Genomic DNA, 144179 nt, shown 5'->3' on the forward strand with positions numbered 1-144179 from the left:
TTGGACACACAGTGCTGACTGCATCAAATGACATTTGAACTGGATTTGAACAAATACGTGCAGGGATCTCAAATATATGTGAAAGGAAATCTATTAGGTTCTTGGTTTTTAAGCTTTTCTTTAAAAAATAAATTACTTTTTTTTAAATAAAAAAATTGGGTTTTATTTATATTTAAATATGTTTCTCTTAAATGAACCAAAACTCTGTTTCAATAATTTTTGTGCCCTAAACCGAACATTACAGCAGCAAGAATTGAAATTATCCAGTGGTAACTCATTTGCTGATATTTCTAAAAGGCAGCCTGATGTTTTTAATCTTTATTTTAGTTAGTTGCACTGTTTCATTGAGAATGATCCCTTTTTAAAAAAGAAATTCAAGTGCTGCAAAGTTATACTTTTTTGCAAAAAGTGATTCCCAAATTCTTGTGTTGTTGTTGCACTTCTAAGCACAACTGAAAAACCCTATAATGCAACATGCAGCTGTAGACATTACTTATACACAAAATGGCTGATTAATCTTTGTGACTCATTGCTGCACAATACTGAGGCAAACAGCTGAGTATGCTGAATTGGAATTTTCCAAAGCACTCCGCATTGACCTAATTCTGCTCCCGTTAAAATCAGTGGTAAAATTCCCACTGACTTTAATGGGAACACAATTAGGCCAACGGCGAGTGCTTCTGAAATTCTCATCCTTCACAAATCTAGTCGGTTAGTTAGGGGTGCTTTAAAATATACATTTTCAGATGTGCAAACAGGCACAAAGAGGTTAAGTGATATGGCCAAGGAGTCACAGTCTGCAGAACAAAATGCATATCTTCTAATTCTACATCTTGTACTTAGACCAGCAGGTCATACCTCCTCTCCAATGTTTTAACAAGATTAAAATACGACTACAACCCTTCAAAATTCAGACAAACAAAACCAATTAATGAGGTCTAATATCAAAACAAGGAAAGAAAGGGTTGGGGAGGAAGATTATAATAATTATGGGGCCAACACTGGCCATACTAGAAAACCTCGGACATAAGAATGTTGAGGAATTTTTTTAGCAGGAAATGAAGAAGGAAGCTATGTCAATGTGATAGATCTGCATATGGTGGAGCCTTCCATAGTGAAGGTAAGACCTAATGATGGGTACTGTCTGAGGGCAGATAACAATTGAGACAAGGCTCAAGGAGGCCCATAGAGAAAGAGAACTGGAAGAGTTTCAGATTCAGATGTATTGTTTTAAAGATTCTTAGTAGAGCTGCACCAACTATTCAGAATGCGATTTTTTATTAAACTAGCCCTTTGCTCATTTCATTACTCATTCTTGTTCAGATGTAGATTTTTACAAACTTGTTCAAAATTATTTGACAGAAAGTTTAGACAAACATTTCTGTTTGTAGATTACTTGTGAACTACTTGCCAAGAAAGGCTTAAGTGAGCAGACTCTTAGCACAAACACCATAAGTCACATGGGAATGAATCTGCTCCCTGACTGACTCACTCTCAAACCCACAAAATACTTTCAGGATGGCTGAATGAACACTTCTGGTGCAAGTATTTGAGTGAGTACAATTACAAATGTGTTCGTGACTTTCCTTCACTGAATATTCTTGCTAACCCAAGATCAGATACAAATGTTTGTGGAAAACTAATAAGGGCCTTGAATAGTCACCAAAGTGACTTCATGGCTTAAATGTTTGTAAATATTTTTGAGGTATTTGATCTGTTCCAATAAACATCAACAAGGCTTTTGAGATCCCTGTTTGTTTTATACTTTGCTACAGTAGCACTCCTGGCTTCATCTGACATGGGAAAACAAATGTTTAATGCATGAATTAAATGTTTCAGTGTTCAAAGGCAAATATGAAACATTTCTCACCTCTGCATTTACCTTTCACTAGAAGTGGGCAAAACCGGAACAGCAATTCAAATTGTTTTGAATATCAGCAGGAGGGGAACAAGGATTCAGATCACCAGATCCTACCTAGCCCTTATCGTTTGGTACTAGATTGGAACCAAAAGAAAAAGGGACCTATTTGCCAGTGACAAAATTTCCAAAATTTAAAATTTTCCTGAAAACACTATTCAAGTACTAAGCCTGGGAGTAGTGTATCTGCATAAATATTATTGGACAATGTATAGCATCTCCCCAGTGATTAATGAAGCCTCTGAACACCACACGAAGGAGGGGCATATCAGCCCTGATTTACAGATGAGGAAATTGAGGTACAGAGAAGTTAACTGAGTCATCCAGTGTCACACACATACTCTGTGTTAGAATCAGGAACAGAATCCATATAGACTGACTCCTGCTCCTGTACCTTAACCATGAGACTCTGCTTCTTCATATTATCCATATTTTATCAGTTAGCTGCATGTCTACAGGAGCATAAGTTAGTGTTGCAATCTCTTGGCATGACAGAGACCCCCCTCCATACAAAGTTCCTGTTTACCTCAATGAAAGGTCACTGAAGGTGTGGATTGGACCTAAGAATTCTGGGTAAGGCTTCTAGGAGATATATATTGGAGACATCTGCAGCTGATCTAGAAGGCTATATGCTCTCCAGAATCCACCCATGTCTGACTAGTTTTGAAGAAAAGTTATCAAAAGCCAGCTCATGAGAGACTGCTAAAAATGCAGGCAACTGCTGGAGCCTATGCTAGAGCTCCCACTGGTGGACCAGCACTGGTGGTAGTGTAATGGTAACAATAGATTTGAATATAAAAGTAGACACTGCTTACTGGTGCAGAGGGAACTGATGACAGAGGCCCATACAGTGTTAGAATGAGGAAACAAGGACAGTGTACAGCCATAATTCAGATCAGAATGTACTTGGTTTTGACGGTTTGGCTATGACCCAGAACATAACTTTAACATATACAATCTGCGTTTAATTTAACAATACACCTTTTTTTAATGGTACAGTAAAGGTCATTTGGTAGAAATTACATTTTATGTAAAGCAGTTTGTTGTGGAAACGCTTTATGGACCTCAGTGGTGATGCACACTTCTAAAGAAAATGTCTTCAAAATATACTTTGAAAACCCTTTCTAGAGTCAGCTACTGCACAGCAATCGCTGATTTCTTTCCCATGTACAAATGAGAGAGTGAGCGAGAAATGCTCTCTCTTTGGCAAATAGAGCATAAGGGTGAAGTGCAGACTGAAATTAACTAGAAATAACTCTTCAAATGAAAGGACTTACAGAAATAATTTGTGCAGAGGTAAGGATAGTTTAATAGAAAAAAATCTAGGGAATACATGAGAAGGCAAACAAGGGTGACAAGAGGGGAACGAAGGAGAAGGAAAGCAAAGAATAATAAAGGAGAAGCATGAAAACAGGAAAAAGTGGAAAACTATCGCTTTTGTGGAGCGGAACATTCCCAACGGTACTATAATAGGCAATCCTATTGTATTTCTTACAAACGATGAACCAATAGATCTAAAGCTCCTTTACACTGATTTTATTACTGGCATTCGATTGTTATATCAGTATTCCATGTGTATGGACAAAGGGATATAAACTGGCCACTAAGAAGTTTAGACTTGAAATTAGATGAAGGTTTCTAACCATCAGAGGAGTGAAGTTCTGGAACAGCCTTAAGGGGAGCAGTGGGGGCAACAAACCTAACTGGTTTCAAGACTGAGCTTGATAAATTTATGGGGGGATGATATGATGAGACTGCCTACAATGGCATGTAGGCAATCTGTGACTGCTAGCAGTAAATATCTACAATGGCTGGTGATGGGACACTAGATGGGGAGGGCTCTGAGTCACTACAGAGAATTCCTTCCCGTGTGTCTGGCTGGTGGGTCTTTCCCACATGCTCAAGGTCTAACTGATCACCATATTTGGGGTCAGGAAGGAATTTTCCCCTAGGTCAGATTGGCAGAGACCCTGGGGATTTTTCGCCTTCCTCTGCAGCATGGGACATGGGTCACTTGCAGGTTAAACTAGTGTAAATGGTGGATTCTCTGTAACTTGAAGTTTTTCAACCACGATTTGAGGATTTCAGTAACTCAGCCAGAGATTAGGGGTCTAACAGGAGTAGGTGGGTGAGGTTCTGTGGCCTGCAATGTGCAGGAGGTCATACTAGATGATCATGATGGTCCCTTCTGACCTTAAAGTTTGAGTCTGAGTATAATTGTAATTTAATTTATAGGCATGTGTTCTCAGTCTGTACATGTTGTTCTGATACAGTCTAACATTTCCATGGTTTGATGGCAATTTTGTTACCAATAAAATGTCATAAATGGACATAGCTCCTTGTACCAGAGAACTCATAATCTAAGGCCATGACGATGTGATCAGATCTTTGTGGGAGGAGCTCTCTAAAGCCCACCGAAGTCAATAGAACTCTGCATAGGCCTAGGATCTGCCCACATTAAACGGTTTACAGGATCGGGGCCTGAGTTTAGCCAGAGTAAAATTTTCTAACACGCCTAACTGACTTTGGAGCCTAAGCCCCATTTCCAAGCATGACTTGTCAATGCAACTTAGGCACTTTTGAAAATGTTTCTGATAGTACAGTGGATAATGGTGACACGACTGTGGGTTAGGTAGAGCTGGCCAGGAATTTTCCAATGAAACGTTTGTTGGAAAATGCCAATTCATGTAAACCAACAGTTTGATTTCAACAATCTTCTGCCAAACACAGGCAGCTTTCTACTAGAAACCTGCCTGGTTTCCTCCCAGCTCACTTGCTAGGTTGCTGGTGAGCCTGGACTGCCAGAGTCCGCAGCTTAAGGCAGCCGCAGACTGTCTTAGGGCTAGGGCTTCCAGCTTCCTGCTATGCAGCTAAGAGCCTGGGAGTCCTAGCACAAGCCATCAAATAATAATTCAAATAGAGGCAACATCTTACTACTACCGCAAAGGGCTACATAATATGCAGGTGATGGAGCTCAAGTCCCATGCAGCAGTGGTACATCTCTGAGACGGGTGCCTATAAAATATATGTGCTATTCAAGCATTCAGATAGGGCCTTGAGAAACGGAACTGATGTGCAAGAGTGGAACTAATAAGTCCAGTTGGGAGGTTTTCATTTTATTTTTAAATAAAAAAACAAAATAGTATTTTTCTAGTGTTCAAGGGGCATCCAACTGTTTGTATAACAATGAAGTTATCTAGAGTGCTAAATTATAGCTGAAGAAGAAAACTGTCATGCTTTTTTATATATTTTTTAAAGGGTGTAAAAAAATGGTTGCTTCAGTAATGACCACTACTAGAGACAGCGTTTTTGAAATAGTCTGAAAGAGAATGTAAACCCAGTCTTGGACTCTAATTCTGTAAGGTATCAAGAACTGGCAGCCAGTGTCTCAGCAGATTGGACCTTTAACATGTAAATGATGCAGTGCAGATACCAAAGAGACGAATGGGGTATTACAGTAAAAAGGTTAGATTAGGTAGCCTTATTAATGCTAGTAAGGATTCTGCTAGCTTTCCAAAAATTATGAATATCTTAACTATGCTAAATTCTTGCAGTCTAACTACACTAAACATCAAACTAATAAAATGGGAATCGAAAGAATACAATCCCTCACTATCTAATATGTACTAGCTGCTATGCTATAGATTCTAAGCACCGTAAACATTTAGCAAGGGGAAAGCTATCTTTGCGACTCTCCTCTTACATTTATTAAACTAATTATTTTTACTAAGGGGAGTTCTCTTCCTTGGAGGATGGCACAGATCTTACATGCTTAAAACCACTAGACTATAATAAGTGCACGATGCATGGGATGGGTTGCCAGATTAAGGGCATCATCCAGCAAACCTTTACTCATGTGGGTAAGTCCCATTGAGTTCAGTGTGACTTGCTTGAGCTGGGACTTCCAGGGATGAGTTCCAAGTACAGCCGCTGTGCACTTCAGAATCTCAAAATTTGAGTCACAGGTATCCAAGAGCAGAATTGCTGTAAGGATTCTGACATCTGCCTTCTACATTCTTTGCTCTCCTGGGCCTTGCTTCTTAATGCTGCAGACACTAATTCCTTTAGTGGTTTGGGTAACCCTTCTTGGGGTGCAGCAGTTTGCCATAAATAGGGCTGCTTTAATGATCACCAATTTGCTTATTCCCTTTTTGCTCATATGTCCTCAAATAAAAAATGCTGTGACACAAGAAATCCACGGAAAGAACCTCATTAGGCTTCATTGACTGAAACTGAAATGGGATTAGTAGCTGGAGCCACTTCAGATGCTGAAAGAAAAATCTGAATGTACTTTAATGAGCTTCATTCACAGGGCATTGATAGCAATATGTGCTATCTGTTGGAATAACCAGAGAGGGTCATACCGGTGGAAACTGAGGACATATAATATGGAAAAACTTCATTCTTTGTATAGACTACATTCCACAAAACACAGGTATATTAAACATCAATGTAAATCCAGCCTCATTTAATGGAAAGGTGTTTGCTTTGGATGAGGCTGTCAGGATCTGATTCTTCTCCAATCACAGGGAGTTTTTCTATTGACTTCAGTGGGAGCAGGATCAGCCTCTTAATGCAGAGAACAACATTTGGTGACTAGCCCAAAATGTTTTGAAATATGTGAATATTTCAACAGTGCCCCCAAAAGTTCACTAACTTGGTTTAACTAGGGTAAAACAGAATAATGAATAAAATATACTTTTCAAAGGAATTGAATGTAGTAATCAAAGCAACAATTAGTTCATGATGCAAAATTATTTTCCTTAAATTACACACCTTTTGTTCAACTATCTTTTCTAAATATAAAATTTAGTCACAAATTTCAACCATAAATTTTTGTAGCTAGGGTGAAGCTGGCTTTGTTCTGATTCCCAGTTCCTATTGCATGTGTATTATTGTTCTGAACTACATTGTTGAAAGAAATAAAAACATCTTAAACAGCATTTAGAGCCAATTTAATTAACTAATTGAGAATACAAATGAATTACACTTTCAGGAAAACTTTCTTGTACATTACAGAATAGACTAATAAAAGGGAATGACTATCCTATGTAAATACTATATTGATACAGGCAATTTTTTGTATATTTAAAGGGGATAGAGTCCAGTGAAATATTCAGATATGAAATTAGCTAGCCTTATTTAGAGTTGCCATAGACTTGAATCAGTTCACTCACAGGCCTCACCTCTATAAGGCCTGGTCTACACTTGAGCGGGGAATTGATCTAAGTTATGCAACTTCAGCTACGTGAATAACATACCTGAAGTCAATGTACTTAGATCGACTTACCGTGGTGTCTTCACCACAGTGCGTTTGCTGCTGCTCCCCCATTGACTCCGCCTGTACCTCTCGTGGCGGTGGAGTACAGGAGTCGACGGGAGAGCACTTGGGGATCGATTTATCGTGTCTAAACTAGACACGATAAATCGACCCCCACTGGATTGATTGCTGCCTGCCAATCCAGCAAATAGTGTAGACATACCATAACAGGACCATGAACTCTTTCAGAAAACACTGCAAAAATTGAATTTGGTATTTTTGAATAAAGAAAACAGAAATAAATCCACTTTGATTGTACAGACTTTCACAATCATTCAGGATTTACCGGCTGCCTAATGTGAGGTGTGTCTCTCAGCACTGCATGGATCCAAACAAATACATGAGTTTTGCTCTACTGGATATTCAGATTGGTTTCTTGTTAACATATTTCTCACATGAAGCATACTGGCAAGATTTGCTCTCTGCATTTTACTTCATACAGTATTTTAACACAATATAATGAAGGGGCAGAACTTATACAAACCTACCACAGAATTAGTTTTGATTTTCATTCCAAATTACATACCTTTGGAGATGGTGTCCTTTATTACATATCTTTGGACATGATGTCCTTTATTTTGTCACTTTCAAACTTGTGTGTTCTCCTGCACAGGTGCATCTCTGGCCTAGAATCTTCTCTACCCAGCAATACAGCATTTGAGGAGTTATATAATCAATAGTATATGATGAGTTATGATTGTACCAGCTGCCCACTCTCTTGGAGTGTTAAGCATAAAGTTGAAAGCCAAGTGTTTTTAATACCTCAAATTGTGGGAATTGCAATAGAGTTTCATCTTGGCATTACTGCTTTCATGACTACTACTTTACAGGAAAACACAATTTGTTTTAATTTGTTTTTCTACGTCCAAATAGTGATGAAACAACAAGAAGGGCAGGATGTGGGGAGGCCCACATGTAAAGCAATAACATTGCTTGGTTGCTTTGGTAGGCTGTGCAAGCTTCATGGTGGCTAAACTTTTTTTTTTTATAGTCTGTATGTCAGATTTTACACTCCTAGACCACTACAAACGGAAATGACTAAAACATGAACTACCTTGGGTGCTTAAAATATAAATACAGAGTAACATTTGACTATTGTATTGTTCAAGGACAATCCTCTGTGTTATACAGTGAGAAATCCACCTATACAAATGTCTAAAAATAAATTGGGCAGAGCAAACAGAAGACAGGCTAGCAATTAATGATAAAAATCAAACATTTCAAGTTGACACCACCCATTCTAACCTCGTCTGGGCTGGCGATCTCTGCATCTAGATACTCACATAGGCTTTAGCACTGTAGTCAGTATCTGAGCACCTCACAATCATTAATGGATTATATTCAGGCAACACCCTTGTGAAGTAGGGAAATGTACAGATAGAGAAGATAGAGAAGAGAGATTTTTTTACAGATAGAGAAGAGAGATTAAGTGATTTGCCCAGGGTCACACCAGAAGTCTGTATCTGAACCAAGAACTGAATACAGCTCTTCTGAGTCCCAGGGCTTCTACACACCAGCACTTATGTTTTGCTCAGGGATGTAAAAAAGCCACCCCCGAGTCATGTAAATTACATCGAACTAAGCACCAGAGTTTACAGCGCTATGTCAGTGGGAGAGCTTCTCCCATTGACATAGCTACCACCACACGCAGAAGTGGATTTATTTTGCCGATGGGAGAGCTCTCTGCTGTTGGCATAGAGTGTCTGCACTAGCAGCACTACAGTGGCACAGCTGCAGTGATTCTAGTGTAGTCTGGCCCCAGACCAGCATACCAACACTAGGCCATCCTTCCTATCCTGCACAGGTCTCATCAGATGGGTTCTTGGTCTGTATGAAATCAGCTTGGGTCATCCAATCAACACCACAAAATCCACCATCATGGTAGGCATGAACTAGCTGTTTGTTTGGCAGTCTCAGCACAGAGGGATCTGCATTATGGTAACTCTAAAACTGGGCTAAAGCACATATTCAGGACAGTGGCACTGTCAACATGAAGAGAATAAACTCAGGGATTCGGGATTTCATGGTTCAGGGCTATCAAATAAGCACCTTCTACAAACAAAACAAACTCTCCTAAAATATATTTGGGAGTGGAGAGGAGGGGAAGGGGGAGAGAGCCAACATTTAAAAAAATTGTTTGTGTCTCTGAAAACATCTGCTTGCTCTGAAAACGTCTGTTCAATGTGCAGTGGCAGTCAAAAAAAACGAACAGAATGTTGGGAATCATTAAGAAAGGGATAGATAATAAGACAGAAAATATCATATTGTTGCTATATAAATCCATGGTACGCCCACATCTTGAATACTCTGTGCAGACGTGGTCACCCCATCTCAAAAATGATAGATTGGATTTGGAAAAGGTTCAGAAAAGGGCAACAAAAATGATTAGGGGTATGGAACAGAAGCCATACGAGGAGAGATTAATAAGACTGGGACTTTTCAGCTTGGAAAAGAGATGACTAAGGGGGGATACGATAGAGGTCTATAAAATCATGACTGGTGTGGAGAAAGTAAATAAGGAAGTGTTATTTACTCCTTCTCAGAGCACAAGAACTAGGGGACACCAAATGAAATGAATAGGCAGCAGGGTTTAAAACAAACAAAAGGAAGTATTTTTTCCACACAATGCACAGTCAACCTGTGGAACTCCTACCAGAGGATGTTGTGAAGGCCAAGACTATAACAGGGTTCAAAAAAGAACTAGATAAGTTCACGGAGACAGGGGTGGCCCTAGACTAGCTGCCAGCAACTGGTGCCCCAGGCAAACCATGCAACCAGCACCCCCATCCCCAAGTCCCAAGGGCAGATCTAGGCTGAGGTTTTTGGTAAAACTGGGAAACATTTTGCTCCTTTTTTCCTTTTAATGTTTTTTAAGGGGTTTTTTTTTAAACAGAGGCTTAATTATTCAGTTTGTCCATCCGTCCATCTGTCCAACCAATGTTTCTGAGATCAGATAAAATAGAGACATGAAATTTTCAGAATAGATTTGTATACGACAGCTGGATGATATTTCAGTCTGATTTCAAATAAAAATGCATTAAAATGTTAATTATTTTTATTATTACAAATCCAAAATCATCCATTACATTATCCTGCTTTAACTGCCATTACCACCACATCCAATATAGAAAGAAATAAGAAAACTCTTCAATGAACTTTAACCTGTATTTACAAAACACTCCTAATAAAAAACACACTGTGCTCTTAAAACATTACTTTTTCTTGCTTTAAGTTTTGAAAATTCAGTCACTAGTTCTTTTAGATCCAGTTTTCCACCTATTTCATGCCCTACTGACATTGTGGCAAGTCCAACAAGTCTCTCTTGTACCACTGTTGAACGCAGATATGTTTTTATCAATTTTAAGTTTGAGAAGCTATGTTCCCCACTAGCTACGGAAACTGGCAAAGTTAAAAGAATGCGTAGAGCTATAAAAATGCTTGGAAAACTGTCTGTGAGTTTATTTTCACAAACAAACTTCAGTACTTCTTCAGGAGTGGAATGTTTCTTAAGTTGTCTTGAAAAAGTCTGAAGCTCACTACACAAATCGGTAGCATCAATGTCTTCTGAATTTTCATAAGTCAATGCGACTCCAGTTTTATACAAAATTCTCTTATCTTTTTTGCTGTTTTCTTTTTCAAGCTGTGGATATCATATAGAGAGCCAAATACTGACTCTAGCTGCTGCATCTGTTGAAATCTTTCGTCAACCGAGTGAATAGCAGTATCAAGGACTGCGAAGCAGAAATTCACTTTGAACCTTTGTTTTGGGTTCTGAATGGGTGTGTCTCAGAAACTGCTGTTTCTTTTGCCCAATGCAAACTGGCTCTGGTTCAAATTCTGTTGGAAAATCTATTTCTTCAGCAAGCTCGAGAGAATCTACCAATGTTCTTTCGAACCCTTCATCACTTCTGAATTCCTCCAGAATATTTTTAGTTTGCTGCAGTTTTGAATAGCAGAATGTATGTTCAAGTTCTTTTCCTGAAGCTGCTTACTAGTGAGGTTAATCTTGGAAATGATATTATACCACAAAATGAGTGAAGTCAACTTGGAAAGGCCATTTGCAAGAGCTTCTGCATCTGAATGTGCCATATTATTCAGTAAAGGAAGTACCAGAAATTTCAATTAGGGCATCATAAATGTTTCCAGGTTCATAGCAAAGAGGCTTCAAAGCATCATTTGTTCAACATGACACACATCTGGTATAAAGTCCAGTATTATTGAAAAGTATTTTGCAGAATGGACAGCTTCTACAATTTTCTTTTTAATGACATTTGCTAGGATTTGAATCAGTTCATTCTGCATGTTTTTTCCTAAGTAATAAACCTGTGTTTCATGATCAGTTATTTTACATAGCTGCTACTTCATGACTGGATCAAACAAAGCTAGGTATTCAACAAATTTTTAAAAGCTTCCATTACCTGGAGTGTATAATTTTTCATTTCTACAGCGGCCATGGAATGCTAAATTTTGCCCACCGAGAACTCTCACTAAAGCAATCAGACGCTCTAATATTTGTTGCCAATATTCTTCTTTTTCCTTCATCACATGTAAATTTTCTTCATCGACAGTTTTTCCTTTTTTCAATCGTAATTCAAGGTTATTTCCAGTTTTGAAAACATTCCAAATGTTCTGTACTTCTTTCATGTGAAGAGAGAATTGAAGATATGTTTTTCCAGTCCTTCGAACCATTTTCAATAAGTGATGTAAGAATTGCTTGATTTCTAAACAACTTGCAGCAAAAGCAAAACACAGAGTCCTTCAACACTAAATATTGTAACCAGTTTCGATGAATTTCTTCTCCATTAATGAGTTTCCTCTTGTAATGCTGAGCAGAGAATTTTCTTTTATTCCCGTCCTTAGATAAGGGAAATTCATGAACTTGTTCGGGTCCATGTTCCACGAGAATTTGTTGCAGACTGTCATCACATCTGGGCCATGAAGCTGGGTCCCCATACTGTAACTTGTTTGTAACTTCCTCATCCTTTCTTCCTTCTACTTCATTTACTTCATTTACTGCATGTGTCTCTGAAGGTGAATAAATTTTCTCCACTTCCATATCAGATGCTGTGAGCAGCTTCATCTAGAAGTAAGTTTCCATCATCTTGAGTTTCCAAACTGCTTTTTTGTGGATGTGAGCTACCCTCATCTCCAAGTAATATATCTTCATCTTGATGTTCCAAACTGCTTCCATGTGGATGTGAGCTAACCTCCTCTCCAAGTAAAATTCCTTCATCTGGATGCTGTGAACTGCTTCCATCTTTATTGGGATTAAAGAGAAGATATTTCAGGAAGGAACCCTGCTGTTTTGCTTGGACCTTTTCCTTCTGAGCCTTTTGTTTACGATACTAAGCTCCTGAGGGTTTTCTTTTTTCTCTTTCTGCCATGGGGCATTTGAATATTGTTATGTACTGTACTCCTGACTGCAAGCATTATAGCCTTAAGGATGGCTGACACACCCATCACATTGGCAATTTAAACCACATAGCAGCCATCCCAACATGTCTTTTCACTGTTTAAAGGTTCAATGATTAATAACGTACACTCACTTACCTATTAAAACAGTTACAGCATTTACACAGAAACAAAATGACCTTTTTTGATGTTATAACCCAACACTGGTTGTTTGGAAAGTAATCCCCTTCCTCACGGTTACCCACTTGGAGCGTGACAAAATCACTTTTGTAGTCTATTAAGTGTTAACGCTGTTACTTTTCTTTTATGGACCTTATTTATTACATGTGAACCAGTTATAACAAAGAAAAGTTCATAATTATACAGCCTGATATACTAAGGTTTAATAACGCTTAAAGATACTCACTTTTTGGATTTATAATGCTGAAAGGCGTTATTCTTTATTCTTTGGCACACAATTTTTCACAGTATTCACTCAATTCTTAACCATCTACCTGCGACGTGTGTTAAAATGACCGTTTGACATGTATCAACTTGCAATATCTCCACTCTACATGAATTTCCGGCTATGCGACCTGGATGTATATTCGAGTTAGGTGTCACTAGCATTGCAGCTCTGGCTGCTGGCGGATGTGTTTCATTGTGGCTGAGTTATTGCTTACCAAAATTGCGGAGTGGGTCATCTTGACCCTATGATACAAATTGAAATTTTTTTTGCTAAAATATTATTTATTTTTGCACTAAATAAAAGATTTGACATATTAATAAATTATCAGAAATGTAGAGAAATGACTAATTCATAGTCCCTCTGTACACGCACGGGAATTGAAATAATGACATCTTTGTTCTTTTATTTGTATTTTTTCATCTTTTTAATGTTTCATTTTATTTAATTTGATTTTTTCCTCAAATTTGGCGCCCCATTTAACTTGGCACCCTAGGTGATCGCCTAGTTTGCCTATATGGATGGACCGCCCCTGTATGGAGGATAGGTCCATCAATGGCAGGGATGATGTCCCTAGCCTCTGTTTGCTAGCTGGGAATGGGTGACAGGGTCACTTGATGATCTGATGATCACTTGATGACAGGATCACTTGATGATTACCTGTTCTGTTCTTTCCCTCTGGGGCACCTGGCATTGGCCACTGTCGGTAGACAGGATCCTGGGCTTGATGGACCTTTGGCCTGACCAGGGGCGGCTCTACGTTTTTGGCCGCCCCAAACAGTCATGCGCGGGAGGCGCCCCGGAGCCACGGGAGCAGCGGACCTCCCGCGGGCATGACTGCGGAGGGTCCGCTGGTCGCGCGGCTCGGCTGGACCTCCTGCAGCTGCGGGCGGTTCGCTGGTCCGGCGGCTCTGGTTGAGCTGCCGCAGGCATGCCTGCGGGAGGTCCAGCCGAGCCGCGGGACCAGCGAACCGTCCGCAGTCATGCCTGCGGGAGGTCCAGCCGAGCTGCGGGACGAGCGCCCCCTCCGCAGTCAAGCCTGCGGCAGGTCCGGTCCTCCCGGGGCTCCGGTGGACCTCCCGCAGGCATGACTGCGGCAGGTCCGCCGGCCCAGCCTGCCGCCCCCCCGCGGCGGCAGGGAACGCCCCCTACATTTTGCCGCCCTAGGCACCAGCTTGTTTTGCTGGTGCCTAGAGCCGCCCCTGGGTCTGACCCAGTATGGCCGTTCTTATGTCTCTACCACTATCAATTTAGTCTAAGCCTTGTGGCAAGAAAAGTGGCATTGACAGAATTGGCTGGTGTAATTTGTTTGAGGGGGTTTGGTCCAAGTGTCCTGGCAGTGCCAGTGACTGCAGTTTGTTTGTGGTTTTACAGTCCTTGGTCTGATTAGGTTAGGTGAATTATAGCTCCGAATCAGAGAGACTTTCTCCATTTTCTTTCAAACTCCTTGACTGCTAAGAGAAAATTGGGTTTGGAATAAAGAGCGGAGAAGACATGAGTCGATAATATATAGGGTGTATGTGTATGTAGATAATATAGAGGGTGTATGTGGGGAGAGAGTAGCTCAATGGTTTGAGCGTTGGCCTGTTAAACCCAGAGTTGTGAGTTCAATCTTTGAAAGGGCCATTTAGTAATCTGGTGCAAAAATTTGCCTGAGGATTGGTCCTGCTTTGAGTAGGGGGTTGGACTAGATGACCTCCTGAGGTCCCTTCCAACCCTGATATTCTATGAGTCAGTGTGTGTGTGTAGATAATATACTATTGGGGGGGGGGGGTTACACACACAAGACAGAATTTTCAAACCGAGGCCACGAGCACTGTGGCCCTAAGACTGAACTCAGCCCCCATCGAACCCTTTTAAAACCAGGGGGGCTTAAGAGGCTTTTTTAGCCTTAGGCTGAGCCAGGCCTCCATTAGGCCTTCGCCCCCCCGCGAGCGGCCCATCCACTCCGCTGCCCTGCCGGGCGGGGGCCGCTGCCATGCGCGTCCCTCCCCTCCCCTCCCTGGCGGTGCCGCGAGAGGCAGGGCGCGGGCCGGGCCAGACGCCCCCGGATCGCTTCCGGGCCCGGGCTCCAGACAGGCGCTGGCTCCCGGCCAGCGGGGCCGAGCCTGCGAGCACCCAGCGCTGGGCTGTGGCGGCCGCCGGGGAGCGCTGTGCTCAGTCCCTGCGCCGAGCCGGGGAGCGGAGCCGGCGGCCCACGCCCCGCACGCAGGGCCCTGCTCGGGCTGCTCCCGGCGGCCCCCCGGGGAAGGCGAGGCGCGTGCGATTTCCCGCCCCTGCCGGCGCAGCCTCCCCCCCCCCCGGCCTCGCCCATGAGCCTGCTCGGGAGCTACCGCAAAAAGCCCAGCAATGACGGGTACGAATCTTTGCAGCTGGTGGAGAGCAACGGTGACTTCCGCGGGGGCAGCAAGGAGCGAGCCGGCGGCAGCAAGCAAGGGGTGATCCCGGCCGTGCTGGCCGCAGCCCGGAGCCCGGCCCGACAGCAGCCGCAGCCGCAGCCTCTGGACGGCAGCAGCAGCACCATGGACAGCTCAGGTAAGGGGCCTCCTTTCTCCCGCTTCCCGCCCCGAGGGCTGGCCGGGGAGGGGGGTGGGGATCGTGTTACAGACCCACCTTCCTGCTCCTCGCTGGGGCTGACTGGCCCAGCCAGGCTCTGGCAAGGGGGGATCGGCCTGGCTGCACTGGCTGTGATCCTCACCCTGGGAGAGGACACCTGAGATGGCAGGGACCGGTCCTGCAAATGTAAAGAGCTGTTCATTGCCAACCAAGGAATAAACACAGCCCAGGTGCTGCTGCTCTGTCTTGCTAAGGGACGCAGGGGCTGCTGGGGCTGATGTATTGTTCCTGTGGGGGAGGGGTTGCTGACGCTTCTTATGGCAGGACATTTTTGAAACCATAGCAAGAAATTGTACTGTTCATCGGAATGCAATCTGTGCATTTCCCAGGCATGGTAAATCTTTTGAATGAGCATGTTTAGGAGAGTAGGAGGGAGTTCATTATCTAAATGAGAAATGCATTGTGCTGTTATGCAACTAAATATACTGAATAGGAAACAACTATCTTGAAGATGCTGATGCTATGTTGAACAGAAATCCTTTGTCCGGGCTAACAGCTTTCATAAGAGTAGTAACCTAGGTGGTTTGGGTGGTGGTCAAGTCATTCATAGATTCAATGCAATTTCAGAGAGCTGGAAATCAGAAACACTTCTTGATAGTGTGAAATTAAAGGCAAATGACTGTCATTGCAACTGATTTCTTTGTAATTTCCCCCAAAGAGAAGAAAAACTGTTGTGAAACCGTGGTAAATGGGAATCAATAAAAGGGGGAGAAATCCTGAATACTTTATTGATTTCTTTTGAAGTCATTTGGTAATCATTTTGTTGTAAAAACAACTGGTAGAATTAAATCAGATAATTTTTGATGCATGCTGCATGAACCTTTGTGTGTGTGTGTGTGTGTGTGTGTGTGTTAAATCTTGCAGTGGAGGGACCAGATGGCCCATGTGATTGGTAATAGGGTGTAGAGTCCGTCACCTCTAGGTCACATATTCAAATTTGCCTGAGTCACTAGTGATTTGAACATACTTACTTGATAATGGCCTTTCAATGTCTGCAGAAATGAATTGGTTTCAGTCCAATTCCTAGTGGGCCATGTGGTCACGTCACAATTACTACTCAGAGTTTTTTCAGAGAATTTTAGAGTGGAAACGTATATTGAGTAGTCGCAGAAGTACCCTTTTGAGCTCTATGGGTCCAATCTGATGTCTAAGCACCCTTAGAGGATGATATAGGGAATTTTGCACTACCACAGTCTCCTTGAATACTTATTGTTTGGATGGAGAAGTTCAATCCCAAGGTACACCTGTCAAACTAAATCTGACACTCTACAAGTAATGAAAAGAATTCAATGTTAAAATATATTAAAATTTCTTCCTTGAGGAAAAGAGTTCATGGCATAAGAAGTACCATATGGAGAAATAGTTACATTTACAAACATGTGGGGAAAGTTCAGGTTAAGTAGGGTTTTTGCAAATGAATCATGTCTTTCTAGTTTATAGCTGCCTCTTGCTCTGAGAGAACATTGAAATCTACTTTAAGTTGATAGTGTGATGTCGGTGCTAGATTTGCTTGTTTGACTCAGTATGTGAGCTGATGCTTATTCATAGTAGGTTGCTAAGTTCTAGCTATTCTAGGTTCTCATAGCTAGGCACCCATCCAAGACACTTGGAGGCTATGGTCTACTTCATAGACTATCAGGGATGGAAGGGACCTCAGGAAGTCATCTAGTCCAATCCCCTGCTCAGAGTAGGACCAATCCTCAGACAGATTTTTGCCCCAGATCCCTAAATAGCCACCTCAAGGATTGAACTCACAACCCTTGGTTTAGCAAGCCAATGCTCAAACCACTGAGCTATCCCTCCCCTATATATTGTATTTTTGACATATTATTAAAGCAATTGGTCTTGGAGTTGATTAGAATAATAGAAATAGAGGAACTAAGTGTGGCAGATGATAATATTTATATCTAGCTAGGTCTGGCAAATAGTGTATAGTAAATGTCAAATGGTGACCTTTGCTTAATGTTAACTTGTATGTTACTTGAGTGTTCTTGCAGTTGCTCTGCTATTTGTTCAATTTTCATTATTTCCTCCCTGGGTAAAAACAAGTGTTCATGGTGGTGTTTACATAGTATTTTTCTATATAAAGGTATTCATGCAATTTTCAGCCATATCAAAAGTTCTACTGCTAAATATCAAAAGTCCCTGTGTGGTTAACTGTATAACTCCCACTATGAACTTCTAGAATTTGCATGCACAAAATACATTGAATGATGAAGGGCTGTTTCCAGGACTTCTCCAACACTTCTGCATTACACTTGTGTTGTATTTGATTTTAATGGTTGAGAAGTCTTATTAGCCTATTTCACTTCCTTCCGCTCAGTCAGCAGTTCTCACTGGGGGTATCTTTTGCTGTTGTTACTCTGCCCAGGCCTCCTGGGCAGGTCTGTTTGCCCACCTCTCCCCATGCTCTGCCGAGTTCCTGCCCCTTTGAATGAGGTGTCTGCTCACTTCATCCCCAGTGAGTGCCCCACCAACACCACAAAGGAGTCTTGGGGGAAAAACTGCAGCGAGGAACCAGCCAGACACTCCATCTTTTGGGGAATGGACCTTTGGGCATTCAGAGAACTTTCTACAGGTTTCACTGGACTTTCTCTGCCCTGTGCTGATTGATTTGCTGTGTACTCCAACCCTCTTCCTCTCCTACAGTCTCTTCATTGCAGCTTTATTCCACACCTGCCTCTCTTGTCCTCGTCTTATCTGTCCTGTCCCTTCCTCTCACCCTTCCTTCCCCCGCCCCCATTTAGATGATCCCCCCTGATATAACCCCCCATCCCTCCCAACAAATCATAGAACATGCAATTTGATGCCATCACATTGTTCACTCTGCTTGGGTGTTATACCTCTTCCCCCACCTTGTGTCTGTCTTGTCTAGTTAGATTGTAAGTGCTTCAGGGCAAGAGTAATCTACTACTCTGTACAGCACCTTGCACATTAGGACCCCACTCTTGGTTGGCCCTTGAGCACTGCTGTAATTAGCATGATTAATAATATCCATTTGATGAATTTCAGAGGTACTGCAAGCAACTGTGTGTCTAGACAGTGCAACAACAACTCTGTTTATATGCTCTTGAAATTGGTTTATGAGATTTCTTGATAGTGATTTGTCTCTGCTAAAAGTGAGACCATTTTTGGATGGATGGAGTATTCTCAGCAAGAACAGGAATACTGGATCAACTATGATATTCTACTTAAAACTTGATGTCCATTTCTTCCACCTGGTCTTCCCAATTAAACTTTTTATGCTTACAAATGAGATTTTTTATCAGTTGTAGTCTACAGTAAATACATACATATATAATTTAGCTAATCTGCAGAATAAAACAAGTTTTAAGAGCTGAAACTACCTCTCAGGTGTGCATGTGTTTCCCGTTGACTTCCACTGGGGAGTTCTTCATGAATGTAAGCACATAATTTAGTTTTAAAGCTGTACAAATGTGGATGGGTAGGTGGGTGAAATTAGCTAGTCCTACAAGACAAAGACAGTAAATCTAACCTAGTAAAATGTGTTATCAAAGGGAGCACACAGCAAAAATGTCAAGATAATCTTTCTTGGTAATCTGTATAAAACTTCCAGTTGCGATGTGCAGTGTCACAAGATGGTTAGTGTCAGAACAGGCCAGTGTAGCTGACAGCCAATCCCAGACACCTAAATGCTGCAAGAAGTGATGTTGGTGATTCAGTGAGTAGTACTTTTCTCTCTAAACCAATGCCTTATCATGGTGTCAAGGAAAATTGTTCTGTGCTTTTTTTTTTTTTTTTTTGGATTAGAGAAAGTGATTCCTGATTTATTTTTTATATGGATTACATATTGTATATTCAGAATATACAATATATAATCCATGATGGGGTCTTCTGGCCAGATTATAACTCATTTACTTTCTACTGACATGACTTTCCCCTGGCTTTTCAACAGGATGCAATATTCTTCACTTCCCATGTTAAATTATGTTTAGTGTTAGTGTTGGTATGCTGGTTCTGGAATAGTTGCCATATTTCTATCACGGAGTTGACTGTATTTGGGTGGTGGGAAAAGTGATCCCTTGGTGTAGCTTTAAGTTGTCAGGCATCTTGGGACTGTTCAGAATACAAGATGCCAAGAATGCAATGACTTGGCATGTTTGGCTGAGACAGTTGTTACTGCACCTCTGTCCTGCATGTCTTTGGGTGCAGTGAAAGACTGGGGACCCCATACTTCACTGCATCATGTCACTTCTGCACTAGTGGAACTCCACCGAAGAACCATTCTGTAAAACTGGAGTAACAGCGGGGAATCGGGCCCTTCAGCTCTTTGCTGTATCAGTACATTTGAAAGAAGTTTCCAGAGTCAAATAGCAACCCCTCCTATTAAGCCAGACTTACACCAGTGGCTGAGGAGAAATCGTTGCTGATCTCCTGCAGGTGTTCCAATGGGGAAGGGCAGCTTTAAAATCTATCTGGAGCTCCATAGGAGTCTCATTGATGAAGGCTTAATGAGCACATTTTCCAGTTGACCTACTCTGGATCCCTCTTAGGCAAGCAATACCCACTTTGGGGACTGCACTCACTGGGCCTGGGCACTCAGGAGAGCAGGTGTTACTGGTAGCCTGTACCACCTGCACTCCTGGTGCACTAGGGTGCTGGAGTTTGGGTTCCTCTGGCCGTGAAGTGAACTGGACCCATAGTTTTGATGCTGTTACGTTGCTGGTAGTGTTTCTTACTGTTACATTTAAGAATGATCTTCACTGTGTCAATAGTACATTAATAAAGTGCCAGTCACATTACACAAGGAAAACTCAGAGGAGAAAATAGTGCCAGAAATTGGGGCATAACGTCGGATTGGCTATATGGTTCCAATGTAAATACCAACACTTCATGACATAGATGGGTTTGGGTTTGATCAAACTCTGGCTTTCACTTGATTTGGTGATGTTTTAGGTTTGCCAGTTATAACATATTGTCTTCTCAAGTCATGTAAGATTAATGGGACTTGTTTGTGCATACAAGGAGGAGGAGTGCCCAGAGACCGACAGTGTGAAATATAGACAGATGTACAAAATATATTCCTTTTATTCCAGGTAGACACTGTATGTTTTTTCTGTTCTGTGAAGAAAATATTGTTTAAGAGCCGCATTTTGACAACATTCAATTTAAGGTAGCTTCATTACTCTAGAAGCATAGGAAAGTGTAGAAGTAGATACGTTATAAAGTAATTAGGGAACTGAGGGTGGTGAAGGATAATCGGATTATGGTGAAGACATAACATTGGGAATTCTGGATCAGAACCTCAGCTGGCGTAGTAAAGTCAGTGCAGTTGTGCTAATTTATCCCAGCTCAAAATCTGGCCCTCTAGTTAAAAAACAAAACAAAACAAATGCTAAACCTTTTTTGGATGGTACTTAAAGATTGAAAGTAGGTCTAAACATAGGCTTGCAATCCTATAAATAACTCCTTGCAATAAAAATAACCAAACCTTTAGGCTGTATTCTAACTTCCCAGATACTTGTGCAGGTAGAATGAAAGAATGCCTTTTAAAATTTTTTTTTGAAGGATTAAGTTAACTAAAACCATATCTTGGCATATCTGGGGAAAAAAGTCACTTTCAGGCAAATAGATATGGTGTGGGGGTGTATATATAATATATAAATTACAAAATGTAATATGACTAGAATGGGAGATTTTAACTAAAGTAAATCATGTTTTGATCTGAACATCCCCTTACATTGATTCTGTAACATGTAAATGTGTTTGGTCCAAGCCCCACAACATTGTGTTAGCACATGAAAACGAGACGATCTGACTGGTCTGTGTCCATTGTCCAAGCTGAGTGAAAAGGAGAAAGTTCCTGTTTGAATAATTTAAGATGTTGGCAATACAAGGTAGGGAATTTGTTTTATTTAAATAATTTGAACTTTGTTTCTCTCTGACATGACATAAGACATGAAATTTTAACATTCTGGTTCAAATTGCAATTGTGTTGACTTTACTTTTTGTTTTGATTAAGTAGGAGTGCAAAGGTATAAATGACCCACAGTAATGCTGAAAATTTACTGGTAGGATTCATGGATTTAGCTCGTAGTTTCATCGTTTTTGTTCTCAGTCATTATATTCCAGATAGGGCTGATATCAGTGCTTATTAAGATTGACTAACAATTTTCATTATAAGACCCTGTGTTCAGTTGCATATAACTTTGCCAAACTTTAATCGTTTCAGCTGAAACTTTCCATGCTGGGTATTTGAATTTTTTCAAGAAAATTTAAGGCAAAATAGTCCAGTTATTGCCAAGAACGAGGCTAGGGGAGAAAACACTGTTTTGCCCATATTTTTTTAAAAACTACATCTTGAGCCCTTTTCTTTGACCAGCTCTATCACCCCTATGCTTTGGAGCAGGGATTTGAAATATGGCCGGTCTTTGTATCAGGGATATGCCTTTTGCTGTCCCTGTAAAAATCTGCCTAAATTTGGCCAATTTATAAATCTTTGGGAAAAAAAAATCTTAGTTTGCACATGCTCAGTAGAGAATTGCTAATGCTAAAAGATTCCATTGTCACTGAGCATGCTCCAGCCCTTCACCGCTCCTAGGGCTGTATCATAATGTATTTGTATATGTACCAGGGGGCCAAACTGCAGCTGCATACTTTGAGTAGAAAATCGTCCCAGACTGCCACCACTACAAGACTTCCCTATGTCATTTTAATAGGTTCACTGCTTGTCTTTGTTCAAGAATAATCTGAAAGACCAACCTCCAGAGAGGAATCTTAGGCTATGGCTACACTACAGAGTTTACAGCAGCGCAGCTGAACTTATATGGATGTAAGAGGTAGTGTGTACACAGCCTTAGAGTGGATTGAACTTAGAACGAGGACAAAAAAGGCAAAATTAGCAATGGAAGATTTGAGCAAAAGTGGAAAGAGACAGAAAATATAAAACAAATATTACAGGAAAAAATAATACCTGATACGGAATATGGAGAAGAGTTTATGGGCGGCTGAAAGTGGTTAGAGAACGAGGAATAGGCAATGGAGGAGTAAAATGAGCTTCTTGCTTCCGCTGTGATGTGTAATAATGCTCTCTCGCACTAACAAGCTGAATATTGAAAGAAAATGAGTGTTTGGTTAAACGCACAAATAAGAACACACTTAATAAAACTAATGAAATTGCTATTCACATTGGTCTTGTACAGTGTTCTTAAATTATTCATAATCTGAAAATTATCTAGAATCCATTGGAAGTGTAAAGTCAGGATTTCTTTAACTATCTTAAATTTGCATACCCACAAATCAAAACCTTGTGTGTTGGTGCTCACCCCTGAGTGAGTCAGGAGAGAGACATCTCCATATCACTGGCAATGAGATAGAGCATCTCTCAGACAATGTCTGCTTTGTTTTGTGTCTCTGCATTTTTAAAAGAGAAGGTTCCATTTCATAAGCCTCTTTGTTTTGAACACTGAATAGCATGGCCTGATTCTTCTTGCGTGTGATGTGGCAGTAGCTTTACATGTTGTTTTTTCTCAGTTTTAGTTTTAGTGTAAACTTTAAAAACAAGTTTCATGGCTTTGACAAGTTTCAGCACTTAATCACTTTTACTGCTAACACATTTTGCTCATCATAATGTAAATTTCACAAACAAGGAAGATCTTTCATTTGGTATAAATAAACTTGATTGACCAATGGGGAAGGCAGGGGGAGAGGGGAATTGTTCGTAGTGCAGATGTTTTGCTCAGGTCACTCGTAACACTGGGTTATTTTGTACCTCTCCCTTAAAATATATCTGCTTGTTGTTGTTAAGGAATATTGTTTAGAGTAGACTATGAGGCAAACTTGTAAAGTTCTGAAGAAACAGCAGTAATATTTCCTAGAGTTCTCAAAAATGTCATGAAGTTTATATGTAGGCAGTTTGATTATAAAACCTTAAGGCTTTACTCATAAAAAAATTACTTGATGTGGTCATTCTGTGTTGGTTTTATAAATTTGTAAACAAATGTAAGGATTATCGATGGAATCTATAGTGCTGTATGTTTACATGAGCTGGTGGGGGACAACGATTTGAAATTGAAAGAAACTGAAGAAAAATTACATGTGGAATTTAATTGCTAGAATATTCACATGTAGCACTTTTCATTGGTAGATTTCCAAGTGCCTTACAAAGGAGGTCAGTATCATTATCCCCATGTTACAAGTGGGGATATTGAGACACAGAGAGGGGAAAGTGACTTACCAAAGGTCATCAAAGATCACTGGCAATGTCAGGACTAGAACCCAGGTCTCCTGACTCCCAGTCTGTTGCGCTAGCCACTAGGACTTACTGTCTAGGAGTGGACATAGCTTTTCTGTACAGTAGCAGTGACTGCATAATAAACAAAGCTCATTCCTGCCAGTATTGAAGATTTCTCTTGGAGTCTCTATTACAATGCATTGTCCTGCATGGCAAGAACCTGCAACAATGCTCTGCACCTTTCAATTTGTACATGGCCACCATGGCCAATACTTCTTCAACTTCTTATGCACAGAATAATGTGTTACTTACTGTATTCAAGACTCTCTATTTTAGTTACTTACATAGCCCCCATTACCTTAATATCTAAGGGCCTTCCAATCTTTTAATGCTTTTATCTGCACAACACCCCTCTGAGGGATCCTATTCTCCCTTTCAGGCAGAGTCACTCATGCCCCTACAGGAGAGAATAAGGCCCATCAACTTTCCAAAAGGAGCTACATTATTTGTAAAAGTAGACTGTCCAGGAACTTGCCTTTCATAGAATATCAGGGCTGGAAGGGACCTCAGGAGATCATCTAGTCCAGCCTCCTGCTCAAAGCAGGACCAATCCCTAGACAGATTTTTACCTCTGAGTCCTAAATGGCCTCCTCAAGGATTGAGCTCACAACCCTGGGTATAGCAGGCTAATGCTAAAACCACCGAGCTATCCCTCCTTTGAAGTCATTGAAACCATTTGGGACATATATAAAGTCTGGAGGCAGTTTCTGCCTGATGTGCACAGAACTCCAAATAAAAGTTGTAGCCAAAACATGGGTGTTACAGGTTTAGTAAAATCAGTATTTGGACAAAATATTTAAATTGATGTAAATGCTAGGGATGAGTGTGAAAGTCACTTATTAGTACTGCGTCTTTTGAGTGAGAAGCATTCCTGGAGGCTGGGTGATCCCTGACTTTGGGTTTTTTAAACTCACACTTGTCAGGGATAGTCTAATCCTGCCTCAGTACAGAGGGATGGACAGGGTGACCTCCAGAGGTCCTTACAGCCCTGCATTTCTGTGACTCTAGATAATTCACACAGGATGTAATGAAATGCCTCTTGTGGGAGCCCAGAGCCCTTTAAATCCCCGCCGCGGAAGCCAGTGCGGTCCGGCACGGCATACTGGCTCTTGCCGGTACGCCGTACCGGACCGGACCAGCTTACTTTCACCTCTGAAACAGTTTCATGACACTTATGGTTGTGCAAAGACCCCCCAACAGCACCTTTCTCCCCCCACCACTGTTTTTCCTTCCCCTTATGAATAGGACCGGCATGAAGCAGGGTCTTTGCTTGCTTGTGTGTGGGGCTGTCTAGGTCCCGGAAGGGAAAGGGAAACATATAGTTGTCCAAGGAACATCAGAGCAGTCCAATCCCACTATGACAATTTCAAAATCTTATTACCATTCCCAGTCCCTGGTGTCTGTCCTCTCCCTGTGCTGAGCCGCCCTGAAGAATCTGGGGGATGTGAGGGTGCGTGAAGCATCCCTCCAGCAGTTGCACAAATACAAGGTCATGTCTCTTAGCAGCAAAGAGGCGACTGGCTTGCAGTGTTAATGCAAAAGTTCTGGGAAGAAAATACAGTTGAGGTCCGACTGTTTTCCTGTCCCATTCAATGTGGTGTGCTGGACTCGGGCTGGACTTTCTGGCAAGACAAAGGGTTAGGTGGAAGTTTTTCTGTGGTCCTCTGTTCCTTTTCCATACGAACTCTGCCTGCTTGTTTAAAATAGAATCAATTTCCTCTCAAATTCCATCCCAGTTCTGTAACATAATTCAGCAAATTTCTGGTCTGGCAGAAATTCAAGCTGTCTCTTCAGGTTTAATGGCAGGACCTTTGTAGCTCACCCAACCCCTCCACTCAGCAATATGTAGAGGGGTGAGCATTAGCAGAAACATCTCTCTGGCAGAGGTGGCCGGGTGTCCTCCACCGCACTGGAAAGCCACTTCTTATTCTGGTTCCATGGACACTACTATGTTCTCCAAACGATGGCCAGCCTTTAAAGAAGAAATAGGTAACCAGTAATGTAATCCCTGAAAGGAACCAAACTCCTCCTCAACCATTCCTCTTATGCACTGTAAGACAGGGGTGGATCACTCGAACTGCCCTGTTCTGTACATTTCCCCTGAAGCTCTGGTACTGGTTATTGTTGGAAACAGGATACAGGGGTGACCCAGTATGGCAGTTCCTAAACTTTTATATTTGTAATCATCAACTTGTCATTGAATTGGTGGACTATTATCCTGCATTATGAAGGGAAACGGGCATGATCAGTCAAGTCAGATAAGTCTTTTTCCTTGTTTCTTCCTGACTTTGGGTTTGAGAGGGAGGAGAGAATGGGGTGTAGAGGAGAGGTAAATTGGTTAGTTTACCAGCTTCCTACAGAAGTGGTTTTCAACTTTTTTTTCATTTGAAGACCCTTAAAAAATGTCAGAGTTTCAGACCCCTTTGGTAATCTTACATATAATCTGTGGACCTCCGGGGGTCTGCAGACCACAGGTTTGAAACCACTGCCCTAGAGAATTGTCTCACTTGCAACCTTCAAAAAAGTATCAGAGGGGTAGCCGTGTTAGTCTGGATCTGTAAAAAGCAACAGAGAGTCCTGTGGCACCTTCAAGACTAACAGATGTATTGGAACATAAGCTTTCGTGGTGTGAGTGTTTACTGATAAAGGAATAGTTGGATGATGATCTTAATGTATGGCCATTTTACATGGAACTGTGCTCCAGTAATATACTGGTTATTTCCTAGATGAATGTCTGAGAGAATGCATCTGTGCTTTGATAGATGTAGACTGTAACTTCATAAACAAGTGTTAGCGCCAAGAAATATGATAAATCACTGCATTTTATAACTCTGTCACTAGAACAGTACCCAGAAAAGTCATTTATTCTTCATAGAAAACATCTAATCAAAACTTTCAGTTAGAACCCTCTCTCTGATCAAAATTAATCAATCAAAATCACAATTGTGCTTCGTCAAAGGCTGTATTCCCTTACCTATTTGTGTTACAGTAGGGCCTAGATGCCTCACCAAGATTGGAACTCATCATGCTAGCCATCGTAAAAACATATGCGTAACAAAATCCCTGTCCCAGAGGGATTACAACCAAAATGGACAAGACGAAGGGTGAGGGGCAGAGAGTTGTCATAAATAGTGACTTGCCCAAGGTCACATGGCAGATCAGTGGGAGAGCTGGCTATAAAACTCCAGGTCTCCTGACTCCCAATCCAGTGCATTATCCACTCAACCAGTATTTCTCAAAGTTTTGAAAGTGGAACCCCGCTTCAGGAGAATGTAACCAATTGTGTTCCCTCTTGTGCTGTAAAGGCCTACCCAGAATGAGGGATCCCTCAGTGTAGATTGTGTAGATCTTCTTGCATTCTTAGACCAGCAATGAAACATCAACAATATTTACATTTTAAAATATCATTGGCATTTGAGTTAGCATGCATGGGGAAGAATGAGGCAGTTCACACTGCAGCACTATTGTTTCTCAGGCTGTCTGCAGACCCAAGCGAACATCATTGCATTACTTCCGCTCAGGTCACTTTTTTGAGGTTTTCTTTGCAACCCTAACAACTAGAGACTCTTTCTAATGAAAGCTGAGACTCTGGAGAACAATTGAGACCTCTCTATGCTCCCCCACCTCCACTGCGAGGTGGGGGTGGGGGGGTACATGCTCTACTTTACTTTGGGAAACACTGCACTAGACCACAGTGCAACAAACCTCTTCCTACTGCTGTATACTTCACATAACCAGTCACGGCAGAGCAACCACAGGCTGTTGGCTTGTTAGCTGACTGCCCCTGCAACATTGCTAAGCTGCTACATCATGGCGCTACAAAAGTTGTACCGTTTAAAAAGTTCATTTTGCAAGTCTTAATGATATTTACTACAAGTACAGGAGTGAAACCTGTGTAATGGGATCCCAAAGGGTAAGCAAGCCTTTGGAATTGATTACTATGCTCTGCTGATCTACTCTGTCAGAGCACATCTTGCTCATGAGGTATGTTTCTGAGAGGGACTGAGCATCTCAGGTATTGCTTTATAATAGCAATACATGTTACAAGTTTTGTACACCTGTGTTTGAAGGATTCTAGGGACTCTAACAATACTGAAAAACTAATACAAAAATTAAAAAGGCAACTGGATCAAATGAGCAAAAGCTGTAGCTTAAATATTTCTTCTTTCAAATTTGCTAATTCTTTAGAAGCAGAGTTTAGGGTCTAATCTTTCCTGGATGCCTAAGAGATTTATGCAGCTAACTTTCATTAATGTGAGTGAGTTCCATTTACAAAACTACTATGCACTTTGGTGCTTTAAGTGTCTCATTTAAATTAGATGAATCTCGGAGGTGCACAGCATATAACTGATCACCTCCAATTTGCAGTTAGAAATAGGCATGGGCAAAGGATTATCTCTAACACTTGTTAGATTTTGATGGCTACTCTTGCAAGTATATTTGACAAATACAGCACTTGCAGCTCTTAATATTATCCATTATGAGTGGCTGAAAGGAGTCACCTGTGCAGAGAAGTGTCCTTTAGAAATAACAATCACCTTCACATTTCAAGTGTGGGTTTGTATATTTCCATTAATGTTTATAAAATGACTTGAGAGTCTCTGATGAAAGGCACTGATGAAAGACAAGTATGGAAGATAGCATCAAGACTCATAGTCTAAGGGAAAGAAGTGAGTTAGGATATCCTCAATTCTAATCTCCCTTGACACTCCCTCTGGCCTTGAACAAGTCATAAATTTAACTTTCCCCTTCTGTAAAAATGCAGGTAATGCGGAAGCACTCAGAAACTTCACTGGCAGCTCTGGGGGCCCAGGGAATGCAGGATTAGACCCCTTCTTGCCTATATCACAGAGCTGTTGTGTGGCTTAACATTGATTTAGAAGAGAAGTGCTGGATCATAATTATAGAGGTGTTTGTATGTCTAAGAGTTTGTTTAAAAACAAAACTCAGATGACATCCCTGACGCTGCCATGGTAATGACGTCAGGAAAAAAACAATTCCAAGATCTGTAAAGTGAAGTTCCTTGGGGGAAAATGTGGCATAAAAAGCCAGAAATTTGGAAATGGTCAGGGAACTGAAGCACCTGTGCAAAGTCAGTTGCAGAGCTGGCTGAGCTCCTTTAAGTACAGTGTCAGACTTCTATCATGAAACCCCATATATTCATTAGAGCATTTAATACTTTCAGAATGAAAGCAGCACTGATATGTAGAAGAAAATAGAAATCTTCCATTTTTTGATTTTTGAGTTGATCTGTAGTTCCCACTCTGACTTAAGTTATATTCTATTTTATTGCCACAGTAAATTTAACATATACGCTGTCATCAATTTACAAGAGTCACCACCACTAGGGGAAACAGGAAGATACTTTTTCTCAGCATAGTGTGCTGGAGCATACTCCTGGGAGCTGCTTTGTTAAAGTTTTGCCATGATATTTAAGAGACAATTAAGGTGATTATACCTGTGCTGCTGGTGGAGTAACTCTCTCTTTGGATACTACTAATACTAAATTACCCCTACGAGTGATTGCTTATCCATGGGTATAATGTAATTTTTAAAAAGCCCCCAAAGATCCCTCCCCTCCTATTCTGAAGTAGACCAGATTGCACCAGGAGAGAGGACAGTCCTGATTCTTTGGGGGAAGTGAGTGAGAAAGGGTTAACTTGCTGCAAGGACCACAGCTGCCTGCTCTCCTTGCAGGAATCTGCAAGAGAGAAGGGTGGGGTTAGCCCTGGAGGCTTGGTGACTATTCAGTCTCCCTCAAAAGGGAGCAGAGAGCACGTGCAAGAGTACAGGGAAGAAAAATGTTCCTGGACTGGGAGCTGTCCCATGGAGAGTACCCTAATGATGTTGGTAAGCTGAAGTAAACCTGATTCCTTTGCTCTCTTTCTGTGTACTTCTGTTTGCCTTTGTCTTAAAGGGGACTTCATGGTTTGTTAGTTGTCTGAATGAAGGGTCTTATCTGGTTTAATTTCCTGACCTTGCATGTCTGCCTTCACCCCCCATTTCAAGTTAAATACTGTCCTATCAACAATATTCAGACTAGCTCTTGGAAGTTTGCAAAGTGCACTTTAAATGCTTGTTTGCTTAATGGCTTTTTGTTTCCTTCCTAAGGTATAAGAAAATTCCCTTACTGAAATGGGAAAGTGTCCTAGCCCTGCACCTGTTGCTGCCAGCACATGCATCCCTAGCACCCTGGGTTTCTCACAGGTTGAGGTGACCTGCTTGTGGAAGCTTCTTGTCAAAATATAGGCAACTCATCTCTGCTATCATCTCAGTCACTATCCTAGTATCTGTCTGCAAACACGCTACATAAGAAGTGTCTCTAAGAACTCTGCATTCAGGGAAGATGTATGTAGATCACTGGATTGGAACCAGTAGCTCTGATTCTAGTCCCAGCTCTAGCAGTGAGCTTTGCACAATAGATTTATTTAACTAACCTCCAGTGGGTCTGTTGGTTTTCACTCTTAAGACTTCTTCCTCTTCAGAGAGAGTCCAATAATGAAATGTGTCTAGAGGAGCATAAGCAAGATCAGAGTGATTGTAAAGGAATTGAAACTCGAAAGAGAAGAAGTTTAAAGGTGAGGGAAGGGCGATGGTTCCTGACCCTTGTGTTGCTGTTGGAGATGCCTCTCTGTCTAGGTACTTATGTGGTCCTCATCACTGTAGCATCAGTGCACCTTGGTCATTAATGACTTTTATCCTCCTCATGCTTGTGAGGTGATGGTATCCCCATTTTATAGATGGGGAACTGAGGCACAGGGTAGCTGAAATGACTTGCCCAAAGTCATAGAGGAAATCTGTGGCTGAGCTGGGAATTGGGCTCAGGTCTCTGTCCATTAGGCCATCACTCCTCCAGTCTATCCCATCTGCAAGGCTGTGGGTCAGTAGAACTCCATCTGTTCCTTCTCTCCCCTTCTGACTCAAATCTTTCTCATCTTGTCTTTCTTCCACTTTTAATGAATTGTTGTTGTTCTTTGGTCTCCTCCTCCTCTGTTGCTCCTCCTCTCCCTTCCCTCCCAAAAAGGTATGTGCTGCTTGATGCCAGGGAAGATCCATTGGTGTATCTGGAGGCTGGGACTCCTGCTCTTGCAGCAACATGGGGTAATGTGAGAGTAGAAGCAGAAAGCATGGAATAGGGCACTGCTTCCTGCACCTTTAATCCTGTACGTGAATGGCTCCTGTGGCCAGCTATATTTAGATGCTGTATCAGGAGCGGGGAGAGAGGGCAGGGGTTTCAAGGAGCACAGCAGCATATTTGTAGTGGTGCAGTGGGATTGATTTAGGGTCATGGAGCTTTCCCTGTGACCCCCTGGCACCAGTTTGGTGCCATCCAAGAGAAAACGCTGGGCTAGGGATCTATGTTGTTTAAAAGTGAATTGACTGGTCCCCCAGTATGATGCAACTTCAGCCATCCCAGCCAAAAATGTGCACCAGTATTCCAGGAGTTGTTTTGTATTTCTGTGTGGCATCCAGGGGGCAGAACTGTTCTCCCTTTATAAATGTCTTTGTCCACCTTTTCAGTTGCAATCAGTCCACTCCTGCGTGAGCTCCCACTCTTTTTAGAAGGCTCCCTTTTATTTGACTTTGCACTGTTTTCATACCTTTAACTTTGCTATAGCATTCTGAGTGCCTTGCCTTATTGTAAGTGACAGTAAAGAACAGTGCCAGGAGCAGCAGCACCTCCTAACATTTTTGTGGGGGGAGCAGGGAGGGAGATCTGAATGGGGGTTTATCAGTTTTATTTGGTTATCACTAGAGGATTATCTTGGACAAGAACCAAGCAGACACCTGATGCATTTAGCAGAAATTTAAGAGTAACAACTGCATCCCTTTTCGTAGGTTAATCGAGGAGTGGCTGATATCCCATATGGTAGGGTGCCTATAACCATAGTAGTGCTGTATTATAAATAGCTGGTACGTATGCCTGATAATATGAGCGCATGGTATCTTCAGAATGAGAGGCTGCCTGTTGAAAATGAATGCATTCATTTTCACTCCCTGACAGATGAATGTTTGAACTTGTCAACTAAACGAACCAAACTGTCACTTTACCAATCTGAGCCACTGACATGGAAATCTTAAAAGTGAGAAGATGGAAAAATTGTCATTGCTAATGCAATTTTTTTTTTAAAGGGGAGGCATGTTAGCTTCTGTTTCGCTAGCATTTTACATTACACGTGCATTAAAAACACTGTTAAAAGCTTCATCATTATTAGGAAAAGTAAAAAGTCATGGTTGGCAAAATACCTTAACTAAAACTTGTATCGCAACTAATGACCAAATTATACAGAGCTAGAAGCTGTCAAAAGTGACAGTCTCTCTGAAATACTTAAGCTTTTCAGTGAATATCCAATAATTGAATTAGTAAAGGATTCCTGCTGCATACAGAACAAAAATCTCATACTGAGCAAGAATCAGTTCTTCACAAACAAGGATAAGATCACTAGACAGTAATTTAACACAAGGTCAAAATTAACTAGAGCTATGAGTAAATGTGCAGACTATTGGATTGAGGGCCAGGTGGGGTACTCCTACCATTCTAACTTGCAGGGGTGTATTTTTATGAAGATACACTGGCACACTTCTAACATTGTAGAATAAAACGTTACTAGGTTTTAACACTGAATTTCACATATATGTTTATGGGTTTTAATTAATACTTCTAATAGTGTTAAAGCATAAGCAAATGGGCACTTGCAACACAATTGCTCCTTCCTGGCGGGGGGGGAGGGGAGAAGGGGAATCTCATGGTCTTGTGCAGCAGCCTAGTTCCCCACACTGCTAATGTACAGTCTGTGCAAACAACACTACAAAATGTGCCTGCTGCCTGCACATGTTAAGGAGGATGCTTACTGCCAAATATTAATTATCTTGTATTCTAGTTTTATATAGATTCTTCTGAATGCTGAAAGAACATTATGCTGCAAACTGTGCATCCCTACCAAGCATGTGTCAATCTGTTGAGCTGTATGTTAGGGTCTGAATCATTCCCTCTGGTATTCAGAGAACAGCTTATATTGTGAGGTGTTCCCTTAAATTCAGCTATGATCCTTGGTTGTTGATTGTCTTCATTAGAACTACACCAGGGCTACTGATTCTTCTAATTAACAGTTTTGAAAACCATAATTAAGTGGAGTTTTAGCAGAGGTGGTCAATTGAATCTAAGTTGTGTTGCTTTTTTAAAATCTGTGTAATTCCTGCCTCAAACAGTCTGACATTTAAAAAGAAGAGAGTAACTGTAGGTACAGTACTGCTGAAGTTCTATTGATTTCTTCATCTACAGAATGGAACAGAGTTTTGTGGATAGTGGTTAGGACACTAAGGGATTGTCTACACTATGCAGATTTTAGCGACAAGGCTGTGTCGACACAGCCTTGTCACTAAAAGTCAGTGGATGTGAACACTCTGTTGGTATTTTGTCAGTACTTTTGCCAACAGAATACTTCCAGCCCCATGAGTGGTGTTAGAGAGAGTGCTCCTGCCAACAAAGCCGCATTCACACTGCCACTTGCTTCAGCAAAACTTTTGTCTTTCGCAGGGGGGCTTTTGAAAGTACCCGTGAAAGACCAAAGTTTTTTTTGTCAACAGTGTCGCAGTGTAGACAAGCCCTAACTCTGTCTGCTGCTGGTCACTGAAGTTTATATGTATCATATCAGCAAGATTTGAAGATAGGCTGTATATCCTGTTTTATATGACAAATGTGCTCCCAGAAGTGGAATCTGGCTGACTAATCAATGATGGTGGTAGTTGACACTAGACTTGCTTGACGGTTGCAACAAGAGAGGCTGGTGGGCTATAACTTGCAAGCTTCTTGGGATAACTTAATGTCTTGTTCAGATGGTGCAAATACAACAATATTTATCCTGTTTGCAGTGTTGTAGCTGTGTTGGTCCCAGGAACTGAAAGAGACAAGATAGGTGATGTAATATCTTTTTTTTTTTTTTTTTTTTTTTTTTATTGGACCAACCTCCGTTGGTGGAAGGGACAAGCTTTTGAGCTTCAGAGCTCTTCCTTAGGCCTGGAGAAGGTGTCCAGAGTGTCCATACTAGTTGGTCTAGCTTTGGATCCAAGCTAGTGTGGACACTCAAGAGAAGGTAATCAGAAGAAGAGCTCTTTGAAGCTCAAAAGCTTTTTCCCTTTCACCAACAGAAGTTGGTCCAATAAAAGATATTGGCTCACCCACCTTGTCTCTCTCAATGTTTATCCTGGTTAATTCAGACTCATGATATGATATAATTAATTTTTTTAAAAAAATATTAACGTCTGCACTTGCAGAATCAGCTTTCTCTTTTTTCAACAGTAAAAATATTGCCTCACTAGTTAGCATGTATAAGACAGACAAGCCAAAAAAACCTGGGATTTCCATTTCTGTAAAAAGAAATGACTATGTAGAAATTACCTGAACAGACTGTCATTTTACAGTCCTTTTCTTATCGTGGATTAATTCCTGGTTTCAGCATCTGTTTGCTTAGCATGTGAGATGCTCTATCACTTTTGCTCAGTGATACTGATTTGTTCTGGTTTTAAACACTTTTGCATGGCTTTGGGAGAGAGTGTTTGTTTGCCAGGGACAGAGGAGCTGCTGACGAATATATATTCTCTATAATTAAAGGATAATGTGCAGTAGAAAGAGAAAGCTTCAAGATACGGGCTATCTCTAGAATGAAATGTCACTTTGTTCTCTTGTAAATTGTCTAAGGGATCTGCACAGTATCTTGTAACTAGGAAATTCGCTTTATCTGTCAGATCATAGGATACACTTCCAATTCACTGACTAGAAGATACCGGGTCCAGTAACTACCAAGGTTTTATGTCAAGTGCTGGTGTAATGTAGGCTTCTCAATATGTGTAGGATGGATAACTGCCCGTTGTTGAACCTTCATTATTGGTTCTATGCTCTCAGTTGCTTGACACCAACTATCTAAGCTTTTCAGTGGTAACAGCTTGAGTTTCTTCTTCAGTTCTTTTCCAGCACCATGTCTATCTGTAGAACGTATGGACTTATTTGTTCTATCTTTGCATCAGTCTTAATTTTCTTGTTCTCCATGAAGATGGCTCTTAAATTTTCTTTTAAGAGTCTCTCTCTCTCTCTCTCTCATTATTTTTTTTCCCCTGACACCTCCCCAGGCATTCACTTTCTAACTGTTGCGCATATTTATACTCATTTTTGGTCAGCCTTTTCAGTATGTTCTTTTAGTTCCTTCCACAAATTTTTGAAGGTTGACTACCACCTATCTTCAGCTACTTCCTCTATTTCCATGTTCTCTACTGTCTCCCCTCGGTTCTCTTAAAGGTGAATTGAAAAAACCAAGAGTATCTTTGAGTACAAAACTCCCTCCCACTTTCTTATATGTTAGAAATATCAGATGTTGATCTCTCTGTACTGGTCTTCCATATTCCCCTGTCATACGCTCATCTTACTTCAGTTGAAAGCCAACACCTTACTTTAATCAGTCTCTTACGACCGTATGGCTATTTAGAAGTGTGGGGGGGTGGAAGGGAGTAGTATCTACCTTCCAAAGGTAGTAAGAAGCACAGGTAAAGCTCTCCTAATGAGCAGAAGTATCAGCTGACCAGTCCTAAATTTTACAGCTTCTGTAGGGGATCCCATTCTAACTACAGGTCTGTCTCATCTTACGCTGGGGTGACGTTCCGCAGTCAGCGCGTAAAGCAAAAATCGCGTATAGTCAAAATTACATTGAGTGTAATGGCGGGCGGAATTGCCCGCACTACAGAAACAGTATTTAAATTGTTTTGTTTTTGCCGACCGCATAGAGCTGAAATCACGCATATTAAATGTGCCTAAGATGTGACAGACCTGTAGTCCGAAACTACCACAGTACCATATGCTAAACGTGCCTTAGATAAAAGGTGATAATAGCATAACTTTCAAACGATAGAATCCATTGGTTCATTATATGGTCTCCATTACTGTTGGATTTTAAACAGCAAGTGTAGTGTAAATTATTTAAATAGGGACATAGGATTGGCAGTTTATAGCAAAGTAGAAACTGGATTTACTTTGTAGAGCAGCTTGGGCAGCACCTGGGCTGGCTGCACTGGCCGCTGCTGAGGCAGTCTTTGGCCACCCCACCCCCAGCAGCAACAGGAGTTTGGGTGTGGGAGGGGGCTCAGGACAGGAGGTTGGGGTGGGGGGGGTGAGGGCTCTGGGCGGCATTTACCTCAGGGAGGGGGGCTCCTGGGAAGCGGCAACATCCTCCTCCCTCAGCTCCTAGCAGACAGCTCCCTGTGCTGCCTCCACCTGCAGGCACCGCCCCTGTAACTCCCATTGGCCATGGTTCCTGGCCAATGGGAGCTATGGAGCTGGCGCTCAGGGCGGAGGCAGCATGCAGAGCTAGGTAGGGAGCCTTGTAGTCCCAACAACCCTCTGTCCCAGCACCAGAGGGGTCCCAGGCCATGTGCTGCTGCCTGCCCCCTCAGCACCAACAGGGGTCCCAGGTTGCTCCACCCAGATCACGCATGGCACCCCCCAGTCAGGGTATATAATACAAGGTGGTGGAATCTCCTTCCTTAGAGGTTTTTAAGGCCCGGCTTGACAAAGCCTTGGCTGGGATGATTTAGTTGGGGATTGGCCCTGCTTTGAGCAGGGGGTTGGGCTAGATAACCTCCTGAGGCTCCTTCCAACCCTGATATTCTATGACAGGTCACAGGCCATGAATTTTTGTGTACTGTCTGTGACCTGTCCATGACTTTTACTAAAAATACGTGTGACTAAAACGTAGCCTTAATTATAGATAATCAAAGGATTTTTAAATCTTTTGCTAGACTGATGCTTTGCAGTTCAGTTGCAGACTGAAATAAAAGAACTTGTGTACTGCAATCTATAACATAATTGGCAGTCACTTCAGAACAATATTCTCAGCTGGAAATTAACAGAGATTCTGCATCCATAACAAATGTTTTCATAACTTAATTATTGATGATTACAATAAAAATAAATATCAAATCACTCTTTTGATTTGTGACGTGTAGGATATACTGCGTATAAGAACCAGGGGCGGCTCTAGGAATTTTGCCGCCCCAAGCATGGCGGGCAGGCTGCCTCCCGCGGCTTGCCTGCGGTCCGCTGATCCCGCGGCTTCGGCGGACGTCCCCCATGGCTTGCCGCCCCAAGCATGCGCTTGGCGTGCTGGGGCCTGGAGCCGCCCCGATAAGAATACATTGCATCCCACCATACTAACGCTCTCACTTTTTTGTTTTGCTCTGGAACGTTCACTTTATCATATTGAATTCTTAGCATAAAATCACAACTGTGAAGACATGCCTCCTCTTATTGTTTACATTACATTAATGTCCCAATCTGGTCCCAGGCCCATTATGCAGGGTGTTGAACAAACGTATATGATTTAAAAAAAACCCACAAACATGTCCCTTCTGCTCACCCTCCCCCAGTAAAATTGACACACCTACTTTGCCTTTTGACAACGGATATTGCCAGGAACATGCAACCCCATGACTATCTCCACTCCCAAGATACCCTGTCTGTGAAATGGGATGCCTACTATCATCCCCTCTTGCATATTGCTTGTATTACGAGGGTGGAAGGCAGAGAATAGAAATGCTATTGGTTTGTATTTCTCCTAGGAGACTAGATGTTAAGGGACTGGTAATTGGGAGACCGAGCCTTTGACTTCTGAGATGCATTCAGGCTGGTGACCATGTCAGCTGTGAAAAGAGTTGCTGAGATCGTTGCCTCCATTTCGTGGTAGAGAAGTCGGTTACAGGAAGGGAAACCTTGATGGAAACTGAATTCTGCTTGTACCCAGAAGCTGGGTTGAGGCAAAAAGTAGCATAGCTTGTACTGCTCTTGCCCATACTGTGCCTATTCTATAGACCAGGGGAAGCAAACTTACTGACCCTTCAAGCTGCATATGACCGTCGTCACATGTTCGAGAGCTGGGACACACCTGCTGGGGCTTGGGGCTTCCGCCCTGCAGGTGGCACCTGCTGGAGCTTGGGGCTTCAGCTTCTTTTGCTGCTGCCTCTCCCCAAGGAGCTCAAGCAGAGACACCTCCTTGCAGCTCCCAGCAGCTCCCAGCAGCAGAGACACCTCCTTGCACCTCCTTGCAGCTCCCAGCAGCTGTTTGCTGCTGCCTCTCCATGCAGAGCTAACACCTGGAGCTGCAGGGAGGGGCCACTGAGGGAAAGAGGGGGAGTGTGCTTGGGGGTGTGTGACTCAAGATGTTGGGAGGGCTGAACCTTCAAATTGTGGCCACCCCCCACTCTTACAGTTAGCAGTTGTCTCTGGCAGAAGCCCCTAGCCCCACCCTGCCGCAGGGCAGAAGCCCTGAGCACCCCCCCATAGGCGGAGAATGGTGGGGTGTGGGAGGCTCTGGGAACTGCACTTTAACTGCAAAAGAGCTGGGGTTTGGCCACCCCTGCTATGGACTGTCAACCTGATGCCTTGCACACAATGCTAGCAACTCCTAAAAATCTTCACCTTGGCTGGAGACCCGTGAGAGTAACCTGTTTCCTGATCTTAAGCAAAGCACTCAGCTGTGTTACCACGAGGCTAAAGCAGAGTGCCTGTTGGCAGTATGTTCTTTGCTTTGAATGAGTAACATCTGTGTTGTGTGGGTTTTTTGTTTTTGTTTAAAGGGGCATCGTCGCCAGATATGGAATCTACCTATGGGGGAGGCTTACTAGACATGGTGAAAGGAGGAGCAGGGAGACTCTTCAGCAACTTGAAGGATAACCTGAAGGACACCCTAAAAGATACCTCTTCAAAAGTTATGCAATCTGTTGCCAGGTATAGTACAACCAAAGCCTCTCAACGCAGGTAAAACAAATACTGTAGCTGCAGGATGTCTGGGAAAGAAACTACTTTTTTCTTAACTGGCATTGGACAAAGAACCTGGAAAAAGACCAGTTTATCTAGAAAGCTTTTCTTTTCTTTTATTTGTTTGATGTGACCTTTATGAATGAGTTGGTCTTATAATTGGGTACATGGTTTAAATGAAGCTAAGACCACTAAAGCAAGATTTGTAACGTTGAGATGAGTGAATATCAGAGATCCTGAACATCTGAATGGGCTTTTCCTATCCATTCTCTTCTCCAAATCTCTTTACTACTCGTATATCCCTTGTGCAATCCCACTTCTAGCTTATGCAGACCATTTTTTTTTTAAATATCGATTCTTCCAACTGACCTCTGTTCCCTCACCCATCTGCTGTTCAACATGAGACGACAACCTCTTGCTAACATCTCATTTCTCCCTATTCAGCCTCTTATTGTTCCCATCCTTAAATCCACTCTTGACCGCTACCTTTTAAGAGAATTCTGTTGACTTGTTGCATGCTGTTGGTCACTGCTGCTGACTGCACCTCAACTATGCACTGTGCTCTGGTGCCGCCTTGTGGTGTGCACTGTGTGTTCTGGGATAACTCTGAGCTGGCAGAGCACTGCATAGTTCATGATCTTGCGAGAGGCTTTCAGGTGTCTGTGGAAGTGACTGATTGTGCAGGTTGCTCAAAAATTTCCATTAGAAATTGGAGTCAAGGCAGATAGATAATGATAATGAAAAGTGGAGGATGCTCTTTTGGGGGGTGGGGGACAAAAGGCAATGGGGTAAAGACAATTGAGTATAAAAAGGAGAGGGTTGTTCAGTCCATTGTTGGAAAGCAACATTTTAAAACTATACTTCTATCTTGTTTAGACTTAACTTCCAGTGTACTAAGTAGTTTGTCTCACCTGTTATCCATACTTAATCTGAAGTGAATCTTTATGGAGAAACATTGTTGTCTTGGCTTCTGTATGTAGGTGTGTATGTTAACACGTGTCTTCCCTGCTTTCTTTCCTTTAGTTACACCAAGGGAGAACTAGATATATCTTATGTTACCTCAAGAATCATTGGTAAGTGTCAGTCACTTTTGTAAATGAAATTATGCTGTCTGTGGTAATCCGTTTTTATGAACCAACTTCTGAACCCTGTTGTGGTCCATACTCACTCTTGTGTTTGGTCTCGACAGTTATGTCTTTTCCTGCTGAAGGGGTTGAACTGGGATTCAGGAATCACATTGAAGATGTGCGGACGTTCTTAGATTCACGACATCCTGACCACTACACGGTCTTCAATTTGTCACAGAAGTCTTATCGTAGTGCCAAGTTCCATAACAGGGTGAGTGCTTTCTTCTGGGATACCAAAGCCCAGGATCACAAATTTTGGAGGACAGACTGCTTCCGAGACCTCTTGCTGTCTGACCCAGAGTTCTTACAAAACAAAGGGGGCAGGTTCTGTGCCTCCTGAGGCAGAGCACGGAAGGCTCAGTTCAGGGACAAGGGGACCAAAGGTGGCTATAAATGCCCATTACCTCCCTGGATTCTGGCCTACGGCAGGGCCTCAAACAGCCCCTGGCATAAGTTAACGCAGCCCTTGAGGGCTCAGTGCTATGGCCCGGAGCTTGCAATGGGAGGGACTGTAGGGCTACTTAGGTTGCCGCTATGCCACCCGTGGCTCCTGTACAGCTACTAGAAACTGCTGCAGAGGAGTGAGGAATAAGCAGTTATTCTTTTAGAAAAATTTCTGAAAGACTCGGTCTATAAAACTTAGGGTTAACATACTGACTGAGTTGCACAACTCTTTAAAGTTGTAGTGTGTATGAATGAAAGTAGCTCCCATCTGCATGACTGCGTAACAGCATAATGCTCTGATGCTGGGCAGTGTGGGGAGCACAGCTGGCTCTGGCCGGGTGTGGCAGCTGCAAGCTCCTGCTGCTGGTAAGGGGGCAGGGAATGGGGGGTTTAGGTAAGGGAGCAGGGAATCCTGGGAGGCAGTCAGGGAGGGGGGGTGGTTGGATGGGGCAGAGATTCTGGGAGGGCTGTCAGGGGACAGGGAGCAGGGGGCTTGCATAGGGGGCAGGGATCCTGTGAGGGGGCAGTCAGGGGACAAGAAGCAGGGGAGGGGGTGGATAGGGGCGGGGGCCAGACTCTTTGGGGAGGCACAGCCTTCCCAACCCAGCCCTCCATACAGTTGTGCAACCCCGATGTGGCCCTCGGGCCAAAAAGTTTGCCCACCCCTGACCTACTGTATTGGTACTGTCCGTAGGGAAACCTCACTTCACCAGACTCTACTAGAAAGAATTAAAAAAGCAAAGCCGTGAGAACAGGTATCCTAGCAAAGGTGCTTCTAAAGAAGTTTTCTTTAAAATAAACCATCATACTTCTGTGTTGCAAAACTGTCTCTAGTTCTATAAAATATTGATGCAATCAGTGATATAACTTTATTTTGTGAGGGCAGGAATATCTGGTGGCTAAAGCACAGGGTTGGAAGTTAGATACGGGTTGTGTATCTGGCTCTGCCACTGACTTTTATTATTTGAGAAGTCACTAATGCTTTCTGCCTTAGTTTCCTCCTCTGTAAAACCAAAATGATACCAGACAGAAGTGTTGGGCTCCAATTCGTTAAAGGTTTTTAAGCTTTTTGGAGATCCCTGTAGATATGCAAGGTTAGGCATAACTGGTAGAAACTTTCCTACAAGTGATCTTCTTCCTCCTCCTTTCTAGCTCTGTCTTCCACCAAAATGCAACATTAATTACTAAACTTAAGCTAGTGTAGCAAGAGATTACCTAACTTTAGTTTAGTCTGATCTATAGTTAAGAGTCTATTTGCAGCTACTGTCTAGATCACTGGTAGCCATTCCATTTACATTTGTGTGCACACCATGGATTTTTGCCACTAAAAAAATGGCCGTTTACAAATGGCCTTTCTGTGGTGGTGTTGCGTGCTGTCAGTGAATCAGGAAAACCTGTTAGGTTAAAATAATCAAGGAGCTTTGAATTCACATTTGCTTAACGAATTCAGGTGTATTTGTTGGCAATGAAGCTGAGATGAAGAGTGCTCAGAAACACTGGACTAATGTCAGGGCTCTTATGGATCAATAGAAGATGCAGTGGGAGACAGTTTTGAAAAAAAATTAGCAAGGCAAAATGTAGAGCCACTGGAAGAATGTAAATAGAAACAGTATAATGCTCATTAGTCCTTTAATATTCCATTCTTCTAGTGCAGGGGTCTCAAACTCCGGGCCCGCGGGCTGAGCCTCCCCAATGTGGCCCTCGCAGCTCCAGCAATTTTGGGGCCAGGTCTCTCCCTTGGCCCCACCTGCCACCCCCAGGCACTTCTCCCACCCCAGGGCCCCGGCAGCACAGTGGAGCTGAGCAGCGTCTGCCAGCTCGCTCCACTGGCTGCCGGCCCCTCCATGCGGCCCCGGGGTGGGGCTGTGCCTCCGCGCACTGCCCCCGCCCCAAACGTCCCTGTGGCCAATGGGACGCCTGGGGGCAGCAGCGCACAGAGGCCCCGTGGCCCGCCCTGCCTTGGAGCCCCAGGTAAGCACCACACCGCCGACCCCCTCCCAGAGCCTGCATCCCCACCCCTTTCCCACTCACCCCAGACCCCTTCCCCTCACCCAAACTCCCTCCTAGAGCCTTAGGCAGGTGGGGGGTGGAGTTTTGGGGGGCAGGTTCTGGGCGGCATGAGTGACATTGGCCTGCTGGGAGGATTTGAGGACTGGCACTGGCCCTAAGGTATATTGAGTTTGAGACCACTGTTCTAGTGACTTTCCTGGTAGTGGCTTCTCTGGCAGTTTCCCAAGGAAGCTGGGAGAAATTCAAAATAAAAGTCTTAAGCACAAAAACAAGCTGCTGATACGGTCCTAACACTAGTATCATAAACATGGCCACAGGCCCCCATTTTTCAAAAGCCATATAAAACTTTCACTTACTTTTATGTTGTGTTGAATTTCCTTAGTGATATTGAGGTAGCACTTCAAATAAAGAAAACTATGTAACATATACTTAAAAATTTCCTAATTGCATATCTGCTTGCTGGCCTGTAATTACAGACCAAGCAAATGCATAATTATGGACTGCTGGAAATGCATATTTACTTTATAGATGGTAATGGCTTTTTCAGAGTCTGCTGTGTCAAGGCCTAGTTAGAGGATATTTAGTTTATGGGTGGTTGGTCATATTGACAGTAACAGCCTCTCTTGGAGAACAACAAAACACAATCTGGACTAATTGCCTGTGCAACTCCACTTTCAAAAATCATGATGTGAAAGTGTCTGGGGGGGAAAAACTGGCCAAATAAATGTGCATTGCACTTCATGTGAGCATTCCCTAATGTATGCTCATGTGCTACAGATCAGACTGACTATTGTACATAACTTAAAATAAGAATTTGTTTTACAGACCGTTAACTGCAGCAACAGATACCATGCTAGGTGCTTACAATGGGAAACAAAACATTCTTATAGGGGGATTCCAGCCTTGCTGTTGATCCTCTTACAAATATTAGGGTTCTAACTAAATACAACCCAAAATACAGAATTAATTGCTTAGACATTATGGGCAGAGTCTGAGTAAGCCGCCTTGCCAAATTTTTATCATTCTCCTTTTAAGTGCTTATATGATCATCTAAGGAACATCCTCGTATTTAGGAAGGTTTAACCAAACATCTTCTCTCCCCCTCCCTGCCCCTGGTATTCCTAAAGCAGAATTCAAATGTCTGCTCGGGGGGGGGGGGGAGGGGGAAACTGCTCTTCAGACAAAAAGAGAAACTTGGTGCTGCAGCTTCCTACCTCTGACCAGAGACCTCTTTTAAAAAGGCAATTCAATTAAAAATAGGTTTGTGGAAGGCTAGCCAATCTGCAACTTGAAACAGCACTGCAAAGATTGTCCTTGAGACAACTGTGTGATTCAGAGAGTGTATGGATGAGTGATAGCTAGAAGTGCTTTGCTTGTTTGTACCGCTTAGCATTTGAGGAATAATGTTCTGGCTGACATCTTAGTAACTCTTTAATTCTTTGTAGAAAGGAATTGGGTAATACTCATAAGAGTGCTGTAGAAATCAGATATCTCTCTCTTGGTAACAAGAGTCCAGGAATTAATATTTACTAATTAGGCACTAGTGGCCTGATCCTCAGGGTTGCTGAGGTCTCTCAAATCCCATTCCATTAAGTCAGTGGAAGCAAGAGCTGCTCGGCACCTCTTGAAAACCAGGCCCCAACTTTAAGAACCAATTTGCTAACATGTCAACCCTGTGACTAGTGCAGGACTTACTGCAATGTAACTACAGTATAATCAAAGCACAGCAATTTGATCCAACTCCTCTTTCCAAAGAGAATTCAGTGCTTTAAATGGTTACTAAGGATGATCCAAGTTGCACGCTAAATATTTCAAAACTGTTTTAAAATGTATTGTCAGGGACAAAATATCAATTTCATATTATGAAACAAAAAATTCTCTTCTCTGGCCCCTTCTATAATTCGTGCCTCCCCATTAAGCAGAGGTATGCATGAAAAGAGGCTGAAGGGGTTTAAGCACAGCAGTTACCTTGTGTGGAAGGAACATGCTCTTTTTGACAGGAAAGATCCATGAAAGTGTCTCAATTAAGGGGATTATGAAGTTTATGTTTGTTCACTATGTGATCTCCTAGGTATCTGAATGTAGCTGGCCAATGAGACAAGCGCCCAGTCTGCATAATCTCTATGCTGTATGTAAGAACATGCACAACTGGTTACAGCAGAACCCAAAAAATGTGTGTGTCATCCACTGCATGGTAAGTCAGCCAGTAGCTGCATTTGAGAAATCTCTGCTTGTAAACTCTTGCTTCCCTGGGGAATTGGCCAGCAATAAATGCACCATTGTACAAGGATACAATGAAGTAAGTCCATACAGGAGAATAAGTGTTATACAATCTGCCAATATGCAAAAACCTAAACTTGCATATAAAGAGATAATTCAACTTGATTGAAAGCTAAAATTGCTTCATGTCTTTAATCTTGCATGTATTGCAATATATTTGATCACCTAGTTTGAGAGCCTTTTCTGCCCAACACAACAGCAGACATTGCTTTGAATAGTGTTATGGTTTGTCACAACTTTAAATGCAGTTTCTAGTTTGGCTCGGGGGAGGAGCACTTGAATAAGAATAATTAAACCTACCATTAAAATGTGGGTCTATTCTGAAAATTCTCTCTGCAACAAGAGGGACATCTTACCCATCAAATCTGCTTCCTGTGAGTATTGAGTCAGTTATACTTTTCACAGAAGTTAGTAAGTCTGATGGCTTTTAATCCAGTGAACCCTGCAGAGCCAACGTAGCTAAGGAAGATGAACCACGTTCTGTCCCTCCTTGTACATCAACAGACTTGTTAACAAAGTAGTGTTTCCAGGGCCTTGTACAAATCCATTGAGGGCCATGTAATTGCACAGATGTTAAGGACAGTGTAGGCTGAAGATTGTGTCAGTGACACCTACACAATCGCACTCTTTGGCCTGTAGAACTTTTACGGTTGATAATGATCCCGAAGGAGTTCTGTTTAACTTTCGGAGCCCAGGTTGGCATTCCGGGGCTGGCAGTTTGGGGCAGTAAAAAATTCCAGATGAAATCTGCCTAGGTCATAAGAAACTCCCGATAAATATTAACCCTGGTGCCTCATAGTGTCACTCTCAATACGAGTACAGTTCTACTGGGAAAATCAGAAACACATAGGTTCTCTAGGTATGTAGTTTCCCAACCCAAAAGACTCGAACATGACAGAGCTCCAAGACCTGCTTAGTACCCAAATGAATTTTGTGTGTGTCAAAGGGCATTTTTCTCTCTGACCGCCCTCCCCCTAACTAGCTTGTACAGCCAGCCAAGTCCAAACGATAGGCAGGTTACCACTATGGGCCCCTCTTCAGCAAGGCACTTAAACCAGTGCTTAACATAAGGTATGAAATGATGTTGGTCCCAGGATAATAGAGAAACAAGTTGGGTGAGGTAATATCTTTTATTGGACCAACGTCTGTTGGTGAGAGAGACAAGCTTTTGAGTTTACACAGAGCTCTCACCCTCAAGAAGAGCTCTCTGTAAGCTCGAAAGACATGAGTGGCTCCTTTGACTTCAAGCACATGCCCATATTCAGCAGGATACTTAAGCCTTAGTCTGTTCTGGCGTGGCAAATCCTGTATCAAGGTAAAACACTGCTATTGCAGTGAGCCCAAGATCTGCAGCTATATTTTAATATTACAAACAGCAGATTACTTAAAACACACAGCAGAAGTTCCAATCCAAAAACGAGTTATTTCTGGGCCCTCAAAATCTTGTGTAAATAATCAGCTACTCTTTTATGCATTTCGGTAAAATAGCTGAATCCGTTTAAATCAACTGTATTTAGTCTGGTTCAAAAGTTAATTACTGGAAATGAAAGCGCCGAAACAAGAGTTTCTATAGACATTCCTCCTTTAGCTCTAATACAGCCATGTCATTGAAATCTTGCTGAAATGCACTTTTAAATATGGATTGGGTTAAAATAGACTATCCTTTCCCTTCAATTAACAGGATATCTCTGATATGTGCTCTTGCATTTTATCTGACAGGATGGTCGTGCAGCATCAGCAGTTCTGGTCAGTGCAATGTTCTGTTTCTGTCATCTCTTCTCTAGTCCAATTCCAGCTATTCAGTTGCTCAACTCAAAGAGACCTGGAATAGGACTCTGGCCATCCCACAGAAGGTAGAGTATGTTAGTTGGGCAAGCACTATTCAACACAGTTAAATGTATAACTTTTTAAGCCTGTGGTCCCCATCTCCTTAGCTGTCCAGGCCTGGGTCCTGCAAAAATTCCGGTGAGTAGTTCCACGGAAGTCAGTGGAACTGCTCATGTGCCGCATGCTAGCCTGAGTAATGATGGTCTAAAGTATTAAGCAAGAGGTTTGGAGCTTGAGTTCCAGTCCTAGCATGTTAACATTGCCAGAGCTATGTAGTGTCAGGCAAGTTCCTTAGCCTTTGTGTCCTAGCCTCACCCTGTGTAAAGTGAGAGGAGTGAATGCTGTTTTCCTCAAATTGTGTCCAAAGATTAACAGATGAAGGCTGTTTGTTTATGATGGCTTTGTTCCTCTAGGTTGAAAAAAAATTAAGACCAGTCTGGGCTTAAGATTGCTTCAAACTTCCCCCAAAATGAGTTTGTCTGATCAGAAACTTGCTGTGTAAAACATCTTGTTTGCAGTAGGTTTGTCTTGCAACTGAAGAATATCCTGTTGGGAGGCTCCCACAGAGTGAACAGAAAAAATGCAGTGATAAGTATGTAGAAACAAAAGTTTAAAGCCCTAAGATACTTAGCCTAGTTAAACTGAAAGCAGCATTGCTGTGTCCTGGCAAGTTTTGGATTTGTCATTATTTTTTCCTTTTCTAAAAGTGCTGTTTAGGATCATTATAGAAACAAACCCTCCAATCCACTTAGCTGGAGCTAAATTAACTGCTCTCTAAGGGTATATCTACACTGCCCAAAAAAAAAAAACAAAAAAAAACCACACCGGCAAAAGGGAATCTCAGAGCCTGAATCTACAGACTCAGGCTCCTGCTACAGCACTTAAAAATTGTAGTGTACATGTTCCCGCTCAAACTCTGGAACCCTGCAAAGAGGGTGGGTCTCAACCAGAGTGGGAATGTCTGCACTGCTATTTTTAGCAACATAGCATGAACCCAAGTGTGATGGAGTTTCCAAAGCCACACTAAGGCTGAGGCAGGGGAAAGGGTCCAGCAGTGCTGGGTCAGGAAAGCTCTGTCCCTCACGCATTGCCAAGCATACTCCTAGGGAAAAGATTATAAAGAGTTCCAGCAGCCCAGGCTGGGGGCAGGAAAGAAGCCATTTCCTGGAGAAGCACTGTCCTGAGACAGGGGGAGAAGCTCCTACCAAGGAGGTCTGGCTGTGAGTCTTCCATTTACCCTCCCCCCCCCCCACATGCCTTTTAGACAGCTCTTTTTAGCAATCTCTTTTTGTCATGAAAGTGCAACTTGCAAACATAGGTTTTTTGGGTGTTTTGTTTGTTTGTTACACAATTGCACTCTAAAACAAAATAATGTAAAACTTTAGAGCCTACAATTCCACTCAGTCCTACTTCTTGTTCAGCCAATCGCTAAGACAAACAAGTTTGTTTACATTTACAGGAGATAATGCTGCCTGCTTATTATTTACAATGTCACCAGAAAGTGAGAATAGGCATTTGCATGGCACTGTTGTAGCCGGCATTGCAAAGTATTTACATGCCAGATATACTAAACATTCATATGACCCTTCATGCTTCGGCCACCATTCCAGAGGACATGTTTCCATGCTGACAACGCTATTTTTTAAAAAATATGTTAATTAAATTGGTGACTGAACTCCCTTGGGGGAGAATTGTATGTTCCCTGCTCTGTTTTACCCACATTCATCCAAGACTGCTATAATATGAAATATATGGCAGATGACCCAGCACGAGTTGTTCATTTTAAGAACGCTTTTTTCACTGTAGATTTGACAAAACCCAAAGAAGGTACCAAGTTGAGATTTCCAAAGATAGCTACAGCACTTGACCCAAGGTTTAAGAATCTGAAGTGCCTTCCAAAATCTGAGAGGGACGAGGTGTGGAGCATGCTTTCAGAAGTCTTAAAAGAGCAACACTCCGAGGTGGAAAGTACAGAACCTGAACCACCAAAAAAGAAGATTAATCTTCTGGTGGCATCTGACTCTATTAATGAAAATGAACAGGTGTTGGTCCACACTGCTTTGGATTATCGAGCAGAACCCGTCATCAGCTTGGACCCATGATGGTTGAAGCATGAAGGGATATATGAATGAGCCTTTAGCGCATCTGGCACGTAAATATCTTGTGACGCTGGCTACAAAAGTGCTGTGTGAATGCCTGTTTTTGCTTTCAGGTGACACTGTAAACAAGACCCGGGCAGTATTATCTCCTGCAAATGAAAATAAACTTGCTTGTCTTAGCGATTGGCTGAACAAGAAGTAGGACTAAGTGGAATTGTAAAACTTGAGCGCCTCCATTGTTTTGTTTTTTGAATGCAGTTATGTAACCAAAAAATCTACATTTGTAAGTTGTACTTTCATGACAGAGATTGCACTACAGTACTTGTACGAGGTGAATTGAGAATGCTATTGTCTTTTTACAGTGCAAATATTTGTAATAAAAATAAATATAAAGTGATAACTGTACTCTTTGCATTCTGTTGTAATTGAAATCAAAATATTTGAAAATGTAGAAAACATCCAAAAATATTTAAATGCGATTCTATTATCTAACAGTGCAATTAATTGTGATTGGTGTTTTTATTTATTTATTTTTTTCAATTTCTTGACAGCCCTAGTGATGGGATCATTTTGGTAATCGCTCTCTTTGTTCCAGATACCTAGGATACATTTGTGATCTAATAGCAGAAAAGCCCATCCACCCCCACTGTAAGCCTCTTACTATCAAATCAGTCTCTCTCAGTCCGGTCCCCTGTTTCAATAAGCAGAGAAATGGGTGTCGACCCTTCTGTGACATTCTGATTGGAGAAACCAGAATCTTTACAACCTCCCAGGAATATGAAAGAATGAAGTAAGTTACTATGGCTTTCTTATATGTCTTTCTTTTTTTTTTTTTTTTAAGTGTAGTACATCTAATTTCCTAGGCTCTGGGTGGGTGGGTGGGCGGGTTCCCCCTGACTGTGATTGAATTGGGCAAGATAATGCTACTAGAAGTGAAAATGTTATTGGAAAGTTGATGCCCAGTGTTAAAACTCGATTGCCAGAGCTTGTCTGAACTTCTGTGATGAGGTGCTGGGGCTTACTCCTGGCATATTTCAGCACTATACTAGTAGTTCTATGTGAAGCATTACTGTTTCAACTAACAAGAGCACGGAATGCTACTTCTACCAACTAATCATGGTCTGAGTTTTGAGATTATGTATTTTTAAAGTACACAAGCAATAGCTTTAATGGTACTGCTGAAGCGAGCATAACAATAGACTTCTTCCTCATTTGTTTTAAAGGGAATTCCGTATGCAAGAAGGGAAAGTCCTAATTCCATTAGGAGTCACTGTGCATGGAGATGTTGTCCTTTCTGTCTACCATATGAGATCAACCATTGGGGGACGACTTCAAGCAAAAGTATAGTTTGGTCTACCTTTTGATACACACAACACAAACACTGAGTCAAAGGCTGACCCTGGCACACAAAGATTGAAGTGGAAGGAGGCAACGTAGCCATAAAAATGTGTGGCATGCCCCTAAAGATTTGGAGAGGCTGGGAGTGAAGCTCAGAGTAGGCAGTGACCGTGCTGATGGCGCTGTATGGAGGGGGCCGGGCAGGGTCCCTCCAGCTGCTTAGACTGAAAGACCCTCTGCCAGTAACTAGCTTGAAGCAAGGGCCCACTGGACTCCCTACGGAAGGAGGTGGCAACAAGCCAGTACTCCACATTCCTAATCCCTACCAAATTCATGGCCTTAAACTCATCACAGACTGTGAAATCTTGTCTTCCCCTGTGAAATGGTCTTTTTTGTGTGCTTTTACCCTGTACTGTACAGATTTCACGGTGGAGACCAACGTTTCTTGAATTGGGGGTCCTGACCCAAAAGGGAGTTGGGGGTGGGGGGTTGCAAGGTTATTTTAGGGGTTGCAGTATTAACACCCTTACTTCTGTGCTGCCTTCAGGGCTAGGCAACCAGAGAGTGGCGGCTGTTGGCCAGGGGCCCAGCTCTGAAGGCAGCAGCAGCACAGAAGTAGGGTGGCATGGTATGGTATTGCCATTCTTTACATCTGTGTTGCTGCCATCAGAGCTGAGTGACCAGAGAGTGGCAGCTGCTGACTGAGGGCCCAGCTCTGAAGGCAGCAGCACAGGAGTAAAGATGGCAATACCAGCTGCAGCTCCCAGCCGGCAGCCACCACTCTTCAGCTGCTCAGCTCTGAAGGAAGTGCTTCAGAGCAACCGGGGGCCAGGTCTGAAGGAAGTGCACAGCAACCGGGGCCAGGTCTGGGGGTGGGTCTGACCTGGCCCCGGTTGCTGTGCAAGGAAAGAGGAAGTCCTGTCCTCCCCAGCCCAACTGGGACTAGCAGCTGAGCCTGGCACGGCATAGGAGCCACCAGCTGGATCTTCCCCAGTCCTGCTTCCTGCCCCACAGTGATTTACCTCTCTGCCAGCTGCCCTGGGCCCCCGAAACATGCTGCTGGAGTAGGTCGCCTGACCGCTTTTGTGGCTTCCCTTGCTTCCCTGTCAAAAAGTCACTTTCCCGCAGGGAAGCAAATCTGCGGGGAACATAAATTCTGCGCATGTGCAGTGGTGCAGAATTCCCCCAGGAGTATTCACTTATATAGTAACAGTTAGTGAAGTAGAACTGATTAGCTGCCTGTATATTATATAAATCTAGAGAATTATTTCCCTTTTATTTAAAAAGTGTATATTTAATCTTGTGATCTTTTTTTCTTAAGATGACAAACACACAAATCTTCCAGATTCAATTTCATACTGGATTCATAGCACTGGGAACAACTATGCTAAAATTTACAAAGTAAGTACCTTTTAGAGCAGAGACCAGTACTGCATGCAAACTTCAGCATATTAGCTGCATATAAACAATCTGACTATCACTGACTAGTTTGATAAAAGAACAGGAGTATTTGTGGCACCTTAAAGACTAACAAATTTATTTTAGCATGAGCTTTCGTGAGCTGCAGCTCACTTCTTCGGATGCATAGAATGGAACACACAGACAGGAGAAATTTATACATACAGAGAACATGAAAAGGTGGAAGTATGCATACCAACAGGAAGAGTCTAATCAATTGAGATGAGCTATCGTCAGCAGGAGGAAAAAAACTTTTTGAAGTGATAATTAAGATGGCCCATAGAAGGTGTGAGGAGAACTTAACATAGGGAAATAGATTCAATTAGTGTAATGACCCAACCATTCCCAGTCTCTGTTTAGGCCACAGTTAATTGTGTCTAGTTTGCATATTAATTCAAGTTCAGCAGTTTCTCCTTGGAGTCTGTTTTTGAAGTTTTTTTGTTGCAAAATTGCCACCTTCAAGTCTGTCACTGAGTGGTTAGAGAGGTTGAAGTGTTCTCCCACTGGTTTTTGAATGTTATGATTCCTGATGTCAGATTTGTGTCCATTTATTCTTTTGCGTAGAGACTGTCTGGTTTGGCCAATGTACATGGCAGAGGGGCATTGCTGGCACATGTTGGCACATAAACAGGGCATAAATAGCTCTTCTAGGATCTGCTGCCTGAGTAGCTTTGACAACATTACTGATAAAAGACTAAACTGTCAGACTTCTATTCCAGTGTCTCTCAAATGCCTCTTCTGAGGTGCTGGGGAAATGAGAAACAAGGTTTTCTGCAGACCATTTTTTCTTTTACTTCGAGGGAGCCATCTCTTCCCTAGGTACCACTCATTCAGGGATTCTCAAACTACATAATGGGCAATTGTGAACATGCAGAAAAAATATTTGGGCTTCCCATAATGAGTGGTCCTCTTCCTCCCTATTTTTTTTTTAAATGGTCCAGGTTACTGCATATATTAAATGCATGCATGATGTACACTCTTCTTGTCTTGCTGGCTCATATCCACTCTGGACTCTGCAGTAGGAGAGCTGTCTGGAGCACCTGGAATATACAGTAGAATGTTTTACTCACATTTGCTGCCTACTAAGTGAAAGTCCCTTAAAGGGAAAATACTCTTGGACTTGCTGAGCCTCCCTAGAAAGGCGGGTCCCCTTTTGTTTCCAGTATAACTAATACCTGGACATCCCCTCAGCTGGCTCAGGTCCGCCTATCTCAGTTTAATAGGGAGGGAAGTTATGCCCTCTACTTCCCCAAGGCTGGTCCATTGTGGTAAAATATCCAAGAACATGAGTTATCCTAGGCAAATGTCTTAATTTCTGAGATGCAACTTTTATTTTCAGTGCCCTAGGTAACAGGTAAAACAAACAGGTCCTTGCATACAGTCTAGGGTATATCTAACCCCTGCAAGGGTGACCGCATGGTGGTGTGGAGTATGGGAGGATGAGGGAAACAATAAAATGGGTAAGATCTTGTTCCCTTTCATGGGTGAATGGAATAAGATACTTTCTCTGTAGAAGTGTTCAAGGGAAATGTCATCATCTGTTGCTTTATTGATTTCATTAACTCTGTTTTACAAAGTTCTTTTTAAATAACCAAACTAGGGCTTGAGTACTCTAAGAATGTTCCCTGCTTACAACTTTTGCATTCATTAGACTGCAAAATCAGATGCTGAGTGTGCTCTTTGCATGGTGCAGGGACAATAGCTTCTTACTGTGCCGTTTTTTCCTAACTTCTCCTAACTGCAAAGTGGTGGAGTCCAGTCAAAAGGCAGCTTGATCCATGTGATGGGGTGTAGAAATCCCACACTGGGCCGGAGAGCAGAAAATGGCAGACCAGAAATTTCAAGGCTGGAGGAAGTATTCAGCCTTCAGGCTCCTAATCAGTAATTGAGAAGGCAACAGAATAGACAGAAGGGAACACCAACTCCCCCGACTCAGCGGAAACTGGCTTGACAAGGACTACACCCATGTGATGAGACAAGGAACTTTCTTGGACTGATTTACAGACTGTCCAATCACTGGAGAACAGGGCTGTGGTTTCCAGTATAATGACAAGGCCTAGATAAGGAATAGTTGATTTGGGGATGGGTCCTAACCCACATCTACTTTATGGCAACGAGTTTGCAACTCGGAGCAGACTAATTTGGGTAATTGATTCCATTTTATTTTAAATGAAGTATCTCTATTCAAGAGGAGTGTCTATATTTTTCAACTGCTGTTGGATCTCTACAGAGTGCGGACAGCAGCACAATCCGTCAACAAGTGAGGTTGATTCAGGGCCGCCCAGAGGGGGGGGGCAAAGGGGGCAATTAGCCCCGGGCCCTGGGCTCCGCAGGGGCCCCCAAGAGAACAGCGGAGGCTCCTGCCTCCGCCCCTCTCCTGGAGCCTCAACGCATCAAGCGCCGAGTCTCCGCCGGGGCCCCTGAGCCCCGCCCCGCTCAGAGCCGCGTGGTGAGGGGGCGGGGCTGGGAGGTCCGGGCTGAGCTCTGCTCCCTCCGCTCGGCGTGGAGCTCCCAGCCCCGCCCCCTCCCCACGCGGCTCTGAGCGGGACAGAGCTCAGGCCCCGCCGGCCACACGCTGCGGCTGTTCCGGCGAGGCGCTGAGACTCCGGGTGAGGAGGGAGCCCGGGGTAAGAGGCTGGGGCCGGGGCGGGGGGGAAGCGGGACCGGCCGCGGAAGCGCAGCCCGGTCTTTGGCGGCGGGGGGCCCCTTCCGTTCCGGGACCCGCCGCCGAATTACCGCCGAAGACCGGGCTGCACTTCAGCTGCGGGTCCCGCTCCGGCGGTAATTCGGCGGCGGGGGGGGCTCCCGCCGCGGGTCTTTGGGGCACTTCGGCGGCGGGTCCCGGAACGGAAGGGCCCCCCGCCTCCGAAGACCCCGGGCCCCCGGAATCCTCTGGGCAGCCCTGGGTTGATTCTTTTGAAATGGGGACTGTTAGGATGGAGTGAGACAAGAGTCTTTAGAGTACAGGTTTTTCCCTCCCCTCTCTCCTTCCTTGGGCACTAGCTAAAGAATAACTTTGCTGATTTGTGTGATTCGTCTCATAGTAACACATGCCAGATACTTGCTTCATCCTTGCCACTTTGCTGCTGTTTGTGTGCAGTTGAAAAGATGCTAGGAGTGAATAGGCGAAAGTGTAAAAATCAATAACAGACATAGACACATGTTGAAGACTTCAAACTTTATATGTGTCTGCCAAAAAAAAAAGTTGCTTTACTACTTTTAACTGAACAGCTTTCTGTCAACATTTAGACCTGAACTGGATGCCTGTGACTCCCCAGAAAAATATCCACAGCTGTTTCATGTTACACTGGAGATAGAAATAGAATCTGCTGATAGACAGACCGACCTGACTCCTCCTTGGGAGAACTTCACAACAAAAGACATCAATGCCAGCATTCTCTTCTCCTCTCACCAGGAACATCAAGATGCTCTGGCCTTGGCAGGTGAGAACTGCCCTGGTTTGTGCACATCCTTCAGCTTCTAACGCTGACAATGTCCTTTTACTATCTTGTGACTTTTTTTATCCTGGTGCATTTGGTTCTTTCTCTTGCAGGTCGAGGCCCTGTAGATGCACCTCAGGATAACATTAAAAATGTTGGCCAGGGGGCGTTCCTCTCCACTCTCAGCTGGCAAGGTACTTGGACTCGGCCTCTAGTATTTTCAGCCAACGTATTGCAAAAAGTTGTTGTCTCTAGTTTTTAAAGGATGAATTTGCTCAAACAAAGGGTCAGCTTGTGAAAGACAAGATCACATTAGATCACCGTGGGCTACTGGTTAGGCTGCAATTTGAGTTAAAATGAACACTCCCTTCTGAGGTAGTGAGATTCCCTGTGCCTATTTGCCCTGGATTTGTCTGACTGAGGTAGTTCGTTCATAATCTCAAACTCAAAACCATTGATTCCAGCTGCTAATACCCATTAAAAGACCGTTTTAAAATACTTGCCTTTCCCAGTATTTCTCTTTCACTTACAACATGCCTGTGGCATCTGATGTGACTACCTACAGGGAGGAAGTGGTCTGTGCCTGCCAATGGGAGGGTTGGTGTTCCATGGAACGTAATGGTCTAATAGAACACGTTCCACATTATGAACAAGCTTGAGAACCTCTCCTATAGCCTCTATAGCACAAGTCTTCTGCAGCATCTTTGCAACATACAGTTTAGGAATCCAGCATGAGGATTCCCCCTCTTACCAAACTAAAAAGCTGGGTTCAAGATCAAGTGCTGCTTTCATTAAAATGCTTTTGCCCTTGGCTTGTGTTTTAGTCCCCCATAAATGAAATCTGAGACAAATCAGTCGAGGCACCACATCTGGACCCAGGAACAGCTTCTGTTCTCATCCAGGCTCTTACGCTGTCCTGTTCTGTAGACTCAGTTTCCCTAGCAGTAAAGTGTGGATATTTGTACAGTACAAAGTGATTGGGACTTAACTAATCTTTGTTAGGCACTTCCATTTTAAATTTAACTGAACACACGTGTGTTTTGCTATTGCTGCCTTTTTCCATGGGAGGCTAATAAACTGCATGTATGTAAAAACCTGAAGAACAGGAAGCTAATGTCAATTCTTTTGCTCACTTAGATCAGAAGTCCGACAAAAGCAGTTCTCACCCCACCTCTGAGGATCGGGCAGCACTAGTGCATGAGGAGAGTGAACAGTCGGACGATGAACTCTTATCCCTTTCCAGTCAGCACAGCAATGCTAGCAGCGACAAAACCCATGGGACGCCAAAACACAGCAAAAAGCAGCAAGAGCCTCCAGCACCACTTCCCCCTGAGGATGTCGACCTTCTGGGTCTAGACGGTAGCCCTATGAGCAAGAATTTCCCCACTCAGTCCACTGCTCTCCCCTCTAACTCAGACTTGCTGAGTGATCTGTTTGGGATCAGTGGTTCCAGGGCCCACAGTCAAGGTGGACAGGCAGCTGCTGAGGATGTCTTCCACGTGGGTGGGCCTGGATCTGCACACTCCACCCCTCGACGCTCTGCAGCCTCAGCATCTCCATCTCCAGCCCCAAGGGTAGGAGAAGGTAACACTTCTTAGCTTAGTGCCTGACTTGGTACAAATGTGTGATGTTATCCCAGTATTAGGCTCATTCTACAGTCGTTTCTGAGCTATTGGACTTGTAGTAGAGATGATGGACGAGTGAGATTCTACATGGGGAGGGATTTGAAGTCTCTGTGAGACCTTGCAAGGAAACCAAGGCATTTGGCACTACACAGAGCATCGCCCTCTGAGGAATCTCAAATATTGCATTTTCAGTGGGCCCTGCTAATGTGTGTGTACTTCTCGGGTGAAGGGACCTGTCCATTACACTCATGTCCAGGTGAATTAGTTATACTGGTGTCATTTAGTATTTATTTCTGTAAATTTATAGTTTGTTGGGGGACTTTTTAAAATGATACTGTGTAACAAAGGTAGAAGGAGAATATTTTAGAATTCATAAATCTTAGTGACCCAATGTCCATCTAAATGAAATTGAAGATTCCAAACTGAAGGCCAGCAGATATTTTCCATAATTCTCCATTTTTAGAGGGATGCTGTGGGGGCTGGTAGGGGTATGCTCTAACCTACCAGCTGTTGGATTTATGCTAGAGAGGAGTCTCTATAGCAAAGTCTGGATCTCCACTTTCTCTTAGTTCAGAGGGGTGAGGAGCTGTGGTCACAGTCCATCTCTGTCCCTCTATTTCTGCCTTCTCTCTTCTTTCAGCAGGCAAATACTGAATCATTAAAAATTCTCTCGCCTCCCTGCCTGAAAAAGTGGGTTTTTTATTTAACCCACTAAAGCTTATTCCCAAATAAATCTGTTAGTCTTTAAGGTGCCACCAGACTCCTCGTTGTTTTTGTGGATACAGACTAACATGGCTACCCCTCTGATACCTGCCTGCTGAAAAGTACAAGGCAGACTGTTTAGATCCAGGGTAGGCAACCTATGGCGCACATACCAAAGGCGGCACGTGAGCTGACTTTCAGTGGCACTCACACTGGCCAGGTCCTGGCCACCAGTCCGGGGGGGCTCTGCATTTTAATTTAATTTTAAATGAAGCTTCTTAAACATTTTAAAAACCTTATTTACTCTGTATACAACAATAGTTTAGTTATATATTATAGACTTACAGAAAGAGACCTTCTAAAAAGGTTAAAATGTATTACTGGCACGCAAAACCTTTAAATTAGAGTGAATAAATGAAGACTCGGCACAGCACTTCTGAAAGGTTGCCGACTCCTGGTGTAGATGATACTGACACTGAGTGTTGATGAGTTAGCCCATAGGCTGAGTGTAAGAGATAAGGGAGGGGGGCCAGACTCCTTGGGGAAAGGAGGAATGAAGAGGGTCTATGAAGGAAATGCTGAAGGCCAGAGTCTCAAAGGCCCAGATGGGGAAAGTCTCTGAGAAGTGGTTAATCAACTTTGCCAAAGGCAGCTGCAAGCTCACAGAGAATGGAGACCCCTGGTCTAACTTGATTGCAAGCTTTAGAGAAGCTATTCCAGATCACTGGGCACAATACTTAAGCTGCAGCTTGTCCCTGTTGTGGGTGGGATTTTTCTTCTGTTTTAAGAGAGAGCTGTAAAGCTGAACTTCTTCCCTTTTTGTGTGTGTGTATTTTTTTTTTTTAAACACACGCATTCAGAGCCAGTTAAAGAAATGTATGGTAAAGGCTGTGACAGTTTGTCTTTTTAACCCACAACTATCAGCCTTAGTTTCAAAGAACCTGTTTAACAGCAGCATACGTACATCGATGCATATGCTGAAGTTCCTGATAATATTTTTTTTCCTCTGCAATTTAACAGCATTAAATGCTGAGTGTTAATGCTGTGGTGTTTAAAATCCGCTTGTAGTGCGCTAGATCGGGGCGGGCAAACTTTTTTTGGCTTTTTTTTTTTTTTTTAGATCGGGTTTCGGAAATTGTATGGAGGGCCAGTTAGGGGAGGCTGTGCCTCCCCAAACAGCCAGGTGTGGCCCCGCCCCCTATACCCTCCTGCTTCTTGCCCTCTGACGCCCCCCACAGGACTCCTGCCTCATCCACCTCCCCTCACCCCATTCCCTGTCCCCTGACTGTCCTTGGAACCCCCACCCAGGGCCGGCTCCAGAGCCCAGCGGGGCAAGCAGCCGCGTGGGGCGGCCCTTTCCCGGGGGGGCGGCAGGCTGGGCCGGCGGACCTGCCGCAGTCATGCCTGCGGGAGGTCCACCGGAGCCCCGGGAGCAGCGAACCATCCGCAGTCATGCCTGCGGGAGGTCCACCGGAGCCCCGGGAGCAGCGGACCTGCCGCAGGCATGACTGCGGAGGGGACGCTCGGCCGGCGGCTCCAGTAGACCTCCCGCAGGCATGACTGCAGACGGTTCGCTGGTCCCGCGGCTCGGCTGGACCTCCCGCAGGCGTGCCTGCAGCAGCTCAACCGGAGCCGCCGGACCAGCGAACCGCCCGCAGCTGCGGGAGGTCCAGCCGAGCCGCGCGACCAGCGAACCCTCCGCAGTCATGCCCGCGGGAGGTCCGCTGCTCCCGCGGCTCGGGGGCGCCTCCCGGGCATGACTGCTTGGGGCGGCCAAATTTGTAGAGCCGCCCCTGTCCCCACCCAACCCCTCCTCTCATTCCTGAATGCGCCCTCCCTCCCCTGGGACCCCTGCCCCATCCAACCGCCCCTTCTCCCTGACTGCCCTCGGAACCCCTGCCCCTGACTGCCCCCCGCTACCCCATCCAAACCCCCGTCCATCCTGACTGCCCTCGGGACCCCTGCACCCATTCAACTCCCCATTCCCTGCCCTCTGACCGCCCCAACCCTTATCCACATCTCTGCCCCCTGACCACCACCCTGAACTCCTCTGCCCTCTATCCAACCCCCCTACCCCCTTACCACGCTGCCTGGAGCACTGGTGGCTGGCAGCGCGGCTGTGGCTGGAGCCAGCCACGCCACCGCGCAGCACAGAGCTGCCCAGAGTATTGCGCCGGCGGCATGGCGTGCTGAGGCTGCAGGGGAGGGCCCGGGGGCTAGCCTCCTTAGCCAGGAGCTCAGGGGACGGGCTGGATGTGGCCCGCGGGCCATAGTTTGCCCATCTCTGCACTAGATCAACACAGGGTAAGACTTGAGTAGAGCTCACTGTAGTAACACCTACTAAATGTGAGGCTTTCACAGCCAGTTCCTGAAGATCCCAAAGCTAACTTAAATCAGTGAATCTAGGGTCCTATTTGTAGAGGGACACTTCTATTTACTAGTGCACAGACACCAGATATGTCTGCAACAGTCGCAGTTTTCAATTTTTGTTTTGTAATCTAAACCATGATGAGAACAAAAACCTTTGTGAGGTGCGGGGATGGAAGGACACTGACAGATTTGGAGAAGGAAGAAGTGAGTGAAGTCCAAGGTACCTAGGTTCCTTGTGTGAGCAGTATGCTCAGCCTGAGTATCTTGCTTCCGATATGACTGTGGTTTATAAGCCTCAAAGTTGGTTTGTGAGAACACTCTTAAGAGGGTGATGGTGTGGCAGTGGGCAGGAGCAGCCCTAGACTTTGTCAGTCACGGTGGAAAACACACTTGGCACCCCTGCCTCTCCACCCAATGGCTGAGCAATAACAAAACACACAGCCAGCCAATCAGCAGAACGGGGGAAATAAAAAGCACAGCAGTTAGGCACCCCCTGGGAGCTGGTGCCCAGGCCAACGACCTGCTTGCCCACCCCTAGAGCCAGCTCTGCCACTAGGGTCGGGAAAAGATCTCCAGGCAGAGTGGAACCATATGTTAAAGGGCGGGAAAGTAGTGGTCAAATGAGCAGCTTGGGCAGAATAAGGAGGACAAATGAGTGAGTAAGCCAGTATTTGATTGTTAAATAACATGACCGATGCTGCTACCACGTAAGTGTAACTTCACTAGTGTACAGCGTTCAGAGCTCAGAACTGTCTTCTGTAACGTGCTGTTATGTTACAATAACGTTTTGAGTGGTCAGATTAGATTGCTCCCCTCTCTCCTTAAACTTTTTGCTCCTTGTTGTTGGCAGCTTCTCCAAGTTAAAAGGTGATAGGCTATGCATGTACTCAAAACGGAATTTATGGAAGAGCTGAACTCAGTACCCATGTCACAGATGTGGAAATGGTTCATATATACAGGAAAGGCACTAGTGCTTCTCTAAAGCTATTTCTTCAAGAGCCTTTTGGAAACTCCATAATCTTGGTGACATCCTCTGGGTGTCTTCAAAGCTTTTAGAGAACTTCCAACACTCCCCATCTTATTTCTCAAATTAGTTTTAGGAAGGGGGACGGGTTAGACTCCAACACCTGAAGTTTCTGGGCTATTCACTCGTTTCTCCACACAGTGTGCAAATCAGAATTTAACATACCTTCCTATAGCTTCCCACTTCAGCTGAATTTAGGAGCAGTTATTCTCCTTGGATATGACAGATGGGATGTGCATCTGTGTTGCCATGGATATATCCTACAGAACCTAGAGTTGTAGCACTTGGTTGGAATACTTTTATAAATTCAGTGCAAATCCCAGTTATCCGTCTGTCTCTCCCAGTTGCATCCTACCTCCTGTTAGTGTCTGTGGGAGTTAGAAATGATGCCTACTTTTTTTGAGAACAGCGCTAATCCAGACTAATTAGAAAGGGAAAGCATGGTGTGAAATGGAGAAATTAACCTCTAATGCATTTTTACAGCAACTGCCTTTGACCCATTTGGAACTAGCCCAAAGCAATCTGGTCCAGATCTACTGGGTTCTTTTCTTGGTTCATCAAATGCCACTGGTGATCCTTTCCTTCAAGCAACAAGAAGTCCTTCACCTACCGTGCACAGTGATCCTTTTCACATGGGTAAGAATCTCAATGCCTCATCTATTGTATTTAAAACAGGTGTTTTTATAAGTAATGGTGAGGGAATAAGCCATTAATAAGCCCAAACGTACTTATCTCTGAAATAATGACTAAAGCACAGCTGCTCAATGGAGAGAGAAGAAAGGGCTTTCAGTCCCTAGATTTGCAGTTTATTTCTAATTTTGAATCCTGTTACACTCCCAGTCTGTATTTAATTATTGAGCCATTTATGCACCTGAAGAAATTGGACCGCTAAACAGCGATGCCTGCTTGTGTATTCATGTGGTTAAGAGGTCTGATATGAACCAGATTACTATTAATTGCACTAAATAGGGCACAGCACACTGGTAAAGAAAACTCAGGACTCTTGGTGTTTAGTCAGGCATCAGCCTGGATCTAGATGTCTGATGTGAAGAACCATCAGAATTATTTTGTTGTTGTTCAGTTGTTTCATTTTATCTTTGAGTCTCCATCAGACTGATGCTAAGCTTTGTGTGTTTGCAGAAAAGCTCCTTGCCTTTTCTTTCTTTTTTTTTTTTTAAGACAGCAATCTCCTCCTGCTCAATCTGAATATCGTCTCTCTATGCCCATTTATTGGTGCATTACCACTAAATAGTGTCTCACTTGAAGTGAACTAGATATCACGTTCATTCAGATACTGAGAACTTTTGATCCTGTAGCCTTCTCTGGCTTAAACAAATCCAGCCCCAAAGTAATCGTTGTGTCTGATCATCTGGAAAGAGAAGAGGGGTACTTGTGGCACTTTAGAGACTAACAAATTTATTTGAGCATAAGCTTTCGTGGGCTACAGCCCACTTCATCAGATGCATAGAATGGAACATATAGTAAGAAGATGTATACATACAGAGAACATGAAAAAGTGGAAGTTGCCATACCAACTCTAAGAGGCGAATTGATTAAGATGAGCTACTATCTGCAGGAGGAAAAAAAACGTTTCTAGTGATAATCAAGATGGCCCATTCCAGACAGTTGACAAGAAGCTGTGAGGATACTTAACATGGGGAAATACATTCGATTTGTGTAATGACCCAGCAACTCCAAGTCTCTATTCACGCCCAAGTTAATGGTATCTAGTTTGCAAATTAATTCTAGTTCAGCAATTTCTTGTTGGAGAATCGTTTGTGAGATATCTTGGGTGGGATATTCTCATTAGAAAGTTAGTATTACAAAAGAGGGGATTCTTATCTCACTGGCAATGTTGTATTTTAGCTGTGCCATAACATGGAAGCGGGGAGGGTACTGGGCATATCAACTTTGTTAATTAGCCAGAGCCGGCTGTATCAATGAAAGCAGTTAAACGGTATCTTGGCTCTTTACGGTACTAAATTACAGTGCTAGTGCTGAGAATCAATGAGGGAACTTGGCAGAAGGTGGTTGTGCAGTCCAATAATGTTTGAAAACCCGACCACTTGTTTCTCTCTGCTGCTTTAAAGAAACCCAGTTTGATTTATCTGGGTATTTTTATACCACTTCATTAGAATGAAACAACTTGCTGTCCCCTCTGAAATACAGTTACACCTTTGCTTTCCTTTAATGTTTCTGCGGCTGCTGATCTTTCCTGACAGGAGGATGTAAGGTTTTACTGAACTGCTAAGGCTTGCTCTGGAATGGAGAAGTGCTTAAGAGAGTGTCTTTTGGCTCCTTCTGAAGCCTGATGCTGGCTCAGAACTGTGCTACTTTCTGTAAAGACCAGCTTGAATCATTTCCCCCCACTCATCAAGATACTGTATTTGATGTCACTTTCCCTTCTATCAGAGCTGGGCTTTGCATTTAATGTGCATGTTTCACTTCCGAAAAGAGGATATATGCAATCAGTGCTGAAGAGAATCCATGCACTACCCTGGTGGTGGGAATGCGGACACATGTAATCTAGGAACAGTGCCCATCACCATGGTATTGGAGCACCGTTTCTGTATTGTTCAGAAAGTGCAAACTTATAATGTTGACTAGGTTCAGCTCTTGATAAGCAACTGTTCTGGCTGGCTGTTTAGGTCCAAAGCAAGTCACCACATTGTGATCTTGAGGCTTATTTATGAGGTGCATTTTTCATTTAATTTTTCATTTTTTCATTTTCCCTTTGTGCTGCTATGTTTATATTTAGGGGGTCCTTACTTTCACAAGACAGGCCTGTCGCTCCAGAGAGAAGCACAATAAGAGTGGTACAAAAAGCTCAACAAAAGATAGAAGGATCTGTAGATTTGCAGCATTCACTTGAGTTCAGCAATTTCTGGAAATTTTTTTTTATTTAAAGCACTTAAGTGTAAGGGATTATAAGTAAATATATAAGGTATCCTAGTGTTGCTCACCCAAAAGTAGTTCCAAAGTACTTCAGATTGCCTGGAGAAATAGTCAGCATTACTAGGGTAGAGAGAAATAGTAGGAGGTTTCAGGGCAGATAACATACATGGGGAAGAATGAAGCCTTGCTTCATTTTAAAGCACTGAATTCAAAATTGATCCTGATCTAATTTGGGTTAGAGCTATTTTCTTTACCTAAGACAGGTCACATTTTTAATGGACACTCTTCTGAAATATGGGATTCCGCAACCACTTCAAAACCTGAATTCTTCTACTGCTTAGAACTTGCCAAAATGAAGGCTTCTGTTGAATGTGCTAGATACTTTGCTCGACCTTCCACCCAGTACAGTAACTCTGTGCTCTGGTCACTACTTAAATTCTTTCAGGTAAAATAATGTGTGGTAATAGGCATCGCAAACTGGCACAACCTTAATTTCTGATTAAAATCAAGTGCAAGCCAAGTGACTTTGTTGCCTAAAGTAAAACTGCCTAAAATCATCCCCATTTGATAGCTACAGATATTTACTTAAAAATCCTAATGGATGGTAATCACATTGATTTTATGCATTGCCTTTAACCAAATCAGAGAAGTTTGTATTGGACTGTGCAGCTTGTACAACTGAGTCACTTGAAACAGACATTAAATCTGTGTACCGTACTTAACAAAACGTAATGGGGTGGGGTCAAAGAGAAACCTTACTCACAATAGCTGTGACTTAATACGTGACTCTTCTATTATTACCAAATCACAGACAGCCACAGAGTACCACTATACAATTTCATTCTGCAATATAGGTTTCTTTAATTTTTTGTTTTTCTTCTCTGAGGCTTGGTTAGGTTTTCTTTTTATAATACCTTGATAAGTAACAATTGTTTTGTTTAGCTTCTAGTACACCAACTGTTGCCATACAACCAGATGTTTCAGGTGGCTGGGAGTGGTCCAACAAATCAGGTTTGTATGGTACCGCTTTCTATCCCTTTTTAAAGGTGAATTCTCAATGGGGAAAATATTACCACTAGCTGAAGAGAGCTGGTTTCATCTTATATTACCTATAAATAAGTACAGTTTTGTTGTATTAAAACAACAACAAACTTTATTTACTCCATTGATGAAACACAACTAAGATTCTCCCCTGAACTTAAGGGATCTAGTGCATGCTCCTTCAAAGGCACTGAGGAAGTTATGCATGTGAAATTGCTGTCCTTTGAGGGTGACAAGATTGTAGGTTACTGTAGTAACAGTGAACACTGAAGTAGTGCAAACCATTTTTCATGCAGAATTTCACATCCCTGCTCAAAAAAATAAAAGCCTAAATGATGATGATGTGTGGCCCTCTCCAAATTTTACTTCTCACCATCTGTGAAAGCTGTTTTTTGCATCAGTGTGCAAGACTTCCAAACTCTGTGTGCTACAATGTAAATATTGATCTGAAGAGGTGAAGGGTTTAGCTTGAAAATTGAACCATTTGATTGAAAATGGTCCTAATTTTTGAGCAAAAAACCTGCAAAATGTAGCAGGTGCCTCATGAAATCAAATGAAATGTGAACTTCTCAGCCATTGAGGTCTTCAATTACGTTGTGGAGTCCTAACTGTGGCTAATGGCTAGCTACTACATAAAATTAATTCAAAACTTTTAAAGTGTTTCACTCCCCCCCGCCCCCCAAATATAATCGCAAAATACCATGGCTGCTGTAGAAGCAATCTGAGAATACCAAGCCTAATATTTTCTTTCATAGTTGGTGTTGAATTGTGAGAGAGAGATATGAACCATTTACTCTTCAAAGTATAAAATGTCAGCTCAATATACAAAGCACCTTGATGTTCTACAACGGCATGCTTGATTTAAACATTAAGATGGTAATATACTAGTGTGAATCCTAATGGTAAGTTTGAGCAGAGCTAATGTTACAGATAGGCTTTACAAACTCTGTTTCTCTCTGTAGGTGGCCTTGGTATGGGAAGCAAGTCAGCCGCTACAAGTCCCACAGGATCTCTCCATAGCACTCCCACTCATCAGTCCAAACCACAAACTCTGGATCCATTTGCTGATTTGGGGGCTCTTGGTGCAAATTTAGCAGGTTGTTTTTTAATAACAACTCAGATCACCTGATTGGCCAGTTTAGACAAGATGCCAATGTGGAAGTGTTGCGTTAGAATGGACAGCTTGGGGTTTGAGGCAGCAGTATTTCTGGGAGGAGGTAGGCAGTTTATTACACTTGCACCTCAGAGATGGCTTTGGAAAGCAGCTGTTTCAAAGAAGGGAGGGGAGGACTAGACTCTTTATGCCTCTTCAAAGCTGGACTTCTTCTGAGCTTGCATCTACAGGTGCTTGTTGGAAGACTTGGCTGGGACCTCATCACTGTTAGGCAGCATGGGTTTGTAAGGTATAATATGAAGTCAATGACTTGCCAATGACAGGTTTTAACTTGTGAGGGGCTGCTGCCTTGATTTTTATCCTTAGCTTAAATCTGATGGCAACAAACGTGATAAAACAACAAATGGGGCCTGGCTCAACCAATATTTTTTTTTGAACCCCCCAAAATTTCAGGGATTCCTGGGAGTGACTCTCCACCTGCCCTTTCAGTGGGCTTTATTTCTTCTGCCTGGGCTTTTGTCATGGGATCTCACCCCCACTTTGAGCTTGTGGGTTCAAAGATGGGGACCCGCATGTATTTTGCCACCATGTCCTATGGGATCTCACCCCCACTTTGAGCTTGTGGGTTCAAAGATGGGGACCCCCAAGTATTCTGCCACCACCCTAACCCTTAGGGTAGGGTTCCTTCTCGCTGCCACCACTTAATTAGGAAATGTGAATTGAGACACAGTCCTTCCCCAAAATCCTAGGGGATTCCAAGAGCCCCAAATCCATGGAGTTCTCACACCCAGGAGAAACAAACCATTCCCCCTGCTTCCTCCCCCCTCCCTTTTCCTAGGAGAGAGATACCTGGATCCAACTACAGAGGGATACCTCCCCCTCCCCTTTCCCTGAGAATCCACCCAAGGAAAGACCAACAAGTCCTTAATAGAAAAGAATTTATTAAGAGAACAAAAAGAAAGTACAGAATCTCTATGAGCCCAAGCTGGACACTCATAGGGGATAACCTTATCAATCTCTGGAGAGAATTCCCCCTCCCCCCTTTCTCAGTCAAAGCAAAATCAGCAAACAGGAATAAAGCATTTCCTTTAGCAAACACACAATTGCAAATATAGAAATCAAATCATAAGACTAATTCGCCTTTCTAATTAATACTCACTATTAATTAGTAGAAACTACTCCAGGAGAACTTGGAGACATGACTGTCCTCTGTTAGATCCAAAAACAGTTCTCGAGACAAACAAAGAAAACACAGACAAAAACTTCCCTCCACAGAGATTTGAAATTATCTCGTCTCTGATTGGTCCTCTGGTCAGGTGGTCACCAGGTACAACATGTTAACCCTTTACAGGTAAAAAGGGACCTTAACCCTGATCTGTTTATTTATGACAGCTTTGATCTTCCCCTTCAGGCTATGCCTTTTTGCTGTGCCTGCTGCTCTGCCCTGACTCGCTGCTCCATCCACACTTCCCCTAAAGATGGGGCCTGGAACCCCAAGGATCCTGCCTTAATTTGTGTCTTCCTGCAAATGACACTTCACTTTCTGACTCCTAGATAAATGCTTTCGGCTTAGTTTGGCCTTCAGAATGATCAGAGGCCTCCAGGCTCTGCTATTGCAAAGACTTCTGATCACATTGGTTTTAAGACGCTCTAATGTGTTCAATATCTCTGACTTTCTCCCGCTTCTTCTTTAGTGTAAACAGATTTTTTTTTTCATTTGCCTGCTTCTTACATTGGACAAACTAACGTGCCTTTGGCTGCCATTTTTATTTCTTCATCTGTGTCAATGTCAGCATGGTTCTGAAATTAGGTTTCCCAGTTCCCTCTGCTGGCATATGTAAGAGAGCAGTTGTTGTTTTTGCTTTAGTGAATCTGTGTAGTGATGTGATGGATTCTAAAAACAAGCAAGAGGTTGGACTCTACAGGATATGGACAAGACTTTAAATGTTCAGCATAGTTCATATTTTTTAGGTCACATGAACTTAACTGAACTTCCATTACATGTATCTGAATTCAGCTTGATGCTTTAAGCTCTGAAGGATGATATTTTTTTGTTACATCATTATTTTAGTTTTGGCCATTTTGGTACCTTATGCCCCTCAGGAAGTGTGTGTCTACGCATACAATCTCATGGCAAATGTTTTAGTAAATGTTGCTTGGCATTGTAACTACCACAAGAAATTCTTTGGTTCCTGACTGTTCACCATGTGTAGCACACAAGGAGCTACCTGTGCTTACTGTTAGTTTGTATTACAATAGCCTGTAGAGGTTCCAATCTACGTCAGGGCCCTTTTCTGCTAGGTGCAATATAGACTTAGCAAAGGAAATTCCCTGCTCCAGAGAGCTTACAAACTAAATATAGACTAAGACCAAAGGGGACCAGTGAAGTGAGTTGCTCCAGGTCACACAACAGGTCAATAGCTGAGTCAGGACACTGGGTTCTGTTTCCAGCTCTAAGACCAGTACCCTGTCTATTGGAACATGCTGCTAAACTTTTCTTTTCTCTTCACCTCTTCCTGTATCGCAGGGGGGTCTTCATTTACCAGCAAACCAACCACACCGACAGGAATAAGTGGAGGATTCCCTCCTATGGGCTCTCCACAGAAACCATCTCCACAGCCAATGGGAGGTAGTGGTTGGCAGCAAGGTGCCGGATACTCCTGGCAACAATCACAGTCCAAATCCCAGCAAAACGTACCACATGCCTCTCCACAGAACAGGCCCAACTACAATGTGAGCTTTTCAGCAATGCCTGGTGGGCAAAACGATCGTGGAAAAGGACCAGCCAATGCTGGTAAGTTTTCCACCCCCTCCCCACCCCAAATGACTTCCAAAATGTTTGCTGCTATTTTAATGTAGCTCATCACAGAAAGAGATGAACAATTTATGACCGGAGTAAATACAACCAAACTGATCGTTGTATGATCTCCAAGGGCAATTACATTTTGTACTTGGGCGGGGAGAGACGGAGGGGAATGATGATTCTGGAGTTTGGTGGTATTCCGGAAATTCTGCATTCCTAACACTCCTACAGCCATATGGGAATGGGCGACTGGATGAATCACTTGATTACCTGTTCTGTTCATTTCCTTTGGGGCACCTGGCATTGGCCACTGTTGGAAAACAGGATACTGAGCTGGATGGACCTTGGGTCTGACCCAGTATGGTTGCTCTTATGTTCCAAAAGTGGCTGTAGATTTTGTGTGGTTCTGTCTGAGTGTCCAGCTAGACATGTCTGATTGCAGAATATATGTGTTTTCCCTTCAACTGGAACCTAGTGCTTTGAAAGCCTGAATCTGGAGCCCAAGTGTATTAAGTTGGATACATGCAACTAGTTGCCATTTCTGAAAATGCCTTATGCTCTGGGGGTTGGTTTCTGCATAATGAGGTGAGAATTTACATACAGACTGTTGAAGTATTAAGAGGTTATGTGCTTTGTGATCAGAATATTGCTTTGGTGGGTAACCTGAGGAAGATGGTGTTTAATCATACTACATATTTACAAGAGTAGAAGCTAACTTAAGCTTTCTGATTTTTATTAAGACTCAAAACCAAAGGTGTCTGCTGATTTTGAAGACCTGTTATCTGATCAAGGCTTTAATGCCCACAAAGACAAAAAGGGACCCAGAACAATAGCTGAAATGAGAAAAGAAGAAATGGCTAAGGAGATGGACCCTGAAAAGTTAAAAGTAAGCTGCATTCTTGTTGTACTGTGATAACTGTACCTACATTTGGAACGACTTTCCTTCCAGCAAGCTGAAGACTGAAATCCAGCTCAATTTCCTCCTTACAATAATTAAAACTTGTCACTTTTAACTTGCCACAAGCTTAGTTTTTAAGAACAAACTCCTGTGCCAGAAACTACTAATGTCTTGGTGTACGGTATTCCTATATTCACTTAGCACACACTCCATTCTAGTATGCACTAGAATGTGTATCTACTAAAATTTACTGTCACACTAAATTCGTCAATTAGGCATCAAACTATCATAGTAGAGCCACATTTAAATACAAATGATCACTAACTCCCTCGCTTTCCACGCACAATCCTTAACTACTTACGTGAGATCTGTCATCTTTGCCAGCACACCAGGGGATTGAGCTGGGGACCCCAGAGCTGAAAGCTTGAATTGCTACAGTTTGAACTGAAGAGCCACATCTCTTTTGCTGTGTCTGTAACTGATTTGCATCATGTGCAGATTGGGCTCCGAGGGAGCCGTGTAACACACACCAGTGAGTTACATTTGCATGGAAAAGGAACACTTGGAAAGCATCTAATGCATTTTTAGCCATCTTAATACAACTTAACAGCTAGAAATGAAGAGCTCGCACTAGGTGACTAGTCAGCTCTCTGGAGCCCACCAGCAAATGCTCCAGTTGCTGACATACCACAATTTGGGGAAGTTTTGTCTTTGGAAAATCCCAATTCTCAAATCCAAGATCACAAAATACTTTTTTTTTTTTTTCTATTTAGCGTAAAGAGCACTTTGCTACAGTAAGTGGTTTGTTTGATTTTTTTTTTTTTTTTTTTTTTTTTTTTGGTTTTAAAATGTTAGTCCAGAATAGAGCTGAGCAAATCTTCTTTTTTTTTTTTTTTTTTTTTCCCCCTCTGGTACAAAAAAACCTAGAAGCTTCATAAGCTGGCATGCTGGAGAATTCTTATTGTAACTTCAAAAGCAGCCTTTCCAAGTGAAAGCTGCTCTTTCACCTAGGATTTTTTCCCCCCTTCCTTCTTCCACCCTCTCTCCTTTCCTGCTCCCCATCTCAACACATCCATAGTGAGGGGGTAGGGGAACTTGACAGTGTTCAGGTCTTTCAGTAAATCCTTAAATCGTCTCTGGATTTGAGAACAGTCCTCTGCGAATGTTCCTGCAGCTCTGGAGTTCTAGCTTATGGTTTAGATCAGTCTCGGTGGTAAACTGAGTTTCTTGCTCAGTGACATTGCCATGGCTGGTGGTCTGCCATAGGACTTCAGTTAGCCGTACCCGCTAAAGTCAGGGCTGCATTTTGTTCTCTGTATTTGCTGATCCCACATGCTCTAGCATTCTCCTGTTTCCTCTGCTGCAATTCTGTCTCTCTTGAAGCAGACTTGTTGCTAGAATTGCCAGATTATGTCCTGCGTGAGCCATTCCAGGTGGGAAACTATGTCGCTATCAAAGCTATCGAGGTAGAATGGGGAGGGAGGAGGAAAGCTCAATCAAAAACCAAGTAAACTTTGTTAGGAAAATACAATGTGTGTTAAATTTGACAGTGACAGGCTTGGGGATCAGTCTGGATGTGCAGATAAGAGGTGCAAAATGTTCTAAACATTCAACAAATGAACACTAATACCAGCTTGATTGCAACTAGTTGTAATCATCTTCATACTAATTGGATATTACTCTTACCTAATATAGGCTACATAATTCTTCTAGTAATTCAGCTGGTTTTGAGTTTAGTGCATGCAATATTGTCTTCCCATTAGCATCTTGCAGAGCAAATGAAATCACCAGTCCACTGATTTTCTCAGTGCCCTTTTCTTCTGATGCTTTTTACTCCTGTGAGTCATCTCTTATTTTAGAGCTGTTGAACTATTTATAGTAACTTTGTCTTTCGTGTTAATGGGAAAGTAGGGCTGAAATTGGCAACCACTAAAGATTACTAAATTGCCTATGTAGTGTATAACTGCCATATTTGGCTATTGGATTACGTACCTTGCTAGGCATGAAGGGAAATCTTAAGGCAAGGTCCTCTGAAATCTAAAGATGCATTTCTTCTAAAAGCTACATGCCCAAATGTGGCTCTTTTCAGTCTCCTGTAAAAAGATTATTTTAGTTATACACCTTATATTCAAAGGAATGTACATATTTCAAGCTTCATATGGAGCATGAATTATGGAGCTCAACCACTAGAGTGTGTTACATTGGTAGTCCATTGATGACAAAACCTGTGCAGGAAATTTTTTTTGAGTGAGGAAGCCGTTGCACAGAGGCAGTCCCACTCTCTTGGCTGTGGAAGCCAGATTCTAGCAGCACGAAGCATCGTTATGGCTGGGGACTTCCTTAGCTGCAGTGGGTGACCAGGACATCGTCCCTGCCTTGTTGTGCTGACCATCCCCCATAGCACATTGCTGAACTGCCTTCATGGCCGTCGAATCACAAATTGATTTTCCTCCACCCAGTCCGTCGGAACAGTCTTCGCATGCTAGGGAAAGGCAGTTTCCCTATCTCACCGAGAGCAAATGACCCATTGGCTACCCTCACCTGGTTTAGCCTGCTCGTTGCAGCAGTTTACTGGGGTGTGGCTGGTGTTGCATGCAAATAGCTACTTGGGAGCCACAGGTGAGAGCTGGGTGTAGATGGGGACCAAAGCAGATGAACTGCTCCCTAAGGAGCACAGTGTGTTCCTCCAACAGAGGTACTACTTCTCCCTGCTATCCCCCTTACACCCCACCGCTAAAGTACTTGTCTGAGAAAGCAATAACACATTGTCTGGCTCTTGACCCACCTCTAGCATGTAGTGTGGTCTTTCCTGGTGCATGTCTGCATAATACTGACAGGATAGCACGTTAGGACTGAGAGCGAGCTCATCATTGGCATGGTCCCCCTACATTTCAATCTGCACAGATTTAAGTGGAGGCTAAGTGCCAGTATTACATAGCAACAGATCTATATCTAGCTTCAGGTCACCTGGGTACTCTGGGGACTAATAGCATAGGGCCCTGCTCATCTGGCTGCCTGGTTCATACCCTGTTTAGGGCAGAAGCGGTCAAATGTTTCCAACAGATAGCTCTTCAGTGTGAGCTGGTCAGTCCTCTTCCTAGTGGCACTCTTATTGGTGACCTCAGCAGAGGAATTACCCTCTGATTCCTAAGGTTGGGTCTTCCAAGTCAGAGCTGAGAAGCAATGAAAAAACGTTGCTGTTCCTCTTCTATGGATAAATGGAATTTCAGTCTTCACTGTGGTAAATCTTTCATCTCTCATATGGCACTTAATCCTCATCACAGCCTTCTGAGGGGATCATAATCTCCACCTTACAAATAGGGAAACTGAGGCTGAAGGATGAGATGTTTTTGTTCAAATCCAGAGGTACAGTTTTTAGAGCTGGGTTTCACACTGAAGAACTCTGACACTGCTGTGCAATTTAGAGTTGTAAATGTCAGCCGATGGGTTGGATCACAGAAACCCCCTTGGGGGCTGCCAGCTGATGTGCCAAGACTACTTCTGCCCCTGCTTTCCCTGCCAGCTTGGGACTCCAGCACCCTGTCTTGTTGAGCCAGACACACCAGTCTGCTCCAACACAGACCCAGGGTCTGAACCACGTGCTCCAAAGCTGCAGACTTAACTGAAAGCAACTTAAGAAGTGTTCCTGTGTTTAACACTCAGATGCCTAACTCCAAATGGGGTCCAAACCCTAAATAAATCCATTTTACCCTGTATAAAGCTTATCCAGGGTAAACTCATAACTTGTTTGCTCTCTGTAACACTGATAGAGAGAGATGCACAGCTGTTTCCTTCCCCCCCCCCCAGGTATTAATACATACTCTGGGTTAATTAATAAGTAAAAAGTGATTTTTATTAAATACAGAAAGTAGGATTTAAGTGGTTCCAAGTAATAACCGACAGAACAAAGTGAATTACGAAGCAAAATAAAATAAAACACGCAAGTCTAAGCCTAGTACAGTAATAAAACTGAATACAGATAAAATCTCACTTTCAGAGATGTTTCAATAAGTTTCTTTCACAGACCGGACTCCTTCGTAGTCTGGGCACAATCTTTTCCCCTGGTGCAGCCCTTGTTCCAGCTCAGGTGGTAGCTAGGGGATTTCTCATGATGGCCGCCCTCTTTGTTCTGTTCCACCCACTTATCTATCTTTTTCATAGGGCGGGAATCCTTTGTCCCTCTGGGTTCCCACCCCTCCTTCTCAATGGAAAAACACCAGGTTAAAGATGGATTCCAGTTCAGGTGACATGATCACATGTCACTGCAAGGCTTCAAGCCTTCATTCCTCCCAGCCTGGCTCGCAGGAAGGCGTGTCTGCAAACAGAGCCATCCACAGTCAGTTGTCCTGGTTGACGGGAGCCATCAAGATTCCAAACCACCATTAATGGCCCACACTTTGCACAATTACAATAGGCCCTCAGCGTTATATTTCATATTTCTAGTTTCAGATACAAGAGTGATACATTTATACAAATAGGATGACCACACTCGGTAGATTATAAGGTTTATAATACCTTACAGGAGACCTTTTGCATGAAGCATATTCCAGTTACATTATATTCACACTCATCAGCATACTTCTATAAAATCATATAGAGTGCAATGTCACAGATGGCTATTGGCCATTCCCCTTTAGCACTGAATATGCTCTTCTGAAATCTGCTATTCTGTAGATCCTTTTTTTTTTTTTTTTTAAATCAGGTATCAGTTCAGTGCTTTGTGGGAGTGACTGAAGGTTGTCATAAGGGAGGTATTGTAGGAAAAATGGGTGCAGACTCTTTAATGACTTAATTACTTCCTAAAAAAGGAACAGATTCCAAAGCTGGAACACGAGAAGAACGGGATGAGGAGGAAAGGAAGTGGTACTGGCTCAGTCAGTTTCTGATCTTAAATTATGTGACTGCATTCACCAGTGTCTGGTGAGCTGCCTTGCTGGGACATAGTTATGGCCTCTCCAGGTTGTCCCCTCACAATTAAATGTTAAAAAGGGGCTGTTCAGTCATTGCAGTTGTGCATCAAAGCTTGCCATGAGAAGTCCACCAATCTATTCCCAAGGGAGGGTGGTGGTGGTAAGTAACAAAGTCAGACTGCCACAAAAAGCTACAGTGGTGGTGCAGTCACTTTGACGATCCTGAAATACTTATCTCCGAGACTGTACTAATATGAGTCAGGTACAGAAGGTGAGTGGAATCTAAACTGTTGTTCCTCCCCACCCCAATACACCAGAGACTCCTTAAAAAACGTTCCCCACTTTGAGACTCTCTGATAACATGGTCTTCAACCTTTTCTAAAATCTGGGCCTGAGTGTTGGGGGCGGTGGGGGGAGTGATCCTTGGAAACCTTTGCCATCTAAATGGCAAAAGGTGGATTTTACACTCTTTGCATCGGTTATGGATGCTTTCTTGTTGAGAATTGTCTCTTGTCTCCAGATCCTAGAATGGATTGAAGGGAAGGAGAGAAACATAAGAGCACTGCTGTCAACGATGCACACAGTGTTATGGGCTGGAGAGACTAAATGGAAACCCATCGGCATGGCAGATCTTGTCACTCCAGAACAAGTGAAGAAGGTCTACCGGAGAGCAGTGCTTGTTGTTCATCCTGACAAAGTAAGTATATCTTTCTTTTTTTATTTTTTAAGAACTAATCTCATGAACAATTGAAAGGTGAGGTAGAAAGCATGAGATGTGATTGCACCAGCTCGTTAAATGGTTGAATAGGGAAATTGAATCCAAAAAGAGCTAAGCTTGTTCTCAAGACCAGTCCCTTAAATGAGCCCAGGCAGATCAAATTGGGTACAAACTTCCCCCAAATACAAGGATGTTCAGATTCAGGGTTTTGGTTCATCCTCACATTTTAGTTTTTGAGCCAAATTATCCATGAACTGCTCCCATACTATCAAATGTCCTGCAGATGGGAAGAGCTGTTTTTTTTTTTTAAAGTGATCTTTACTTTTATAATGATTTGAAAATAGAAGACAGGCTACAGTCTGTCAACAGTGTGATGTGAAACAGGAGATTGATGATCAGATTTGATCCATTAATCCCTGGTAGTCTGGGGATGCTCCTATCTTTGAGAGGATGGTGGTTTTGGTTTTGCTGTACCCGTGGCTCCAAGACTGGGTTTGCATAACCAGGGATGACCATTGAGAACAATGTTTGGGTTGTGAGGCTTGCAAGACAGGGAGATGCGTCTGTTGGGGAGCTGGAATGACCGGCTGTCAGACAGCAGCATCCTTCATTGCATGTAAGGTGATGGCCAATTCAGTGTCCTTTCACGAAAGCCTGATGTTAAAACCCTCATTGCCCTCATCTTGGGGCTGCAGTGCTGTACTCTGGAGTTGCAGGCAGCCTTCCAGACTAGCTGTGAGGCACCCTTGTATACTAGAAAATCTATGGAGGAGCGGGAGGGCCATGAAGTTTCATTAAGATGTACCCAGGGTGAGTAACCTTAGTAAGAGCCGTTAAGTTTAGTGAAGCAAAAGCAAACTGAGAAGCCCCCTTTTTTCCCCCCTTGAAGTAAACTACTAACTACTTTAAACTACAGTGTTTAAATGTCAATTGTATGTATTCTGGTTTAGCAGATGGGTGATGGATTCTTTACTTTGCTCTCTTGTAGGCTACAGGGCAGCCATATGAACAGTATGCAAAGATGATCTTCATGGAGCTAAATGATGCCTGGTCAGAATTTGAAAACCAAGGCCAAAAGCCTTTGTATTAACCTACTTTCTCAGACCTGTGCTTGTGCTCGTATAGTCTCTGATCACAACTTCGCGATTTTTCACAGATCACCAAAATCTGGCTGGAAATATGGAAGTTTCAAAATTGCTCATGAACCTAACGCTTATCACGAAGAACAAAACAGATGTTCCCACATACATACATACATACATACATCACACACACTTCAAAAGCACAGGAGAATTTTAGCCACATGTCTCCTAAGGGGACCTGTGTAGCTAAAATTGCTCATATTACTTTGGAAACATATCCTATATTTCCAGAGTTAAGTGGGGTGAGGGAGGAATGCATTCTAGACAAAGATGGAACTGTTTTGTCTTGGGAAACTTGACGTCCCACTTCTGACAATGAATTGTAGCGAGACACCGCACTTCAAGTGAGTGCAATAACTGGAGATTATGTCCAACCTTCCAAGCTGAGATCCAAATGTAAGTGTTCGCCTCCAGGGACCTGGTTTAGGCACATCTAATAATAATTAATCCTCATTTGATATCTAATCACTTTTAGGATATTCTCAAAGACAAAAGCTGAGCAACTGGATAAGTCAATATGGCAACTTAACGCCTTAAGTAGAGAACTGTACTTCACATTACAGCCAAGCAGTGAAATATTGAGAACAAAATTCTACAGCACCGTAGAACAGAGAGTGACTTAAACTGAAGATCAAATATTTGATGTTACACCAGCCTAAGATAAACACCGGTTAAGATGCAATGTTCAGGGAATAGTGAACTGTGTGGGTGTCGGGTGAGTCCGTAGTTGTAGAACGGGAATGGTAAGCATTTACCACATTCCTGGTGAAGCTCTACCCATAAGTAGAACTGTCTGATAGCCCATGTTTTTTAAGATTGCTATGTCAGTTATGCTGCTCCTTCAGAAGCTTTCCACATTAGTTAAAAACATTTAACTTGAGGGTTTGAAAGATCTTGCATCACCATGTTTTATCAGTTCCAACCAACTGTCTAAAAGTTTCTCAGAGCACTTGGGAAAGGGGTCATGATAGAAATGGAATCTGTTACCGCTTCACCCTGCAGATCACAGTACGCAAGTTATTCAGGAATGTGGAATTTGTCTGGCCTTTGAGAAGTAACAACAGGGCAGTTGGCATATTTAAAAGTTGCACAGCAATAATGGCAACATACAGGCGTGTCTGCTGAAGCTGAAGCCTTTCTTATCTAGTTATGCAGCAAGTTACTTTGACCCAGGCTATTTCTCCTTTTGTAAAGTAACTAGAAATAATGGTTTATTTACCACACGTCATGGATGAGATGAAATCTCATATCTGCTTTAGCTTTAAAAGTTCAGCATATGCATAGGATGGGCAGAAAGGTTTCCATATTAATTCTTTAAGGAAAAGATCTATATCTGATGTGAAAATCTTTGGAAAGCTGATATTTTTAAAGACAATCCATTTTTGTTTATTTACTTTAAATTTTAATTTTCCAGTGGCAAAATATTTACAGCAAAGGCAGCATGTCAAAGGACAACACTTTCTGTATAAAACTTCATCTTTTTGTTGTATTGGTCCATTATTTATTACCATTAACTGACAATGTGATACCAAAACACACTTTTCCTTTTATATACAAGACCTTAAAATGTTCAAGATAACCATAACAAATGATATTTATTAACATATTATGAAACGTTTTTGATCCAGTATGTGCTTGTCTTATTTAAAAAGATAATTGGAATGTGAATCATGTTCCTGTGGTTTGTTGATTTATTTTGTTTCTCATTCACGTTTGTAGATATTGTGTGAACTATGCCTATATAATAAAAGGATCTCATTGATGTAATATACATTTTTGAAATGATAAACTACATTAGCTTTGTATCAAGTTTGTCATGGCAGAGAGCTCTGGATAATTCCTCAATGTTCACAAAATACAAACCATCATTAAACTTTAAATAACACAGGAAAAAAAAAAACTTACCCAAATTTAAACTTTGATTCTTCTCCAACCTAATGGTTTTTATGGATGCATGAAAGTTTTGGGACGTACTTATCTCAAAATTAGTTAACTTGGCAATTCATTTATTTTCATATCTTGTAGTGACAGAGCTTATCAATGTTCAGGTTTACTGTTTGTCTAAAATTATTGTAATTTTTTTGTAAATATGCTATGTGACTAGTCTAAAACGTTTGTATATATATTAAAGCTTAAATTCAATAAATCCAGGTATGTTCTCTGCTTGTAAAGAAACCTCCACTTTATTACTCTGAATACAATTTGGGGGAATAAAACTGTGCAAAATACAGGTTTAACTTCAGCACTAGCTCTCCTGCTTATACTGTATTTACAAGATTTTTTACATGTGCCTAAACAGACCCCCTTTAATAATGTCTCCGGAGGAATGGACCCACTCAGCTATGCACCTGAAGTAACTATTGCTACTTTTTGTGGAGAAATAAATCAACACTGGGTGCTCCCTAGAGACTTTTCCTCTACATTTCCTCTAGAGCAATGGTTTTCAAACTTCTTAGGCTGCATACCCTTTTCCAAATAATGTAGTTTACCACATACCCCCATGTGAGATAGGAAGAGGCAATGTGGGGGAGCATGCAGGGGCATGTGCGCCCCCCCAAATTTTGCCTTCCATTTAGCAACAGCTAATAGAGGTTTTCAAACTGTGGGGGTGCAGAGGAACATGGGTGGGAGGGGGGTAGTGGCGATGCCAGGGGGCTCAGGCCAGCCCTGCCCTGCAGGGTTTGGGGAGGGAGTGCCACCTCCACTCTCTGATTCACCTCAGTGGGCCACCCAGCCTGTCTGGGTTAGAGGGTACAACCAAAAATTGTAACTCAAAAGAGTAACTGGTGTTTGCCTCTTACCTACCAATTCTACCCCCCCCCACAAAAATGTTCTTTGCCCCCATGGCAGGGCATGCCCCACAGTTTGAAAACCTCTATACTAAATAAAACGTGTCTGCTGTTACAGGATTTTTCTCATGTACCCCCTGATGAGGTGGTATAGATACCCCAGTTTGAAAACCACTGCTCTAGCACAAACAAGCTGAGTCCTTCAGTGCCGCTGAAGACCCAGAGCAAGCGAAGGACCCGTTGCCAAAGTGCCACCGAAGACCTGGAGCGAGCGAAGGACCTGCCGCTGAAGACCTGGAGTGCCGCCAGGTGAATAAAAATTTAAAAAGGCACCTCTAGCCAGGGAAGGGATTCTCGCTGGGCACGGGGCCCAATTCGGGGGAATTGGTGGAATAGGCCTAAAGCCGGCCCTGACTAAGGATCTCCACTATTTGCAGAGTCCCAGGGAGAGCCACAACAACAGGGAGACATGCCTATTTCTTCAAGGACAGGTTGCTGAGGGATGTAGTGAAAACCAATTCAAGGTTCTTGGTGGCATTTCACGGAGAAGCTGCCAGTGGTGGAGCACCACTTCTGGGCCCAAGGAACAACTATGGACTGGTGGGATCACCTCATAATACAGGTCTGGGACAATGAGCAGTGGCTGCAGAACTTTCAGATGTGAAAGACCATGTTCCTAGGTCTGTGGGCCGAGCAAACCCCAGCCCTCCTTTGCATGGATACCACAATGAAAGCTGCATGGATAGTTTGAAAAGTGAGTAGTGATCATACTCTGGAACCTTGCAGTGCCAAATTGCTACCAGTCAGTAGGTAATCAGTTTGGAGCTGGAAAATCCACAGGGGGGGTCTATTGTCATGCAAGTTTGTAGGGCTAATAATTGTCTCCTGCTATGCAGGACTATGACTCCTGGCCAGGGCATCGGAGCCTTCCCAAAAGTGGGGGGGGGGCGCCTCCCCACAGCTCCCCATGTGGTTCTCCCTGATCTTGCTCTGGCTGGGGGAGGGGAGGGGGTGCAGAGCTGCAGCCTGGCCATGTTAAGAGCCATGCAGGCAGCTGTGGAGAGCCACCGTGGCCCTTCCACCTGCTGCTGCGGAACCCCTGAGCTGGAACCTGGAGTAGAGGGTGGGCCCGGGTTCCCCTAACAGCCACTCAAGATGTGGCACAGACCATGTAGAGGACAGTGGACTGTGTGGGATGATTTGTCCTGGAAAGACTTTGATACCCCCTCAGCAGGGGGACCCGTGGAGTGACTTGATTGGAGGGCTGAGTCATCAAGAGGAGACTGTGGGTCCTGGAGCAGGATGAGAGGACAGTGGGAGAGAGATCACCAGAGAACATAATGCCTGACCAGAGCTAATCCCCAGAGCTAACCAGGGGAGATGCCACCAGCGGTGAGTGATCCCTGCAACACACTGTTTTTCACTGAACCTGTGAGTTCTGTGGTTCTGTCCAGTAACAGCCAGTGGGTGTGCTGGGTAGTACTAGGCATTCTGCAGTACATGTTGTGAAGTGATAAAAATGAATTCATTTTCAAAACAATAGAAACTTACTGTATACCAAATACAGTGCAAAAATGTAAAACTACAAAACAAATATACTATAAACATCTAAAATATGTTAACAGAACTTGAAAATTAGAAAGGTAGAAAACATTTGTGTCCCTTTCAGTCCCCTTTGGCTACACATACACAAACCTGTGAGAGCCAGAGTTGATGTATTTGAAGCTGCGATTCTCTTTATTGGCTCTGGTAAGGGTAGGGATGTGGCCTCTGAAACAATGTGGACTGTAGGGGGTGGTAGAGAGGTGTTAAAGTGAAGCTCTCTATAGATTGTATGAGGAAGTGAGCCCATAATTGTTGGACCTCTAAGTCAACAAGAATCTACAGCAGCAGTTCTCAAACTTTAGTAACCTGAGGACCCCATTTTGATTTAAAATTTTTCACAGACTTCCCAACCCCTGCCCCTCCTCTTCCCAACCTCTCTCCCGAATGTGCCCTGTCCTCCCTCCTCCCTCCTCCCTCTCCCTCCTAGTGCCTCCTGCACACTGCTGAACAGCTGTTCCCCAGAACTAGCCAGGGGGGAGAGGTGGAGGAGGGGAGTTGATCAGCGGGGCCTGTCAGCCCCCTGGAGTACCCTTGTGGCCCCAGTTTGAGAAACACTGGTCTACAGTATTTATATTGGCTGCCTAAGAAGCTGCATTATGTCCTGGTGCATTTCTCTCTCTCCTCTTTGCTGTGGGGACTCCTGGGCCTTTCTCCTGTCCACTTTTTTTCTTTTCCATGGTTTCTGTTGTATCACCAACCAGGCCCTCTGAGCACAGTCCATGTAGCACTGGCTTGCGGTATCTTATTGACCATAGTCTACCATGTTCTCTTCTTTCTCCTCCTACCATACCTCCAAGTACCCTATTCATAGGAACCCTAAGCCTAGGGCGGGGAGCCTTTCCCAGAGGAACCCTCACCCTAGCTCCAAGTATCCTACCTCTAGGAATACTAACCCTAAGGTGGAAAGCCCTCTCCATAGGAACCCGAACCCTAGCTCTTACTACACTCTCCCTAGGAACCGCAACCCTAGGGCAGGATGCCCTACCCCCAAATACTCTACCCAGAGGAACCCTAATGCTAGCATGTTCAGGTGTCCGATGGGTGTGGGATGGGGCACCTTTGAAGGCTGCAATGGCAGCAGCTACAGATAAAATAGATATATCATTGTATTTACAGTCCAAATGGAAAGCAAAAGTTACGTTTCAAAGTGCCCTTTCCTTTTCCCTACAAAATTTTTATATAAGCCATGCTTATTGACACTTCAGCATTGGAGTCTCAGTACAGCCCTCCAGCCACAGCCATGGGGAGCATGGCCCACCGGGGTGGGGGTGGGGTGAAACGAAGATGGAATTTTTTGGTTGAATGAAACAATAAAATCTTGGCCCCTGTTCCCATGGGTACAATAACCAGGCAATGGTATGGAGTACTGGCACTATTTTCTACTGGTGGTGGTGATTTTAACTGATATCTCTTGAGGGTCATACATACACAGAGAGCACAGATGCTGCTGGTTCCCAAAGCCTTCTGGGCTGGTATGCTGTTACCCAGTTTATTGCAATGGTGCCAGCCAAACTGATTGTGGAGTGGTATGGAAAAGCCACCTACTGTGGAGGAAGAAATAAGGCTGCCATCCCTCAGGAGAAGAAGGCCGAGTACCTCAAGAAAAGTTCCATTGAAAGATCTTAGGAGGAGATGAAGGCCTTCCCTACGTACATCAACAAACTACTCCGCATGCCTGCCCTGCCCAACCTCACGGGGCAATGGAGAGCAGTAATGGGTGACCAAACAGCTTCCTTAAAGCAAAGTATCACTTATTTAGAACAAATGAACTTAAGAGAAAATAAATCTTTAAAATAAACCAGCCTAAATATATGTGTGGGAAATCCCCATGCCTTCAGATTCCCTCTGCAGAGTCTGCCTACCTAGACAGCTGTTCACCACTGAATGCCCTTCTTCTACTCAGTACTTTTTAATTCTAAGTTTTTAGTCTCTAGTTACCAGCCTGGCAAAACAAGGCCTACGCTGCCTTGGAGACAAGATATAGGATCTTGAAGCTGGCCCTTCTATCGTCGTAATGTGTACCATCTCTGACCTCTCTCAGTCCTCATCCTCAAAGGAAATCTGCACAACACCTTCAAAAGGCTAGCCTGGGAACTTTAATTCATAATTCTGCCAGGCTCCAAAACTTATGGACATAATAAAGGCCTGGTTTACACTAAGAACGGGGGTCGAACTAGGGTACGCAAATTCAGCTACGTGAATAGCGTAGCTGAATTCGAAGTACCCTAGTTCGAAGTACTCACCTGTCCAGACGCCGCGGAACCGAACTCCGCGGCTCCAAGGTCGACTCCGCCACCGCCGTTTGCAGTGGTGGAGCACCGGAGTCGAACGGAGCGCTTCCGGAGTTCGAACTATCGCGTCTATATTAGACGCAATAGTTCGAACTCCGAAAAGTCGAACTCTCCGCGTCGAACTGGCATGTAAGTGTAGACTAGCCCAAAGACACAGGATTTATGGCTCATTACAACAATCTGTAACCCAATAACCCTCCTTTTGTCTTACCACTTAAATGGTCTTTTCAACATGTGTTAACTCCTTTGCTGTTCCACCCCTGACCGCCGTTTGCAGTGGTGGAGTACCGGAGTCGAACGGAGCGCTTCCGGAGTTCGAACTATCGCGTCTATATTAGACGCGATAGTTCGAACTCCGAAAAGTCGAACTCTCCGCGTCGAACTGGCATGTAAGTGTAGACTAGCCCAAAGACACAGGATTTATGGCTCATTACAACAATCTGTAACCCAATAACCCTCCTTTTGTCTTACCACTTAAATGGTCTTTTCAACATGTGTTAACTCCTTTGCTGTTCCACCCCTGACCGCCGTTTGCAGTGGTGGAGTACCGGAGTCGAACGGAGCGCTTCCGGAGTTCGAACTATCGCGTCTATATTAGACGCGATAGTTCGAACTCCGAAAAGTCGAACTCTCCGCGTCGAACTGGCATGTAAGTGTAGACTAGCCCAAAGACACAGGATTTATGGCTCATTACAACAATCTGTAACCCAATAACCCTCCTTTTGTCTTACCACTTAAATGGTCTTTTCAACATGTGTTAACTCCTTTGCTGTTCCACCCCTGTATTTAGCTCTGACACTCTGGGCCGGTCTACACTTAAAACGCTGCATCGGCACTGCTGTAGTGCTCTAATGAAGATGCTCTAAGATGATGGGAGAGAGCTCTTACATTGGCATAATTAATCCACCTCCCCGAAAGGGTTAGCTATGTTGGTGGGAGACGCTGTTCAGCCAACATAGCGCTGCCTACATGGGGAGTTAGGTCGTTATAACTGTGGCTTGGGGTGGATTGTTCATACCCTGAGCAACATAGTTATACTGACATAAGTATGTAGTATAGACAAGACCTCTGAGTGCCTTTCCCAGATCTGAAGAAGAGCTCTGTATGCCTCCAAAGCTTGTCTCTTTCACCTACAGAAGTTGGTCCAGCAAAAGATATTACCTCACCTTCCTGGTCTCTACTGTGTACATACGTATTTGTATCTGGAAAGACATTGTTTTGCCTTCCTGTGCAGTTCCCCATTGAATTCAAGCAATATAGGCATATAATAAATACTGCCCTAACCCCACTAAGAATTAGACCAATGCATTCATACAAGAAAAAGTCTTCTAACCCAATACAGAGTAACTTCCCCTCACTGACCTGGTACCATTGGTACATATCAGTATTCATAGGTTAACACACTGTAGCTTCTACAGTATTCATAACATTTCATACTGCTGCCATTTCTATCAAACATACACCAAGAACAGTGGAGTGTGTAATTTCTCAGTTGCCACAAAGTCTACCAATTCATTTTGTTTTGCTACATTTATCCTTCTCTTCTCCTAATGTGCTGCCATACAAATAGCAAACCTCATTTAATGGGCCCATGTCAGTGACTATGACTTTCAGCAAGAGTGATCTAATGAAGTAATAAATTGTAGTGCACTTGGATTATCTTGATGCTGGCTTTCTAGAGGAGACAAATTCATAAATTTAGTGCTCATGTTTTAATTAGGTGGCTACCCCTGATCCAGATTAGCAGTACCTCTGGTTCATACCATCTATAGACCATAACTTTATTATTAAATTCCAACCAGCAGACTTCTGGAGGACTGTTTCCTTTGATGAGCCAAGGCAGGGGCAACACTACAAGATGGCTTCTAGAAAAATAACTTTTTCTTCAGGCTCTTTTCAGGTGAGAATTGCAGACTTTGTCTACCTGCTTTTCCTGCAAGACTCTAATAGGGCTGACGGGGGAAGGAGCAGGATTAGGATAGCCAATAGACGCAAAACCTGATAGCTCAGTGGTTTGAGCCTTGGCCTGCTAAACCCAGGGTCGTGAGCTCAATCCTTGAGGGGCCAGTTGGGGATTGGTCCTGCTTTGAGCAGGGGGTTGGAGTGGGTGACTTCCTGAGGTCCCTTCCAACCCTGATATTCTGTGTAGCTGCAGCAATAGTTGCTCAAAACTCTTGTGTGTTCCATGCTTGTTACACTGAAACAGGTGGGAGGAAAAGGCTCTCTGGGCCTGGCTCCTCCTCCTGGCAGTGGGAGGAAGGGAGCCTGCCAGGGCCGCGCCCCACGCTGGACTCCGCTAGTGATGCTAGCGAGCGCTGTAAGGCGCCGGCCGCCGGCCCCCAGTGCCGCTCGCAATGAAGCAGCCGGGGCCTTGGCGGGCTGGGAGGCGAGAGGGCGGCGGGTCCCAGGGGCTCGCTGGAGCTTTGCGGGGGTTTGGCTCCAAACACTCACGGGGGGGAGGGGACAAGCGCGGCTCCACCCGCTGCCGGGGCGGGGATGGACCCGGGCTCCCGCCGGGGGGGGTGTCGCGCCGCTGGCCCTTTAACGGCCCCGCCCTCTGTGGCTACGTGGGCTGGGCCGGGGCGGAGCTAAGGGGGGAGGTGTCTCCGTGAGCGGAAGCCGGAAGTAGCCGCAGGCCGCAGATCCGCTCGCCGCCCCGAAAAGCGGAGCTCGCGCCCCGTTCTCTGCTCCCCGCGGCCATGGCGGGGGTGAAAGGTACCGAGCGGCGCCGGCCGGGGCCTGCCCCAGAGACCGGCACCCAGTCTCCGGGGGAGCGCCCGACTGCTCCCCCCCGACTGCCCCCCCCAGCCTCGGCACCCCCCGACTGCCCCACCGCCACGATACTCCCCCGACTGCCCCCCCGCCACGATACCCCCCCAGCCTCGGCACCCCCCCCGCCTCCCCCTCCCGAGCCTCATCACCCCTCCCCCCAGCCTCGGCACCCCCCGACTGCCCCCCCGCTACGATACTCCCCTGACTGCCCCCCCGCCACGATACCCCCCCAGCCTTGGCTACCCCCCCGCCTGCTCCCCCCAGCCTTGGCTACCCCCCCGCCTGCTCCCCCGCCACGATACCCCCCCCAGCCTTGGCACCCCCTGACTGCCCCCCTGCCACGATACCCCCCCGACTTCCCCCCCGAGCCTCATCACCCCCCTGAATCCCCTCTCTGAGCCTCGTCACTCCCCCATTTCACCCCCGCCACAATACTCTCCTGAGCCTCGTCACCCCCCCCCGACTCCCCTTCGGAGCATCCTCACCCTCCTGACTCCCCTTCTGTGAGCCTCATCAACCCCTGATTGCCCCCTCCAGCCACGATACTCTCCCTAGCCTCGTCACCCCCCCGATTCTTCCCCTCCGAGCCTCGTCACCCCCGATTCCTGGCCACAATATCCTCTCAAGTTTCATCATTCACGATCCCCTCCCCCTGAGCCTTTTAACCCCCCCCCCCCCCCCGATTCCCTACCCTCCTGAGTCTGGCCAGCCCGATCCCCTCACCTCCGACTTCGTCACACCTCCCCCCACCGAATCCTCCTCTTTGAGCCACTCCAAACCTGGACACTCAGATTCTCCCTCCAGCATCCTAACCCCATTACTCCCCCTTTCACCCCCGCAGCCACGGCACCCTCCCAAGCCTGGACTAGGGTTGCCAAGCCTCCAGGATTGGCCTGGAGTCTCCAGGAATTCATCTAACCGAAGGTGGCAACCCTACCTTGGACACCCCGATTCTCCCCTCGCCCTGTGAGCCTGGACACTCCAATTCCCCTTTCTGAGCCTCATCACCTCCTGATTGCCCCCTCCCCTCCAGCTACAATACCTTCCTGAGCCTGGACACCTTGATTGCCCACCACGATTCCCTACTATGAGGCTCATCACCCCTCGATTCCCTCCCTGCCCAGGCATGATACCTCCTGAGCCTTGTCACTCTTGATTCCCCCCACCCCGAGCCTGGACACTCCGATTCCTCCTTTGGAGCCACGACATCACAGAGTTCCCGTTCCCTCCTCCCCGAGCCTCATTGCCTCTCCCTCACTGGGTCGCCCTCCCCCAGTTCCTCCTCACCTCACTCTCCCCCTTACCCCCTGAGTCTCTCCGACATCCCCGATTCTCCCGTTCCTTCTGTCCTGGACACCCCCCCCATTTCTCCCCACTGTCCCCCCTCGCCTCTGAGTCTGGACACCCCTAGTTCTCCCTTGCAGCCCCCTTGCACACCTCTGATTCTTCCCCATCCTCCCTGTCCCCAAATCTGGTCCCCCTCAGTTCTTTGGATCCTGTTTCTCATTTTGCCCCCGGAGTAGCTCCCCAGCTCCTCCATCCTTCAGCAGGTATTCCCTGATGTGGCTGACATCTGTAAAAGTTGTGAATAGTTTTGAAAGGCTTGAGGTGATGTTACAAAAGGCGATATCCTCAAAGATCAGGATCCGATGACACTTTGGCCTTGTTTAGCTTGGGGGTAATGAGAGAGACTTGCTGGTTTCATTTTTTGCTTTCCATGCACTCTTAGGGTGCTACAGTGTGGATTGCAAACACTGTAGGGAACGGTTTAAAGTCAAATAAAAACCTTATTTGTGTTATGGTGTGTCTTGATTTCACAATATATAAAAATGCTATTATTAAATTTTAACGAAACTTTAAAAAGACTAAAAATCCCTTAACTTCTATTTTGAAGCTTCAATAAGTTGTTGCTATGGTCATTCAAGGAAGAGTATGGTATCAAGAGCAGAAAAGGTGACGAATAAAAATCAAACGAATGAGGGATGTACCTGTCTGCTACAATGATCATTAGTAACCAAATCACACAATGAATTGAAATAATGAATCACGTTGCATTGCAGCTGCTAATTCAAGTCAAGGGCAGTTTTTACTGACTCTTGGAGAAAGTTTTGCTGTGACAATGTCAGGGTGACTTCCTCTTAAAGTTATAATAATTATTGTTTTGTTTTGAGTTTTCAGCATAACAATCCATTTCTTTGCTCTTGTACAGCCCTTGTTGGTTTATCCTTCAGTGGAGCCATTGGTCTAACGTTTCTTATGTTGGGATGTGCCCTAGAATATTATGGGTAAGAAATAATTCAGTTCAAAAATAAAAATGGACTTTGTTCTAACTTTGTGTTCTTGAATTGCCCATGTCAATACACACATGCAGTCTAGTTGTATGTCGGTCCCATATAATTTGGAGTATGCACATTTAGCCACTGTTTTACTAGTTAAAAGATAAGGTCAGTAGTTGTTAACTAAGAATTGTGGACTCTGATTGGATGGCTTTGTAACCCATTTAGCTTTGCATTTATGATTATTCATATTAATCCTACTATCCTAGAACACCCTTGTAAGGTCCAGAACCAACACTTGGTAATGGGGCTCTAGTTATTGTAAATACACTATTTTCATTGATGTTTAACTCCTGTAAAAACTGGACTAAAATCATTGTATACTGAATCTCGGTTGGGTAGAACTATAGTATTGTTTAATGAGTCAGTAGTTTTAACTTTGTAGAAGTATTTTTGCAGTAGATTTCTCTAGCATTGATTTGATTTTAATCAATATTTTACTGATTTTATTAAAATAGTAATACCGAATTAATGGAGTAGAGGTGAATTTATCTGACATGCACAAGCAGCATTAAAAAAAATACAAATGATATTTAAATTTTACTAATTCTAAACAACAACCAGATGGTTTATTTTTGAAAAAGTATATAAAAATAACTGTAAAATTCACTGAGTTTTAAGATTAACTATTAGATATACACTTTTCCAATAGTGACTGAAGGGCAAAAACATTAAACATGCTTACATATCATTGTTTTCTGATCAATAAAAGCTAAAAAATAGGTTATTTAGTTCAAACATTGGTCCTGATCTTACAAAGACACACACAATTAATTTTGTGCATGTGAAATTCCCCTTGAAATCTATAAAGTTGTCTGTCTGATTTGATTGTGAAAAGTAACTTTGTTTTCTTTTTGGGGCTTTTTCTCCCACAGCGTGTACTGGCCCCTGTTTGTCTTGATATTTTACGTCCTTTGTCCTATTCCTCACTTCATTGCAAAAAGAGTGAGCGATGACACTGATGCAGCTAGCAGTGCCTGCAGGGAATTGGCATATTTCTTCACAACTGGAATTGTTGTTTCTGCCTTTGGAATGCCTATAATCCTTGCACGTGTTGAAGCGGTACGTTCTGCTGACTCTTTCTTATTATAAGAAACTTACTACTATTGCACATTTGTTGACAGTTTTTATGTCCCTGCCTTGCTTGTATTGTTGCTCTTTTCAGCTCAAATCTTGGAGTCATTTCTGTTCACAAACGTTCATTTTCATCCCTTGTGATCCTTAACTAGTCTGCCTACTCCTATTTCCAGAATTCTTGATAGTGGCTCTTCTGAAATCTGTATCTATGCCTGTTCCTTTCCTGTCTTGGGTATTATAGCTCTCTTATTTTGGTCTTCTAAAAATTCTGTTTACTGAAGTTTAGGGCATCCAAAATTATGTGAAATAAAATGAAATTCTTGCTTAAAGAAATAGGACCATATGTCCAAAACTACTTTCCTGGTTTTCAAAACATTCCACAGACTTGCTCTACCCTACCTTTTATCCACCCACTAACTCCGTTCCTCTCTGCCCCATCCCTGAGCTGCTCCTCTGTGGGATGGATTCAGTCTGACACTGGTTCTTTGCCATGTATGTGGAACTCTTTCCTCCCTGCTGCTAAATTACTGAAATGCTTTTTTTCTTAATATCACTTTACAGACTTCCTCTTTTGCTTAGGTTTTTGTACGCTTCATTCTAATGTGTTTTGTAATGCTCTGTATGAAGGACACTATATAGAAACAAATTGTTTTAGCAATTGTAGGTTTTTGACAGTAGGCAAAACCAGAAATGCCCACAAGAGGGTACTCGAATCCCTAGCAACATCTCCTAAGAGCAAAATATTTTTAAGGCTGGGGCATGGGATTGTTTGGCTACAAAAAGCTATTGCTATTTATTTTTGCAAATTATTGTTCATTGTTATTCCTTGCCTTGATTTTATGGAATATCTTCCAATCTGTAATGCATAGAAACTAGGAGAAAACATTGAGCTTGAAAGAATTTTCTGTATCCTTTATTATTTGTTCTTTTTGCCAAGAGGATTCTGCTTTAAGATAATTATTTAGTTCTGAAAGATAGTGTATTGAAGAAGACTGTCTAATGAAGGGAGAATTTATAAGTATGATACTTGTTACTTCAGTGGTTGCTAATTGAATGCTTGAACTGAATCAATTATTCGTTGGTCTTTTCCCTTATGCTTTTAGCACCCGTGTGTAATATTTCATTTAGCTTATGTAATGCATGAAAGTAACACAGATCTGTACACATCATGTAAACCAAATAAGGATTTTTTTTCTTCTCATCTTGTATTTCAGATCAAGTGGGGAGCCTGTGGTCTTGTGCTTGCTGGCAATGCCGTCATTTTTCTTACCATTTTAGGCTTTTTTCTTGTATTTGGTAGAGGAGATGACTTTAGCTGGGAGCAGTGGTAGGACTTCACTACATCACTATGATGTTGGTGATATGCAACATACATGTTTATATACTGTATATATGTATGTGTGTATGTTGGAATGTTTGTGCCTGCACATGTAGCCTTATGCTATCCGAACATCATATGCGTTTTTACACTTGTATGTCAGCCAAATTAAGGGGAAAGAGCCTTCTGACAGCTTTTTAAATAGGAACAGAATAAGCTGAAATCACAATAGCTAAATCTGTCCTTAAATCTTTGTTTACACAGTGTGCACTATTTTATTGACTTTTAGTTTTTAATTCTGATATAATATTGGTATGTATGTTGGGAGTCAGTAACATAGCTGACATTTTTACAGCATAATCAAAATGGACCTATATACTGACTGTACAGTTTAGTCTCCTGGTTTCACTAACTTGATTAATTTCTGTTTTGTGACTAGGATGGAACAAATATTTGCCTCTGTATTCAAATAATTGTAATTTTCAGTAGCTTGTTCTCTCAGTTTAAAAAAACCAAACCCCATTGAATACCCATAATACTGCTGCCAAGTATCTCTTTTCCAATCCACGATAAAGGGAGAGTGAGAAGTATTGGATGTTCTAGGAGGCTATGTTCTAATTTCTCTGCATTCTCAGGCTCACCTTTGTATTAATGGCTCATGGTGCACTACCAGAACCACATCTGGTCTTGCATCTCACTACTACAGGTAAAGGGAATGTAGATTCAACAAACACCCTTCCCTACACTCAGTCAGCATTCAACAAATAAAAAAGGAAAATATTCTGTTTTCATCCCACTCTAGTTGTAATTGTGGGTGTATGTTGGGGGTAATCGGATAATAACTCCATTTTAATGTCTTCCCATGGTATAAACTGACATTACTTCTTACCGTATATACTCATTCATAAGCCAAATATTTTTTAGTAAAAAAGGGAAGCACCAGAGACGGGGGTCGGCTTATGAATGGGTATAGAGGGAGAGGTGGGACACAGCCCCTCCCCCCAACAGAGGGAGCAAGGAGAGGCAGCACAGCCAGAAGGGAAGAGGCGGAGGCTGGCGTGCATTCCCCCCAGCCTCCAAAGCAGCTGCAGCTCTGGGGCTGGCAGGCTGCAGCCGTGCCGCTCGGCCCTGCCCCACAGAGCAGGCTGTGGCTGTGCCGCCCAGCCCGCTGGAACATGCTGTGGCCACGCCGCCCGGTCTGGCCCACTGGAGCAGGCTGCGGCCACGCTGCCCAGCCTGCCGGAGCAGCTCCAGCCAGGTCAGAGACATCCTCTCCTGGCCCTCCCCAGATAAGGTGGGAAGGGATGGGATGGGGAGAATGTGGGGGTCCTGGGCTAGGGGTGGGGTCATGTAGGAGGTGGTCACAGGGGTTACTCCCCTGACCCCCAGCTTCTCCCCCCACAAAAAACTTTCCCACCAGTTGCTGTCCCGGCCCATCAGGGTAAGCAGATGTCGAGCATCCGCAGGCACGGAGGTAAACAGACCATCTCGGCAGCTTATCCTGATGGCTCGGGAGCCAAAGTTTGCTGAGCCCTGAATTATAGGGTTGGCTTATGAATGAGTTAAATTTTCCATTTTTACTTATCCATCTTGGGGTGGCTTATAAACGAACTGGCTTTGATCGAGTATATACGGTATGTATAGTTTCCCCACTAAAGAAATATTTCAAACTGCTGTCAAAGTTTATAATCAGAATGCATTGAACACCTCTGTTGTGTTGTGAGTCAAATGCCTGAATCATAAAGAAGTGAAATGTTCCCATTAGACATCTTTAATACAGCTGATACTTCAGAACTCGGTATTGCCTCAGTTCTTATCAGTTTTAAAAAAATACTTTTACTCAAACCCTTACTTTCAACTCTTGTAGGAAAAAATGGTAATATTCAAACAGTACAATATATTTTTAATGTCATTATTCTAATAAACATTCATATAATCACACTATTATTATATTAGCACATTTTACTACTATGAGATAGTGAATCCTTCGGCTTGTGAAGGAAGCATTTAATTTTGTAGAGGTTTATTCTGGCGCGACCTTAATTTTAGAGGCATATGTAATACATTTCAGTACACCTGAAAAGGAGCAAGGAACCAGTAACTCTAATTTATTTTGTCATAGAAAAATGGGTGCATCAAATTATGACATTTGCAATTAGAAGAAACTGAATATTTAGATTGGGTAGATATTTTAACCACTAGTTTTGTGGAATAGCAATTCGAGAAGGAACAATTTTCATACTTGCGTATTTTCAGCTTATTCATTCATAACTGAATGTTTCCAGCCAGTGATGATCTGGAGAATAAAATACCATGAATAAATATATAACAGCCATGAAGAGAACTGATGTGATGCTATCTCCCCTAACCTAGACAAATATCTGCACAAGCATTTGATGTCCAAAGTAACTTTTCACAATTGATATCCTGTGGATTTCCACACAAATAAAGGCTTGAAAAGTAATTACTGCTATGTCAGTACTCTGAGACTGTGGACTTTGGTGTATCCTTCTTATCAGTGGAAAAAAATGTAAACTGAAAATATTTTTGAAACACAAATAATGCAATGTACTCAAATTTCACTTTGCTGATAGGAATATGTTGCTTATCATATATTTCACATAAGTATAGTTTTAAATTTGTTTAGACACAAAACCGTTATTTTATCTTCCAAGTTGAGATTGCACTATATTGATGTGATGTAAGTTTCCACAGCACTGAAGACTAGATGCAACATTTGCTATTTGCTGCATTTTCAGATTGAAGGATTTAAAACACAATTTTTCTTGATAGTTTTCCTGGCCTCTTTAAAATGATCATTGTGAGGCTTCACTGTAGGATATTTAACGGAAGAGTACAATGTCAAACATCAGCAAACATTCTTGTGTTTTTGTTCGTGACTTTCACAATCAAGGCCACTATCCTTATGGGTAAAATTTGTTGCACCATGCTGATTTTAGTGTAGAATGTTATAATTGTAAACTATTACTCAGGGAAATTACGTGCTCAAATTACGAGTTGAGCGGTTTGAGGAAAATTCACTTTTGGTTTATCTGTTTTGTCTGGATTTTGAAGAAGTAATTTTTTGTATCACAGATCGCTGTTCTTTCACTCCACCATCTAGTTGAGTGAAAAATAAGAAAAGGATAGTTTAAAGTACAAATGGTGTCGGATTCTGCAGATAACTAAGCTTGTGGGTTGCCCCGTTAAATTTAATGGAACTAATGTGAGTAAATGGTCCCTTGTGGTTTAAATGAATGTTTCATATTTCAGTCTTTGGACTTGATACACAGAAATGAAAAGGATGCACTAAACACATTTCTAAGTTACCACGCCAGAGTTTTCTTTAAGGTGGTGGTAATTTTTTTTCCTTTTACTCAAAAAGGGGCGGTTGTTGTATGGGCAGTAGCGAGACATTAACTGTCAATATCCCCTTCTTAATCAGCATCAGAAACAATCTTTTTAAAAAAAAAGGTAGGAACAGAAAACAAGGTCCTACTGAGGCTGCTCGAATGCTTTGAAGACTTTTTGTGTTGCACCTAGATGCCATCCGGGTGGGTTCATTACAAATCAGTAGATAGCAGTTGGGTGGAGACAGTGAACGGTTTTTTCTGAAAATTGCTACATACACTAATTCTCACTGTCAGTTTCCAGGCAATTAGCATCATAGTTTTTCCTTTTTTAAAAGCACTTGAAATAATAATTAAAAACAAAAAAGTTTAAATCTCAGAATTCTCTTCTGGCCTCCTTAAATCTAAATTTGCTTGAATTAATCTTTAGTTAAATTATCAGAAGTAGGAAGAAGTAGCCTTCAGTGTATTTGTCAAGAGCTGGGCCCATTCACAAGAGTCTGGTGCACTGACAGCCACTACTAGACATAAGAGCATCCATTTATTGCAGTCTCCTTATAATGTTTTTTCTTATATCCTAGTGAACATATATCCAAAGTGCCTTAGCCTCAAGATTTATTGTAGGTTTGAGAAGGCATAGATATAAAAACACTATTTTGCAATCGGATTGAAAAATGATCACCACATAATATATATCTTTACTGTTGACTAATAGCCTTTTCTGTATTTCAAAATACAGTACAACTTTTGTAACGTTTGTCAAATATGTCTTTTCCATAATCGCCAGGTTACTAAAATCATTAATACATTTGTAAATTAAAGCATTCTCAACTTTTTTCAGGTTGTCTAATAAAACTGCCTAAATGTAGATGATACTCAAGTTGTCCCGTGTCTGTCTTTTGTTGGTTGTGTTTTGAATTTTTTTTTAAATTCTCTGCCTTTTTATTCCACCTAATGAGGCTAAGAAACAAAAGCATAATTAACATTCTAGAGCAAGGATAATGAGCTGCCGAGATGGTCAGTGCTGATGGGATCAAAGCATGGTGAAACAAGTTTCAAAGACCGTATTCTAATTCAGATAGGAACAGTTACCATTATCTAGTAAAGGTTCCTGCCTAGACTAGAATATGCGTTTGGAACAGTGTTCTGCCATGCTTGCATTCTGTTGGCACTTGCCACCAAAACTATCTTAAGAACGCTGTTCCACTGCTCCTGAGTTTAAACCACGTTCTAGCGTGTTTACTAAATCTGGTGAAAATGTGGTGGAGGTCAGCCCTCCTGGAAATTAGTCTTTCCTTTAGCGCTTATCACTAATATAAATTGAGTGCTTTGTAGAAGTTTTTCCCCACATTCTTCTCCTATTGCTCTAGCACAGGAACAGCTGCATGAGTGGTAGCAAGAATGTTGACTGAGCGCTTGTGTATTTGCCACTGTATTCACTAACCCTGCTCTCAACAGCTGTGCAACTAGCTTGCTTTGTGCAGTTTTGAGCATTGACTTAACTTTCCTCTGCCTCGGTTTCTTCATCCATAAAATGGTAACAATATGGAGCTGGGGTGTTCAGAGGCCTAATTTATTTTTTTTATAGGCCACTTTGTACTCCTAGACTAATTGTCACCACACTTTATGGGACTCTCAAAAGATATACCCAGTTCATTATTTAATTCCCTAGTGAGTAAGCAATGTGCCTGGGTATATGTTAATATTGAGAGAACATCTGTTTCCTATTAAATGGAAGCTAATGTTGTACCAATATAATAAAAACCAGCAGGATCTTATTAAGAGGGATAAGGCAAAGATGCCACATTTATTGTAAATACTATAACAAAACAAAAGACAATGTTTTCCTACTTGTTTCCATTACTACTTATTCCTTATACACACACACACACATATTCATCCACACAATCATTCATTCAGGTTCTGTATAGATGTTATAGTTACCAGCCTAGATGTTGCTCATGCCAAGTTACTGGCCAGGTACCTTGGTCATGAGGATGGAGCCAAGTCTGTGTCAGATGCATCTGATGCTCCTGGAGGTTGGTATCAGAACCATAGACTCAAAGTCCTCAGTCTTTAGAGTCCAGTTTTATAGGGATTTTTCCCTATGTTAGTTCATAGGAGTTGCCTCATTCTGCTGTTGCTAAATCAATCAGCAGATGGCTGGCTCCATTCTGTCAGATGCTTGTTTTTCCTTCCTTTGAGGTGTGGTGGGTCATCTGGTTGATCCCACTTGACACCTTCTTCAGCCAACACTGAATTCTTCAGACTGGTAACTCCCTAACCATTCAGTCACATACATTCTCTATCTTAATCACATCTATTTCACTGTTTCTTTACTTTTTGGGGTGTTACCAATTTATGTGAGACTCCCTGTCTTTTAACAATCAAAGATAAAGTGAGATGAAAACTTACAGAGGGTGGGGGTCTCTATTTATACACTATAACAGCTACTGTTTTGGCTTACTTAGAGTTAATTAATGTTTAACAAGTTTTATACAAAGTATTTCTTTGAGCAGGCTTCACACAGACACAGCTGGTGGCTTGCAGGTTAGAATCACAAATTTACTTTTAACATAAACCTTTAGTTATGAGGCATCAATTAACAATAAGTCATTTTTCATATAAACCATGTCTAATATAAACCTTCTTTAATATCCCTACACTGGTTCCAGACCTTCTTTCAGTAGGTTAGTCCATGTTGGTGTTCCACTTCACAACTGCCACTCAAAGCTTGTGTGGAGAACATTTCACAAGAGGACTCCCCTCCCTTACATATATTGAACATAAGAATGGTTATATTGGGTCAGATCAGTGGTCCATTTAGCCCAGAATCCTGTCTTCCAACAGTGGCTGGTGCTAAATGCTTCAGAAGGAATGAACGGAAAAGGGCAATTATTGAGTGATCCATCCCCTATTGTCCAGTCACAGCTTCTGGCAGTCAGAGGTTTTAGGGATACCTAGAGCATGAGTTGCATTCTTGTCCATCTTGGGTAATAACCACTGATAGATACATTCATGAAGGAAAAGTCTATATTTTTAAAATCCAGTTATGCTTTTGGCCTTCACAACATCCCCTGGCACTGAGTTCCATAGTTGACTGTTGTGTGAACTATGTGAACTTTTGTTTGTTTTAAACCTGCTGCCTATTAATTTCATTGGGTTCTTGTGTTACATGAAGGGGAAGATAACACTTCCTTATTCACTTTCTCCACCCCGTTCGTGATTTTATAGATCTCTATCATCTCCCCCATTTGTTGCCTCTTTTCAAAGATGAACAGTCACAGTCTTCTTAATCTCTCCTCAGATGGAAGCTGTTCTATACCTCTAATCATTTTTGTTGCCATTCTCTGTACTTTTCCCAATTCTAATATTTTTTCTATTTTGAGATGGGACAACCAGACCTACGTGCAGTATTCAAGGTGTGGGCGTACCACAAATTGAGATAATGGCATTATATTTCTGACTAATTCTTTTCTATAGCAACAGGAACAGTGTTCAAGTATGACCCCTGATTAACATGAAAGGAACAATGTCATCTCCGATTCATCTGCCCCCAGTTCTACAGTGGGGAGTAGAGAAAAGACCGGATGGATCAGGATTGAGAAATAGGCTAGGGAGCCTTTCATCTTAGTAGGAGCTGGTTCCTCTCTGGGTAAGGTTGGTGAGGCTTTGGAAGGGGATTCAAGCCTTGGACTGCAAGGTTTTAGTTCAAATCCAGAGTCTGGTAGGTAAGGAATAAAAGTAATTGCCAGGTGTCAGTTGTTCAGGGGCCATTGTGTAAAATGAGTTGCTGCGGCCTGACAGTTCCCTACATACAGAAATCTGCTTCACAGAGCTCCCATGAAAATTAGCACTCAGTGGGATCCTTGTTGGCAACCTTAGCAGAATGGCCAAGGACTGAATGGACCATGGATGCTATGACCCTTGACCACCATAGGAGGCTACTGCAGGTTATGGCTGAGGCATGTATCTCGGGGGTAATAACTTAGCTTGTGCTGTCCCTGTGATAAATAAGAGAGCTTTAGGCTCCAGCTGCTGTCAGTCCAGCATCTTTTTGAAGCACTAAGTTCACTTGCATTTTTTTTTTAAATCCACAAGTCTTGTAAAAAATGAATGTCATTATTAATATAAGTGTAGCTAGGTGAGTCGGACACCATTGGTGTAAATTCCTTCTCTGCTGCAAAGGGTGGCCATCCATTGCTTATTTTAAGATCCAGAATGTATTCAGTGCTGAATGTCTTGTGTCCTGAGTCAAATCAGTACAGGTCACACTGCCCCATATTTCAGCAATAATCATACATTGTGATGCAGATGTATTGTGTAGATGGCACAATTTGGTGGTGTTGCTTAAAAATAATCTTTCCCTTTATTTTTCATCTATATTTTGTTGAACCCAGGGTGGTCAGCCTACTTTAGAGTTAAGGAAAATAAAGGGTTAACCTCTAGAAGAGAGCTGGATGGCATGCTGGAAGGCAGTTTTTAGGCAGCAAGTATTCTATGAGTTTTAGTTCATTAGTCATTTCAGTATCACTGTATCTGTTTGCTGTTCAAGCTAGAAAAGCTCATTCTTTAGTTTGAAAATGAATTACAGAAACCTGGAATTAACCATTACAGAGTTTTAGCTTTTTAGAGATTCACTGAAGCTTTGAAAGGAGCATGAGGGCTTCTTCTGTCAACCTAGCTACTACCTCTTAGTGAGGTGGATTAACTACAGCAACAAGAGAATCCCTCCCATCACAGCAGTGAGTGTCTACACTGAAGTGTTACAGCACCATCACTGCAGTTGTGGTCCTGTAGTGTTTTAAGTGTAGACAAAGCCTAAGCATAATTGTCCAATTTTAACATTGCATTGGGAGTGGTACTTCCATATTCCATTTGGAATTGTTTGGCTTGAGATTTCCTGAACCCAGCCACCCTTGACTGAGGCTTGGTCCCGATCTAGGAAAATATTTTTTGTTTAAAGTTCAGAACTCAGACTTTCTTACTTATTTGACAGTTAGGTGCAGGTCTCCAAACAGCACAAGGAACCAAACTAGAGGAATAACATCTCACTTGACCCTTCCTGGCCAACATGGAGTATAGATGAGTCAAATGCATTTTTAGATACATGGAAAGAGAGGGTGGGCTGTGTGTAAATGTGTTAGCATTTCAACCCTGAGGAACAGGTTTCAAATTGTGGCATGGATCAAAAGGGATAAGGAGGCTTCTGATCTCACCCTGTTTCCTAGTGATCATTTGTCCACTTTACAGAGCGTTACATGTCACTGAACAATCTTATATGACTGACTGCCTCTGAACACAAGAGAGTTAGGCCTAGAATTAGAAGGATTTTGCAGGCCCTACACTAGGCACAGTAGCAGAGCTGTCTACATGGAAAGTTGAACCCGTTTAAATAATCTCAGCTGAGATGATTAAACCAATGCAAATCCATGTGAGACTCTCATTTCAGTTTCAGTGGTTTATTGCTGTTTAGCTTAAACCTGTTCCCAATTGACCTAAATTAAACTGAAGAGAGACACTTTGGAATAAGAGGGTGTCCACAGAGGAGTTTGCACTAGTTTAATTATATCCATTTACATTCACAGCTTAGATTATACTAGGAGCAACTTTCCTAAGGCCTGAGAAAATGTTCCTGGTTCCTGCCCCTAAATAGTGCTGTTAGTTTTTCAATTTAATGAGGAGTAAATTCACACACAGAAGTTAAGCAAACAATCAAAAACAAACACACTAGAGTCAGCCACATACTGTTATTTTTTTATTAAACTAAAAATCATGCAAAGCTTTATAATGATTCCTAGAAAACTGACCTTAATTGTTTACACACAATGATTTTAACATGTGGCATTGTTGGCTCTGTCATAATTGTTTTTGATTTGTGATACTGCATGAAAAGACTATTAAGCTGGGTGCACACAGGTGCTAGCAGCTAGTTGATTAATTTAAATGGCTCTTAAAATATGACAGGTGCTTAATGGGAACAGTGTCTCTTGATCAAATATGAAAAGAAGTGCTGACTAGTGAATTGTGGCTACACTGGAACTTAAGGACCAATTAGGCATAGAAGGAAGTATTTGATGGTGATTTTATTCCATAGTTTGTGTCTCTGGTTGCTTTTACCTTCCTGATGAAGTTTGTTTTTAGCCATAGAGCAGGGTAATTAGGAAAGCAGAAAAGAAGGATTTTGAGGGCAAACGTGAGCCTGCTGGAAATCAGATGTTCTAGTCCCACAAGGATGTTAGGATATGTTAGAGGTAGAGTGGAAGAGAAAACAATAGTGACTCCACTATTTCAACAGAAAAGCAGTTTATTACTAAAAGCAGCAAAGAATCCTGTGGCACCTTATAGACTAACAGACGTTTTGCAGCATGAGCTATCGTGGGTGAATACCCACTTCTTCAGATGCAAGTTTATTACTAGGGCAGAATAGCAGTGGAAAAATACCCTTTCAATGTGTATATACAGTCAAAGTACTACCTAGAAAACATCCTCTTTGCTTAGACAACACAGCTATTGCCAGTTATAGTCTCCTAGGCTGTAGAGCAACTTGCTTGGAAGGCTGGTGTATTTTAGCTGCAATCCTGTACCCTTAACTTTCCATCTGACCTACAGAAAGGAAATGCCTTTACTACAGAAGCTCAGTGTTATTAAATGGTATTCACGCTCTGGGGCAAAGAATTCCTTCCACCAAAGGTAGGTTTATAATGCTCTGGAACTCTAGGCTGGCCATCACTTGCTGCCCCCTACTGAGTCTGATCTAGCAAGTTGAACATGCATCTCTCTTCTTTTTGGCTTTATTCCGCTTAGGGTGCCAGCTACTTCACCATATATCGTGCAGTTTGTAGCCCCTTGTCCTACATATAGCTGGCTTTCAGGTACCATAGGCTCCAGCCTGATTCCTCTACTGAAATTTCAATACTTCTTCGTCGATTCAATGCAATAGCAGTGGAGTTGTATTTTGTTCTCCTGGACTAGTAAATGCCCAAATTAATCTCAATCTATTCCCTTGGAGAGCTCAATGGAGCTATAAAGGGACCTAGGACCAAATTTGTAAAGGTATTTAAGCATTACTGCATTCAGTGTTCAATGCCTAACAGATTTTGGAGCTTAAATCTCATTCTCAAAAGGAATGTAGGCACTTAATCAATGGACTTTTGGCACCTAAGTGCCTAGATCCCTTTTGAAAATGACACTTAAGAGTTTGCAATGCTGAGCACAGCAAATGCCTGAACACCTTTAAAAATCTGGGCCCTAGACTTTTAGGACACAATCATGGTGCTTATTCTGCTATCCTTGGTCCCATTCTAGTAGCTGACCTCTACCTGAAACTGTACATGCAGCAGTTCTCTTGGTCATGCATAGATTTTCTTCATTGTGCTTCTCCTGTCCTGGCTCCATCCCAGAATCACCTGTAGCTCCTTATTTCTCACAGTTAAAACTTCTTCTGGAGCTATTACTGCTATTTTTGGAATCCTCACAGACCAGTTCTAGATTTCCATGAATGTTCTGGACACCAGGTAAAACTCTTGAAATCTACCTGAGCCTAATGGTTAGTTTCACATAGACTGTTTGACCATTCCTTGCTACTTCGTTCTATAAGGGCCATCAGTCCTCGCTTCGTGGTCGTAGATGTCTCTCCCGCTTGCTTGCCTTCAGTGTTCAAATGCTTGTTAGGCCATTTGTGAACCTAGGAGGGTAAAACAATTAGGAAAGAGGAAGGGATTATTGGTTCCAACAGAACATTTCTGAGGAGAACATGAGAGAGCTGAGCACTAGGGCTCATTGACCCTTTATATAGTCTCTGTTATTTTTGATGCTAGGTGTAGCTGGTAGTGCTACTTTATGTACAATACAATCTTGCTAATCCACACTCTTTCCCCATAATCTTCACACCAAGATTAAGTAGAGTGAAGTCTGAAAAGTAAGAATTAATTGTTTTGTACACTAAGGTTCTGTGTGGTATTTTCACAAATAAATGAAACTACAGTGATCCAAGTCTATTTTGTGGTGCAGAAGCCTTCATTTTGTTGGCTGTTCATTTACTAATTCACTCATTTTCAGTGGGTCTCCTGGTCATTAGTATAAACTACTAAGGTTTTATTGTATTTATTGCAACTACTCAACGACATGTTTTCCTGGGGAATGGTTACAATTAGATGAACTGAATCAGATGTGACGTTAAAAATGCTAAGCATAAATGGTGGATTCTCCATCACATGAAGTCATTAAATCAGGACTGGACATTCATCTGAGAGAGATGCTCTAGCTCAAACAGAAGTTCTGGTCTTAATGCAGAAATTACTGGGTGAGGTTCTGTGACCTAATATGCAGTAGGACAGATTAAATCATAAGGGTAAGGTCCTTTCTGGCCTTAAAACCTAGGACTATGAACTTTATTTTGTGTTCTCTGGCTTGGATTTCACTTACCACCAACTGAATAAGGTTACTGTTGTTTTCTTGGTCCATGTAAATGAATTACTGTGCTTGGGGTTTTGTTTTTCTATTTGAGGAATTGGAGAGAAGTTAAAGGGTATTTATCATGCTACACGAAAGCTTATGCCTGGAGTTAGAGGATTGATTGTGACATTTATATGTTTCAGTTACCCTTTGTTTTGACTTTTTAAACTAGTACTGAAGTTTCCTTATTCATTGAATTCCTGCCTAAGCTTGGTATTTCACAACACAGTAGGAAATTTTATTCCCAGTCCTCCATTTAAAGTAACTTTTTAAAAAAAGGTCTTGCACAACATAAAACCAGAAGTGGTGGTAGCTGTAATGGTCAAATCCTCAGTGAGAATTTGGCCACTGATTTAAATGGAGGCAGGATTGAGCTGTATGGGCCTGATCCTGTATTGTGCTGTGCACCTTCAGATTGGGCCCTGTGTATGTGTATTCCTGCTACTGCCTTATAGTGAACGTGTTAAATGTGCCCACGCATGACTGCCTTCTAATGGTTGGACTACAGAAGATAGACACACCACTACAACTAATAGATTACAAATTGGAGAGCCCTGTGGTTTGTAAAATTGAAGTTGCAAAATATTGTGTGTTGTATGGTCTTTGTTCCTAGCAAATCAAAGTTACTGTATGACAGGGGTCAGGAACCTTTCAGAAATGGTGTGCCGAGTCTTCATTTATTCACTCTAGGTTTCGCGTGCTGGTAATACTTTTAACATTTTTAGAAGGTCACTTTCTATAAGTCTATAATATATAACTAAACTATTGTTGTATGTAAAGTAAATAAGGTTTTAAAAATGTTTAAGAAGCTTCATTTAAAACTCAATTAAAATGCAGAGTCCTCCGGACCTGTGGCCAGGACCTGGGCAGTGTGAGTGCCACTGAAAATCAGCTCGCGTGCCACCTTTGGCACGTGTGCCATAGGTTGCCTACTCCTGCTGTATGATACGGTACACTCTAATAGATCTTAATATTTAAGCTAATATTAAATTCCATTCTTTTGCACCTTTTTATTTGTCCCCTTTGTCTCTGAAGTTCTGCCACGGAAAAACTCCATCTCTGTTCCATAACTGATAAGCTATTTCATGACTACTAAAGAGCTGATCTTGGAAAATCCAGGCATCATAATGTTTAGTGTCTTCAGTAGTGTCAGTGAAATCAATGGGACTACTCAGGGTAGTAAGTATTCTGGCTGGTAGCAAAAGTTTTCAGGATTAGAGCCGCACTTTGATTCTTCAGCCTTAGGTGCTCTATTCTTTGAGGCGATCAGTTATTTAACTGATCACCTTATTTTTAAACAACATTTTTAGAGCAAAATTCTCCACTCTCCAAGCTTAGCTCTGCTATTGTGCTTTTCCTACGTATGTAAAAAATCTTCAGTGGCAGTAATGAGAGATCTGGACATTTTAGGAAGATCAGACTATCATAGGTAACATCCCACAAGTGGGTGTCAGAAGGATTTTACCCTTAGTTTGGTTTTAAAGTAGTAAAAACATTTACAGTGTAACTTAATCTGCATTTTACTTTGGAATCAAAGCAAACTGTACAAAAATAAAATATTGATGGCATACAGTTATGGCATAGTATTGTACTAGCATATGTACCCTCAGGCATCTTACTCACCATCCAAAGAGGAAGAGGCTGAACCCTTAATTAATCATTCAAGTATGTCCCTTTTGGTAATGTCTGCAGATGAGATTAATTTAACCTACAGAGGTTTAGTTAAAAGAATCTTGATATAAAATAATTCCTAAAATGCACTCTGTTCATTTTTCAGACCACTACTAAACAATATATGCAGTTAGTTACCCTCTAGCACTTATCCTTTTAACCAAGACCCAGATTTTCAAAGGTGCCTATGGATGCAGATAGGTAACTTGTGGGATATTCAAAAGCACAACCTGATTTCAGTGGAATTAGTTAAGTGCCTAATTTGTCCTGATGTTTTTGAAAATCCCACTAGGTGCCTATCTGTACCTAAATTGTGTTCTTAAGGCTATTACAGGTAAAACTGTATCCTCAGTCATATTACAGATGTTTAAGTGCTCGATTGCCACCTAGAAGAAGCATATTGGGAGGCGGGACATATGTCTTCCATCATATCTGAATGGCTGTTGGACAGGGTGCTCAAGGTCTTCAGACTTCTTTCATATATAAGACTGGCCATTTTAAAACATGGTTTATGGTATCAACAAGTTTCCAGTTTGAAAGAAAAGGCAGACAAATGGCAATTCAGCTTAAAAAAGAGCTCGTTTACAGATACCAATCATTGTGTCTGTCTATAGATTTGACTCTCCTCATGTTTCTAATTTATAACTTGTGTCTAGTAGAGAAAGGACAAGAGCGTCTGCTGTTCCTCAGAAAAAGAAATGACTTTACCCACACACACACTCTGAGAAACCCCTGAACGAGGATTCCTCTTGTGAATAATTTGAACAAGCGTATTGTCAAGCTTGAAATGAACAATAGTATTGTCAGTTTTAGGCCTAAATCTTCCAGAAGCTTCACAAAATTGTAAAATTAGCTTTAAAAAGCAAGCTTTGCAAAAGGAAACAGACTTGTGGTCAAAACGCGCTGCAACCAGATAACACATTATGATGACTCCTATAAAGTGAGATAAGTTGTACCCCCTGGGCACAGCTTGTCTAAACCACATTAACCATATTTAAAACAATTGGCTACAAGGAGATAAGTAAACATAAATTATACACTAAAAGTGACAGCACAAACCACAATAAGAATTTGGCTTACCCTGATTGGTCAGTCTGTTTTGGAACACGGCCGGCAGAGAAGATAAAAAGAACGAAGGCACGGGACTCTGTGTGTGTGGTGTGTATGTTTTGGTCATAAGGGAAACTTGACCCACACCCCCGAACTGAAGAGACGTGCACTTTGCGACCGTCTGTACCTGGCCAGTGCAGAAAACGGCCGACTGAAGGGTAACATTTTTTGGATGAATGCAGGGTAAGGTTACAGAGTAAAGAAGTCTGGGTTGCTCGAGCAGATTTTATCTCAAGTTGTGTTGACACTACAGTATTAAGAATAGTTGTGTTGGGTTAATTTGACCTGAGGTTATGTCAATACTGCAGTGTTAAAAAAAGTAGTAAGTATCTGATGCATAATATTACATGTACTTATGCTTGCCTTCAGTATAATTTGCCATTTATATTAATCCTTATTTAGTGCTGGTCTTTAATTCTGCTTTTCTTATTTTGTCTGTGTTGCCTTTATAGTTGAAAGTCATTAAAAGCCGGTTTTGAGGAATAATCAGTAGTTTTAGTTTCTCTTATACGGACACTGCTCAACCTCATTACATCTTCGCTGGGTGGTGGGAAGTAGCGATCACCCAGGGCACCATTGGGGCCCTGATGAATGTCTCCTTCTTCCTTTACCTCCACACCTCTAATGAGAGAGATATAGATGCACTGGCAAGTCCAGTTCATCCATTCAAGCTCAATGGACTTTCTTGCTTTTCTTACCCTATTTTTTGCTCGTTAGTAGCAAAGAAACTGTAGGGCAGGCCATGCCTTTTTGTGGAACTTGCTATGGCTAGCTATATATGTAAATGTGTTCCTCTGTTTTTGTTTTTTGCAGGATAATCTCACTTCATTAAAACTCAGGCTTGAATTTTCATTCTGCCATAACTGCATTGAATGAGGTTATAAACATCTTGTGTAGATAGATACTTGACCGTAGATTCGAGAGAGGCACAAAAGGGCATGCATAGAAGTTTCTGAATACTAATTGTAATCAATAGCTTTGCTCTAGAATGTTTTGGTTAACTGATGGGTTTATGTAGCAGGATAAGGTTAATACCCTGGAACAGTGGTTCTCAAACTTTTGTATTGGGGACACCTTTCAAATAGGAGGCCTCTGAGTGCGACCCTTCCCCCTTATAAATTAAAAACACTTTTAAATATATTTAACACCATTATAAATGCTGGATGCAAAGCTGGGTTTGGGGTGGAGGCTGACAGCTCACGACCCCCTATGTAATAACCTTGACCCCCTCAGGGGTCCTGACCCTCTGAGGGGTCCCAACCCCCAGTTTGAGAACCCCTGCCCTGGAATGTCATCTTCTGTAGATCATGTGATGCTCCCTTTTAAAAATGTATTGGGGCCGAGCAGAATCTAATTGGGAACAGATTCAGAGATCAGGCCCTTATTTTAATTAAAAAAACAAACTGGAAATGTCCCTCTTTTAGTGCATGTGATTTTTTTTTTAATATACTGTGTGAACAGGATATTGTTTAACTTCAATTGTACATAAATCCAGATAAGTGGTTGATGAATGAGGCCTTTAATCCCTGTTTATATAAAATGTCCACTGCAAATCGTATTTCAATATAATTGGCATAGTAAAAGGAAAGACACCTGTTGACTTCAGTGAGCTTTTTATCAGATCCTAATAGAAAACTGCTGCCATAATTTTGTACATGTAATTCCACTTTAGGGACTAGACAGTACTTAATGTACCAATGTAACATACAAAATTTGTATAATTGCCCAGAAGTCTCTAACAAAATATCCTTCAGGACAGAATTTCAAGGATGTGTTTACAGGGGCATAGCCGAACCTGTTCTTACTTCTTCCTTTAATGTGCTCCCTCTGAAACAAACCCTAGTGGGGAAAATATTCTCAATCTTAAAGAATTCTGTACAATGACTCCAGGATGAGGAAGAAGTCACCTATTATAGTTATTCCACCACTGGAGAACATAGACATACAACAGCATTGAAAACTATTTTGTTTTTTTCTGCAGCAAGTAATCAACTTTAAGCCAGTGCAATAGTTGCTCGCTATTGAGAGAGTTTGGGCCTAATTCTGCCCTAAGATGTTACTGAGATGCCACCATATCTCTGAAGGCAGAATTGAAATCAAAGAGGAAAACTGGCAATCTGACACTTACTCATCAACTTTAAGGTCAGAAGGGACCATCATGATCATCTAGTCTGACCTCCTGCACATTACTCCTGGGAGAATTCTGCATCACTACGTGCACACACAATTGATGAGATGTGCACATTTTTAATTTTTTTTTTTGCAGAAAAAAGCTTCTGCTGGAAAGTTGCTAGAGTTCTGACTTTTGCCCACCACATGGTGCTATGGCAATGGAACAGAGCAGCAGCTCCCAGCCAGCTAGGGAAGAGAGAGAGCCTGCCTTCATAGCACCTGTTGGGCCGAGTCAGGAGACAGGCTATGGGGAGACAGACAGACACAGCATGGGGCTGCTGCGGGGGTCAGACAGAGGCTCATAAGGGCTAGTTGGGGAGGACAGACTAGGGCAGGGGCTGAATGGGAGTGGAGGCACAGGGCCACATAAGGACAGGGGAGGGGGTGTCTGGGGGTGCAGGGACACATGGGGATGGGCAGATGTGCCTGACTGAATGGGAGAGGCTGGGGTCAGTCAGGGTCTGCATGGGTGAAGCTCCTTAAGAATCCCTACCTGGCCTCCCGCCCCCCCTCCCCCCCCAAAAAACCCTGTTGCATACTTTTCCCACCCATACCCAACAACCCTCCAAGTTCACACCCAGGCTCCTTCCCAGCAATTACTTCCCTCTCCCTCAGCTCCTCAGTTACCCCTGACTCCCCCAAGCCTTTGCACTGCTTCTGAGAGGTGTGGGAAATACATTTTCTGTATTGTAGTTTAAATGAATTATTATTCAGAGTTCTGTATTAATACGCCTGGTAAGAAATCTATTTGTCAAAACATTTCCTGAATCTTTTTTTTTTGTGTGGTCTGTATTGTTACAAACATGCTCGCTGACACGTATTTTGAAATAAATGACCAAAAATAATTTTGCTGTGTCACTGGGGGTTCTTTTCCCAGACCTGCAGAAGAGCTCTATGTGGCTGGAAAGCTTTTGTCTCTCATCAATATAAGTTGGTCCAATACAAGATATTACCTCACCCACCTTATCTCTCTAATATCCTGGGACCAACATGGCTACAGCTACACTGCATCCATCTCCTCACTGACTATTTGAGATCGTGTGACTAGTAAGGACATCAATGCATCATGAGCGAAGTCCAACTTCAGTGCGGATCTTTCCATTGACTTCCAGACAAGTTGGCTTTAGACCCATCAGAACTGATTATATACACAATATAATGGAATCATTTGCCTGCAATATAGAGGGGAAAAAGGCAGTTACTCAAGTTAAGGTTTCACAGAGGACCACAGAGCAGCAGAGATATAATATTCTACCATCAACAAACCAGGAGGGGTTATCGCTGTGTTTTCAGAGGCAGTTGTGGTGTATATAACTTTTTCAAAAGCCTGTTGTCTGTAAGACTAATTTTAGATTCTTTTATTATGGTATTATATGGTATAGAATATGTTCTACGTTATACTTACCCAAAATGCCTGTTTAACATTTATGATAAGTATTTCCATGTTTAACATTTTCACTACAGTTTTGTTCTTTGTATGACTGTTTCAAAATACTTTTGTCATCTCTAATTTGGTTTTCTCTGAATTTTAACTTTTTAAAAATATTCTGTAGTTAATATAAAAACTGGATGAGCTGTTATTTTATATCTCAAAACACGTGGCGTGTGTGTGTGTGTCTCTATGTCTAACTTTAGTGTTAGCATGTGATCCAGCTGAAAATACTGGTGTCTTCTGAAACTTTTCAGGGCATGGGGGTTTCTCTTAAGTGCATTTATTTTTTGACTTGATGTGACAGAAGGTTTATTTAACTTAGTTCCAACTTCAGCTTCTGTTATATAATGCTGCTGCTGACAAGTGATGGATGAATAAGTAGCTGATAATAACTCATGGCTATGCATATTACATTTTCTTCAGTGCCAAGAATAATTAGACTAATAGACAAATCAACAAAAAGTTAGCCTTTCAGTGTCACTTCCCATAGGGAAGTATTGAACTTTCTTATTCTTTGTAAAAGAGTTTAAGTAAGTAAATCAAAGGGCAAAACCCAATGTTTGTTCTTCCATTTGTTCTTCTGACACCTAAATGGACATTTTATTGTATACCTCTCCACTAAGTTATGGTGCCAGGTATTATAAGTTCCTGAAACTAATTTTATTTTCAACATTAAATCTCTTTTGTAATGTGAGGGTAATGAGGAAGTCTGTAGGTAAACTCATTATGAGGATCAGTCAATACATGTTTTCCTGTAGCGTTTCTAGTAATTGAATTAACTCAATAGCATTTCCCTGGCTTTCTGCAAACTTTTAAATTGCAGTAATAGACATTTATTATTATTGTATTTTTACTTAAATAGGATGCATGGGAACAGGTTTTAGGCTATTTTGCTCCCGTTTAAACATCTTTGGTTCAAGATGTTTATTTCTGGCAGGGAATTCTGAAGTTACTTTCATTAGTTGTGGTTGATAGTTGATTTCTCCCCCCCACACACACACACCCCTGCTCTTCCGCACACAGTGAGACAGGAGCAGGTGGAATGACAAGTGGCAAAACAGAAGAAAACCACAGGTAAGTGTTGGTAGAATTATCAGTGGGCAGAATGTAGTTGGCATTAATTTAGGTGCCAATTAATATCCCAAAAATACCCACTGGTAGCCTGGTTCTCTTAGTACTTAAGAACAAAACAGGGACCAGGAATATTTGCAATTCTCTAATATCTTTCATCCAAGAATCTCAACCTGACTTACAAATAATGCATTTAAGCCTTCCAACATTCTTTTGACGTGACTTGCCCAGCATCCCACAGCAAGTCCAAGCCAGCAATAGCACCTATGACTCCTGTGTCTGTGTCCCTTGCTTTTATCCACTAGATAATGCTTCCTCTCTGGTTGGGAATGTGATATCTGACTTGATTATTCAAAAATGAAAGGTTGAGTTCATAGGTGCTGGAACTAAGGGTGCTACTGCACCCCCTGGCTCAAAGTGGTTTCCATTATATACAGGGTTTACAGTTTGGTTTAATGGCTCTCAGCACCCCCACTGTAAAAATTGTTCCAGCCTCCCTGATTGGGTTTGTACCAATGTTTTCATTTCCTCATTAGTATTCAACACCATTGATATAACATGTCAGAAAGAGGGGTGGGAGCGGGGGGGAAAGAGATGTCTACTTAAAGAAAGTGATGAGAAGAAATACCCGTGATGTGCTGTGGGTTTTTATTTTAGTGTGTTAATGTAACTGCTACTTTCAGCTTAACAGGCTGAAAGAAGGAGCTCTCCTATTTAAGCCCTGATTCTGCAATTGGCTCTGCTTGGATGAACCCCCATTGAAGTAAATGGGGCTCCATATGAGCTCAGGGATGTCCATGCAGATTCAGTTTCAGGACATTAAACTGCAAGCTCTTTGGGGCAGCTATGAGGTTATATCTGAAGCATCCAGCATACTTGTGGTGTGCTACACTGTATGCCTGGCTTGACTGGAGTAATTCAACATGGGGTGGGGGGTGGGCTTATTTCTTGGGAGACAGGATTAGGGAGGTAAATAGACCAGCAGGCTGGAAATACAATATCTGTCTTAACTAAGATAGGTAAATGGGTCACATAAGCTATGAAACACACTGTTTGAACTTGCCAAGATAAGGGTAGGGGGGAACCCCGGGAACCATTTACAATGGACAAGATAAGCCTGAAATGTAAAATGAGGTAAAAAAGTAAGTCGTGCATAGACAGAGCATGCTGTACGGAGATTGCTTCCTACAAAGTAACTAAGCTAGTCACAAAATGTGTAATGCGGGGGTGTGTGTGTGTGTACGTACGTACACACAGGGTTTGTGTAACTCTTTGGATTTATATACCCTGCATCCTCCCCCTATGCTTGAGTCTGATCAACTCGGAGTAGCTTTGCTGTATGCAAAATAAAAATACCTGAGTGACAAAATCTGAAGTTGAGCTGAGATCTTGGGAAGCCAAGTGGAAAGAGGTCTCTGAGGGAATCCCAATATACACAAGGATATTAATAAAGTAGTGACTTAAAAATGAGACTACTAAAATTAACAATGACTAGGGACACTTTCAGTGAACACTTACATTAGTTGCTTTTTTGTCACCTCTTTCTTATACATTGCTATATCTTGTTTGATTAGAACACTCTTCTGGAGCTACACAAGTATCTTCTTTCTAGGATCTATTTATATGTAGCCAAAATTTCCAAAATGACTAGTTCCTAGTGACCTTTAAGTGCCTCAATGTTTGGATGCCCAACCTGAGATACCACAAAGTGGCCACCTAAAATCACTTGTCCCCTCTGAAAATCTTGGCCATCTACCTACTCGCACCATGGAATAAATGAGATCAAACTGTATAGTGTTGCTGAATCTTAAAGTTGCCTCTTAAAGTTCTGCTCTCCAGTACACTGTTAGCGTCACAATTTAAATGATATATTAAAGCTTATTTGAAGTAATTTTTTAATAAAGCATCATCTAATGAAGCAACAGGACAAAATCCTCCAGAAGGCTACCATAAGATGTATGTTGGCGTAATGCTGTATTAAAGATGACTTTTAAAAAGACCCATCTCACCTAAATCAAATCAGGCTTGCATTTGACACGTTTCAAGCAGAGACCTTTTGGTTGCAACACCTGATAAATAAAGGGGGATCATGTTATTCAGGGAGAAGAACATCTAAAGGGCGTAACCAAGGACTAGGATCTTTTAAACAAGATCCAAGAACATAGGCTACAGGCAATATGTTTTGTAGTTGAATTTTCTCATGGCTCTAATGTGATTTCGTGTGGATGGCACGGATGGATTTGTATGCAGTGTCTACCTTTTGCAGGAAAACCCACGGGAGGAGGGGGAAGTTGTTTGAAACTTAAATTTTACCTCGTGGTGTTTGACCTCAGCCAGAGAGTTTGTATGTGTGTCCTGTGGATTCTTGGAGTCAGTGGGGTTATCTCAACTGATTCCATCATTAACAGCAGGGCAGGAATACAAAAGAGCTTAAGTCTCTGTGGTGCTCTCTGAACTCCCATTTTCCCCTAGCATCAATATTCCTTTTGGGAACTATTGACTCTTAACCTCCACGTGTGTGAGAGGCTCAAAGAAGGGGGTTAATATGGCTTGAAGCAGCATTAACTTCCATGTGGGTTTCCTGTTGAAATGGAAGAATACCACCTAGAACAGCTGTTCTGCAGTGCAGTCTGCCTCAACGTATCAATGCACTACCCTATACCTATGGAGCTTCAACCATGCAGTGACAAGTGTGCTTCAGATGAGCTTCCACGTGGCTTGAGGAGCATGTTAGCAAGCACCTTCCTTCTAAATATGCTTCCAGCTCTTTTCTACCTACTTTTTCATCTCTCCTGTCACAATTTAGGTTGAGAGATGCATCAAGCCCATGGTTATTAAAACAGAATGCAGTTGATTCAATACCTAGTGGCATATTGCCTACCATGTGTCTTCAGCACTCCAATTGTACTCTGAAGTAAACCTATTGGCCAAAATTTTCAAACTTCAGTGCCTAAGATTAGACACTTAAATTCTTACTTCATGTCCCTGTACCTCTCTTTTCCACTCTATAAAATGGAGATAATGATACTGACTCCCTCTGTAAAGAACAGTGAGATCTACAGATGAAAAGTACAATATAAGAGCTAGGTATTACTAGTTACCTGATAGCCTCTTAAAAACCATGCTATTTAGGTGGCTCAATACGCATTTTGTTGTGTCACAGGATTCACTCACCAGAGCAGCACCTTCTGCTGGCTGTCTTGGGGATTAGCTCTCTCAGCTGGAACACCCTCTCCCACCATCTTCTCTGCCTGCAGATCTGCCTCAGTCCCAGAACCTCAGCATCCTCTTCATGACTCAGCCTCTGGTGTCACCACCCACATTTGCCCCCCTTCCTGGATGTGTGTGTGTGGGAAAAGATAGATATCTCAGTCCAGTTCTGTCACTTCCCTAGTGGGCAGGGGGACCTGGGCCCATCCACTACTCTGGGTTCTGGCCCAGCGACCCTCTGGATAGCAGCCCCCTGCTGCCTCTCCTTAAATTCTCTGCCAGTGCTGCTTCATAGATTCAGAGACTCTAGGACTGGAAGGGACCTCGAGAGGTCATCGAGTCCAGTCCCCTGCCCTCATGGCAGGACCAAATACTGTCTAGACCATCCCTGATAGACATTTATCTAACCTACTCTTAAATATCTCCAGAGATGGAGATTCCACAACCTCCCTAGGCAGTTTATTCCAATGTTTAACCACCCTGACAGTTAGGAACTTTTTCCTAATATCCAACCTAAACCTCCCTTGCTGCAGTTTAAGCCCATTGTTTCTTGTGCTATCCTTAGAGGCTAAGATGAACAAGTTTTCTCCCACCTCCTTATGACACCCTTTTAGATACCTGAAAACTGCTATCATGTCCCCTCTCAGTCTTCTCTTTTCCAAACTAAACAAACCCAATTCTTTCAGCCTTCCTTCATAGGTCATGTTCTCTAGACCTTTAATCATTCTTGTTAATCTTCTCTAGACCCTCTCCAATTTCTACACATCTTTCTTGAAATGCGGTGCCCAGAACTGGACACAATACTCCAGCTGAGGCCTGACCAGCGCAGATTAGAGCGGAAGAATGATTTCTCGTGTCTTGCTCACAACACACCCGTTAATGCATCCCAGAATCATGTTTGCTTTTTTTGCAACAGCATCACACTGTTGACTCATATTTAACTTGTGGTCCACTATAACCCCTAGATCCCTTTCTGCCATACTCCTTCCTAAACAGTCTCTTCCCATTCTGTATGTGTGAAACTGATTGTTCCTTCCTAAGTGGAGCACTTTGCATTTGTCTTTATTAAACTTCATCCTGTTTACCTCAGACCATTTCTCCAATTTGTCCAGATCATTTTGACCCTATCCTCCAAAGCAGTTGCAATCCCTCCCAGTTTGGTATCATCTGCAAACTTAATAAGCGTACTTTCTATGCCAATATCTAAGTCAGTGATGAAGATATTGAACAGGGCCGGTCCCAAAACAGACCCCTGCGGAACCCCACTTGTTATACCTTTCCAGCAGGATTGGGAACCATTAATAACTACTCTCTGAGTACGGTTATCCAGCCAGTTATCCACCCACCTTTATAGTAGCCCCATCTAAGTTGTATTTGCCTATCTTATCGATAAGAATATCATGCGAGACCATATCAAATGCCTTACTAAAGTCTAGGTATACCACATCCACCGCTTCTCACTTATCCACAAGACTCGTTATCCTATCAAAGAAAGCTATCAGATTAGTTTGACATGATTTGTTCTTTACAAATCCATGCTGGCTATTCCCTATCACCTTACCACCTTCCAAGTGTTTGCAGATGATTTCCTTAATTACTTGCTCCATTATCTTCCCTGGCACAGAAGTTAAACCAACTGGTCTGTAATTTCCTAGGTTGTTTTTATTTCCCTTTTTGTAGATGGGCACTATGTTTGCCCTTTTCCAGTCTTCTGGAATCTCTCCTGTCTCCCATGATTTTCCAAAGATAACAGCTAGAGGCTCAGATACCTCCTCTGTTAGCTCCTTGAGTATTCTAGGATGCATTTCATCAGGCCCTGGTGACTTGCAGGCATCTAACTTTTCTAAGAGATTTTTAAATTGTTCTTTTTTTATTTTGTCTTCTAAACCTACCCCCTTCCCATTAGCATTCACTATGTTAGGCATTCCTTCAGACTTCTCGGTGAAGTCCGAAACAAAGAAGTCATTAAGCATCTCTGCCATTTCCAAGTTTCCTGTTACTGTTTCTCCCTACCCTGTCTTTGGTCTTCCTCTTGCTTCTAATGTATTGATAAAAAGTCGTCTTGTTTCCCTTTATTCCCAGTTCACTGGGCCACTTCCCTCTGGCCCCAGCATCTTCTTCACCCTCTTCTCAGACCCTCCAGCCCACAAGTCCCAGTAGCCAGCCAGGAGCTCCCTCTTACTCCAAGGTCCCTGCCAGCAACTCCTCTGTCCAAGATGCTACCTTCCTACAGCTTGCTAGGAACACAGTTCTCTTTCCGTGAGCTCCCTGCAGCAACTGACCCTGCTCTGCCCTGCAACTCCCTTTTATATGAGTCCTCTGGGCTCAGACTGGCTGCTCCCTGTACAACCTCCCTCGGCTGCTTTTAACCCTTCCTTTCTGGTGTGGGTTGAACACCCCATCACAAGGTGCCTAATCTTAGGCACCCAATTTTTTAAAATTTTGGTCACTACCTTTTATAATGTAATTGTAGGAAATCTCTTCAGCATTCGATTACTAAGTGATTTACATTTGTGGGGAAAAACTCCAAATCTGTACATAAAATGCCATGATCTTGCTCAAAAACATTTGACCTGATTTTAAATAAAGATCTGTTTTCATCATTGCATTGACTCTGGAGCGAGTTACGCAATTATGAAACACAGCTAGAACAAAGTTTGCAGACAATCTATTATAAAGTGGAGCCAAAACAGAATGAAGGCCTGATAGGAGTAAATAGGATGCTAGACAGTTGCATTAGAACAGATAAAGGTCACTTGAATCACTTGAAAACTACAATGGTTGTTTAACCAGAACTACAAGCCATAGGATAATACTTCAATGTGCTTGGATACTACAGAGATGGAAGCCACGTAAGTAACTGGACAGAAGTATGACCTGGCACACGTTCTGTGTAACTTTAAGTAGCATGTACTTCTGGCCGCCATATCAAAAGTGAATTATAAAAAGGGACACATTATTAGCAGTATTAAACTTTGTATGATCATTCCAAATAATATGAACCATACTTTTTAGCTGGTGATAAAGCAAATGCTCTATGTAACTTTAGTGGCTCCAGTCATAATTCGGATAAGTATAAACATATGCATGTTATATAATATGTGATCTGTGCAAACCTCTCATCAGTAACGCATCCATCCCAGCCCCGTGCCAATAAGAGTTTATATTGCCTAACATATTCCACTCATGTAGATAAACTCACAAGGTTCCCCAAAGAGCTTACAGTCTTATCAGTGTGTTTATTTGAACACTGACAATGGGCTCAGTACTATATGAGCCACAAAAATAAAGCGACTTTATCTGAAGAGTTTAGCCTTAAAGACACAGGGATAAGAAGATGCTCCAGGACATTTGGAGAGATGGAGTTAAAAAAAAATCCAAGTTAAGTATTAACTCTGAGCTAATGTAATTGTAGGAAATCTCTTCAGCATTCGATTACTAAGTGAGCTAATTCTCCTTCTTCTCCTTCTTCTCCACCCCAGCATTACATGAGAGGTGATGTTTGATATGGGTAATGTGGAAGAAATGAGTGATCCGCATGGATTTGAATAAGATAATGGGGAGGTTATCTTATGCACAGGTGCACTCTGTGCCTTCTTCTAAAAATAGGAGTGGGAGAAGAGATACTGTTAAAACTGGCCTTACTGGCAGATCAGAAGGAATAATGCAGGGAACATAAGAGATGTGAGCTGAAAGAGATGCTCAGCCAAAGTTGTGCAAGGCCATGAATATGAGGCCTAGAAGTGCTGCACTGCACAAATGTTACGTTTATCAGTTTAGAATCTAATTCAACCACAGGTTGTTAGTCTTGATGCAAGAATCGCTGGGAAAATTCTGTGGTCTACATTATGAAGGCAGTCAGACAAGATGATCATAATGGTCCCTTCTGGCCTTAAAATCTATGAAGCATCAATTGAAAGACTAACCTCAGTCAATGTTCTTTTAACACCATACCTAAGGCTCAGAAATGAAATGATGATGTGATCCTTTCATGCGTCAGACATGTTTAACTGAGTGTCTTCAACCATCTTAGAAGTTCTGGTACTCCTGAATAATCCCATTGATGTAGTACTACTACTGATGTTATGACCTAATGGAATAGATTAAATTTTCTATTTTTATTTTTAAAATAATTAAGGACTGCTACTTAGTACTGATCGAAACATCTGTTTTCTCGATCAGTGTGTCTCCTTGTTTATGTTGTAATGAAACAGCATGACACTTTTTAAACAAGAAAATAAGATAAGCACTCAGCTGCTCCTCTCTTTACTATCTTCAATAGCCTTGTATTAGCCTGGAATTATTTTCTAGGATATTGGAACACTTGCTCTTCTAGTTACTACTGTGTGCTTTAGTTTTCCCAGCCTTTTCATTTATTCATGAGTGTACAGAAGGATAACTCATCTGAATAGGGCTGTACAAGTTGTTCTCAAAGTAAGAAGAGGTTTTCTTGTTTGTCTGATTTACAAAATAGTCACTTTTTGAAAAGCCTGTGAAATCTTCTAAAATGGGTCTGTTTTCATTCAGAAATGGTAGTTTCAGGTTCCCACAAAACAAAAAAATGTTTGGTATTTTGTTTGGATGAAGACCAGCTTTCACATCTAGGGTGAAATCCTGTCCCCACTGAAGTCAACTCCAATTGACTTCAATGGGACCAGAATTTCACTGCGGAAATATTGAATTCATTGATGTGAAACCATGCAGGTTTGGAAAGTTTCACAAGATGCAAGGCTTCTGAGCTCCATAAAGGCCAGGAATAAAATTGTGACTAGTTCTGCTTGAAATTTTATAAAATATTTTGGCATTTTCACTCACCTACTAGATGCTATGCAAGATGCTTGTGAAACTGAGTTCCTGGGCAACTTTTATAAAGCTCTTTTTTGGAGATTTAGTTTTTTGCATAGGAAATAGCATTTACCTTATTTTGGTGCATATGGTTGAGCCTGGCTCTTATTCCAGTAGAGGATTATATGGTTAATAGATTTGGCAATACTTTTTTCCTTTTAAACTCATGAGCAAATGGTGCTTTTGACTTAGTTACAGCATCAGCTAAAAGGAACTTTATGTGACCAGCAATGTTCCTTCTGTGCCACTGAACCATTCATGCACATTTTCACTGGAGTCTGAATAAAGCATACATCAAGAAGGAAAATGGGAGGGAAAAACCAACTAGCCCATTGGAGACTGTTCTGTCTGGAGTTACTAATGCTGCTTATCCTCACTCATTCAATTATCTGCCTCTGCTCTCTTATATTGTCCAGTAGCTAATTCCAGGCAGGTAAGTGCATGATCTAGAGGCGTTTTTACTGGAATCAAGAAGCCTGGCTAAAACACACCAGTAATTTTTTTTACATTATCTAAAACTACATCATATTTGTTCTATATTCCTCCTCTTCCCCTCTCCCCCAATATTCCTCTCGTGTTTATTTTTTTCTCAAGACCTCTTCTTCTGTTCAGAATGGACCACTATAGGGAGCACACATGCCCTATTAAGCGTTAAGCACATTTGTACAAAACAGGAAAGTCTTGAATTATCTTATTCTGTTGCTGTAGTTTGGAAATCTATATGTGGCATGTGACTCATAAATTGGCCTCGAAGCAGAAAGGGAAGCATTAGGGGAAAACCCTGAAGAAACTGGCCATGTGCATCGTTAGAAACAAGCAGTGGGAATTGGGATTTTAGCTTCCTTTTCTGTTTGGATCCAGATCTGGGTGTGGATCTGAATAGTTAGTGACATCTTCTCCCATCTAACTCCATTGGTTTCCATGGGTGACAGGACATGCTCTTCATACTGTAGTATTGAGCACAACAGTGATGACGCAGACTGACAGGTGTCTGGAAGTGTGAATATAATGGACTGATGCAGGTAACTGACAATGGAAAAGTATCCTTAAGAGTAAGGGCAAAGGAAAAAAGAGGTAGCGAAAGGGACAGTGTGGACCAGGAAGTGCAGAGATCGCATTACAAGACATCCCATGTTGCCACTGCAATGGAACAAGCATAGAGAGAGTCTGTTCTCCCAAAGAAATATTAGTAATCATTGTTTTAACATGCTTCCCACAAGAGAGAACCAAAGCTAGAACTAAAAAGCCAAGAATATTCCTAACTGTTTACTCACCCTGAACCTGATCACACCTACCTCCCCCAAATCCCTCTAAGATAGTGGCTCTCAATCTTTCCAGATGACTGTACTCCTCTTAGGAGTCTGATTTGTCTTGCGTACCCCAAATTGTGCCTCACTTAAACAGCTTGCTTTCAAAATCGAACATAAAAATACGAACGTGTCAGAGCACGCTATTACTGAAAAATTGCTGACTTTCTCATTTTGACCATATGATTATAAAATAAATTGGAATATACATATTGTACTTACATTTCAGTGTACGCTATATAGAGCAGCATAAGTAATTCATTGTATGAAATTTTAGCTTGTACTGTCTTTTTGCTAATGCTTTTTATTCCAATAAACCAGAATTGGAAAAGATTCAGAAAAGTGCAAAAAAAATGATTAGGGGTATGGAACGGCTTCTGTATGAGGCGAGATTAATAAGACGGGGGCTTTTCAGCTTGGAAAAGAGACGACTACGGGGGGATATGATAGAGGTCTATAAAGTCATGACTGGAGTGGAGGAAGTAAATAAGAAAGTGTTATTTACTCCTCATAACACAGGAACTAGGCTGGGGCAATGAGTTATATGGGCCTGTGGTGCCCGTGCTCCAGGAATATTCAGGGCCCAGTTCCATTAACGTTTGGGGCCGAGACTCTCTTCCAGTCCCACCTGCCGCCCCCATGAGCTCCCCCAAAGCTTCTCCTGGCCCTGCCTGCTGCCCCTGGGCAATTTAAAAGGGCCCCGGCCACCGCCGCCAGCACCAGCAGCGCAGCAAGGCTAAGGTGGCTTCCTGCCCGGCCTCACTCCGCGCCAGTTCCGGAAATGGCCAGAATGTCCCTGCGGCCCTAGAAGGGGGTGTGTCTCTGTGTGCTGCCCCCGCCCCAAGCGCTGACTCTGCAGTTCCCCTTGGTCGGGAACTGCGGCCAATGGGAGCTGTGGGGGCGGTGCCCGCGGGCAGCAGCACACCGAGACCCTTGGCCTCCCTGCCTAGGAACCACTGCCAGGGGGGTGTGTGGGTCGCTTTCAGGAGCTGCCTGAAGTATGCACCGCACCCCTAACCATCTCCCGCACCCAACCCCAGCCTAGAACCCACACCCAAACTCCCTCCAAGAGCCCATACCCCTCCTGTACCCAAACTCCCTCCCAGAGCCTGCACCCTTCACCCCAACCCCCAGCCTGCACCCAAACTCTCTCCCAGAGCCTTAGGCAGGTGAGGGGGCAGGACTTGGACCCATTCTGGGCACCTCCAAAAATGATAGAAACCTGCCACCCCTAGAACTATGGGTCACCAAATGATATTAATAGGCAGCAGGTTTAAAACAAACAAAAAGAAATATTTCTTCACACAATGCACAGTGTGTGGAACTTCTTGCCAGAGGATATTGTGATGGCCAAGACTATAATAGGGTTCAAGAAAGAAGTAGATAAGTTAATGGAGGATAGGTCCATCAACCACTGTTAGCCGGGATGGGCAGGAATGGTGTCCCTAGCCTCTGTATGCCAGAAGCTGCGATGAGTGACAGGGGATGGACCACTTGATGATTACCTGTTCTGTTCATTCTCTCTGGGGCACCTGGCATTGGCCACTGTTGGAAGACAGGATACTGGGCTAGATGGACCTTTGGCCTGACCCAGTATGGCCATTCTTATGTAACCTATTGTAAAATGAGGCAAATATCTAGATGAGTTGATGTACCCCCGGAAGACCTCTGTGTATTCCCAAGGGTTTGTGTGTACCCCTGGTTGAAAACTACTGCTCTAAGGGTTAGTCATTTAAAAGAAAAGTAGCCCAAATGTATCTTCAATTGTAATGTGAGTAGTAAAAACCTTAGGGACAAAAATGTCAGGTTTTTGGATAATAGGTTTGCCTTTAAAACAGTGAAATACAAAGGTTCACATGGAAGATTGGTTTTCTGTATCTCGGAGGCAACGTAAATACAATCTGTGATGTAAATGTTACTATAGTAACTGTTGTTTTTATTTAAAAGGCCCAGTAAAAAGACATATGAAACCCATATAACTTGTTGATGTGTAAATCAAACTGCAAAGCCCATCAGTCAAATGTACTTTTTTCCTCTACGCTGTAGTCACGCTGTAGCTTCCTCGCATGCATGTATTATCCATACTGGAGTATCCGATCCTTTCTTCCACCCCCCATTATCTATTTTTTTTAAGTTGTACATTTCTAAGCAGTGGTGCTTGAACAATTTTTATAGTGGAAAGCCATTGAACCAAACTGTAAACCCTGTATACGATGGAAATCACTTCAAGCCGGGGGGTGCAGCAGCACCCCCAGCACTGCTAGTTTCAGCACCTATGTTTCTGTAAAATGGTGAAATGGCCAGTCTTAAGTTCATGGTGACAGTCCTAGTCACCTGGGGCCAGGTTGTGCCCTGGTCCTATGCACCCCTGTGGGGGCACAGAAAGGAGCAAGGGTTCCTCCCACAGCTTGTGTCAGGGTTCCCCAGATCACTGCTCTGGGCACATGGCATGGGAAGGAACAGGTAGGAGGGGGTGTCAGTGCTGTACTAGAGATGTTCACCACATGGAGCAGGAGGGAATATATTGCACCCCATAAATTGATGTAATAAATTCCTCCCTTGCCTTCTATTGACCCAGCACCACAGGGGAGAACTGGCAGGCATTGCATTTCTTGAAGCACCAAGCCTTCCTTATGCGTCTCATCCTCCTGTGGGAGTGCAATATCATACCACTCCTTACTCAGTACAGTGCCTTAAACAGAACAATCTAGCCCTCCATCTGTATGCATCTCTGCAGAACTCTCTACCCTCTCAGATTTCGGCGGGGGGAGGTTCTAGTCTGGTATCATGTGTGCATCGCATGCTTCGTTTTCTGTCATAACTTATGCAACTCTGCACATGTTTTAATGAGAACCTCCATCAGGAGTTAAATAATAAATTTTGTGCTCAGGCCCTTCTATGTTGAAAACTTTCCCAAGGATTTGTGAGTGTCGAGTGTTTGCCTAATAGACTGAGAAGAGCAGGTAAGTGCTAAATTTTTACTTTCCTTGTTGCTTCACTCTTGTATACCATTGTTACTTTTGTGTTGGAAGGTGCTGCTTCTCTGATTAGAAAATCAGTGAGATGTTAGTATGTGGCCAGGGAGTTTGGGCTGAGATGGAAAGAGACATGGGAGGCAAACAATAAAATACAACCTGGTTTTGTGTAGCATATTTCCTGTAAGTGACGGGAAGTGTCACAGGGTGAGCTGGGCTTTTAAGAGGCGTGGGTGCGGAGCTCAGCCTCCCTTGTGTCAGGCTTAGCCTACCTCCCCAAGTGATGGGAATGACACTAGAGTCAGATGGTGGGAGTATGTGACTAAGAACCAGGCTCGCTGGGAAATAGAAAAAGTAGCCCGAGTTCCTGAGTGAGGGATCAAAAAAGATTTTCTTTAGCACCCGGGTGGAGGGTCTGGGGAATGCATCCTGGCAGAAGCAGGAGCCAGCTAGGAATGCTGGAGTCTGAGAGAAAGGGCTGCTGGGTAAGAAACTCCAGCTAGGAGGACTGCAGAGGACTATGAGCCTGGAGGGCGGGCTCTTTGGAAGAGGATGCCCTGATAAAGGTCTGGAATGCTTTTGAGCCAAGAGGGAGAGCTATCTGGATATTGAAGCTGAAACTGAAAAGGCAGACTGAGCCTCAGGGAAGAGAGCTGGAAGGCTTTCAGTATTGTATGGTCATAAACCATGCCCAGAAAGGGAATGGTATTGAGAACACCTGTAGTGTGAAGTGTCTTAACTCAGGAAGGAGAAACCGAGGCTGTGGCAGAGTCTGAAACCATACTGGGTAAGGACACTCCCTGTACAGGTTAGTTGTAAAGAGCTATAAATATTAGAAAAAGGGAGGAAAATTTAAGAGTTAGAGGCAAGAAATAAAAAAGATGTTTCCCTCCAAGATATGAAATTGGCTAGAAGATAACTGAAGATATTACACATAGCAAGGCTGGCCCAGACTGCAGGAGCTACAGAGGAAAAAGCTCTTGGATCAGCAATGGCAAAAGTTTATGTGGCAGAGAGAATCTGAGGGTCTGCATCCACTGGGAGGGAGAACAAAAGGCAACGAGCACTGCAGGATGCTATGTTCTTGAAGGGGACTACTGAGAAGTAAACAGATGAGTTGTACACAGGACTGCATGTAATGCTTGTGTTCTGATCTAAAGAAAAATAAGTTTGACTCCATAGAAGTATAACTGAAAGATAAAGGGTGGATTGACTGTCATGACCAGGACGTGTATTAAAGATTGTAAGGACAAAATACCTAGTACTGTTCACATCCCTCAGGCTGAGTAGAATCATACTCTGATAATGCCTGCAGTCTCAGATCAGTGCCCCCATTGTGATAGGCATTGTAAGAGAAAATTCCTGCCCTGAAGAGATTGCAATCTAAACAGACAAGACTGGGAATATTATGCCTATATTACAGGCAAATAACTGAGGTGCAGAAACTAATTGTGACTTCCCCCAAGGTCATGGCAGGAAGTCTGTGACAGAGCTAGGAACTCAGGTATCCGGTCTCAATCTAGCTAGTACTTTACCCAAAAGACCATCTTTCCTCAGCATAATATAGTACACTATACATGGAATAATCCACAAAATTGTATATGTTACATATACATTTATAAAGAAGCAAAAGATGTATATTCTGAGTTACCTTGTTTACAATAACTTTTCCAGACATTTAAAAATGTAATATGTTGACTAAATTGCGACATTGACCTGCAGGTAATACCTTTTTCTTCTAATGATGATAAGATGTAACATCCACTAGCAGGAGTGGGATGCGTGCATCCAGAAGAGGATAAATGCTTAAATAAGAAATCCCAGGAGGCTGTCCAGTTTCTGCCTTTTTCGTTTCGTTTCTCCCTTTTTTGTTTCTTTAAACATATATTCCAAAATATACTTATTTACTAAACTTGAAACTAGAAAACTAAACAACCTAGAGGCTTGATGCTGGCTATTGACTTCAGTTATTAATTTGGGAAGAAAGCATGATGCAAAACTGGGAAATTGCAGTAGTACGAGTCAAACATATTACACTTGTGTCATGAATAGTTATCTAATTCTATATTATCCTCTGAGATTCCTTATGCATCTTGAATCATCACTTCATTACTTCATCCTCTATACATATTTTCTTGCCTCAGAAACCTCAAGGTGATATGGCAACAATAGCTTCTATTACAATGTGCATTTGTGTATGTATTTAGGGCTCTGTCCTATTTATTTTTTTCTCTGCGTGCTAAAAATATCATGTTTGGCTGCACACAGTTCTGCCCAGTGAACATCCCAAATATATAGCTGCATATAAATGTCCTGGGGAGAATATTTCTTATATTATAGTGGCAGTTTTGGTTTTTTTTTCCTCGAGGCGTGGTGGGTTTTTTTTTATTTAAATCAGGCTTTTATTAACACTCTGCTAGATATCTCTGTGCCCTCTGTTAGTGGCTGTATTCAATGTGGAATAATAAGTCAACCTGGGGAGACTGGTATCATGCAGCCATGTGTGAGGATACATATGCGGTTTCTTAAAACTAGCGAAAAGCCAGGTAAGATGAAGGTTGGGGAAGGAAAAGTTTCTAGCAAAAGCTCTGTCCAACATTTCCTCACTGTTTCCTTATGCTCCCCGTAACTGTCTGTATCCACCTGTTGGCTCTTGTATTGTATTTCATGTGTTTGGAGCAGGAACCATGTTCGTACAGTGCCTGGAACAATGGGCTCCTGGTTCATGCCTGAGACTCCTGGCACTACAATTATTATTACTTATTTGTATAAAAAGGCCGAGTGGAGATCAAGTAGGTTTACCTCATTCTAAGAAAATTCTTTGCTCAGTGCTAGAAGAAAGTGACTTTCAGTAATTCTTTACTCTTGACATGACAGTGAATGTACTTATTTGTAAAATGCTGGCTATAGCAATAGATAGGATGATTGTGTATTGAACCTGCAGGTTGCAATGGGGTATATGCACTTCCTTTTTTACCCCTCAGTTATACAAGGAACAGCATGTGTAACTTTACGCAGCATTCTGCCAAGGAGAGGCTGTGATAAATGGGGTGATGCTTAGTAATAAATATTGGTCTGGACCCCAAAATGTGTGTGTTTGGGTTTTTTTGGTAGGATACCTGAGATGGAGGGTTGGAATGTCATGGGAAGAAAACAGGTTTATGTTTCCTCACTATCATATGACTGGGACATGGGCAATCATGTCTAGTGGTCAGAGCAGGAGTCAGAGGTCAGGAATCAGAGTGGAGGGTCAGAGCCTAGCATAAGGCAAAGCAGGAACAGGGCTGGGAATAAGCTGGCCAGGAACAGGAGCTATCTCAGCTATGAGCAAACATTTTGAGCTGCAGCTGCTGGACTTAAGAGCCTGTTTGCATTTCCAACCAACCAAATGGTATAGTTAATTAGGTAGCCTTGTAGGCCAGCTGTGCTCGGTAGCTTACCTGAAGAATGGATCTACTGCAAGCCCTGATTCCTGGCACCCACCATATGTCACAAGACCTGTGATTGGTCTAACTGCCAAACAATGGACCAACCATCACAGGGGCATTATCTTAGGTGGCCAGGCTGCCCAATTGAGAAAAACCAGAGGTGAAGAAAGACTTCACATGTAGGCGCTGTAACAGAAAAGCATTGAGGCTCAGGCACATTGGGCAGGGGGAGGGGGCTTGGAGAAAAGGGAATTTTCCTGTGCGGGGGAGGAGCAGAGAGGGGTGCATACTCTCTGGAAGGCAAACTGAGACCAGGCTAGGTCCCAAGAACTCCGTGTGCTAAAAGAACAGAGATGGGGCCTGTTCTGTTCCTGTACCTTGAGGGAAACCCATTTAACTCAGGCTACATCTACACTTAGAGCAGGGTGTGTGATTCCCAGCTCAAATAGACATACTTGTTTTAGTTCCCATAGTGCGCTAGCTCAAACAAGGGTAGCCTGGCTGCAATAGCCTGGGCAGTGGTGAGTAGCTACCTGCCCCATGGACATACCCATGGAGTCCAGGCAGGTTTGTACTCGGGGGGCGGCTAGCCTGTGCTGCCATTCACCACTGCCCAGGGATGCTAGAGCAATTTTTATAGTGGGCGTACTGAGAGACACTGAACGAAACTGTAAACCCTGTATAGGATTTAAACCACTTCAAGCCAGAGGGCGCGGCAGCTCCCAGCACCTCTAATTCCAGCACCTATGCCACTGCCCAGGCAACAAGGGCTGCACTACTATTTTTAGCATGCTGACTCAATGAAAGCTAGCACAAGTAGGTCTATGCCAGGTGGGAATCACAGCCCTAACTCCCAGTGTAGCTGTAGCCTTAGTTTGTAGCGAAGCACAAGGTTAGATGAGCCTAAACATGTATGTTGGTGGTGGTTCATTTTAAATTTATTTTTTTTCCAGATGCTTTGTTCCATTTGCTAAATAAGCCTACTTGCTTTAAGAAGGTTCTTTACCACCTTTGCATAGCTCTGGTCACAAGCTCCCACAGGGAAGAGTTGCTCATGTTCCATTGGATCGCCACAGTAATAATCAGCTAGCATAGAGGGGGTGTTGTATCCAGATCCCAGTCTGAGTGGGAGAATTGTGAAATTCCACCCCAAAGCAGGTCGGGCAGGAGGCCTAGCATCTGATCCGATGCACTCAGAGAGACCAGAATGGAGACAGAGGAGGCACAAATAGCCCCCGTAACCGTGACAAGGGCAGAAGTCCTCAGCAGACAGCATAGGAACTGCCTGGATTTTTTTCCTGGAAAATGAGTAGTAGTCCTATCCTAGTATAAATACGTTATGCTGACACTCCTAGTGAGCCAGAAGCTGTTACCTACATGCAGCCTATTCTTCTTCAGTCTTGAAAATGGGGGCAATCTCAGTCAGTCCAAGAAATAGAACAACAGGGTCCTGATCCTCATTGAGACCCATAGATGCTATTGTAATACAAAGGTGTTTAAATAACTGATGGTCATAACAATTGGATATGGGGAAGTGCACGAGATGTGGCCTACTGGGTCCCTATCTCCCTGCCTCTCCGCACCGGATGTGTGTGCATGCACACATGGGATTTGGGACCATGAATCTACTGGCCATGTCCCTTTCACAACCATGGTCTGCTTAGATTTCCCACCTCCACACTGAGCAGCACTAAATTGTTCTGGAGCTCTATGCCATGCTGTGTAGAGGGGTGCTTAGTTTTTTTGTGCGAGCTCTCTACTTCCCCACACTCCAACCCACACAGCAGGAATAGCATCATCAGGCAACGCTTTCTGCACCTGGTGTAGCTTATGAGTGCTAAACCGTAATCGTCTAAAAGTCACAAGACACATAGATAGCAAATGCGGTGAGGTATGGATATGAGAGAAAGAGCTGTTATCACAGTATTGCCAACCCTTTTGTGGTTTTGTTTTGTATTTTTGTTTCCTTGAAGTCTTAGCTCCTCCTGGGGCTTTTTTCTCTCACCAACAGAAGTGGGTCCAATAAAAGATATTTCCTCACTCACCTTGTCTCTCTAATACCCTGGGACCAACCTGGCTACACCAATATTGCATATTGCTTTAGATAACATACCTGTAGAAGGAGGGGAAAGACACCTACCTATCTGGCTCAAAGGCTGAGAATATATGGATTAGTTTAGTGGTGGACAGAGGGGCTAGAGTTTACTAAAGCACTCTTTCTAGAAGCACTCAGTACCCACAACTCTAGCTGGAGTCAGTGGGAGCTGCGGGTGCTCAGCACCTTTGAAAATGAGGCCCTTGATTTTTATTATTTCATAGGTAATATTTTTAGTTATCCAGACCTGATTCTGATCATGGGGTATATATGAACTATAGGCCAGGGCAACGTTCATAAAATTTATTTTAAGAGTTTTGAATCCTTGAGCAGTAAAAATGAAGTAATCAATCGCCAGCAGACCCAATCCTGCTATCACTAAAGTAAAAGGTAAAACTTCTATTGACTTCAACAGGAACAGGACTGGATCGGCTCCTCGTAGAATTTGGAGATCTTATTTCAAGCCTGTGTTGTTGAAAAGTTGTTTCTCTTGATACTGGCATAGTAAGTTTGAGAGTGAGTCAGGGTTTGAAGGTCCCTACTTTGCTGCTAGCATCTCTGTCATTAGTAAACTGTGATTCATTCCTGTATGCCTCCAGGGTGAATCACTGTCAATGAGGGGTAGACAGCTAACAATGAATGATTCTGTCCTAGAAGGTAAACAAATGTGCACTTGGATACCAGCAATTGTTTCTTAAGTTGGAAGTGATATTTTTCATTCGTTAACAAAATGACTCAGTTAGATATCCTTCAGTATAGGTGCGGGGGAGAATCCTGCTCTCAGTTATGAGGCTGTAAATCTGGATTAACTCAGTTGAAGTCAATGGAGTTACACTGGTGTCATTCTGGAGTAAGCGAGGGCAATCGCATTAAGCTATTAAACAATGGCTGCAAACAAAAACATTGTGTGTAAGGCATATGACATATTGTCTGTAGGAACCTGGCAGGGTACAGTGAGCCAGTTAGAATGAGATGTTCAGCTAACAAACCAAATAACATGATTGGATTTTCTCATATAGTTTTCTACTCTTCATGGGTTCAATCTTGCAGTCTTTACTCGTTCCTTATTTAGGTAATACTTCCACTGAATCCAATGGGAGTGTTGTCTGAGTAGCAACAATAGTTTTAGGCTGCAAATGTTATAGTGTAATCATTATATATAGTACACAACTTTTCCATCTGAGGATTTCAAAATGCTTTAAAATATTAGAAAGTAAAGCCACACAACACCCATGTAGATAACTAATTATCATAATTTTACAGTTGGTAAAACTGAGGCACAAAAGACCAAAATGGTGCCTATAACTAGAGATTTAAAACTTGGCAACTAGGGCCAGTATTTCCCAAGAAGTCCAAGAGTGTTAGGTGCCCAAGTTCCATTGACAGTCAGTGACAGTTGGGCACCTAACTCTCTTGGCCTCCTTGGAAAAGCCCCACTCAAAACCCATATTTAAGCATTGAAGCAAGTGCCTGACTTGAAACCAGAGATGCTGAGTGACCACAGTTTCCACTGACTCCAAAGGAATTACTCTCACTGGTGTAAGCAAGAGGAGAATCAGCTCCACTGAATGACTCTGATCAGTCAAACAGTGACTTCAGTGGGACTACTCATTTGCATAAAAGTTTGCAGGATCAGGGCCCATGTGGGCTTGGAAAACTTTCCTGGGAAGCAACACAGAACTTTGGGTGTTTTGGTTTAAAGTTGAGTTCACATTTGTTTATTGCCACGTTCTTACCTATTTTGCCCAATTGGAGCTCCCATTTGCTCTGTTGATACACATTGATACTCAAGGTGGAGATGTTTTCTCAAAGTTGCCTAAAAGATTTTCATCCATGGGAATTGGGGGTCCAGATCTTCCAGGTGCTCTGGAAAATCTCAGACTAAAACTATTTTTGGTTCTTTTCTGGTTTGTGTAATTCCAGGCTCTCACATGCATGAAACTAAAGAAGTTTTCAGCAAAAAAAAATAATAAAAAATGAATTTCTTCGGGAGACTCTCAGCCTATGCCCACCTGCCCCCCGCAACTGTCAGTAAGGAAGAGGAGGATCCTTGTATCCAATATTTTTGTTTTCTCTTTTCCCCAAGATAAAAAGAGGAGGAAAATAGAAAAAGATCTTAATTGGAGCTGTGGAAGAAACCAGGGTTGATTTCTTCTGTTCCTTGCCTTCCTGTTTCTATGGATGCCTGGGAGGAAGCTAGGTTTCTTCTCCCGCTAAAGGGGATCCTCCTCTTCTCCCCTAGCTCCTATGTGAATAGGGATAAAAGAATCCCCTACCAGAGCTAGAAGTACATCCAAACCTAAACTCTATGCCTGTTTCTAATGGGAGGCCTAGCCTACACCCGTGCCTGGATCTGAATACCACCACCTCAGCTTCTCTCTGTTCAGAAGGCTCAAGGGCTGCCCCCAGTTTCCAACCTCCAGTGTCTGAGTGGATTGAAAATTAGGGATAACAAGTTTTCTGGTTAATACATGTTTGTAGAATAGCCTCTAAATATATTTCTCAACACTTCCCATGAGGTATCAAAAACTCTTTAAGAATACCACTTTGCTAATGTAGCAGATTGGATGCTACAGCACAGATAACCTTTGATAATCAGGTTTCCATTTTTCATTAGATCCTTCTAACCTTTCCTACATAAACCAAGTGATTAGCTTGTCCATATGTGTGGTTTTGGCCAGAATTTGATGGATTTTTTGAGCAAGATGACAAGGAGCTTTAAGACTGCTGCAGGCTTGGCTGTCGAGATGAATATCAAATATATGAATTATAGAAAAGAATGGATTTCTTATAGGGAAGAAAAACCAGAAATTCCATTTTTTTTTAGTTACTTTAAGTTATCTTAACTCTGTAGGTCCCATCAAGATTTACTTGTACAATCTACACACTAAACAGAATAAAATTCCTAGTCAAAAGCCACCACTGTGCATTTAATTTCACAGATATATTTGATAGTGCTAGATCCACTGTCAATTTGCAGATGATACAAAATTACTTAAGATAGTTAAGTCTAAAGCTGACTGCAAAAAGTTGCAAAGGGATCTCACAAAACTGTATGGCCGGACAACAAAAGGGCAGATGAAATTCAATGTTGTTTAGTGCAAAGTAATCCACATCTGGAAAACATAATCCTAACTATGTATACAAAATGTTGGGGTCTAAATTAGCTGTTACCACTCAAGAAAGAGATCTTGGAGTCATCGTGGATAGTTCTCTGAATTCTGCTCAATGTGCAGCGGCAGTCAAAAAAGCTAATAGAATCTTAGGAACCATTAAGAAAGGCATAGAGAAGAAGACTGAAAAATATCATAATGCCACTATATAAATCCCTGGTTCACCCATACCTTGAATATTGTGTGCAATTCAGGTTGCTCTATCTCAAAAAAGATATACTAGAATTAGAAAAGGTACAGGGAAGGATAACAAAAATTATTAAGGAGATAGCACAGCTTCCATATGAGGAGAGAGTAAAAAAACGGGGATTGGTCAGCTAAGAAAAGAGACAACTAAGGGGGGTTATGGTAGAGGTCTTTAAAATCATGAATAGTATGCAGACAGTGAATAGGGAAGTGGTTATTTACTCCCTTCACATAACACCAAAACTAGGAGTCACTTGATGAAATGAATAGGCAGCTGGTTTTAAACAAACAAAAGGAAGTACTTCAAACCGCTTACAGTGAACCTGTGGAACTCATTGCCAGGGGATGTTGTGAAGGCCAAACATATAACTGGGTTCAAAAAAGAATTAAATAAGTTCATGGGGAATAGGAATGACTATTAGCCAGATGATCAGGGATGAAACCCCATGATCTCGGTGTATCTAAGTCTCCAAGGGCCAGAAGCTGGGACTAGACAACGGAGGATGGCTTACTCAAAATTGTCTTGGTCTGTTCATTTCTTCTGAAACATCTTACACTGTCCACTGTCAGAAGACTGGATACTGGGCTAAATGGACCATTGGTGTGATACAATATGTTCTTATCCAGTACATTTTAAAAAAATAAATCTTGCTCAGTTCTACTTTCTTCTGGTTAAAATAGGTGTATTTAGTTTGACTTTGCTCTAAAACAATCTTAGTCTGTGTTTGCATTTTCCCACAGGTGCAACTTGGGACCAGTTTATAACACCAAATAAAGACACAGGACTGTAATGTACGTACAGCCTTGAGGAATAATGGAAGATGAATCCCTCAAGAAAGGGCATGCATTTTGGGGCAGAATATGCCTAAACTCTTCCTGCGCTATGTCTAATCTGCACTGGGGATTGCTGACAGCAACTCTGAGGGTTCATGAACATTTAAATACATTAGTTCAACCCAATTATTTGTCATTGCCTTCAATTCCAAAAATTATCTATCACAAACTAAGTGTCTGATCTTGCTCCCGTTGTTAATGTGAAACCTTGATTAGCTGTACAGAACTGCAGGGCCGGCCCACAACATTTTGGCACCTGAGGCGGAGAGCTCAAATGATGCTCCCATGCCCCCTCGCTTGGGCCAAAACTTTGAAAGGTCTCAATTCTGCCTTCTTCCTGTTCTACTCCTCTCATGGTACTGCTCTGTTACCTACCCCAATAAAGGAGAACTAACAACTTAAAATGCCTTGTTCAAAAATTTTAAGTAGGGTGATGTCCCAATTTTATAGGGATAGTCCCAATTTTTGGGTCCTTTTCTTATATAGGCTCCTATTACCCTCCACCCCCTGTCCCCATTTTTCACACTTGCTGTCTGGTCACCCTAATTTTAAGTAACACTTAACTTTCAAACGCCTGAACAGCAAATGTAACTTTTCTTGTCTGCATAGTAAACACTGGCATTTTTATCTGTTTGAATAATCAAAGTGGTGCTTTCCGGGCCTTCTTGGTTGCAAAGATTTGAACTGCTTCCTGAAGGTCCACGGTCTGGGCCAGCTCATGCTCTATTGAGATGGTTGCAAGGCCGACCAGCCTCTCCTGTGTCATTGTGGAGCGTAGATGTGTTTTTATTAACTTCAGCTTGGAGAAGCTGCGTTCTCTACTGGCAAGTGTTACAGGAAGTGTCAGAAGTTTGCGCAGAACAACAAAAGCATTTGGAAAGAGGGTGGTCATCTTATCTGGGCACATATATTCCAGAACAGCCTTTGGAGTTGATCCTGCTGAAATGTATCTTGAAAGGGCTTTCAGTTCATCACCTAAATCACTCGTGTCAATATCGCACATGTCATCATGTGTCAACACTGTCTCTAGTCCCCTGCATTGCTGGTGTAGGTCTTCTTCATGTATAGTGAGGAGTTTTGGAATGTCATACAACATCCCAAATATACTGCTGTGTTCCTTGTGCTGCATGAAATGTCCTTCAACTGACTGTATTGCACAATCTAGCACCTGGTTAAAGAATTCAACTTTGAATTGTTGTTTGGGGTCTCTTATGGGATTATCCCGTGCCTCGTAATCAAAATGTCTTCTTCGGTGACACTTTGTATTCTTGAATAGGTGGGAAAATAGCTTCAGTGTGAAGTTCCTCTGCCAACTTCTGTGCACTCTTCAGAATGTTTTGAAATCCCTCATCTGACCGGTAAGACTGTAGGTCTGACTTTGCTTTGTCCAGTTGTTCCATTGCTCCAGATATATCAAGGTCAACACCTTGGAGTCTCTTGCTTACAACATTTATTTCAAACAGTATGTCATGCTACAACACTAAGCCACATAGAAATTTGAATTTATGTATGTTTCTGGTGATTCCATTTCCCTCTGCCACTGTTCTCCCACAAACAGTTCCTACATAGCATTATCCTCCATAATGGCAACTATGGCATCATCTATCTTCCCAATTTGGTGTTTGATAGGCTTTATTGCCTCCACTCAACTTTCCCATCGTGTGGCACTCAGTGGTTTCAGTGTCAGAGAGGATGTTCCCAGATGTTGCTTCAAAATTTGCCATCGATGAGTTGATGCAGAGAAAAATACATAGATGCTTTGAATTACATTACAGAATTCAGCAGCCTCACTAGAAGCTGATGCTGCATCACTGACCACCAAGTTCAAGGAATGAGAACTGCATGAGACAAAAAAAGCTTGAGGGTTTAACTCTCGGATCCGTGTCTGCACTCCTCTGTTCTTTCCTCTCATGTTGGCACCATTATCATAGCTCTGACCTCTCATGTCAGCTATCGCAATTCTCGTATCTTCCAGCTTTTTAAGAAGCACATTTGTCATACCAGCTCCTGTAGTATCAATGTCAATAAATTCTAGAAAATGCTCTCTGACAGTCACCATTGCAGGGACTAGGTTCTGTTGTTACAAAACACACCATTAAAGTAATTTGTTCCATATGACTGTTGTCTGATGTGCAGTCCAGATTAACAGAGTAATATCTTGCTGACTTCAGAACTGCCACAATCTTCTGTTTGACTTTTGTTGCCAGTACCTGTATGATCTCATTTTGAATTGTTTTTCCAAAGTAGTGGTGTTTGTACATTTCTTGGGTGGTGTCTCTTCTTAGATGCTCCTGGAGTACAGCATCAAACTCAGCCATCAGCTCCACAATTTAAGGAAGTTTCCATTGTTTGGCACATACAGCTGATCTGAAGTGCCATGCAGTGCAAGGTTTTGGGTAGCAAGCATTCTCACAATGGCAATGAGCCTTTTCAGAACATTTTGCCAGTAAAGAGACTCTGATGCAATCTTCTCTTGATGCTGATCATCTATGATGGCCTTTAACCTTAGTCTCATCTCAAGCTCTTTCCACCTATGGAATGCTCTCTGGTGATTTGCTGCCTTCTCGTGGCATGCCAGATTTTTCCAGTCCTTTGTTCCTGTAGAACCCAACGTATCTGGAACATTAGACTGGAAGAGTTTGCAACAAAAATAGTATAAAGCATTCTGGGTTTCTGAGTACATAAGCCATGGCCTCTCCACTTTGTCACCATTGAGAATTTCACACCAGTAATGTGTTGGATGGAAACAGCTATTTTCATTGTCTTCAGGGAAAATGAAGTTTTTTGGCCCCATGCAGTACAAGGAAGTCCCTCAGGCTACTGCTCAAGTGGGTCCACAGTCCTGGATAATCTAGACTTAAGGAACTAAACTCAGCAGCAGCTGTTTCTTGCTCCTCCACCACACTCTTCTCTGATCTACACTTCAGGAATGTGCATGGTTACATCCATTTGAGATGGAGATATGGATGCTGCAGTAGCTGCCAGGTCACCTGCACTCTGACTAACTGGAAGATCAGGCATCTCCTCACCACTCACATCCTCACTGGGGCCGGAGGGCTCACCATGAACATTTGTGTCTATGTATCTCAGGAGAGCTCCTGCCTGCTTAGATAGAAAAGCTTCCTTTGCTTTCTTTCTTTTTCTGAATGCTGCCCCAGAGGGGCATTTTCTTCTTTCACTCATGACTGCTGTTCTGTGCTAGCTATAGTGGCTCTCAACACTCAATTAAGGGGACAAATAAGCAGGCTGGTAGCAGAGCCTGAGTGAGGGAAGATATCAGCGTCTTAAGGGCCTAACTGCCTCCTACTACTTCAGTTGACTGCCTGTTATCCTCTAGTGGGTTCAGGGAAGCAGCAGGAAACAGGAAGCTCCCTGAGAAGCTGGTGTTAATCAGCCCAGGCTCCTGGGAGTGCTAGAGAGGTACATAAGAGGCTCCTCCTCCTCTCTCTCCAGAAGCTTTCTCTCCTCCTACTTTCTGTTATTCCCTCTCACCTTTTCTCCTGCTTGCCTGTTATGTCTCTTGTGTTCTCCTTCCTCTAGCACAGCACTCCACCATCTCTGTGCATCTAGAGCAGAGAGAATACATATCCACCAGCAGCAGACACAATTTTCTACACTCTGGGTCCTAGTGGCCACCCCCCCCCCGCACAGTCTGGCACCTGAGGCGGCTGCCTCAGTTTGCCTCATGGTAAAAGCCAGCCCTGCAGAATTAGGTGCCACAGACTGGGTACAAAAAACTTTTACAGCATCAAAATTATCTACTGAATTAAAATAGCCCATAGTAGGAAGTGCCCTTCTTTGCATTTATCATATATTGAAAATGGATGTTTCAGGGGGATCCATTAGACGGCTTGAAAATCCCACCCAACATGAAGCAAAATCATGTAGATGAACATTTCAGAACTAAACAGATTTTTTTTTAAATAGAATGTTTCATCCCCAGGTTGGAAGCTTAAAAAAAAAGGTAATACAGGTAAGCTTAAAAAAAAAAATCTTCGAAGCAGTACCCACTGTTTTTCACTGCACACTTGTGCAAAAGAAATATGCAGCTATTAATTTATACAGTAAATTAACTCCAGTTGTAAAACAGAACTAATGAGAGTTGGAATTACAACTGCCACTGCAATAATAAGTTCAGACTGAAATCTGCTAGTATTGATGGTATCCAGTATCAGATGCACAACATAATGATTTGAGATGAAGTACAGGTCTCTTCATGTGGAATTGCATTACCTGGCTTGCCTATGTACTCAACAATTTGTGCAGTGAGGGGGAGTAGAGACCATGTCTGGTATATTTGTTGCACAAGGAATAGTAACAGCACAAGGCAGGATTTCCATTAGCAGAGCAGTTCAGGTCAGGGGTTCTCTTCATTGTTCCTTTCAGCAGGCGTGCCAATTTCTGTCTGGTCATGCTGCCTATTTGCACCTGCTGCCGAGGGCAACATAAATCTGCACTGATTTGGGAGGCTGGAATTCCCCCTTAGGGTATGTCTACACTACTAGAGTAGTTCGATTCTACTTAAAACGAATTTGTGGAACCGATATTACAAAGTCGAACGTGTGTATCCACACTAAGGACAGTAATTCGACTTTGTGAGTCCACACTAACGGGGCAAGCGTCGACATTGGAAGCGGTGCACTGTGGGCAGCTATCCCACAGTTCCCGCAGTCCCCGCTGCCCATTGGAATTCTGGGTACAGCCCCCAATGCCTGCTGGAAAAAATGTGTCGAGGGTGGTTTTGGGTAACTGTCGTCATTCAACCGTCACTCCCGCCGGCGGGCAATTAGTTCGCGCACTTTTCTGGTGAGTGACAGCGCGGACGCCACAGTACTGCGAGCATGGAGCCCGCTGCGATCATCGCTGCAGTTATGGCCGTTGTCAACTTCTCGCACCTTATTGTCCACCTTTTTCACAGTCAGATGCTGAGAAATCAGGCGAGGAGGCTACGGCAGAACGGTGAGGACATGAAGTCAGAGTGGCACAGACCTCTCACACAGCACAGTACCCCGCACTGTGGAGATCATGGTGGCAATGGGTCATGTTCATGCTGTGGAACGGCGATTCTGGGCCCGGGAAACAAGCACGGACTGGTGGGACCGCATAGTGCTGCAGGTCTGGGATGAATCACAGTGGCTGTGAAACTTTAGGATGTGTAAGGGAACTTTCCTTGAACTGTGTGAGTTGCTGTCCCCTGCCCTGAAGCGCAAGGACACCGGCATGCAAGCAGCCCTGACTGTGCAGAAGTGAGTGGCCATAGCCCTCTGGAAACTTGCAACGCCAGACAGCTACCGGTCAGTAGCGAACCACTTTGGCGTGGGCAAATCTACCATGGGGGTCGCTGTGATGCAAGTAGCCAACGCAATCGTCGAGCTACTGCTCTCAAAGGTAGTGACCCTGGGAAATGTTCAGGTCGTCATAGATGGCTTCGCTGCAATGGGATTCCCAAACTGCAGTGGGGCTATAGATGGAACTCACATCCCTATCCTGGGACCGGACCACCAGGCCAGCCAGTATATTAACCGAAAGGGTTACTTTTCAATGGTGCTGCAAGCACTGGTGGACCATAGGGGACATTTTACCAACATCAATGTCGGATGGCCGGGCAAGGTTCATGACGTGCGTGTTTTCAGGAACTCTGGACTGTTTACACGCCTGCAGGAAGGTATTTTCTTCCCGGACCACAAAATAACTGTTGGGGATGTGGAGATGCCTATAGTGATCCTCGGGGACCCAGCCTACCCGCTAATGCCCTGGCTCATGAAGCCCTATACAGGCGCCCTGGACAGTGACAAGGAACTCTTCAACTACCGGCTGAGCAAGTGCAGAATGGTGGTGGAGTGTGCTTTTGGACGTCTCAAGGGGAGATGGAGAAGCTTACTGACTCGCTCAGATCTCAGCGAAACCAATATCCCCATTGTTATTGCAGCTTGCTGTGTGCTCCACAATCTCTGTGAGAGCAAGGGGGAGACCTTTATGGCGGGATGGGAGGTTGAGGCAAATAGCCTGGCTGCTGATTACTCCCAGCCAGACAGCCGTGCGATTAGAAGAGCCCAGCGGGAAGCGCTGTGCATCCAGGAGGCTTTGAAAGCTAGGTTCCTCAGGGAGCAGGGTAACCTGTGACTATTAAGTTTGTTTACAGAGAAGCTGAACCTGCCACCGTTTCTTTACCCAGCTAATGTTGACTATCCTCTGCAGTTACATACCCCGTTCACCCTGTTCCCCCCCCTTCCAACGCATGCTTAAAAATAAAATACACGGAACTTTGTTAATTAACACCGTTTTCTTTATTACTGACTTCGCGGTAAAGGGTTGAAACTGGGACGCAGACTGTGGTGGGTAGGGTGTGTAGTGATGTAAAGACCGCTTCTAAACTCGAGGAATGACAGGCTCCTGCTCCTAGAGCGGTCCGCAGTGGCGGACTGGTTGTTTCAACGGAGCCTGCCACCCCTCCTTTTCGGGACTCTGGGGGGAGGAGGGGCTATGTGACTTTGTGGCGGGGGAGGACGGTTACAGATCCCCTGCTGCGTGGCTCTGTGATCCAGGATAAGGACCGCTGCATAAGATCTCTAACCGCCCTCCCCCGCCACAAAGTCACATAGCTCCCCCCCCCACAGAACATGAAAACCACCTCCCAGACTGACCAGGGTGCCCAGTGACTGCACTGTGTGTGTGACTTGCTGCTGAACCTGCCCCCGTGTCTGTACCCTGGTAAAGGTGACTGTCCTGTCCAATTACCAACCCCCTTCAAACACAGTCTCCTCTAAAAGAACATGACGGAAACAGTAATTAACAGAAAAGTATTTTTTATTATCAACTAGACAGTTAGGGGATGAAACTGGGACGGGGGCTTGGGTGAGGCGGGAAGGAAAGGACTTATCAAAATTTTGGGAATGACAGCCTTCCTGTAATTGAGCACTGTGCAGGGGTGGAGTGACAGTTTTCACGGCCCCTGCCGCCCCTCCTTCTTGGTACTTTGGATGAGGGGGGTATGGGACTTTGTGGCGGGGGAGGGCGGTTAGACATAGACTGCAGTGGGGCTCTGTCCTCCTGCCTCCGGTCCTGCAGAACATCCACAAGGCGCCGGAGCGTGTCCGTTTGCCTCTTTGGTCTTCTGGTAGCCTTGTCTCAGCTCCTTGATTTTCACGCGGCACTGCGTTGCATCCCGGCTGTATCCTCTCTCTGTCATGGCTTTGGAGATCTTCTCGTAGATCTTCGCATTCCGTTTTTTGGAGCGCAGCTTCGAAAGCACAGACTCATCGCCCCACACAGCGATCAGATCCAAGACTTCCCGATCAGCCCATGCTGGGGCCCTCTTTCTATTCTGAGATTGCATGGACACCTCTGCTGGAGAGCTCTGCATCGCTGCCAGAGCTGCTGAGCTCGCCACGATGTCCAAACAGGAAATGAGATTCAAACCGGCCAGACAGGAAAAGGAATTCAAATTTTCCCGGGGCTTTTCCTGTGTGGCTGGTCAGAGCATCCGAGCTCGGACTGCTGTCCAGAGCGTCAACGGAGTGGTGCACTGTGGGATAGCTCCTGGAGCTATTAGCGTCGAATTCCATCCACACCTACCCTAATTCGACATGGCCATGTCAAATTTAGCGCTACTCCCCACGTTGGGGAGGAGTACAGAAATCAAACTAAAGAGACCTGTATGTTGAACTAAATAGCTTCATTGTGTGGACGGGTGCATGGTTAATTCGATTTAACGCTGCTAAAATTGACATAACCTCCTAGTGTAGACCAGGCCTTAGTCTTAACCTCTCAAGGCCCTTGTTTGCTATGCACCTCAGAATGTTAGTCGGGCATATTTCCTCAAGTATTCTTGTGTGCCATGGAGTTAGGCTTGCTGGGTGCTCAAATTGCACTCAAGGCTATTTGCAATCAGTTTTGTGGCAGTGGACAAAGACTTCAATGGAATTATTCATGGTGAAAAATACTATTCAACATAAGTAAGAATGGCACAATCTGACACTGCATTTCCACAACAAATATTACTACAGCATACTATTAACATAATGTCAAGTATCAGGAGGTAGCTGTGTTAGTCTGTATCCACAAAAACAACAGAGTCCGGTGGCACCTTCCACCGGACTCCTTGTTGTTTTCATTAATGTAATATTTCGCTGAATATAGAACTATATTCATACTGCTCTTCCTGAGGAGGTCAGAGAGAACAACATGCCTTTAACTTCTGCTGCTTAATTTTGTGCAGTGCTTAGATACAACGATAGACAGCCATGCTCTCCGATTTCCAAAGGGATTGGTGTAAAGTATGAGATTGTTTGTATGTCACATCATTAAAAATATCATCAAGGTTAAACAGAATAAAGTTCTCTGAGACTTTGCTCTGTTAGTGAACCTTTGCTTAGAGCCAGATATTTCTTGTTCTCAATCCCTTGTAAAGTGTAAGCGTGGGTCATTGAAGTCTTCTCAATTGCCTTGCAATAACACTTGGAATCTGGTATTTCATAGTGAACATTCTTCGATGTAACTGTTTGAAAGGCTGCTTGAGGCTTGTTCTGTTTTATCTAATCTTTCAAGAGAGAGTTCAAGACTGAACATGGAGGCTGAGGAAGAACTGGTAAAAATAATACTTTCAGAAAACTTGTTTTATCTCAGCGTTATGTGGGGAATGATGCCATAGCTTTTCATATAGAAGTTTCAAGCCTTCTTTCTTTATAATTTGCTTCAACTCTTTTTTGGAAATATTATTACACTGCTTCACTTCCCCTGCCCTGTCTTTTTGTGAAAAGCTCTGGACTGTATTTTTACAACAACCATCCATTCTTTGCTGTGCAACTGATGATCAGTTAGACGTGGAGACTGGGAGCTAGGGGGACTTTGCCCCAATAAGTTAAATATTCTGTTAAGGGAGGGGAATAAGTCTTAAAAATTCCCCTTAGTTTTCACCTAAGATGAAGATAAAAATATTTAAGGGCATGACAGTACAGTGTATGCTGGATGGCAAGATAAAGGTTTCAAAGAAAGGGTAATGGGAGATGGATGGAGTTTTATGTTTATAGAAAATACTATTAAAGTTATTTTAGTTAAAACAATAACATAAGGGGGACTATAACAATAAAACATATTAAATACTAGAATTCAAGAATACTTTTAAAATAGAATTTTTATTAAGTGAAGGTTGGTGGCTATTTTAATGAGTACAGACTCATAACACTACTCTGTGTACATGGATCATGAACTATGGAAAGTCAATAAACAAATTAAAATCAGCCAGTAGGTTTGTTTGTTTATATGACTGAAGTGGGCTTGTTTGTACAGTCCATGAGACACTGTGATATTATGTTCAAGCCCACTTACTAAGAAAAGATACACAAAGAGGAGGCCGTAAAATAGCTTGCAGTAGGTGGACAAAATGTGCTTTCCCCTGGGCACACTGCTTTTTCTTTCCAACAAGATTACTTTTAAAAATAAAAGCAAAAATAATTTAGCAAAACATTTTTCCACAGCTCACCTCTCGGATTTGCTTCTCTCTATTTACTGCTTCTCTTAATAGTTGTTACATTACGTTTATGCAGAGAAAAAGTACAAGAACAAGCAACATCAAACGTTAAAGCTCATATTACTTTGATGTCCCAGGAATAATACAGGTTGCTTTTCTAACAGTGTTGAATCTTTTATTTAATTCTAGTGCGTTGATATTATTTTATTCATTACTTTTGATTGGTATTAAGGTAGTACTACTTACAATATGCTTAGTAGCTGCTTTGCATACACATAGACACAGTTCCTGGTCCAAAGAGTTCACAATCCAAGAAGACAAGCAATAGGTAGGGGAGAAGAATAAATATACAATTTAAAAGTTTAACATATAACCCACTATCCCCAACCATACCTCTTACCCAAGAAAGTAGCCAGCTAAGAATGGCGATATGCATTATGCGAGAAGTGGATCTTGAGGAGGAATTTGAAGGAAAGGGTGGTCTAGTTCAGAGAGGGTTTTTTAATATGATAGAGGTGACAGGAAGAAGGATTGAAGACAGATGTGAAAAGTGGACAACTGGGAGGTAAAGGCTGGTATCATTGGCAGGAGGTGACATGATAACAGACAAGAGTGGATAGATAGAGGTGGCAGAGTTGTGAAAAACGTAAGGTGAGGACAAGAAGTATAAATATGATGTGGTGAAAAAGGCGGGGTAGTGACTGGATTCAGAGAGAGAGGTGAGATGGAAAGAGTGATTGGCAAGGAAGGAACTTTAGCAGTAGTTGAACAGATTCTAGATATTTTTCCATAGACGTTGTGGAAAAGGTTTAATGTAATGGGGAAAAATACATGTATAAGCACAAAGACCTCAAGTACAATTTCCATACAAGGCAGTGGCTTTAGTATTTGTCTCAATGAAAATTGCGTTGTGTGATATCTGCCTACCACTGATTTTTTTTATTATTTGCCTTCTATGGGGTTTCTTGCACCTTCCTCTGAGACATCTGGTGCTGACCAGATGAATGACTACTGGACTAGATGAATGATTGGACTAGATGGCCCTTGGGCCTGATCCAGTATGGCAATTCATATGTATGTTCTGATGGTATATGGGTTAATAGAATAAATATCTATTTATAAAGGATACTGTACGTAAATACTACATCTTATGGGTAGAAAATAAAACAGAGTTATGTTTGGGTTGTTTTGTTTTGTTTGGTATCTTCATTTACATATCGGAGCTGGGGTTACTAATTGAAGGTGACTTCTAAATATAGCTATATGGCATGTCATTTTGATAAAGTACAGTGTATCATTCATTTTAGAACCAGGAACTATATATTGGATAATCTATAGGTTTTCTCCCCCTTTTAAATTTCAGCAAAAGGTGTGGGCGTTACAAATTAGAGCATTTGTAAAACCTTTTATAACCATTCAAGTTAAATTCATAGTTAAATTCAGTTCTGGGTAATGAATTTTCTCTTTGTTACAGGTGGGATTTCACCAATTTGAAGCAGAGTTGTAAGTAAAAAAGAAAAAAAAATGTATGGATTGTTTCCGCAAATGTCTGCAATATTATAGCAAATGTTATTAGTTAAGGGGCCGTAAAAGGAGAGGTGAAAAAACTCACTCAGCTTCCAGACAGTTTATGGAAATGAGTGTTCTAGAAATTAATGGGAAAAACTTACCTACATTTTTCAACCTAATGGCTCATTGCCTGAGTTACAGACTAAGCATTATTCTTATTTTTAAAACATTTTCTGTGGTCCAGAGATTAGTTCTAATTGGAAATCTGCTACAAGGGTGTTCTGAAGGAACATCAAACCTGTTCTAGGCCCCAGATTGTACCTTCCTTAAGAGAGAGTAAATCCCAAACAGCTTTTCTGGACAGTGAATTTAGAGCTATATTTTAAAAAAAAATACTTTGGGCCAGATTGTGATACCCTCCATCATGCTGACTAGTCCCAAGAGTCTAACTGCAGCAAAGAAGTCTGCTTCTAGAGTAAGGTGGTACCCTGATTCCTGTTGGATATCAGAGCCCTTTTTGAATGTCTTTGAGTTTAAAAGTTATAGCGGCCCTTCAGTGAAGGGCATGCAAAAGTCATGAATTTAAATGTTCCATTTCTACATGAAAATGAGCATTTGGGTGGGCAAACCAGTAACAAATTTTATACTTTATTAACTATGTACCCAATCTGGACATGAAAACAGGGGCACTTGCATGCGTCCTACTTGCAGAGTCACAGGCACAAATACTCCTCTGCAGACTACTCAGACCCCAAAATATACCTTCTTCAATAAAAAGAAGAAAATTCTGCCCAAATAGGTATTCAATAATAGCCCAAAACAGTATGGGTGGAATCCTGGCTGCTTTGAAGACAATGGCAAAACTTCCAGGATTTCATCCTAAATTTTCAACTGAGATTCTATGGCATCTTGGGTAATTAATGTAGCATTTTTAAAAATAAAGATATTTTCTTGATAACAGATCTTTTAAAATGATTATCTAGATTTTTTTTTTACAAATACTGTATTTCTCATTGCTGCTAGAGAGCATAATAATTATCTGAAATACAAATGTTTCCTAATCAAATTTTTATCCTTTCGTTGCACCTGAACACAAACAAACAAAAACTTCATGTAATCACTGATCGATGCCTGTTGCATACTTTCTACAAATTGGAAATATCTAACAGGCCATTGACTGTTAACATTTTCATCACTTTTAAAAATAAGGTCATTTAGTGCCAAATTCTGAAACCCCTACTCACACTGCATAGTACCTAGCTCAATGAGCACAGGTCGGTTGCATCTTACGTAGGGGTTACGTTCCGTGGTCAGCACATAAAGCGAAAACCATGTATAGTCAAAATGACCCTTGAAAATCCCTTAAATCACCCATAAAGTACAATTTTGTGTATACAACCCTGTACAGTACTATGTATTGTATAGCGCAATGTACAGTATGTAATAAAAACTACATATGCAAAATATAATTTTACAGTATTTTTAATAACAGAGACAGAAGAATAAAAAATGAATACAGTACTGTAAACCTGAACAGTCATCCTGGATATTCTTGCTAGTCTTGTACTGTACACACTCCAATGATTAGTCTTCCTCTTCCCCTGACAACACTATTATTGAGTCGTCAGGGCTTGATGTCAATCCAGTAGACGATGGGCCAGGCTTGG

The 144179-nt window shown here is 42.7% G+C and overlaps 2 protein-coding genes across 4 annotated transcripts; both read left to right on the plus strand.

The window, feature by feature from the left end:
* Positions 1-15407: 15407 nt before the first annotated feature.
* Positions 15408-78545, plus strand: DNAJC6 (DnaJ heat shock protein family (Hsp40) member C6). Of its 3 annotated transcripts, none has more exons than XM_045028725.1 (19): positions 15408-15630; positions 38585-38735; positions 39789-39838; positions 39955-40103; positions 44418-44540; positions 46346-46479; positions 49148-49342; positions 49776-49893; positions 51212-51291; positions 54598-54791; positions 54902-54982; positions 55926-56372; positions 60993-61145; positions 64347-64415; positions 65408-65542; positions 68087-68353; positions 69103-69248; positions 74691-74867; positions 75877-78545. In XM_045028725.1, the coding sequence occupies exons 1-19, from the start codon at positions 15408-15410 to the stop codon at positions 75976-75978; spliced, it is 2994 nt and encodes a 997-aa protein (XP_044884660.1). In that variant the 3' UTR covers positions 75979-78545. The 3 variants fall into 3 exon arrangements, with proteins under 3 accessions (XP_044884660.1, XP_044884661.1, XP_044884662.1); XM_045028727.1 differs by lacking the exon at positions 15408-15630 and adding an exon at positions 29555-29815 and having other exon boundaries at positions 75877-78544; XM_045028726.1 differs by lacking the exon at positions 64347-64415.
* Positions 78546-85292: 6747 nt separating this feature from the next.
* On the plus strand, positions 85293-91228 carry LEPROT. The gene is made up of 4 exons (XM_045026210.1): positions 85293-85430; positions 87697-87772; positions 88699-88885; positions 90115-91228. The coding sequence occupies exons 1-4, from the start codon at positions 85415-85417 to the stop codon at positions 90229-90231; spliced, it is 396 nt and encodes a 131-aa protein (XP_044882145.1). The 5' UTR covers positions 85293-85414; the 3' UTR covers positions 90232-91228.
* Positions 91229-144179: the final 52951 nt, after the last annotated feature.

The sequence above is a fragment of the Mauremys mutica genome, chromosome 8 (assembly GCF_020497125.1).
Source record: "Mauremys mutica isolate MM-2020 ecotype Southern chromosome 8, ASM2049712v1, whole genome shotgun sequence".
Lineage (NCBI taxonomy): Eukaryota > Metazoa > Chordata > Testudines > Geoemydidae > Mauremys > Mauremys mutica.

Bases quoted from the DNA above. Each gene is read 5' to 3' on its own strand.
- DNAJC6 (XM_045028725.1), top strand. From the start codon at position 15,408: ATGAGCCTGCTCGGGAGCTACCGCAAAAAGCCCAGCAATGACGGGTAC. The intron at 15,631-38,584 runs GTAAGGGGCCTC...TTTTGTTTAAAG, and splicing joins CAGCACCATGGACAGCTCAG to GGGCATCGTCGCCAGATATG. The intron at 68,354-69,102 runs GTAAGTTTTCCA...ATTTTTATTAAG, and splicing joins AAAAGGACCAGCCAATGCTG to ACTCAAAACCAAAGGTGTCT.
- LEPROT (XM_045026210.1), top strand. The intron at 87,773-88,698 runs GTAAGAAATAAT...TTTCTCCCACAG, and splicing joins TGTGCCCTAGAATATTATGG to CGTGTACTGGCCCCTGTTTG. The intron at 88,886-90,114 runs GTACGTTCTGCT...CTTGTATTTCAG, and splicing joins TCCTTGCACGTGTTGAAGCG to ATCAAGTGGGGAGCCTGTGG.